The sequence below is a fragment of the Pelodiscus sinensis genome, chromosome 1, assembly GCF_052426305.1.
Source record: "Pelodiscus sinensis isolate ZL-2025 chromosome 1, ASM5242630v1, whole genome shotgun sequence".
Classification (NCBI taxonomy): domain Eukaryota; kingdom Metazoa; phylum Chordata; order Testudines; family Trionychidae; genus Pelodiscus; species Pelodiscus sinensis.
Window position 1 is genome coordinate 241,145,693 of NC_143052.1, and position 126,008 is coordinate 241,271,700.

Sequence of the window (126,008 nt, forward strand, 5' to 3'; positions counted from 1 at the left end):
GGCAGCGCAACCGGGTGGAAGGGAGCCCGCCTAAAAGCCTCCCCTACCCTGCCAGGAGCACGTGGCGCTTTTAAGCACTGCAAACTGCTCGCAAGGCAGGGGCAGAGCGAAGGAGGCTTGGCGTGGGGGTGGGGGAGCACGCCAAGTCTACTCCGCTCTGCTCCTGCCCTGCAAGCAGCACATGGTGCTTAAAAGTGTAACATGCTTCTGGCAGGGCGGGGGAGTGGCAGGCCTCCATGGGCCGGATCTACCCGTTTGGCGGGCCGAATGCAGCCCGCGGAGGCCCTTTTGCCACCCCTGCTCTAGATGCTAGTAGTGATTTTAAGTCTCTGATAAGTGTGGAGGGTAGAGAACAGATAAAGTGACTGCCTCATTGAAGACAGCATTCCAAGCTCACCACCTTATTTCTACTTTCAGAAGACACCTATTCTTTAACTCCATGAGCAATGACAGAACAACACTGGAAAAGTGGGTGCCCAGCACTGTAAAGGAAGGATTTGTTAGCTAGTTCACTTGCCTTCTTTTTCACCAAACCCTTTGATGTTGGCTCTTCATAGACCCATCTCATTAGGCCATGTTGCTTCAAGGAATATGGTCTTTTATACAATTGGGAGCAATAGAAGAAGTTCTTGGTCATCATGAGTGAAACGGGAAGGTTACTCACCAGGTGCAGGAACTGAAGTTCTTCGAGATGGTTGTCCCCATGTGTGCTCCACATTCAGGTGCATCAGCGCCGCTGTGCTCTTGAGTGGAGATTTGAGATAGCCTTGCCCTTGGCCAGCTGTGCACACGGAGCATCAATGCATGCAATCTGTAGCGACTACTGTGCATGCGCAGCTGGCCACCTCCTCAGTTCCTTTTCTGAGCTGGACATTCTGGAATCTGAAGCGGTGGGGAGAAGGATGGGTGGTGGAGCATCCACGGGAACAACCATCTCAAAAAACTCCAGTTACTACACCTAGGGTGTGTCTAGACTACATGCCTCCTTCGACGGAGGCATGTAGATTAGCCAGATCGGAAGAGGGAAATGAAGCCGCGATTAAAATAATCGCGGCTTCATTTAAATTTAAATGGCTGCCCGGATCTGCCGATCAGCTGTTTGTCAGCAGATCGGGGCAGTCTGGACGCGACGCGCTGACAAAGAAGCCTTTCTTCATCGGCACAGGTAAGCCTCGTGAAACCAGGTTTACCTGTGCCGATGAAGAAAGGCTTCTTTGTCGGCGCATCGCATCCAGACTGCCCCGATCTGCCGACAAACAGCTGATCGGCAGATCGGGGCAGCCATTTAAATTTAAATGAAGCCGCGATTATTTTAATCGCGGCTTCATTTCCCTCTTCCGATCTGGCTAATCTACATGCCTCCGTCGAAGGAGGCATGTAGTCTAGACACACCCCTAGTGAGTAACCTTCCCTTTTTCTTTGAGGAATGTCCCCATGGGTGCTCCACCTTCAGGTGATTATGAAGCAGTAGTCGTAGATGGGAAAGGGAGTTTTGGCAGGTGAGAGTCTGTGACTGAGAATATTGTGTGGCCAAATCTCGTCTCTGCATCTGCAAATGTTTGGATTGCATAATGCTGTGTGAAGGTGTGCGTGGACGCTCATGTGATGGCCTTGCAGATGTGTTCCGTGGGTATACCATGAAGAAATTCAGTAGTAGTTGCCATAGCTCTTGTGGAGCGGGCCTTGACACAGGGTGGTGGCTGTCTCCCGTCTAAGGTGTATGCTAGATGGATGCAACTGGATACCCATTTTGACATTCTTTGTTTTGATGTGGGTAACCTTTGTGACCTCTCTGTGGATGAAACAAACAGTTGTGGTGTTTTGCAAAAGGGCTTTGTTCGTGTCCGGTAAAAAGCAAGTGCCCTCCATACATCCAAGGTATGAGTGTTGCCTCTTTATTGTCCTTGTGCGGCTTTGGGAAGAAGACGGGTAAGTATATGGATTCACTGCAGTGGAATGAGGCAAGTACTTTGGGGAGGAATTCGGGATAGGTCCGCAGTACCACACTGTCCTTGTGGAATATTGTGTATGGGGGAGGGGGGTCTGCTATTATGGCTGCCATTTCCCTGACACTTCTAACAGAGGTAATTGCTACAAGGAAGGCTACCTTCATGAACAGATGTAGTAATGAACATGTTGCTATGGGCTCGAATGGTTTACCCATGAGAACTTTTAGCATGAGGTTCAAGTCCCATGCTGGAATTGGGTCCTTATGTGGGAGGAACATGTTGTGTAGCCTCCTAATAAAGCATGAAGGGCCGATATGGATGCAAGATGAACTTTGATGGAACTTAAGGAGAGACCCACATTATGTAGGTCCAGTAGGTATTGTAAAATTTGTGAGATTCCTGTGTGGGAGGGTTCATAGGAGTGCGTCTTGCACTTCTATTTCTGCATACATGCCGTCTTCATTGTAGGTCTCCTGAAGCTTGCGAGGATGAGCTGTGTTGAGTCAGAGAAGGCTCTCTCCGTATTGTTTAGCCAACAAGCATCCATGCCTGAAGATGTAACATGTGGACTGTCGAATGGGGTATCTGGCCCCTGCGCTGTGTAAGTAAGGAGTGTACTGGCAGAAATTGATGTGGTGGGAGGATGCTCATCTGTAGAAGGTATGGGTACCATGTTTGTCTGGACCAGTTGGACACTACAAGTATTATTCTGGCCCTGTCCTGTCTGATCTCGAGAATCACCCTTTGTACTGGAGGGAAGGAGGGGAATGCGTATGCTAGGGTAGATGTCCATTGGATGCTGAAGGTTTCCCTCAGGGAGTGGGGCCCTATGCCCGCCCTGAAACAGTATTGTGGGCAGCGAGCATTCTCATATGTGGTGAATAGGTCTATTGTTGGGAATCCCCACTTCTTGAAGAGGTAGGTCAGCATTGATCGGGTTAGTTCCCATTCATGGTTCTGTGGAAATTACCTGCTCAGAGTGTTGACAAGTATGTTGTCCTTGCTCAGGAGGTAAGCGGCAATCAGGTCTATGTTGTGCGTAATGCACCATTTCCACAGCAAGACCGCTTTTTGATATAGCTGGGAGGAGCATGATCCTCCCTGTCTGTTGGTGTAGTGCATTGTGGTAACATTGTCCATGAGGATTTGGACTGACTGTTGTATATTAGGGGGAGAAAGTGAAAGCATAGCTTTTGTACCGCCCGTAGTTCTAACTGGTTGATGCGTTGCCTGGACTCATCCTGAGTCCATTGGGCCTGGACTCCTGAGGCCAAGGTGTGCTCCCCAGCCTAGCAGTGATGCATTTGTACTAATTGTGACTGACGGGGGGAGGGGGGCTGCGTTGGAAAGGGATGCCTACACATACATTGCCCTGCTGGGTCCACTATGTGAGAGAACATTTTATTCTGGTAGGTAAGGAGAGTTGTTTGTTCAGAGAGTGGATTCACAGGTGGTACGTCGAGTGCAGTGTAGGTAAGCGTGGGGTACTAAGAAAGTGGCCGCCACTACGTGACTCAGGATTTGAAGGCAGAGACGTGTTGTTAAGAGTCTGAATGGTAACACTCAGTACTGCAAGTATCTGTCTTGTAATATGAAGCATAGGCATGTCCTGTGTGACGGGTGTATTGATATATGAAAATAAGCATCCTGGAGGTCGAGGGTAGTCAGCCAAGCTCCTTTTTCCAAGGCAGGGATAATTGTGGCAAGGGTCATTATCTTGAAGCACTGATATCTGACAAAGCGGTTTAACCTGTGATGGTCCAGAATAGGCCTCCAACTGCCTGACTTCTTGGTGGTGAGACAGTAATGGGAATAGAAACCACTGCCCATGATGTTGTGGTACCTCTTCTATGGCTCCCAGCTTTAGAAGGTGTTCTGCCTCTTGTGCGAGCACATGCTTGTGAGAGGGGTGAAGAGTGACGGGCACGCAAGGGTGGGATGGAGGGATATCTAAAAAGGGGATGCTTTAGCTGGTTTTTATAATTTCCAACACCCACTTGTCGATGGTCATGAGGGACCACGCTGGATAGAATGTGGCTAGTCTGCTGCCAAATATTGTGGATGGTTCTGATTGCTGCCTTGGAAATACTGGGATGATCAAACCCTCAACCAGGACTTCAAAACTGTTGTCTAGATGTTGAGAGTTGTTGAGTTGATGACTATTGGATTTTCTGCATCTGTTTTGATGTGGCCGATGTCTATTGTCATAATGCCGTTGCTGCTGGTTGAACGGTTGTGTTCTGTATCTCTGAGTGAATGGCCTGCCTTGCTTTCTTTTCATGACAAGCATGTGGATGCCTAAAGTTTTTAGAGTCATTCTGGAATCCTTCAAGGTGTATAAGTATTTGCGAAGTCTGTGAAAAGCTTGGTGGCCTTGAAAGGTAAATCCTCCACTGTGGATTTTACCTCTCTCAGGAAGCCAGAGAGTTGGAGCCAATAGGCCCATCTCATCACTATGGTGGAAACCAGAGATCTAGCTGCTGTATTTGCTGAATCATGCACTGCCTGGAGGGTTGTATGTGATATGAGTGTGCCCTCCTTGATGTTGGCCTTAAACTGTTCCTTTTGATTGTCTGGTAATGATTCAATAAAAGCTGTTAACTAGTCAAAGATGTGATGTGTGTATTTTGTCAGTAATGCCACATAGTTAGCTATTCTGAGTTGAAGACTCACTGAGGAATATGCTTTTCTCCCCATTGTGTCCAACCTCTTCCAATACCTGACATGAGAGATGGTACTAGTGGCCTGTTGCTTCACTCTCTGATTTACTGCTTCAACCACTGAGTTTGGTGTGGGGTGGGAGAAGAGAAATTCTGCTCCTTTAGAGGCAACATAGCATTTCTTAGAGGTTCTTTTGGAGGTTGGTGTGATTGTGGAGGACGTCTGCCACATCTTTTTGGCAGGGTTCATAAGCGACTCATTCATGGAGATTGCCAGTTTCATGTGGGAATATGCATTCAATATATTTGTCAGTTTATGCTGTGTCTGAGGCATGTCAGACAATGAAATCTCTAAAATCTCGGCGACTTTTTAAAAAAGGTCTTGAAATGACTTAAAATCACTCCCGGCGATTGTTGGAGGCATGATTATGTCATCGGGGGTGAAGACGAGGTATGTGTTGGTAGAAGAGCGCAAGATGCGTGCTCATCCCTGATAACGCCTACCTCCTGGTCTTCTGCTTTTGAATTGTAGTGTTTTGGAGATTGGGGTGTTGGTGCCTGAGACCGTGGTGCAGGGGATAGCAACTGAGGTTGGTGCCCGTTGTGATCTAAATGCAGTCCATAGGTCACAATATGGCCAGTTGCGAGGGAAAGTGGGAGGAAACTACCATGCAAGTTGCTACTATCATAATTGTTGCTGGTGTTTGGATATGGAGTGTCTTGGTAAATGTGATGTGTTGTTTATTGTTGCTAAACACTGGGGCTGTTGAATTGCCAGGTGTGGAGGAAAGACTATCTTGAAATTTGGCATGCCATTAGCACCAAAAAGAGGAGTACTTGGCACTGAACTAACATCTAGCTCTGTCGCCACTGTAAAATGTGGTACCAGTGGAGGGGGAGGTAGTATTAGGGGCTGAGCTATGTGTGGCATGCTCAGCGGGATTGTTTGCAGTGCCAGTTGCCCCTTGTGTGGCCGGTGCTGAGCGCTCTGATGGTGCTGTTACTGCCACCTGAGGCAAAACACTTGTACTTGTGGCTTGGCTGTGCTGTTGGTCGCGATCTGCAGCTGGTACCACAGCTGTTTTTGCCAGTGCCGGCAGGGAGGGTTTGCAATTTGCCTCAGAGGGCTCCTTAGTGGAGGCATATTCTTGTTCTTTTTAATTGGGGTCACAGCTCTTAGTGCTGCTGGCCCTGCTTACAGGCTGCTTCTTCAACCCCTTTTGTGCTGGGGTGGATGTGCAGCATTCTTGTAGAGAAGACATTTCCTCATGGGAGAGTCAGTCTCATAGGAGGTGTAGGACCTCTTCTTGGGATGAGGATTGCCCTGGTCTTTCGGACTTGTTTCAGAAGGAGCCACTCTCTCTGACCCCATCCCAGGTGATTTCTGACTGGGAGGGGTATTCTGCTTGGGGTCAGACCCAGATTGAGCTTTTTTCTAGAGTTGACTCATTTTTACTTGTAGCTTCTTGGCCTTTCTGGTATGCATTGTTAATTTTTGACAATGAGGACAGTGCTCTATGGGGTGCTCTTTCCCAAAACAACGGTTGTTCCCATCAGATATAGAGAAAGATAGTCTGTACACTTTTTAAAACCAGGCAAGCCAGGCATATCATGGAGAGCAGAAGAGGTTTTAAGTGGAACTGTGGTGTCCACAAAGAGACCCTAAATCAAATAATTTTTTAAGAAAAAGGAAACTTGGGGCATATCTAATTAGTAACTAAATCACTATGAGAACACACTAAAACTACCCATAGTATAGGGGAACTGCTGAGCTGTGACTGAAGCCGACGGCGGTTGAGAAGGAACTGAGAAGGTGGCCAGCTGTGTGAGTGCAGTAGTCATTCCAGATTGCATATGACGCAGTAGCCTCCCCAGGAATGAAATTAGGGGGGGTGTTAGAATTTACAAGGGGAGGGGGTATCAGGGCTGATGAGGGATGAGACCATGAGGGTGAAGGTGGGCTGTATGGCACCATAGTTCACAAAAGTGGGGGGGTGTTGGGGAAATTCAGGGAGGTATATACACCTCCATAGGGGGGGTGTAGGGAAATCCCTGATGCGCCAGCACTCTGCATGCGCAGCCAGCCACAGGGCACTGCTATCATAAATCCCCGATCAAGAGCACAGAGGTGCTGATGCACCTGAAGGTGGAGTACCCACGGAGACACTCCTCAAAGAAGAACCTGATAGTTTGCTGTGTGGAATTGCAGATGTGCCAATTAAAAGGCCTTTCTACCTAGCAGGGCCATCCTTAGGATTTATGGTGCCCTACGCAGAATTATTAAACTGGTACCCCTATGCCAAGGTTTGTCAAACAAAAACAAAAAAAAGAAAAAAGGAACCCACTTCCAATACCAATACATTAAAATCACATTCCTTCCCCAAGACTCCACCCTTTTGAGGTCCCATCCTCTCTGTTCCCCTCCTCTCCATCACTTGCTATCCTCAGCCATTATACGCTCTCACTTGGTTGAGAGAGGAGGTGCAGGCTCTGGGGTGGGAATGAGGGATTTGGATGTGGGAAGGGGTGAGAAGTGCAAGCTCTGGGAGGAAATCAGGATGCAGGAGAAGGGGATGCTGGCTCTGGGAGAGGGTTCCAGGCTGGGGAGTGTACATGAACAACATATCTTGAAGAAGAATTACAGGCATTCTGGGTCTTCTGGTGACTCCCACATCCAAAGTGGTTGCTCTTTAGTCTGGACTCTAGTCATCACCTCCTATAATTTAAATGGGCTGGAAATATTTGGTCTCATTTGGGCCTTGATCCTATGGAGTTTTGTGGTTTACCTACACACAAAGATGCACCTAAATAACTAATTTGGTTCGAATTAGCATCTTTCCTTATTTTGGTGTAAATTTGTGTGTGGACAGTTGTGACGAAATCCCTTTATCTCCCTTGACTTCCAGGAACCTTCCTGCCTCAGTTTCCCTACCCTAGTCAACTCACTGTCTCTCTGATACTGTCCAGCAATCTAGAGCTATTGGATCACTAAGGTGATAAGCCCTCTGGATAGGTCATTACAGTACATTCTTTTCAGGTTAACAGAGTACAGCAAAACTGTGGAGAGCCATCTAACATTTTCTGCCACTGAGCTGGCTCTATTTTATCCAGTATTCTTGCTCCTTACTAGTCCCTCCCTTCATGCTATATAGGCTTCCATTTATAGGAAGCTTCACCCTTGAGATATTGTCATGCAAGTCTGATTACCTGACCCAACCACCAGCCCAGCCCCAGCACAAGTGGAATAGAACCCAACTCAGCCCATCCTGTGATGTCTTATTTAAGATTAAAAATGTCCTACTGCTAAGTAGTTTGTCAGTAAAAATGCTTAATTCTCTTGCTTATAAAACATCTTATATGTAACTTAAAATTAAAACACTTCAATTATATTTTAATCTGCCATTTAATACTACTAATTAGCATATTAGGTTTCTTAGTATCTTTACTAAGCAAAAGAGTTGTGGAAGATTATTTCTCAGTTCACAGTCAAAGTATTTTTACTTTTTATTATGTTTAATGTTTGGGAAAATACAATTTTTTTTAGTTTAGAACAATCAGATGTTACGCTTCATAATAAAATCTTCAAACTGGGATGTCAAAAATTAAACAAACATCCTAATATTTAACTTTATTGATCAAGCAGATCTTGGTTTCAAACAACTGAAAAGTGCATCAGTTGAAAAGACAACTAATAATGAGACATATTTTGTTCTTGGATGGACATATATCTGTCTCTGACGGCACTGGAAGCGATAAGCATGCATCAGAGGCCGGAATTTGGCTTAGGTCTGCAAAATGAAAAGTTGGAACTGCTGTGTGTGTGGGGGGGGGGGTTCCCCCCAAACAAATTATATTTTATAACATATATATCATACATATTCCAAATCCTGCAAATGCAATTTATGTGAAACATTTAACATATAAAAAGTAATCACCGTAGAATTGTTTTTTAAAAAGTCAATACTGGAAACAAAACTAAAAAAATGCAATTTTAGTAAAACCACATATTGTGTTTAAGTGCAGAGATTTGTGTTATTTTTTCGGTTTTAAACACAGGAATATATTAGACATAAAGGCAAAAGTGGTTAAGAGAATGACCAATGTTATAACATATTGTAGCATTTACTCACACTTATCTGACACTATAGTTAATTGAAAAACAATGTAAACATAATGAGGTATGGATACCAACAAACAATGGCAAACTATGGGCCTGATCCTATAAATATTACTGGTGACAGTGCTTATGCTGGGTTTTGTCCCTTTGACTTCAACAGTACTAGTCTCTGTAGTAAGCATTATGCCTAGTGGTGTTTGCAGGATTGGGTCCTAGGTAGTCAATGCCATTAACAGAACCCATTTAAAGTGCCTCAGATTTTACACTGATGCAATTCTACATTTCTTTATTTGTCTCAATTTAATAGGCAAGAGTAAGTGAAATATTTTCTGGCAAGTTTTGTATAAATATTGGTTTAAAACTAATAGAGGTTTTCTAGCTAAACGTAAATTTCCTAAAATACTGGATCAATACTAAACTAGTTAAACAGTGCTTGCATCTATTTTTTGTAGAAAAGCAACTGAATTTCTTTTACATTGTTTTTATGCCTCTGATCATCATTTTATTCATTTTAAAGAACAAGAATAGATGTATTCAAATTTTGTTGGTCCAACCTGTGGAATTCTGAAGTGGTCTTATGTATTTTGTGCGAAAATTAAATCTTAAATTCATTTTTTCACAAGTTTTCTACCCATTATTTCATTCTGCTTCTTCACTCTTCTCAGAACCCCCTCCAGTTGAATTATCTACCTCATACTTTCTATCACAGGCATCTTCAGAGGACTTTCCAGGGCAGTCAGAGATTTTACTTGTAGATCCCGTATGTGTTCGAATGCGAGCTCCTGGCTGGTATAACTGCATGGCTGGACGATCCTAGAAAGAAGTGCATAAGGTTAATTTTTTTGAGAAAACTATTGTTTATTAACATATGTGAGCGTGAAAGTGACTAACTTGAGTTTATGTAGATACTGGATTTTTGTGTTAAAATTATTTTGCATTTAATGAGAACTAGGAAAAAGCTTGAACATAATGAAAACAGATTTTGCATTTATTATCCACCTCTTTTATAACACTATTTTTGGGATCCAAGAATTTTGAGTAAAATAAAACAGTGGTAATCAAAGGATGACTCTGACAGAATGATATAACAAAGGCCAAAAGAATTCTGTAGTAAATTTTGATACTATTTACAGTTCAAGTTGGGGAGGACAGTAACTGGTGCCACGCACACTTACGGCTTTATACACGAATGTTAGATAATAAATACAAATATAATAAAATAATACTCATTGGAAGAAACCAGAACAATGAGGGTATAGTGAATTTCAAATGAAATTCAGTATATAAGCTCCTGTTGTTTCTCTCTCATTGACGTGTGTGCAGAGCCATATTGACCTATGAACCATTAATACATTTAAACATGGGATGCAAAATGTTAGTCATCCATCCAATGGTCATACCTAGCATACCCCACTCTCATATTCATGTTCTTTATGAATAGATGGATACCAACCAACATGAATCAGGAAACAAAATGAGCACAAAGAAAAATGACTATTTTTACAGGCATAGTCACTGAAACCACGGGCAGTGGGTGACCCCATAGCTTGGGGAGGCAAGCCCCCAGCCCTGCCCTTTCCGGCCAAAGCCCTGCCTTTTCAATGTCCACTAGAGCCCAGCTCTCCCCCCACTCTGTCTGCTGCTGGCACCTGTACAACCCCCCGCCAATGTGTTCACTGGCCTATGATCTCTGCCCCATAGTAGCACCCCCAGTCTACTTCAGAGAGCTGGTGGACACTGTACCTGTAACCTGCCCACCCCCTCCAGAGCTCTGCAGCCCTGGTGTGTGGCACGGCTGCAGTCTCTCCCAGAGCTCTAGAGAGCTGGGAGGTGATGCAGTTCCAGCCTGCCCCAGAGCTCCAGAGAGCCAGCAGGCAGCACACGTCCCCAACCTGCTTTAGAGAGACTGCACCTGCCTTAGCCCTAGACCTTGGGAGAGCTGGTAGCTGCAGCCTGTTCCAGCCCCAGAGCTCCAATGGGCAGCATGGTCCCAGCTTTTCCTGGTCCCCAAACACTGGAGAGGAGAGCAGATGATGCGGCACAGCCTGATGCCAGCCCCAGCCTCTGCCTCTGATACCACAACAGCAGGCTGGGGAAGAGAGTCTGGGGGACTCTGGTGGAGCATGGGCAGGGCCAGGTCAAGCAGTTTGAGAATGCAATGCCTTCCACTGCCTATGATACCCACTACCCATGACTGAAACCATCAGAAATTTGTGGATCTGAATACCAAAGTGCAGCTAGTTCCTAGGAAAAATGCAACTGAAACTTATTGTGAATGGTTACTGTTTAAAAGCCTCTGCCTACTGAGGCTATTTATTTTAACTATCACAAATAGGGGTGAAACCTCTCTAGTCTGGCACCCTTGGGACCCGACCTGATTGGTGCTGAACGAGAGAATTTGCTGAACCACAGGAGGTCAATCCTGTCTAGCAACATTACCAACACTTCAACTGCTTACTGATCTCTTAGAAGACATTTAGGGGTAAATTAGAACTAAATAACATCACAGAATACTGAGAACCAGGACTGGAGACTATAAGCAAACTTTATGGGACCGAAGGAAACTTAGCCACTCCTGCGAACAGTGGACATCTGACTAACTAAGATCATGCCGGACCACGGATGCTGCCTGACCAGAGAGCAACAGACTAGAGAGGTGCAGCCTGTATTAGACTGATGCTATGGAGAGATCCTATTTAACATCTGTATTAAAGTATAGGGTTCACCTAGAAAAATACATGGAATAGGCCATTTTAAGAAAACTGCAGAGCACTGAATTCTGTTCCATCTTAATTTCCTTTCACCTCTCCCTCACAATTTTCAATTCCTTTGATCTTGTTTTTTTCCTTCATTCTTTCCCCCCTTCACTGATACATCCTCCATTATCAGCTCTTCTCTTCCCCCTTGAATTTCAGTCTTGTTTCACCTTACTTTCCCATTTCTTTAGATTAGATATCTGACTTTTTATTTAGGATGTTTAGAAACACATTGTTTTAAGTGTTTTGAGTTAACCACCAGTTTCAATGTTCATCAGACTAAAACTTGCATGAACAGAGTTAGGTCAATTGGACCTTTCATTTTTTATTAAATGGTTTAAATCAATTTAATATTTTTAATATATTCAGACAGAAATTCAGACAGTTGCTAAAGGGGCAGAGAAAAAAGAACAGGGCTGCTGCTTGCCTGTCCTACTTCTAGAAACAGCACCACTGCATCAAGAGGCACACTGTCATGGAGACCTTACCTGCACCTGCTGTGAAAACTCTCTTCAGAAAAGGTGCACGTTACAGAGATGAATTCCATGCAAAGCAGTGGCAACCATCTTGTATGGAAAACTACATGATTAAAATGGATGAGGCCTCTAACAGCAGCCATCTCTTAGAAATGCTTTGACATGTCCTCTGAAATCTCAAAGCCTAAAACCTTCAGAAAGTGAACTCCACAGGTGAAGACTGGAAAATGGTTTTCTGTGTGTGGCTCCCATTCAAGAAACTGCCCAACTGTGGCTATTTTTTAAGAAGGCTCTTTCCCTAGATTTGACACTTTACAATGGGGTGACTTACCCTCCACTAGAAAGAGCCTTTACCTATGGGCAGAGTGAATGAAAACTACAAGATCTACTTTCCTATCTTCTGTATTGAAAAATTCTAAATATGATAACTTCTGGATAAAATATTTATTTATTCACTTTTACTTTAAAATCTGAATAATTGTAAGACAGCTAATAATCTGTCTGTAAAAATTTTACTTAGAATAAATTCACTTTTAAAAGACTACTGGGCCAAAGTTTTCAAACTCTCTTATAAATCACCTGTGATATAAAACTTTTAAAATGCTCAAAAAATGTTGGGCTTCCAAGAATAATGTTCTAAGAAAACAAATCCTATTGTCTTAAAAAAAAAAAAGTCTGGGTTTTACTGAAAATCAAATAGAGAATTGATTTTCTTGAAAAAAAAGCATCTTTATGCCGAGACTGCAAAAGGAAAACCTGTGGCCTTGAGGTATATTTTACTAATGAAAGATTATCCTAAATGAATAAAAGAACCTTATTTCTTATGCGCTCCTTTTTGGATGCCATGTCATCACACTTGTCCTCTTTACCCAGTTTGTCTACGGCCTCCACAGTGAAGCTGTAGTTGTGGTTCCCTTTCTTCCCTCTCTCTTGGCTGTATCCTTTCCCCCATTTCAGCTCTTCTTCATTCCGTCTCATAAACTTGTCAAACTCATAGTGAGCTCTATGCTTTCTGCCATCATCCAACCGGTATCTTTGTCTTTCAAGTTCTTTTTCTCGAAATCTTCTCTCCAAATCCATTTGCTCTTTATCACTATCATTTTGTGACCTGTGTGTGTTTAAACAAGAAAAACCTGAATAATTAATTTAGACAAAAATCACAGGTCTTGATTCAAAGGTCCCTGAAGTAAAATAGAAAGACTCCAACTGGCTTCAACAGGTTTTATATTAGGCCCACAATTATGCCATATTTTCTTCTTAATTAAAAAAAATGAGATGCAATTTTGTACATCATAAATTCAACTCCCTATTGTGCATTCAGTTGAAATAGAAGCAGGAAAATATTTTGCAAACTGAGGTCTCCACTGGCTTGAAAAGAGAATCAGATTTACTTTAGAACTGCTTTGAAAATCATCCTGCAACTATTTTTCATATTTGAAATTACCGTTTAAATAGCGGTCTTGATCTTACAGATAAGAAAGGGTTACAGGATTAGGTCCAAAGACTTAGCATGTGAGTAATATCACAGACTTCCGTGGAAGCATTAATGACATAAAATAACTTTGCAAGTTCAAGACCTTGACTTTATGGCTCCATTTAACAGAAATTATTCACATCTTTTGCAACAGATGGGAGGCATTAAAGAAGACAGAATTAATGCTGCTGCTCCACTCTTCACTTACAATTATGTGTCTAGATGATGTAGCCTGCTAGTACATTTTTATTTAGGTGACTAAGTTTTGGAAAACCATTATCTTGTCACTCATGGTAATTAATTTATATTATATACTAAATAATTTATATTATAAAATAAACTATTTGCAACATTTTGCTGTTAAGATGATATAATTCTCTGTACTTTTATTCATTTCATTGCTCTTGTTCAGTAACCAGATGGCTCCTTTGTAAAATGAAACAGTAAATTATGGAAAAGAATGCAGAATAATTTCATCTAGTGCTAAAAAAAGGGAGTAAATAGATAGTAGTTATTTCAAATTTTTATTAGATGAAAAGTGAATCATTCAAATTGAAATGGGAATCTACAGTTTTGCCAGCTTTTGACATTTTAGCTTGTGACAAAGGAAATGCTAATCAGCAGACAAAATGGACGAAAGAGTCTGGAGGTTTGTCACTTAAATTGTTTATTAACACCTGTTTGTTCATTAACTTGCTTGAATATGAACAATTTTTCTATGTTTTCCACACAATTTTTCCTTGTAAATCATGGAATAGTGAAAGTGTACAGCCTCTGTCATGTAGTTATCTGCTGATTGGCACTTCCTTTATTTAAAAAAATGGGGCGAAGGGTTTCCCATATCTGCAAATAGCTGAGCGCCGATAACAATAGAAAGTCAATGTGAATTGAAATTGCTTAGCGGTTCACAAGACTGGACCCTGTGTCAGTATGTATTGCACTTCTTGAGTAGAAGGAAAATGGCAGCTCTCATTGAGTCATACCAGAACCTTTCACAACTACAGAGATACTAAAACATGGTATATGCTTCTAAATATGTATATTACTTGTAAATATTACTTTAGCTCTTCAGGATATGACTAACTATGACCATTTTGTTTTCCTCTACCTTTTCAGCTTTTAAGTATAAATGTGTAACTGCAGAGCCTGAACTCTCACCAATGTTTTGAAGAATGTGCATGACTTTACCATAACAGGACCCATATGCAAGAATTTTGTAAATATAGACTGCAAGGGTACAAACGCACACCTCCATAATCACCTGAGTAAGCGTGCTCTGGAGAGGAGACTGGGGGGATATGATAGAGGTCTATATAATCATGACAGGTTGGAAAAGTGAAAAAGGAAAAGTTAATTTACTTGTTCCCATAACATAAGATCTAGGGGTCACCAAATGAAATTAATAGGTAGCAGGTTTAAAATCAACTAAAGGAAGTTTTTCTTCATGAGTGCACAGTCAGTCTGTGGAACTCCTTGCCAAAGGATGTTGTGAAGACAGAATTTGAAAACGAACTAGATAAATTCATGGAGGTTAGATCCATCAATACTTATTAGAAAGGATGGGCAGGAATGGTGTCCCTGAGCTTCTGTTTGTCAGAAGCTGGGAATGGGTGACAGGGGAAGGATCACTTGATGATTTCCTGTTCTGTTCTCTCCCTCTGGGGCATCTGGAATTGGCCACTGTTGGAAGACAGGACACTGAGCTAGATGGACCTTTGGTCTGACCCAATATGGCTATTCTTATGTTCTAAAGAAAATGGAGAGTAGGATAAAATTCAATGGTATAAAGTGCAAAGTCATGCACTTATATTCTACTAAGAATTTCTGTTACAAACTAAGGCTTCGTTAGTTGAACGTAATAGCAGAGAAGAGAAAGCTGGAAGTGGGTTGATCACATGATGGCTATGAGCCACCAATGTGATGGTGCTCTGAAAAAGACAAATGGGATCCTAGGATGTGTCAGGTGAGGCATTTCTAACAGCCATACAGAATTATTATAGTATATGCTATACTATACAGAATTACTATACTATATACTATAGTATTCGATACTATATAAAATTACTACAAAAGGCATTGCTAAGACCACACATGAAATACTGTGTACCACTGTAAAAATAGGGGCAGAGAAGAGTTAAGTAGGATGATCTGGGAATTGAGGATCTATCTTATGAGAGGATACTAGAAAAGTCTGGCTTGTTTAGTCTATCCAAAAAGAAGGCTGAGAGGGGATATTGCTACTCTCAATAAATAAGATACCAAGATAAATACCATGGAGGGTGAAAACTATGTATGCTAAAGAATAATGTGTGCACAAGAACAAATGGATATGCACTGGCCATGAACAAATTTTGGCTGGAAATTAGAAAGTTTCTCACCATCAAAGGGGTGAGATTCATGCAATAAGAGTTGTGAGGACAAAAAAAATAATTTCAAGAGAGATGGACAAATTTCTGAGTGCAGTTGTATGAGTGGGTTGCTTGTGATGGTAGCAGCCAAGGCTTACCAATCCTGGATCTCACTTTGTTTATGGCATAGCTCCCTAAAAGTTCATGCTTCAGGTTTCCAGATGGCTACTTGCAGGGGTCAGGAAGGGAATATTCTGTGGGGTGCTGTTTTTGTTTTAAAAATCCTCATCCAAGCATCAGGAATAGCCATGGCTGAAATGAGATATAGGAGGGTTAGGACTCTGAGTCTTTGCTCACATGATCACCACGTTAGTCAAGGTGAAATTTTCCCCCAATCATATTGGCAGTGACCTTAGAGGCCTTCCTCTTCAGTGAGTGGGTGCAGGTCACTCACTGGGCTCTTCTGGGTATCTCTCAATCATTTCCCTGCCATAGTGAAGGTCTCAGGCACTACTGATAGTCCTCAAATGAAGAGGTTACTTACCTCGTAACTGTAGTTCTTCGAGATGTGTTGCTCATGTCCTTTCTGATTAGGTGTACGCGCGCCGCGTGCACGGATTCCGGAGCTTTTTTCCCTTAGCAGTATCCATAGGGCCGGCAGGGAGCCCCCTGGAGTGGCGCCGGTATACAGGTGCATATATATCCCAGTATCAGAGGGGTAGCCGTGTTAGTCTGAATCTGCAAAAGCGACGAGGAGTCCTGTGGCACCTACACTTCAGTAGCTTATGCTCCTACACTTCAGTTAGTCTATAGGTGCCACAGGACTCCTCGTCGCTTTTATATATCCCAGCTGGCCCCTCCACCCCTTCAGTTCCTTCTTGCCGGCTCCTTCCGACACGGGGAGGTGGGTGGGATGCAGAATGGACATGAGCAACACATCTCGAAGAACTACAGTTACGAGGTAAGTAACCTCTTCTTCTTCTTTGAGTGCTTGCTCGTGTCCATTCTGATTAAGTGAGTCCCTAGCCGTGTCCCCCCTCCGGAGGCGGGGTCGGAAGGTGACTAACTACTCTCTTATTATTCTGCAGAGCCCAGAACTGCCCTCCCGACGGCAGCATCCTCCCTGGCCAGTTGCGTGATTGCATAATGGTCTGCAAAAGTGTGCACCAATGACCAGGTTGCTGCTCTGCAGCTTTCCAAGATTGGCACGCAGGCCAGGAACGCCGCCGACGTTGCCTGGGCTCTAGTGGAATGTGCTGTTATGCACAGCAGTGGTCTACCCGCGCCCTTGTAGCACAGTCGAATGCAGGAAGTAATCCACGAGGATATACGCTGCGCCGAGACTGGCTGCCCACACATCCTGTCCGCCACTGAAATAAACAATTGAGTTGACATATGGAACTCTCGTGTCCTATCTATATAAAAAGCCAATGCCCTCCTAACATCCAGGCAGTGCAGAGCCTGTTCCCTGGGCGACGCGTGTGGCTTGGGGTAAAACACTGGCAGGTAAATATCCTGGGACATATGGAAGTGCGAGACAACCTTGGGAAGAAACCCCGGGTGTGGACACAACCTCACCTTATCTTTAAAAAACACCGTGTAGGGTGGTTCTGAGGTGAGAGCCCTAAGCTCTGACACCCTCCTGGCCGAGGTAATGGCCACAAGGAAAGCTACCTTATAGGACAGGTGCATCAAAGAGCATGAAGCCAGAGGCTCGAACGGGGGCTTCATAAGGGCAGTCAGGACCAGGTTAAGGTCCCAAGCCGGGACCGGAGGTCTCTCATATGGCATCATTCTGTCAATTCCCTTTAGAAATCTTTTAACCAAGGGATTGGCAAAGATAGACCTTTGGCCCCCCCCGGCATGGAAAGCCACTATGGCCGCCAGGTGTACCCTTAGGGAGGCTGTGGCCAGGCCCTGTTTCCGCAGGTGGAGAAGGAATTCCAAGACAGTCTGAACCGCCCCTTCATCTGGAGAGAGCGTCCTGCCCTCCAACCACAAAGTAAACCTCTTCCACTTAGCCTTGTCGAGGACTCTAGTGTACTGCTTTCTAGGAGGACCTCCTGGACTGCTCTGGAGCAGGCTCACTCCGTCACTGAGAGCCACTGAGGAGCCACGCTGCTAGGTGCAGAGATGGTAGGCTCGGGTGGAGTGCTACCCCGGCCTCGCAGCTCTGAGTGATTAGATCTGGCACTAGGGGTAGCCTGAGCGGGCCCTCCACAGTCAGATCCAGCAGGGTGGTGAACCAGTACTGCCGAGGCCATACTGGCGCTATCAGGATGATCTGGGCCCTGAACCTTTGCACTCTGAGGAGTGTATCGTGGATCAGAGGGAACGGGGGGAAGGCATAGAGTAGGCCCCGGGCCAGCTGACCTGCAGTGCATCTCCCAGAGAGCCCAGACCGTGCCCCATGTACGAACAGAACTCCCTGCACTTGGCGTTGCTCAGAGTTGCAAACAGGTCCAGGTGGGGAAACCTCCACCTTTGGAAGACCCCGTGAAGTACATCCCACCTTAGCACCCACTCGTGTGCCTGGATCGAACGGCTGAGCCTGTCCGCTAGCCCGTTCCTGGTTCCCGGAAGGTGAGATGCCTCCAGGTAAATACCGTGGGCTATACACAGTTCCCATAGATCTAGGGCTTCCCGGCACAGGGGAGAGGAACGCGCCCCACCCTGCTTGTTGATATAGAACATGGCCATAGTGTTGTCTGTCAGCACCGCCACCACTCTGTTCTGCAAGTGGGGAAGGAACGCCCTGCAGGCCAACCTGACCGCCCGCAAATCCTTGATATTTATATGGAGGTGAACCTCCTCTGTTGACCACGTACCTTGCATCCTGAGGTTGCCTAGGTGAGCGCCCCATCCCACGTCCGAAGCGTCCGTGACCAGCTGCACTGACGGGGACGGTTTGGTGAATCGGACCCCCGCACACACCGTGCCCACGTCCTTCCACCAGTCCAGCGAACGAAGAATGTCCTGAGGGATAGTCACTACCGCATCTAGCGGCGACCTCAAGGGGTTGTGTGCTACCTTGAGCCACCCCTGCAATGGGCGCATGCGCAGCCTGGCGTGTTGGACCACGTAAGTGCACGCTGCCATGTGGCCTAGGAGCCTCATACAGGTCCTCGCCGTCGTAGTCGGGAACTCCTGCAGCCCCACTACCAGCGAGTGAATAGCCATGAATCTGTCTCTCGGTAGGGACGCCTTGCCCAAAGGCGAGTCCAGATGGGCCCCCACAAAGTCTATGACTTGCGTGGGATCTAGCAATGACTTGGCCTCGTTTATGAGGAGGCCAAGACTCTCGAACAAAACCCTGGTCCTTGAGACATGATCCAACACCTGTTCTCGAGACTTGCCCCTTATGAGCCAATCGTCCAGATATGGAAACACTTGGACCCTGTGCCACCACAGAAACGCAGCTACCACCGTCATACATTTGGTAAAGACTCTCTGGGCTGTACACAGTCCAAACGGGAGGACCGTAAGCTGGAAGTGGTCCTGTCCCACTGTGAACCGTAGGAATTTTCTGTGACTCGGAAAAATTGAAATGTGGAAGTACGCATCCTTCAAATCGAGAGCAGCATACCAGTCCCCCTTTCTGAGTGATGGGATGATGCAGGCTAGCGTCACCATCCTGAACTTTGCCTTCCTTATAAAGGTGTTCAGGTTTCGGAGGTCTAGTATGGGACGCATGCCCCCTTTCGCCTTGGGTACTAGGAAGTAGCGGGAGTAGAAACCCTGGTAAAAGAGGTAAAAGAGGGAAAGACGGTCCCCAAAGGGTGGACAGGTAGGTGCTACTGGTACTCTGTTCTCTGGAGTACCTTCAAAATGAGGGCTTAGTTTGGTGACCGGGTGACGGGCCTGAGCCTCTCTCGGAGTCTGACCGAGGGCCCCTACGCCTGCCTCTGAAGAGGTCAGGGCGGCTATTGTTACGGCCCCTCCTGCGACCCCTATCATTGTTTTGCCCCCTTCTAGGGTAGGGTCTAGTCTGGAAGGAGCGCCTCTGAGGCGCCGGGGTATGTATCCCTAGCGACTTCAGGGTTGCTCTTGAGTCCTTCAAGCTATGAAGCTTGGAATCAGTCTGCTCTGAGAACAAGGCTGGCCCCTCAAAGGGCAGGTCCTGAATGGTGGTCTGCACCTCGGGTGGGATGCCAGACACCTGCAGCCACACACTACGCCTCATAACAACCCCTGTGGCCATAGTGCAGGCTGCCAAATCGGCCGCATCCAAGGCCTCCTGGAGAGAGGTACGCGCCACTGCTTGTCCCTCTTCCGTCAGGGCCCGAATTCCTGGCGGGATTCAGGAGGAAGCTGGTTGGCAAATTTCTGCATAGATGCCCATGTGTTAAAGGCATAACGCCCCAGCATTAGTTGCTGGTTAGCTATACGTAGCTGGAGGCCCCCCGTGGCGTAGGCCTTCCGGCCAAGCAGGTGCAATCTCCTGGGCTCCTTCGCCTCGGAGTAGGACCTGGAGGCCCTTGGCGCTCCTTCTGCCCTGCGGCCTGAACCACTATGGAACCCGGAGCCAGGTGGTTAAAAAGATGCTCGTGCCCCGCTTGGGGCACATAGTACCTTCTCTCGACCCCCTTCTGGGTCAGTGCAATAGAAGCCGGCGTCTGCCACAGAGTTTTGGACAATTTGTCCACCGTTTTATTCAGCGGGAGCGCCACTCGACCAGGGCCCGCTGCTGCTATGATGTCCACCATAGGATCTAGGTCCTCGTGAACCTCCTCGTGTTGGACTGCAAGATTGACCGCCAGTCTTAGGAACAGCTCCTGGTACACCCTGGAGTCCATTGACGGGGGCTGGGGCGCAGGGTCGGCCAGGGCCTCGTCTGGTGAAGATGATGAGAACTCCCTTGAGGAGACTGCCTCCTCCTCGCCGAGCTGTGCCCCTGGTTCCCCCTGGGCAGAGATGTCCATATAGGTTGAGCCCGGCTGGGACATAGCCCCCTGCCCCTGACCAATAACCGGGCGTCTTGGCATCGCCACTATAGACGAGCTGTCTCCAGGCGGGGGGGCTGTCAAAGGGTTGGCAGATGGGGTGCTGCTCCTTCGGGACGACCCCGCTGCCGGCCCCATAGGGGGAGGCCCCTGGGCCTGGTGGCATGCCCAGAGCGTCCAGAATGCCCATTGAGGTTGCCCCTGCCACTGCTGCTGGTCCACCAGCTCCCGGTGAGATGATCTGACCGATGAGCGAGACCTATGACGGGGCCGTGACCTGTATGATGACCTGGCCGATGCCACCAATTCGGCCTCAGACTCCGAAGAGTATTCTGATGCTGACCAGGGAGGGGCCGAGGAAGCCTGCACCTTACGCTGCGCTGCCATGGCCGATGGCTTGCCCCTGTGCACCGCACACGGTGCCGGTGGGGGCATAAGTGGAGGTCCTTGCTGTAGCGGTACCGTGCCCAGCTGCATCTGATAGGCCGGTAAATAACCCTCCGGTGCCGTCATGTGCAGCGGCGCCACACCCTGCTGCTGGGTTGTCGCTCCCAAGGTGTGAGCAGGGATCGGTGCCGGGAGAGGCATCAGCATCGGTGCCGTGCAGGGCGCCTGCTGTGGCACCGCAGATGGCGCATAGAACGGTGCGGGGCCGTCTGCGGCACCGGGCCCTGCACCGGTGCCGTCGGCGCCGCAAGTGCACTCGCTCCCGGTGCCGCTGCCGGTGCCGTCGGGAAGGTGCCCGGGGTCGGTGCCAGCGTTCGTCCCGGCTCCGGTGCCGGTGTTCTTCCCGGCACCAGGAAAAACTGCTGCTGGGCCGAGGCCTGCCCTTCGCCCAGAGGGTCCCATGACCCGGCCATAGCCTGCTGGGGGGCACTTAAGGCCGGTGCCGGCACGGTCCGCTCCTGCGGCACCGGGCCCTCTCCTTCATCCACAGCCATGTGAATGAGGTCCTAGGCTGCCTCAAAAGTTTCTAGGGTGGAGGGCCGACGGACCTCTCCTAGCCCCACGGGCTGCCCCGGGCTCTTGCCCTTGTCCGGGCTGCGCCTTTTTGGAGGCCTTAGACGAAAGGTGCCCCTCCTTAGGGCGCACCTTCTGGGCACTCCTCTCTGCCAAGCGTCCCCTCGAGCTCTTGGGGGCCCTCGGCACCGGGGACTGCGATCTGTGCCTCGGTGCCTTGTCGGTCTCAAGGCGGTGTTTGTCCGACGGGGGTGCCGCCGATGGTGCGCTGCGGACAGAGTGAGGCTGCTCCTCGCTCTGAGGCTGCAGTGCCGACTCCATTAGTAGGAGTTTCAGCCGGGAGTCTCTCTCCTTTTTGGTCCGGGGTTTAAAGCTCTTACAGAGAGCAGCTTTCAGCCTGAAGCATTCTCCAGCTACCGTCATGGGCGGTAAGAAGGAACTGAGGGGGTGGAGGGGCCAGCAGGGATATATATGCACTGGTATACTGGCGCCACTCCAGGGGCTTCCCTGCTGGCCCTATGGATACTGCTAAGGGAAAAAAGCTCCGGAATCCGTGAACGCGGCGTGCGTACACCTAATCAGAATGGACATGAGCAAGCACTCAAAGAAGAATCTTCTATTGTTTGCCTGCTACATAATAGTTTAGCCTCCTGTAAACTTAGTCCTGTAAACATCGCTTTAGGTTGATGGTGTTCTGTGATACTACTTAGATAAGATTAGTGGTTTTAAAACATATTTGATCAAGCCCCTCCCCTCTCTCCCGTAGTCATTTATGCCCCTCATATACTGCCACCTAGCTCTGAAGGCAGCCCAGGAGCAGCAACAATACAGAAATAAGGTCGGCACTGTGAACAGTGATATTTGTCAATGTCACTTTTCAGTTCGCAGCAGATGTAATGCTCCATTGCCTGCGCGCTATTGCTGCTTCCCCAGGTAGCTGGCAGCCTGAGCCTGTCAGCCCCCTGAGGTAGCAACAAGATGGGGGACTGGCAGAAGAATGGGAAGGAAGGACAGCCTGAATCCAAATGGCAGGGCTCTGACTTTCCCCTTTATTTCCACCTCCCAGGCTTCTGCAGGGGCACCAGCTACCGGGAGCTAACAGCCAGAGCTCTTTAAAAGAAAAAAAATATCGTTTGATAGGCCTGCTCCTGACTTTAAGAACTCCTGAACTAGATAATCTGGTGGTCCCTTCTAACATGAAACTCTGACTCTGAGCAGTGGTCCCATATTTCCAGGTTCAATTCTGCCAAAGCTTAAGCATGGGATTAGGTATTTGAGAATGGAGCCCCAAGTCAGGCTGCAAAGCAATGAAAGTGCGGCCGGAGGAAGACGGAAAGGGAGGCGTTTGCAATCCGCTCTCAGCATTTATCCAAACTTTCACAAATATGTCCCATCCTCTCTGTTTTCACTCGGCATGCAAAGGAGGTGTGCGCCGAGCAGTGGGGGCCACACTGTCAACATCCTCCAGCTCACAGGCGGGCAATAATTTTTAATGGGGGGCCACTCCACAATTTTGGCAAATGGTCAAGGGCCACCCTTGTATGATGGGGTATGCAGTCAGGGATGGAGGTTGGGTGCAGAAGGGGACTTGAGAGAAAGGACTAGAGTACAGGAGGGGTTGAAGGGCCTGAGGGGAGTACAGGAGAGGGTGAGGGGTCTAAGAGAAAGTGTACGTGAAGGAGGGGGCTGTGATCGGGGCAGGGGTTTGGGGTGCACGGTCCAGTAAGTGGTATGGGTGTAGGAGAGGATTTTGGCCTGGGGAAGGGGTTGTAAGAGAGGATATGTCTACACTAGCCCCCTAGTTCGAACTAGGGAGGCTAATGTAGGCATTCGAAGTTGCAAATGAAGCCCGGGATTTAAATATCCCGGGCTTCATTTGCATCTTCCCGGGCGCCGCCATTTTTAAATGTCCCTTAGTCCGAACTCCGTGCCCACGGCTACATGCGGCATGGAGTAGGTAGTTCAAATTAGGATCTCTAATTCGAACTACCGGTACTCCTCATGGAAGGAAGGAGGCTCAGGCAGCGTGCCACTCCAGCCTTCCCCTGGGTGGCCAGAATTAGCCCCTTGGGAGACATGGGGGTGCAGTGACACCCTTCACACCCCCCTCTTCCCACATATGTGCCTGCATAAACTGAAAGAACACTTTCAGGTTAGATCCTGCAGTACCTGCTTGTCTCTCTGCTTCCTACTCTGTCTGCTACCAAGCACAGAAAAAGCATCAATTAGAAGTGTTGCAGGAATGAAGTTGGCAGAGTGGAGTTCCCTAAGAGAGGGGACTGTCCCTACCGGCTAGGAGAGACTCTCTGCTCCGTCCACAGCAGGGAGCTACTGCTGTCACTGAGGGAGAAATGCCCCTTCCCCAGCCTGGCAGCTCCATGCACAGAGCCTTGAGCCCCTGGCTGGGTGGGGCTGATTAAGCAGCTGTGGTGTCGTGCTCTCACACAGCTTAGAGGGAACCCTGATCAAGTCCCTGCCTCCCTCAAACGTTTTTGGGGGTGGAAGGGAGACTAAGGTCCTCCATCTGTCACTCTCTAGCACAAAAATCCAATGGCAACATACTCAACAGATCCCTCTGCAGGCCCAAAGTCAATGGTGCTGGCTTCACCAATACTAGCACCAGGTGTCCCTGTGTAGCACCATGGTTGCACTGTCAGACCCAGCTGTTTTAGTTGTGGACAAGCGCCCCCCTCAATTCTGTCCACCTTCTTGTACTGCTTATGGGACACCAGAGAGCACAAGCCGTGACGTGTTACCTCTGCAGGCTTCAGCGCTGGGGAGTGTCAGTGTCAAGGGTATCTATGCTCAGAATCCTAGAGCCCGGTGCATTACACAGGTGCTCTATGACAAATCTTGCCAGGCCAGAGCTGCTGGGGACAGAGGGCTGGCTCCATAAGTAGAGGTTTCCACCTGTAGTCTCTTTCCTTTTTGTCCTCAATTGGAACCCTATGCAGATCTTGCTGAGATCTGTTTGGTGCACCTCCCCCAAACACTTCAGGCAGGAGTCATGGGGGTAGTCCATTGGCTGCGCTTGTGTCAGGTCCCGCATGGCTTAAACCTTTGGGATCAAGGAATTTCCCAAACTCTCAGAAGGGAAAAATAGGGTGGAGAAAAAAACTAATTAACTATTTACAGAACACTCAAAGTTCAATCACTTGGGGAAGTGCTTGTAGAGGCAAGCGAGACACACAGCTCCATCCACCCTCACTGGCAATAAGAAGGAACTGAAGAGGTGGTGGGTTGGCAGTTACCTATATTCACCACCATGAAGATATGACAGCCAGGAGCTCCAAAGATGCTCTGAAGGGTGCTACTAGGCTAGGGGGAAAGCTACCAACTTTACACACAATGTATGCAAACCTATTTGGAATCAATATGAGCAATCACTTGAAGAAATTTAGAAAGGCCCCCATATGGGAAAGAGTAATACATCTGTTATTTGACTAGAGCAGGGAAGTGGGAGTCACGACTCCTAGAATTTAATTTTCATTCTTCAACTGACGCACAGTGACACCTTAAGCACTCTGTGCTCCAGTGTGTCCATCCATAAAATAGACTTAACAGCTTACTTACATAAAGATGTTCTGAGACTCGTTTTTTCATGCTTGCAAAACACTCAGATCCTTGACTGAAAAGCACTGCAGAAGTGGGAGTTGTAGGGGGTGGTGCTGTACACAAAGCCACTTGCCTCCCCCTCCACCCCCCCGACCTGTACCACCAAAGGTAAGCTCCCCCCCTCAACCCTCTACAACAGCCCTAAATCCCCTCCCACATCCTAACTCCCACCCAGACACTGTACACCAATCTCCTGCCCTGAGCCCTTCCAAATAACTGGGCCCAGCATGGAACCCCTTCCTACATCCCAAATGCCTCATCCTCAGCTATACCCCAGAGCCCACTCCCCCAATCGGAGCCCTCATCCTCCCTCACACACAGCCTCCTGCCTCAGCCCACAGTCTCCTCTTCTACTCTGAATCTCTCATTTTTGGACCAAACACAGAGTCTAGAGGGCCCCTAAAACTCTAATAGACCCAGGCACCCAGAAGAGTTAATCTAACCCTGTGGGATTATAATATTGCTTCAGACTCTCCACCTGCTTTCTCATCTTTCTCTAATGAAACCTGCCTTTCCTCAAGCACCAACCAGCATTCAATATTAAATAAAAAGACTATTTCTTAGGGTATGTCTACACTGCAATACTATTTTGGGATACTGGAGGTATCCTGAAATAGTTACCCCATGTGTACACAAGCCACCCATGAAATATTTCAAAATAACGGGCACGCTATTTCACCCTCCGGGTAAACCTCGGTGCATGAAGGATAAGGGTTGGCTCGAATTAGCATGTTATTTCAAAATTTGGCATTGTGTAGATGCGCCAAATTTCAAAATAAGCTATTTCGAAATAGATTCGAGATAAGATACGCAATGTGTAGCACAAATTGCATATCTTATTTTGAGTTTAGAGTGCTGTGTAGTCGTTACAATTTTTCTGTTTTGTTTAATTACTACAATTGCAACAGTATGATTTTCTACTATTTTTCATTGCAAATATACGGTACCTCAGCTACTTTATGGGTTAAATAGGCTCTTGTGGGCTAGCTTGGGAACCTAACCACCATTTATAACATTCTTTCTATGGGAAAATGTGTCCGAGTTCCAAACAACCAACTTACAAATATACATTGAAAGCATTTTAAATTCCTATATATTAAAAGCACTTTATCTAAATTAATTAATTTAGCCTTGCCTTAAGCCTGTCAGGGACGAAAGTTGTTACTACACCCATTTTACAAATAGGAAAACTAAGAGAAAAAGAAGTAGATGGCCACATTCACAGAGCAAAATCTATTCCTGTACTGAGACCCAGCACAAGAATAACGCACCACTTAAGATGTCAAAATAGGGCTACTTGGGATCCAAGTTGCAACCTTACAAGATAAACAGTACTTACTTTTCCTTAGGTTCCTTTGGTGAACCTTCCAATGGCTTGGGTTTTATACTCCCTGATCCAGGTGATTTTTCCCATTTGCTTTCTTCAATATCAGCTTCTTCTCCTTTTTCCTTATTCATTTCACCGATCAGATCATCACCTTTTTCAGGCTTTTTAAGAAGCTATGAAATAAAGTTTATGTTAATGTATAAGTGTTAATGTACCCTAAGACATTTCAGCAACTTATTATTCTAATGTATACGAGCTAATGCTAATTAGCAAAACCTATTTCATTCAGATTTTATTTTAGTGATTTAATTTTTTTCAAAGATCATTAAAACAGACATTTAAAATGCAGTTTACCTATATTAATAGATGACTAAAGTACAATACAAATCATGCAGCTGCAACCTTAAAAATATGATTTAATAAAAAAATACTTGAAAATATATGCTTACCTACTTTATTCTCCTGGGTATTAGCTATAAATAATTACTGTGTATCTCAGAGACAGGCAAAAGATTGTATGTGTTGAAATTAGGGATGTTAAATTTCAATTAATCAGCTAATTGAGTAGTCAATAGACTAAGAGGAAAAACAACTGAACAGAGCTGGCAGCTTTTTAAAGGGACATTATTAAGGGCACAAAACCAAACAATTTCTCTGTGTAGGAAAGACAGAAAGTGTGGCAAGAGACCACTTTAAATCAACCAGAAGATCTTATATGATCTAAAAATCAAAAAGGAGTCATATAAAAAGTGGAAACTAGATCAAATTACAAAGGATGAACTATGAGAAAACAACACGGGTATGCAGGAGCAAGATTAGAAAGGCAAAGGCCAAAAAGGAGCTAAATCTAGCTAGACATACAAAGGGTAACAATAAGATGTTCTACAAATATATTAGAAGCAAGAGGAAGACCAAGGACAGGGTAGGCCCATTGCTCCGTGAAGAGGGAAAAACAATAACAGGAAACTTGGAAATAGCAAAGGTGCTTAATGACTTCTTTGTTTAAGTTTGATGATGATGGGATGCCTACCATAGTGAATGCTAGTGGAAATTGGGTAATTAAAATAAAAAAAGAACAAGTTAAAATTACTTAGAAAAGTTAGAAGTCTTCAAGTCACCAGGGCCTAATGAAACGCATCCTATAATAAGGAGCTGAGAGAGGAGATCTCTGAGCCTTTAACTTTGAAAAATCATCTTCAAAAAATCATGGAAGTCAGGAGAGATTCTAGAAGACCAGAAATGGGCAAATATAGTGCCCATCTATAAAAAGGTAAATAAGAACAACCCAGAAAACTACAGACCAGCCAGTTTAACTTCTTTGCCAGGGAAGATAATGGCACAAGTAATTGAGGAATCCATCTGCAAACATCTGGAAGATAATAAGTTGATAGGTAACAGCCAGCATGGATTTGTAAAGAACAAATCATGTCAAACCAGTCCGATAGCTTTTATAGGAAAACAAGTTTTGTGGATAAAGGAGATGTGGTGGACGTGGTATACCTAGACTTTAGTAAGGAATCTGACATGGTCTCGCATGACCCTCTTATCAATAAACTAGGGAAATGCAACCTAAATGGGGCTACTATAAGGTGGGTGCATAACTGGCTGGATAACCCTTTTCAGAGAGTAGTTATTAACAGTTTACAAACATACTGGAAGGGCATAACAAATGGGGTTCCACAGGGGTTTGTTTTCGGACCAGTTCTGTTTAATATCTTAATCAATGATTTAGATGATGGCATAGAGAGTATGCTTATTAAGTTTTCAGATGATACCAAACTGGGAGGAGTTGCAAGTGCTTTGGAAGATAGAATCATAATTCAAAATGATCTGGACGAACTAGAAAAATGGTCTGAAATAAACAGGATGAAGTTTAACAAGGACAAATCCAAAGTACTCCACTTAGGAAGGAACAATCAGTTTCACACATACAGAACGGGAAGGAGTACTGCTGAAAGGGATTGAGGTATCACAGTGGACCACAAGTTAAACATGCGTCAACAGTGTGACACTGTTGCAAAAAAAGCAAATACATCCCAGAATCACATTAACAGGAGTGTTGTGAGCAAGACACAAGAAGTCATTCTTCCGTTCTACTCTGTGCTGATTAGGCTTCAATTGGAGTATTGTGTCAAGTTCTGGGCACTACATTTCATGAAAGATGTGGAGATATTGGAAGGTCCAGGGAAGAGCAACAAAAATGATTAAAGATCTAGAAAACATGACCTATAGAATTGGGCTTGTTTAGTTTAGAAAAGAGAAGACTGAGAGGGGACATGATAGTGGTTTTCAAGTATCTAAAAGGGTGTTACAAGGAGGAGGGAGAAAAATTATTCTCTTTTGCCTCTGATGATAGGACAAGAAGCAATGGGTTTAAATTGCAGCAAGGGAGGTTTAGGACTGGACATTAGGAAAAACTTCCTAACGGTCAAGGTGGTTAAACACTGGAACAAATTGCTTACGGAGGTTGTGGAATCTCCATCACTGGAGGTATTTAAGAGCAGGTTGAATAGACATCTATTAGGGATGATCTAGATAATATTTGGTCCTGCCACAAGGGCAGGGGAATGGACTCAATGACCTTGAGGTCCCTTCCAGTTGTAGAATTCTATGATTCTATTCTATGATTCTAGATAACAAGGAGGCAGAGACACAGCAGTTGGACTGGTATGAGCAGGGACTGCTTCACTCCCCTCTCACAATGTTTCCCCACTGTGCCACCCACCCCTGCGAAGATGGTGCTGGGGGAAACCGGCTTTTCAGCTAGCTCCCCCGAGTACCGGCTCCTGCTCTCCTGCCCCTTGCTGCCTCTGATACAGAGGCAGAAAGAGGGGGAGAAGTGACTAGTTGAGTAGTGACTCATCTACCCAATAAGCCTATGTCTGTGGGCCCAATCTTATTATCATTTAAATGAATAGCAAAACTACCATAATACTTCAAAGAATGCAGAATCACTCCTCACTTCTCTACGTAATTTATAAAAACTGGTAACACATGAGCAGATTAAGATATACTTTCCGTACAGCACATTTTGAAGTGCATAGTTATTTTTCTTTTCTTGCCATGTGAAGATGTAGAATGTTTCTTGTCTTGTTGCCTGCACATGCACAATTAGCAATACTGGTACACAGCATATCATTACTGTACACCAATTTACATCTTCAAAGCACTCTATAAACTTTGAGGCTCAATCCTGCAAACCTTAATCAAGTGAATAGTTCTTTCCCTTACACAAAGCCTCATTTCTAAAAATTAAAGGTAACTGAACTGATTAATTGCATAAAATATAAATTTAACCACTATCTATTAATGTTAAACATATAGTAGAAAGAACAGTGCAATCTGGTAACCACAAATTTGATTTTACAATTTTAGGCTCATATTGTTGTAATGTATTTTTCTTAACATTTTTGTAAAAAAATCATTTTAAAATATAGGTACAGTCTTAACAGGTTACTTGTATATTTATATTACCATATTTTCCGGTGTATAAGGCTACTGGGCGTATAAGACGACCCCCTAATTTTTTAGTTAAAAGATAGGTTTTCATCTTATACCCCAGCGCCCCTCTGCCTCCCCGGCTTTGCTCCCGGTGTCCCTGGTCTGCTGAAGACCAGAGCAAAGCCTCAGAGCAAAGCCTCAGAAGCGCGGCACCCCGCCGCCGCTTCGGCTTTGCTCCCGGTGCCTCTGGTCTGCTGGGGACCGTCTCCAGCAGACCAGAGACACCGGGAGCAAAGCCTCGGAGGACGCCCCAGCAGCGGGACAGCCCCGGCGCGCCTGGGCTGCCCCGCCGCCGGAGCCCCTCCGCGGCTTTGCAAAGCCTCGGGGGAAGCCGGCGGCGGGGCATCCCAGGAGCACCTGGGATGCCCCGCCACCGGCTTCTCCCGAGGCTTTGCAAAGCCGCAGAGGGGCTCCGGCGGCGGGGCAGCCCAGGCGCGCCTGGGGTGCCCTGCCGCCTGTATACCCGGCATATAAGACGACCCCCGATTTTTGGGGGATGTTTTTTAGCATCAAAAGTCGTCTTATACGCCGGAAAATACGGTAAATCAGAATATTGTACTAGTACAAAGAGTTGTAAGTCAGCATATGTAAGTTCATAGAATTAAATTTAAATATATATTTTCTGTACATGTAAAGTATATGTCCCTAATTTCTCTGCTTATAATTGGAATCAAATCTCTACTGTGTAGGTTATAATTAATGCCATATTTCATGCATTCCATTTGATGAATACCATGTAGTTAATGAGACAATGATGTCACATTGAGAGATATGTAAAAAACTTTCTTCGTATTAAAATACATTTTTAAAAATAGAGCCAATACAATATAATAAAACTAGAATATGGATCTTGTATAGGAAATAAGGAACTTCTCCAGAAGTCTAAAGAGTGGTCAAGAGGGCAAACATAATGGATCATATTGCTATCATAGGGGAGACTCAAATTTTAAACTAATGAGAATGCTGGCCAAGCTCAGCCAATGTGTAACTCCACTAAGGCCAATGGAGAGATCCCAAGTCAATAAAAGGTGGTAAAGAACTTATAGCTTATGAATGACAGAAAAAAAGGTGTGGTATATTACAAGTACAAGCACTATGTAGTGGAAAATGTAGAAGATATACAGTAATCCAGAAATCTTTCAGCCTTCATGTTGGGGTTTCACAAAATGGCTACCTCATGAGCAAAAAGAAAAGTTAGAGTAACAAAAACAGAAAAATAGTTAAAAGGGATATTAAAAAATCCTAGAATCCCTACTCTTCCTGACTCCTTGACAAACTTCTAATCATGGGGACCTGAGTTAGATTTTCCTTCATTCTGCCCAATTGATATGAGTACTTAGGAAGTTAATGGGAGACAGAGAAACAAATTCTGAATAGTTTCAAATGAAAAATAATTTAAATTTTTTCTTAAAAGTACCTTGATCCTTATTTCTTTTTCAGCAATTTTCTTTTGCTTCTCTGCTTCTTTTCTTTTACGTCTTTCTTCCTCTCTGCGCTTTCTTTTCTCTTCCTCTCGCAGACGTTTCTTTTCCAATTCTCTCCTCCTTCGTTCTTCCCTTTTTTCTTCTCGTATCCTCTGAAGAATTGGAAAATTGTTTATATAATTTTTTTTCAAATGTAAAACATACTTGAAACATAAAAGTTGAGCTTCAGTTAAAAGACTGGACCTACCTGCTTTTCTAATTTTCTATTTTTAATATATTCCAAAAGAGGTGTTGTTCTTCTAGCTAAAATACAAAAAATGTGTAATGTAGTGTTCAACTCCTAAAATATGTACTTGTTTCTTTTTAAAAAAGTATTTACCCTTTCTTTTAAGCTTTAACTGTAAGGGAGGTAGGTGACATATAACACTTTATTTCAAGCGATGTATATATGTTGGAAAATGTCCCCATCTCTCCATTCAGAAAGGATCCCTGGCTCTTCATCATTAAGGAGCCTAGAAGTAAGAGAGCCAGAGATATTTTCTGTGATTATTTAATGTTTGACTCATAATCAGATACTTCAATTTTCAGGAAAGAATTTTCCTGTTGTTCATGAAAATATTATTTACAAAAAGGAAACCAATATATTCAAAATGTATTCCTAAATTTTAACACTGGTATACCAGTACCTGGCTGTGCAGCTATTCTTTAACTACCATTACCGTGGTCATATACAGCACTTTTCATCCACAGATCTCAAAGCACTTACAAAGGTGGTATCATCCTCATTTTACTGATAGACACACAGATGTGAAATGATTAGTCTAAGATAACACAGCAGGCTATAGAAGAACCAGGAAAATAACAGCTCTTCTGAGTCCCAATATTTACTACATTAAACTTTCTTTCTTACAATATGGGTCTGACACTGCTTCCAACTAGAATTAAATCCAAGCTAAATCCGCAGATTGAAACATCAGACTTTATAGAAATTTGGAGTTAAATCCAAGCTTTGCGGCTTGCATGCCACTTCTAATTACAACTTTGAATTTTCTGGGCTGAAACTTTAATTGTGGGCTGAAACTTCCAATACTATAGATACAGATGTAAGTAGGTATAAACATGTTTTAGCTCCTCTGTCAGTTTTAGATGTACAAGAACAGAACTGTAACAAAGCACAATATTTAGGACTAAAGACTGCTTTGGATGCATGTAAAGGGCTCTCACTAAATCCAAAAGAAGACGAGCAAACACAAAAGGGAAAGGAGGGAGAGTGGAATTGCCATTAGGGTGTATGATATAATTTTGAAGCCACCACAACAAAACAAAGTTGTAAAAGGTCATTTTCTTGAAGCTGTGATTTCCTTGATCTGACCTTTAACATTTAAAACATGACTTAAACCTGGCCTAAATTCATGTTCTAAAAATATCCTAATTTAAGACGTTACTAGTTATTGTGATACAATTATTCTTAAATTATTTAGTTACAAAATCTTAAATGCAAACTTAAAAGCCTTTTTAAAAAACATGAATGAACCCTTAAAAAGAAATCAGATGAAAATTTAAGAAGAAATGGGGATCTCTATGCAAGCAACAGCTTTGAATTTGTGTCTTTCTTTTCTAAAAACATGGCCAAAAGGACCACTGAGCCTATGTTAATGTTGTTAAAGAAATTCTGCTTTTTAATTCTGTATTACATTACTCTGTCACACTGAAATTGATAAGCTAGACTAGAGCACCTGAAAGGAACTATCAAATATGCTCATTTGAGCTAACATGACCTGGAGGCACATTTGGAATCCTTTGAGAATTTGAGGCTCAGTTCTGCTCTCCGATACATGGCCATATCTTTCACTAACTTCAATGAGAGTTACACTCGTTTCTGAAGCACAGCTGGGCCCTTGTACGATTCACCTACAGCTAGGGATGTTGAAATATGTTTGTTTAATTAAACTTGTGACTGCTGAAAAATTCAGTGGTTACATGTTTACATGCCCCACTCTGCACTGTTGCCTTTTTATCAGAGGTAGAAGCGTCAGGGAGTGAGGTGCTGGTGGGGTGCCAGCTTTTAGGGTCATCGGTTACCCATTTACGCATTTACAATATCACATCCCTAGGTAGAGCTATGGTACTAAGTTCTTCTTGGTTTTGACATTGATAAAACATGGTTGCAACTTAAAAAAAACATTTGAAAAAAAATCACTCAAAATAAATATAGGATAATTTAATTTGATCTGCTGTGAATAGACTTCATAGAAACAAAACATTAAAAATCCATTCTGCAGAACCTCCCTCACCTGAGATACTGTCCACACTGAATTTGCAACTTTAAGGCTATCCCTTTTACTTTAATAGCTCAAAAAATGGAGTTACAAAAATTTTTATTAAGATACTGAGAAACTTAGTCATTTTCACACTGCTGTGAAATATCTAGGGAAACCTTCTGGCCAAGTACAGATACGCATTTGGGGAACTTCCACATCTATAACAATCCCACATTTTCAAGCTTTGTTAATGATAGAGTTATTTACTATTCTTAGTAATATTCTTCCCACCTCACCACTGATTTATCCTTACTCTTTGCTATGCTCCAAATAACTCTTCACTAATTGTTAACTCACACACCTACTAAATAAGCAAGTACCAAGGTCCATGCTGCAGTGTGAGTGTGCCAAGGCTGGACCACCACTTCCCACAGCTCCCACTGACTGGGAATGGCAAACAGTGGCCAATGGGAGCTATGAGAGGCAGTACCTGGTAAATAAAGCATCTGGCAGCCTGGCAGGAGCTGACCCTGGCAAACCCTTTCCATTTATTGCCCAACCCTCTGCTAAGGATTTGGAATACCTTGCATTACTTAACAACTATCCCCTCCTAGGACCAGAAACTAAGGGTGAGAATTGAAAGTGGAAGGCAGCTTGGGTGAAAATGATCATGAAATCATAGAGTTCATGATTCTAAGGAATGTTAGAAGGGAGAACAGCAAAATAGAGACAGTGGATTTCAGGAAGGTAGTTTTTAGTAAACTCAGCTGGTAGGTAACGTCCCATGAGAAGCAAAACTAAGAGGAAAAACTACCGATTGGAGTTGACAGTTTTTTAAAAGGACATTATTAAGGTCCCAATAGCAAAATATTCCACTGCGTAGGAAAGAAAGAAAGTATGGCAAGAGACCACCTTGAATCAATCAGGAGCTCTTATATGATCTAAAAATCAAAAAGGAATCATATAAAAATTGGAAACTAGGTAAATTACAAAGGATGAATATGAGCAAACGCCGCAGGTATGTAGGGTCAAGATTAGAAAGGCAAAGGCACAAAACGAGCTAAATCCAGCTAGAGACACAAAGGGTAACAAGAAGATGTTCTACAAATATATTAAAAGCAAGAAGATGACCAAGGAGAAGGTAGGCCCCTTGCTCAGTGAAGAGGGAGAAACAACAACAGAAACTTGGAGCATGACTTTGTAAATCTCCGATCCGCGGCGCCGGGATGAGCCCGACACCACGAGTGGAACACCCACTGGGACCACTCGAAGAAGAACTTGGAAACAGCAAAGGTGCTTAATGACTGTTTCAGTTTGATGGTAACGGGATGCCTAACATAGTGAATGTTCATGGAAATGAGGTAATGTTTAGAAGTTAAAGTAAAAAAAGAACATGTTAAAAATTATTTAGAAAAGTTAGAAGTCTTCAAGTCACCAGGGCCTGATGAAATGCATCCTAGAATACTCAAGGAGCTAATAGAGGAGGTATCTGAGAATTAGCTATCATCTTTGAAAAATCACAGAAGTCAGGAGAGTTTCTAAAAGACCGGAAACGGGCAAATATAGTGCCCATCTATAAAAAGGTAAATAAGAACAACTCAGGAAGCTACAGACCAGTTAGTTTAATTTCTGTGCCAGGGAAGATAATGGAGCAAATAAAAAGGGAATCCATTTGCAAAAATCTGGAGATAAGAAGTTGATAGGTAACAACCAGAATGGATTTGTGAAGAACAAATCACGTCAAACCAGTCCAATAGCTTTCTTTGATAGGATAACAAGTCTTGTGGATAAGAGAGAAGTGGTGGACGTAGTATACCTAAACTATTATAAAGTAGGAATATAACTGGCTGGATAACAGTTCTCAGAGAATAGTTATTAATGGTTCACAGTCACAGTGGAAGGACATAAACTAATGAAAAGCTGGGTATCCAAAGGGGGTCGGGTTTTGGGACTGGTTCTGTTCAATATCTTCATCAACAATTTAGATATTGGCATAGAGAGTACCCTTATTAAGTCTGCAGATGATAACAAGCCGGGGGGGATTGCAAAAGCTTTGGAGGATAGGGTCATAATTCAAAATGATCTGGACAAACTGGAGAAATGGTCTGAAATAAGCAGGATGAAGTTTACTAAGGACAAATGAAAAGTACTCCACTTAGGAAGGAACAATCAGTTTCACACATACAGAATGGGAAGTGATTGTTTAGGAAGCAGTACTGCTGAAAGGGATCTAGGGGTCAAAGTGGACCACAAGTTAATATGAGTCAACAGCGTGATGCTGTTAAAAAAAAAGCAAACATGATTCTGGGATGTATTAACAGGAGTATTGTGAGCAAGACACAAGGAGTAATACTTCTGCTCTACTCTACAGTGATTAGGCCTCAGATGGAGTATTGTGTTCTGTTCTGGGCACTACATTTCAAGCAAGATGTGGAGAAATTGGAGACGGTCCAGAGACGAGCAACACAAATGATTAAAGGTCTAGAAGACTGAAAGAATTGGGCTTGTATAGTTTAGAAAAGAGAAGACTGAGAGGGGACATGATAGAGGTTTTCAAGTATCTAAAAGGGTGTTACAAGGAGGAGGGAGAAAAATTGTTCTCCTTAGCCTCTGAGGATAGGACAAGAAGCAATGGGCTTAAACTGCAGCCAGGGAGGTTTAGGTTGGACATTAGGGAAATTTTCTTGTCAAGGTGCTTAAACACTGGAATAAATTGCCTTGGGAGGTTATAGAAACTTCATCACTGGAGATATTTAAGAGCAGGTTGGATAGACATCTATCAGGGATGATCTAGAATTCTCAATGGTGATTAGTCCTGCCATGAGGGCCGGGGACTGGACTCAATGACCTCTCAAAATCCCTTCCAGTTCTAGTATTCTATGATACTATGAAATCTTGGTTTTCAGCATAGCAGTGAAAAGTACTAATCAAAAGGTTAATTTCTAGGGTAAGTACAACAGGTTTTTTTTTTCAAAAGCTGAGTTGGGAAAAAAATAGACTGCATAACAGAGCAGGAAAGACCATGCATACAATTTTTTTGCTTTGTAGTACCCTCATGAGCTTTAAATATATGTATTATTTATAATGTTCACACTGTTGAATCCTGAACAATGAAACCCAATATATTTTAATCCTGAAGAGCTCAATCTTGATCTGATGTGTACTGATCCTGCTCTAGAATATGAGAGACATGCTGCCTATATAAACACAGTTTAATTCAATATTTGATTATTTTTTCAGCCTTCCCTGAGATGATCTTGATAGGGTATTTCACCTTTCACTGTGCAGACACCCAGGATTATGAACGAGCTTGAATGCAGTATTGAGGCTCTTGACCATTCTTTCATTTTACGTTTTCATTTTAGCCTTTCTAACCATCTTTCAACAGTAAACATATATTATTCCTTTATAAATACTAAGGACCAATTTTTGAAGACATTGAATATACGGAACATATGAGTTCAATGCATTCAGAAGCAGAAGTGTACCATATGACGTGGCTGTAAGCATTACCCCAATGGAGAATAAGAAAATATACTCTCAATTACTGCCAGACTGAATGGGGGAGATCCTGCTGGTAGTATCCCAAAAATATGAAAAGAATAATCTTAAAAATATCAGTAATGAGGAAAAAAGACAAATAAAACAGACCAATGAGTTCCCTTGTTTTTGCTTCAATCTCTCCCAACAGAATCTCAGGGTTAGCACAGATTTTCTCTTCATCAGCACAGTAACTTTCTAAAAATTTCCTATATTCTGGATCTGTGAAAATATTGTAAAAAATATTAATAAGCTATTTATACTTCACAACACTAAACAGAAATTAGTATCTTATATTATTAACAATAAACAAAGCATCTTTTTCATCATGAGATCAAGAAAATGTGTTTACCATCTTCAATGCTTCCAGCTTTTGCATCTTTTTTCTTTAGCTTCTTTTTTGAAATCTTTTGGAACGGAGCAAATTCCACCACAGCAGGATATTCCAAGCCTTAAGAGAGAGACCAAATGCTCAATTTCTTGATAGGAAAATATTAGTAATTTAACAGTGAGATTTTCAACAGCATAGAGTACTTGCCTAACTCGGTTTCCACTGAAGTCAGCGAGGAGTGCTTTTGAAAAAAAACATGCTAAATTGCTAATGAAATGACTCTAGTATTAGGGATAAATAACATGTAGTACCATGAAATATCTACAGATTAACATAAATAAATGTGTATTGGAATTACACACTTTGATTTCAGATACTGTCGCCACAAGTATCAGAACAAAAATTGGTGCCTAATTATTTTGATATCCCTATCAGAATTGTGAGAAATAAATAGATCAGCAATTGCATATCAACCCATTCTTTTACCATTCATAGCTTGACTATAACTCTATGAAGATTTACACTGAATTAACAAACTGGCATATGAGAGTTCAGCCCAACAAACATAGCACACTAATCAGTTTGTTATTCTGGAAATAAATATAAAACAATTGAAAGACAAGGTGGGTGAGATAATCTCTTAGTCGGGACAAAATTCTATTGGTGAAGAATTTGACAAGACCTTAAAAAGAGCTCTGTGTAACTGCAAAGATAATCTCTTTCAATAACAGAAATTGGTCCAATAAAAGATATTACCTCATCCACCTTGACTGCTTAATATCCTGGGATCAAGAAGGCTTGAACACTGGATAAAACAACTGAGATATTTTATAAAGTTTTGTTGATGAAAAAAGGGGATGACATCTCCATTTTAATATAGCAACATGAAAAGCTATGTGAAATGCAGCCATTTTAATATATATGGGTTTGTGCAAGCCCTCTTATTTTTACTTGCATGGGTTCTCAGTCTATACATTTTGCTCTACTTCTGGGGTTAGAACAAACTCAAAAACCTCACAGAAAAATTGATGAAACGGATGGAATATATTTGGAGTCCAAACCATATAAAACTTATGATTGTTGCCTGTTTTTCACTTAAAAAAATAAATCAGTCCAAGTTCACCTAAATTTGCCCAACTTCACTCAAAAGTTGCCTAAATTCACTAGAAACTAGGTTGAGGTAACGTAGTTGGAAAACCTGGCTTGAGGGAAAAATATAATTTTTGTCATTTAAAAAAATATTCTTACAACTTTTTTTTGTTGAGAAGCTGTAACACCTCCCAACTGTGGAGCAGGGATTTGAAATTTGGAAAGGTGTTTAACCTCATGTCAGAAATGTGCTTTTTCCCATCCCTGTAAAAAATCCCCAAAATTTGGCAAAATTATGTCTCTCAAATACCTCAGTTGGTATGTGCTCACTAGAGAATTGTCAGAGTTTGGCAGCTAATTTCTTTGAAGATTCTATCTCCACTGATTATGACCTATCCCTGAGGGCTCCTAAAGGCTAACCTACCATTCCACAAAAAAAGTGAGCATGCTCTATCCTAAGACTGCAGGGGTGGAAAAGGTCTTTCCCTACAGGGCAGATGTATAACCAAGCATCAGAATTGAGAGCAGGGAGATGGTCTCTCTGGTGTTCTGAGTGTTCCACCTGACATCAGCAAGGATGAGGAGGAAAAAACTTCATGTAATGCAGCAGGGTAGGTAGGGAAAAGGAATCAAGATGGGGCAAGGACAGGAGCTGGGGAGGAGCAGATAGATGCAGATTGTGTCTGGGGGGAAACGGGAGCAAGGGAGAGAGTGGCAATAGCCAGAGAGGTGGGACAGGACTATCAGGTGGGACAGGAACTGGAGAATAGAAAGATTAACACTTGAGGAGAGGGGAGTACTGGTGAAGATACACACTACCAACTGTCATGTATATATACACTAAATTACAAGATCATTAAGATTGCAATCAAGCACTCAAAAGTTAGGAAATGCTAGAATCGAAGTTATCTGTACAACATTAATTTGACCTCATTATAATCTTCAATAATGGGATGACATACTATTCTATAAGCAGGCCACCAGCCTCATTGTTTGCAGGATGAAATTATTGAATGGATAAGAGATGTGCAGTGACTGAGGTTGTTGTCTGTATGATTCATCTTATTTGTTACTGAATTTGGAAGGAGTGTACTGAAAGAGATAGGGGACTGAAGGAAGAGAAAGGAAGGTCTTATAGTTCAGGAAGTTGTAGAAATAAATTCTATTCCTGCCTCTGCCACAAAGCTCCTATGTAATACTGGGCAAATTATTTAAACCAGTGTTCTACAGCTTTTTATACCCAAAATCACATTTTAAATGTCAAGGCAAGCCAAGTTCTACCCCATCCCTTCCCCAAGACCCCAGCCCTTCCTTGAGTCCCCGTCCTCTCCATTCCTCTACTCTCCATTACTTGCTATCCCTAGCCCTTACTCACTCTCACTTGATTGAGACAGGAGGGGTGGGATCTGTGGTGGGAATGAGGGATTTGGGTGTGGGAAGGGATGAAAAGTGCAAGCTCTGGGAGGCAATTTGGGTGCAGGAGGAGGAAGCGAAGGGGATGCTGGCTTGGGGAGGGAGCTCCAGGCTGGAGAGTGTTGGGGTCAGGTGGAGGGTTGGGATGCTGAGCAAGCCACAGGCTTGTGGATATGGGGGTTCAGGAGATTGGGTTGGGCTATATGAGGGGCTCAGTGCTGGGGGGTTGGGTGCATAATGGGCTTAGGGCACAGTTTTGCGGTGTGCGAGTGGTGTAGGAGTGTTGTGGAACAAGACTGGGATGTGAGGGTGCAGGACTTTAGGGATGTGAGGAGCTCAGGACTAAGGATGTAAAAGACTAGTCGACTAGTCAACTATCTAATAAGCATTTGCTTATCGGATAGTATTTTGACTAGTCGACTAGTCAATTCCCCCCTCCCTTTGCTGCCTCTATCTGATGGAGGCAGAAAAGGGGGGGGGAGAAGGGGTATTTTAAAGTGGCCCAAGGTAGCGTTTCAAAGGGGCAGCCATGGAGCCAGGGGTCAGCTGGGGACTCCCCAGCTGATCCTGGGCTCCCCGCAGCATTTCCCCGGAACCCAGATCAGTCCTCAGCTGATCCCAGGTTCCAGGGAAATGCTGTAGGAATCCCAGGGTCAGCTGCCTCTGTGCCTTTCAAAGGCACAGTGGAGCCCGGGGTCAGCTGGGGACTCCCCAGCTGATCCAGGGTTCCACACGGCACTTTCCCAGAACCCGGGATCAGCTGGGGACACTTGTGCATTTCAAAGCAGGCACGCCATGTGCAGCCTGGAGTCAGCGGGACTTCCCACTGGCCATGGGCTGTACGCAGAGTTCCACATTCCTTCTTTGAAATGTACAAGAGCTCCTTTGTACATTTCAAAGGAGGAATACAGAAGTGTCTATTGACTAGCTGACGGAAATTCCATTGACTAGTCAACTACCGACATTTTAACATCCTTACAGATGTGGCCCCAACTGAGACACTTCACTCCCCTGGCACCCCAGGCCTGATGGTGGGGGGGGGGGGGAGGAAGAGTAGGTAGGACTGAGGTTCAAGGCCTCAGGCCAGATTACCTCTTCTGGGATTCCAGGGTTAGTGGATTTTGTGCGGTCCCCTAGAATCTGAGGTGGGGCCAAAAATGAGGAGTTCTTTGTGTGGGACAGAACTGCCAATGAGTGGAATAGGGATGAGGGGGCAGACTCTGGGTGGGAAGCAGGGTACGGGAACAAGCTGGGGGTAGGTCTCTGGCCAGGAGGAAGGGGGCAGGAGAAGGGTACTGGTGGGTGTGTCTGATCAGGGAGCAGGAGCAGGGTGCTGGTGGGTGTCTGGCAAGGGGGCAGAGTGCTGGTCGGGGTCTGGCTAGGAGAGAGGGGGTAGGGTCAGCTTGGCCAGTAGCTGGGGGTTTCTAGGGACAACTATGTCTCGGGAAGGTTCTGCAGGCAGCGCTGGAAGAAGTGCACATGCAGCTCCTTTAAGAAATCCAGCCACTCCGGATCCTCTGCCGCCAGGGGTGGCCCGTGACTATAGAACGCCTCGGCCGTCGCCTAGGGCGCCGCCTTCAATGGCGCCCAATGATGATGTCACAGGGCGCCCGATGATGATGTCGGCCCATTGACAGCTGTGCAGGAAGGGGTGCCGATTACACTTTCTGCCTGGTGCGCCAGCTGCCACAGCCCACCTCAGCCCACTCCTGTCTGCTGCTATCTTAACTCCCCCTCCCACCCTGCCTCCCTGGTGCACAGGGGAGGGAAGGCAAGACAAGAAAGTGCACGTGCTGCTGTGGGGAGGGGAGGAGCAGCACGCAAGCTTCCTGAGAAGCCAGCTCTGGTGTGGAGCCTCAAAACTTTCCCCCTCATACAACAGGAAGCTGGATCTAGCTCCAGTTTTGCAAGGGGCAGGAGGTTGTAGCACCATCATGGGCTTCTTGTTTCGGGTGGGGGGAACAAAGAGGAAGCTAGAAACACTGCCTCGCGATTGACTGGCAGTGCCCCCATGATTGACTAGTCAATCGCAATCAACTGGTTGGTGACCACGGACATAAACTGAGCTTTTCACAGGTATCCACTGTGTGCCCCTCACTTTCTTGATACTCACCTTGAGACACATAGGATCTGACTTGCAAAAGTGCTAATCAGTCACAACTGCAACTTAAGCCAATAGCAATTGTGTTCTGGATGTATAAAGCACAATAAAATCTAAGTACTCTGAAAAGTAATGCCATAAGCACCTCCAATTTGGCATCCAAAAACAGTGGAGACTTGAGAATTTTGGCCTTCATTTTCCATGCATAAAATGGGAAAACAATACCACTTTCTCTCTCAGCCATGTTATAAAGATCAATTCATGAGTGTCTGTGAAGCACTCACATAGTATGGTGGTGAGCTCCACAGACAAGCCCAACAGGAAATTAATGGGTTTGGATGGTGTGTTAAATAAGGCATGTGACTATATGCTGAATGATAAGGATACAAAAAACTACTCGGTGATCACCACCATCTTAAGTATCAAATGGGGCAGAAGACATGTGGAAAAAACAGTTTGCGTACGTCTACACAGCAACGTTATTTCGAACTTAGTCCGCGTGTACACAGCAGGCAGTTATTTTGAAATAATGTTGAACTACTGTCAAGCTGGAGGACTTCTTACTTTGACTCATGTAACCCTCATTGTACGAGGAGTAAGGGGAAGAAGTCAGAGGAAGAGTGCTCTATTTTGAAATAAGTGCTGTGTAGACACTCCCAATTTTGAAATAAGCTATTTTGAAATAAACTATGCAATTAATGTAATTCAATTTGTGTAGCTTATCTTGAGTTAAGCCCTGCAGTGCAGACACATCCTATGTGACCCTGTAAATAAAGTCAATATCAAATGCACAAAGAAGCAAAATGAAGACTGCCCAGGCATATTTAAATTTGATATATCTTAACTTTTGAGTGCTTGACTTTACAGTCTTGATGCTCTTTTAACTATTTTAATAAGGTACTATTAGTTTAACTATTTTAATAAATTAATACTATATATTAAATAAAGACTTCCAAAAATACTTACTCTTCTGAAGTCCTACAAAAGATAAAGGTTTATAAAAGTTAATTCCAGAAAAATCAAACATGTAATAAATAGGTTGCACTAAGATTTTTTAAAGATGTAAGTGGTCCAACCTTTATTATCAATGAAGACATAGCCATCAAAGCGATCTCTAAAAAGAAGGATGTCATCAGGATTTCTAAAATTAATGTATGCTCTTGAGTAGAGATGAGGATAAAGACTGCAACAAGAAACAATTTTGTTTTCTGTTATTTATTGTCATGTTCAGGAATGAAGAAAGAAGCAAAATTAGAATTATCCTATCATCATTCTCATCCCTCTTGTGAAATGATTGCTCTAACCTTGAATATCACAGAATGCAATTTCTCTCTCTCTCTCTCTCTCTCTCTCTCTCTCCATCCCAGCAAAATGCAACTTATTGCCAGGGTATCTCATATCCTGACAATTATGGAGTTTAATTCTGAATTAGGAGACAACTAACTCTTTTTCAAATCTTGGAATGCATGTTTACATTCTGTGCCCCTTAGGGTATATCTACACTCAAAAGTTTTGGTGATGAAATTAATGTTGACAAAGATCGCCCCCCAAAAGTCGCCAAAGCATACTGGCTCCCTTATTTGACACATCATGGCCATATTTTTAGCTCTCGCATCGACAGACTGGTGCGTCTCTCAGTGCCTGGTGAAACCTTCTTTCACTAGATACTGTGGGAATGCAGAACGGAGCACAGCATATTGGTTAGTGATAAATAATGAGATAACTCTGCTTCTGTAAATACTTACGTGAGTGAATAAATGTGTAGAAGCAAGCAGAAGGTTATTCACTCATGTTTGCAAATACGGGAACTTAAACTGAGAAATTTCTCAATTTATATATAAATTAAAAAATGAAAATGCTATAGATATAACTTCACAAAAACATCAGTTTAAAGTTAACTGTGTTAATGACATAATACATTTAACAGATATAAATATATGTATCTATAAAAATAAACATTAATTGAATATATTCATGAAAGTGTCAATATTTCTATGCAAGTGGATGGCACTGAGTATACTATATGGAGGTAGCAATTACTATGTGAAAAGAGAGAAGAAAATTTAAATGATTTATTTCCTCAGAAACATTTCTAAAAATCTAATATTTCAATAACAGATCTTTTACCCCTGGGTTGGCACCACAATCTATTTTTCCCCAACACATAAACAGCAATATTTTTCTGCCTTTTTACATTTATATTTTGTAAGAGTGAATACACTTCACACTGAAGTAAAACACTTAAAGCAGTGAATTTTATTTACATTAAGCATGTATTGTTGTTATTAGCAGCAGTTAAATGTAAGACAACTAGTATATTCTGGAAAATACAGTCTTCAAAAATTATCTTGTATATTTTGAAGGGATCCCGGTGTAGCCACAAGATGTACATTAATAAATTTTTTTAAATATGATGGACCAAAATCACCACTTACAGCACACAAACATGCAAAAACATGTGAGTGCAAAGTTGCACTACTGAAGTGGAATTCTCGCCTAGCTGTACTAGATTTATCACAATAAATAGGTATGGCTATGAAGTACTTAGCAATTGTGGGTTCATCCTTCAGATGAAGCCAGTTCCATAGACAAATCCAAGATACATAATTTCTAGGAGGTGAATCAGAGAGATATGGCCAGCCAGTTTTGGATGACTGTTGTACTTTGGGAAATATGAGAGGTGTGAAAGATAGCAAGATTTTTATTTTATATTCACTTTTTTAAGTACCTAATGGTTACTACTGTGGAAATTCTGTGCCACAGTTCACATGCAGAATTTATGTGCTATGCAGAATTTTTTTCCCTGCAGAAAATATTTCTGCTGGAAAGATGCTGCACTTATGCCTTTCACCCATCACGGCCACTGTGGCAAGAGAACAGAGAGCAGCTGCTCCAGGGCCAATCCCAGCTGCAGATAGGGAAAAGAAGAGGCTGTGTTCCTCATCGCACAGTGCATGAGGGGCCAGCTCAGAAGGCATTAGAAACGGATGGATGGACACTATGGAGTATATGAGGCTGCTGTGAGGATCGCAGATTGGTGTTTACAAGAGTAGCGGGAGAAAGGAAACATTTGGTTTGTATATTTTACCACCAACCCCCAAACAAAAACACACACACAACCTACAGTGAAATAATACAATACCAGTGAGAAGTGAAAAGACTCACAGCTAAGATTTCTGCAAGAATTTTACCACAGACATTAGTCAGAAAATGAAGGGTTCCTCCTTGTTCCTTGATTTGATAGAAACATTTAACTATCATTGTTCTTGCATTTCTGCTTTTGTGAACCCCATTTTTCTCACTCCTCCCATACACATTTTAGAGCATGAAATAAATTCCCTCATCTAGTCACATACTAAATATAGCTGAGGAACAAAACTTGACAATTGTGCACAAACACTCTGAGGTCAAGCAAAAATATACTGAACTGGATTCTCTGCTGCCTTGTACTTTGTGTGGTTATTCATAATCTGTAAAGTGATTAAGTGAAAAGGAGATAAAAATGTTGGTAATTCAAAATTGATAGCAATATACAGCTTATACAGGTTGGACCTCCCTGGTTCTGTACCCTCAGGACCTGAGTGGTCTCAAACCATGGAGTAGGCCAGATGAGGAGAGGTCAAGGCTCCCTCCCAGCTGTAGGCTCTTCTCCAAGCTGGAGCTGTGCTCCCTGCCGCCTGCCCTGTTGCTTCTAACCCCCCCACTGCGCCAAGCCTGGCCAGGGCTGCATCTCCTACTTTGTCAGCCCCGGACAGGAACCAGCCCCGCTGCCTCCAGCCCCAATCAGGGCTGCACTCCCACCACAGAGCAGGCCCAGGATGAGCACCCACCTGACTCCAGCCCTGGTTGGACTGTGCTCCCACCACCAGCCCCAGCTAGGACTGTGTTTCCACTGTGCCAGCCCCAGCAAGGACTGCAATCCTGGCCCCACTGACTCCAGTCCTGGTCAGGGCTGTGCTGTCCGTGTTGGCCCTATTGGGGGTGGGCACCTTACCACCAGCCCAGCTCGGGGTTCTCTGGTCCAACGATATTCATGGTCCTGCGGACCATGGATATTGCAAGACCAGAGAGTCCTGGATTTTAAAGGTTCAACCTGTACAACCTTCATTTTACATACATAAAAATGACCACACAAGGTGAAAGACAGTGAAGAATCAGGTATATTATCAACTTCCATATGAGCCACTGTCCTTTGGAAGCTCTACAAAATGTGCTCTACTCTAAGGCTATGTCTACACTGCCACCGTTTTGCTCAAAAAATATGCAAATGAGGCAAAGCGTGGAATATTGCTGCACCTAATTTGCATAATTAATTAGCTCTGTTTTTGCGCAAGAGGCTTTTGTGCAAAACTCCCCTCTTGCGCAGAAGCTGTTCTTCCTGAAAAAATGCAGAAGCAAGAGGGGGGTTTTGTGCAAAAGCCTCTTATGTAAAAATGGAGCCTCATTAATTATGCAAATGAGGCGCAATATTCCACATTTTGCCTCATTTGCATATTTTTTACGCAAAATGGGGGCAGTGAAGACATAGCCTAAGGGTCTCAAGTGCTTTTCAAGAGAATCAAAATCCCACAGGATTGAGCCTTTAGGCCCCGTGTATAGGGGAAGTTTTTTCAATATAGTTTTCTCCATGATTATACAGTTATAACTAAACTAAAGGAGTGCATCAACATTGTTTTGTGTGAAGTGATTTAAACTACTTCTTTCATGAAATATAGCATCCACACAGTATGACATTTTGAAATAAGTGAACAGCATTCTGGGCAAGTATCCCAAGATTCACTGTTCTATACTTAGTGCACTATGGGACAGTTATTGGGCTTCTGGGACTTGGTATCAAATTCCCATGATTACTTCCACAGTATCCCAAAATTGGTCTGGTTTTCACTAGCTGGTCATTTTCGACTGTTTCAGTTGCAAACAAATTTTCAAACTGCTATTAGGGAGAATGGAACGCCATGATCCAAACACTGATTAATAAAAAAACAAAGTACTTAGATGTACTGGTAATCATACAGGCAAGTAGCATTTTAGGAGAAGGAAGAAACCTATCTCTATAACCTCTAAGATTTCACCTGGCTACTGCAGAGGAGGAGGAGGAGGAGAATGAAACCAAGCAGATACTTCAGTATTACATTTTACTGGATTGGTTCACTCAATAGAGCACCGTTTCTGGACTTGGCCAGCCAGCACTAGCTGCAGTCTTGATATAACCAGAAGTGGAAGGTCAGTTCCCTGCAACCTACACAGACTTCACCTAAGATCACCAGTGCCAAATAAATAATATGACAATTCCTCTAAGTGTAGAGAAGTATGTAGCCACTGCTGTCTGGAAATCCAGTTGCTACTGGTCGATAACTAATTAGCTCAATGTTGGTAAAATCAACTCTTGGGGCTGCTGTCATGGAAGTGTGCCCCCCACCCCCACCTCCAATCCTTTGGGTTTTTTGCTTTCTGCTGGAACCTATTAATGAGGTCAGCAAACATCTCCTCCCTCTTCCTCTTTCTCTCTCCTCTGAGGTTGGCCAGGCACTCAGCTACAGACAATGTTCCTCTTTATGTGGGCCATTCCAGTTGCTAGGAGAACAGAGAAACAATAAAGCAGTTACTGTACCAATATTAGCTATCATGCTGTCAGGGCTGTTCCCCAAATGATTAGTCAATAAGGGGGGCACTTGTTATCCCACTGCGCCTCTCCCTGTGAAATGTACAAGAGCCACCCACAGCTCTTGTATATTTTAAAGGGAGAGAGGAGGCAGGGACCTGCCCCAAGAGCAAAACAATCCAAGCTGGTGCGGGTTCCCCTCTGTGCCTTTTCCTTTGAAATGTACAAGAGCCACCGGCATCTCTTGTACATTTTAAAGGGAGAGGAACAGCAGTCAGACCGGTGCGAGCAATCCAAGTGAGGTTAATAGAAAGGAACATACACACTGCCAAATTAAGTGTAAAAATGTAATCAGAAAAGCCAAAAAAGATGTAGAGGAACAGCTAGCCAAAAACTCAAAAAATAATAGCAAAATGTTTTTTAAGTACATTAGAAGCAGGAAGCCTGCTAAAAAACCAGTGGGGCTCCTGGATGATCGAGATATGAAAGGAGCAATCAAGGATGATGAAGCCATTGTGGAGAGACTAAATAATTTCTTTGCTTCAGTCTTCACGGCTGAGGATGTTAGGGAGATTCCCAAACCTGCACCATCCTTTGTGGGTGATGAATCTGAGGAACTGTCTCGGATTGAAGTGTCATTAGAGGAGGTTTTGGAACAAACTGAAAAACTTAACAGTAACAAATCACCAGGACCGGATGGCATTCACCCAAGGGTTCTGAAAGAACTCAAATGGGAAATTGCGGAACTATTAACTGTGGTTTGTAACCTATCCTTTAAATCAGCTTCTGTACCCAAGGACTGGAAAACAGCAGTGGTTCCCAACGCGGTGCCCAGAGGCGCCATAGCGCCTGCCAGGCCATTTCTGTGCGCCCGCCGAGTGGTGCATGGGCGGTGCCGGCCCCTGGGCATGCAGCGTCTGGGTGGCCCCGCCCCTGGGTGCACGGCGCAAGAGCTGTGCTGGCCCCAGGCGTGCGGCGTATGGGTGGCCCCACCCCCAGGTGCATGGCGCAAGGACTGTGCTGGCCCTGGGCATGCGGTGTATGGGCGTCCCCGCTGCTGGGAACGTGGTGCATGGGCGGTGCTGGCCCCTGGGTGCACAGCGTATGGGTGGCCACGCCCCTGGGTGCACAGTGCAAGGGCTGTGCCGGCACCAGGCATGCGGCGTATGGGTGGCCCCGCCCCTGGGTGCATGGAGCAAGGGCTGTGCCGGCCCTGGGCGCACGGTGTATGGGCGTCCCCAGCCCTGGGCACGTGGCACAGGAGTGGTGCCGGCCCCAGGTGCGCAGCGCATGGGTGGCCCCACCCCCGGGCGCAGGCGCGGCCCCGCCCCCAGCAGCCCCAAAATGTTGGGGACCACTGATTAATATAACGCCAATATTTAAAAAGGGCTCTAGTGGTGACCCTGGCAATTACAGACCAGTAAGTCTAATGTCAGTACCAGGCAAATGAGTTGAAACAACAGTAAAGAATAAAATTGTCAGACACATAGAAGAACATAATTTGTTGGGCAAAAGTCAACATGGTTTCTGTAAAGGGAAATCATGTCTTACTAATCTATTCAAGTTCTTTGGAGGGGTTAACAAACACGTGGACAAAGGGGATCCAGTAGATATAGTGTACTTAGATTTCCAGAAAGTCTTTGACAAGGTCCCTCACCAAAGGCTCTTGCGTAAATTAGGTTGTCATGGGATAAGAGGGAAGATCCTTTCATGGATTGAAAACTGGTTAAAAGACAGGAAACAAAGGGTATGAATAAATGGTAAATTTTCAGAATGGAGACGGGTCACTAGAGGTGTTCCCCAAGGGTCAGTCCTAGGACCAATCCTATTCAACTTATTTATAAACGATCTAGAAAAAGGGGTAAGCAGTGAGGTGGCTAAGTTTGTGGACGATACTAAACAGTTCAAGATAGTCAAGACCAAAGCAGACTGTGAAGAACTTCAGAAAGCTCTCACCAAACTGAGTGATTGGGCAACAAAATAGCAAATGAAATTGAATGTGGAAAAGTATAAAGTAATGCACATTGGAAAAAATAACCCCAACTATACATACAATATGATGGGGGCTAATTTAGATACAACTAATCAGGAAAGAGATCTTGGCGTTATCGTGGATAGTTCTCTGAAAACGTCCACACAGTGTGCAGCGGCAGTCTGGATGCTCTCTTTTGAAAAAGCCCTGTTTGCATTCAAGAACGCCTTTTTTCGAAAGAGTACTTTCGAAAAAAGATGTTCTTCCTGGTAAAATGAGGTTTACTGTGGTCGAAAAACCTGCTGCGTTCTTTTGATTTAATTTCGAAAGAACACGGCAGCAGCCTAGAGGTAGGGGAAGTTTTTTCGAAAAAAGGCCACTTTTTTTGAAAAAATCTTGTAGTTTAGACACAGCCCAAATGAAATTAATGGGTAGCAGGTTACAACTAATAAAAGAAAGTTCTTCTTCACACAGCACACAGAGGAGGCTGTGAAGGCTAGGACTATAACAGAGTTTAAAAAAGAGCTAGATAAATTCATGGAAGTTAGGTCCATAAATGGCTATTAGTCAGAGCATAAGGAATGATGCCCCTGGCCTCTGTTTGCCAAAGGCTGGAGAAGGATGGCAGGAAACAATTTTCTTGATCATTGTCTTCGGCCTTCCCCCTCTGGGGCACCTGGTACTAGCCACTGTCAGCAGACAGAATACTGAGCTAGACGGACCTTTGGTCTGACCCAGTATGGACGTTCTTATGAGATGGTGTTTGGGGCGGGGGGGCAGCAAGTGAGTGGAGGAGAAGTGACTAGTTGAGTTCCTAGTCAACTACCTGATAAGCATTTGCTTATCAGATAGTTGACTAGTTGCTTACATCCCTAATATAAATTTGTTATGCGACTATGCCCAGTGTATCTTAGTGAGGTAGGTTGCTTACAAACGCATAGAAAATACCTCTTTCCTTCTTAGTGCAGATAAACAGCACCTCCTCACCTGGGATCAGCCGTACAAAATTCAAAATAATCATGTGCAGGTAGTGGATGTAGCTGCTCTTCTAGTTGCTCCTTGGTTAGACAAGGAGGAAGCCGGCGAATGACTACCTGTAAAACAACGTAGTTAAAAATTAAGATTAATTTAGTACTAATTCAATATTTAAATGTTGTCAAAATAGTAAACCAATTATATTGCATCTTTCTGAAAAACTCCCTAGAACTAAGGGATACAATTTTACCAAACACAGCCTGGACCTCCCTGGTCCTGCAACCTGGAGACCTGACTGGTCCCAGATGAGGGATTTTGCCAGACCAGGGGAGATCATTTCTGGCTCCCCTGCTGCCAGCTCCACCTCCTGCCCTGTCTCCCCTCCCAACTCCCTTCCGCCCCCCGCCTGCCTCCCTCCCTCCCGCAAACTTCTCACTCCCTATCTCTCCCACTGATCAGCTGAGTCATGTGCAAGTTCCCGGACGTCCACAGCTACCTGAGCTGTGCACTTCTCCCCCCACCACATTGCGCAGGGCTCCTGGTCCCCACCCCCACCTCATACTGGGACTCCGGACCACGGATGTTGCCAGACCAGAGAGTTTCGGTTTATAGAGGTGCAACCTGTAGTCGGGGACTGGGACACAGTTTCTGTCATACAGATGAAGGAATGATAGCTAACACGTGAAATATAATTACAGGATAACAAATCTTTTAACAGAGAGTTTAGAAGCAACTATAGTTAAACTGCATATAAAAATGTTAAAATTATGTAAGATTAAATTAAATGACTAAATACACAAAATACATTCTCTCTCTCTCACTTTTGTTGAAAGAATAAAATAAATACATTCATATGTGGCCTACTGTCTGGCACCATTTAATTCCATAAAATAGTTAGGAACACAATTTGCATGAAAACATGTGGCTGGAGAGCTGTCAAATGGTAGAGCAGAGAAACGCGAGGTCAGCATTTCTGTGTTGCTCCCAGCTCTCACTTTAAGCAAGTCACACTGCCTGCCTGGGCCTCAGTTTCCCAATAGGGAAGGACTTTTGTGAGAATTGCTTGTAAAATGCTTAGATGAAAGATGTTTGATATAAATATAAAAAAGCAAAGTTCATGTTGTGGCATAGGCACATCTGCATAGGCAAATTCCCCAGTCCTCTGCCACAGCATTTGTCATCCTTGATTTTTAACTGGCCAGCGGAGTTGCAGTAATAATCTCTTACAATTCACATCATTTTACGAAGATGGATAAATATCCTTCTTCTTGTTCTGGAGATGGGCAACTTGAGGCAGGGAGCTCCAGGCGCAAACCACGCTGCCTAGTAAACAGCTGCTAAGTCCCTGGGTAGAAACCCGAGTCCCCGGGCTATAGTGCGCCCCCGCTGCACGGCCCCAAATCCCTCCCCCTCCCCCAGGTAAAACCCCCTTCACCCCCCCCCCCCCCGGCTCCACTCCTCGTTCCCAGGGCCGAATCCCCGCCCTCCGCTCCGTCCCCTCAGACAAACCTCCCGCCCCCCCCCCCGGCGCGCGCTGTCCCTGGTGCTGACGCGCCGGCCGCTCACCTTGCTCAGCGCCGCTCGCTTCTCCTCCCGCTGCCGGGCCAGGCCCGGGTGCGGCGGCCCCGGGGCCGGCGGGGGCGTCTCGGGCTCCCGGCGCGGCGACTCCCGCCGGAGCGGGGTCTCCATGGGCCGCTTCTCCCGCCCGCCCCCGCGCGCCAGCCCCGGCCCGGCCTCCCGCTCCGACCTCATGCAACCGACGCCGCCCGGCGCAACGACACCTCGCGAGACCCGCGCCCGCCCAGCCGCCGCACCGGCGCCGAGCCGCGTCTCGCGAGATTTGCCCCCTGGCTGGAGAAGCGCTGCGGGCCGCCGGAGCCGGGTCCTCCCACGTTCTGTGCGCCCTCGAGCCGCCTTCGCCGCGTGCGCGGCCACAGACCGGTCCCGCTCGGCCCTTGCTCCACGTGTCTGCCACGCTGCCTCTCCGGGGCGGCACCGCACCGCGCCCCCCAGGCTGAAGGAGTCCTCCCCGGGCTGGTTTCTCTCAGCTGGGGCAATGGCTGGCGCAGCCAGAGCCCAGTGGCAGAGGAAGCAAAGCAATGCTGCCACGGCATGGACCTGTTTGTCTCGCTTGCATGGGATTATGTAAACGGCAGCACCCTCAGGGATGAGGATTCACAAGCTACCAAGTGTTCTCAGTTTTAAATAGCTCATTACATAGATCATCAGCCGCACTTGCGGATTCAGAAAGCAAACTGTAAAAACATAAAATGTCCAGCAATGTTTTCATAATCATATCATCAGTAGGGTTGCCAGGTGTCCGGTTTTCACTCAGAGACAGTTCAGTAATTGCACCTTCCCTCTGGTAAAAAAAAACAGACAAACAAAAAATACCAGACATGTAAAATGTTCACTATTTTCTGTTTTCCTCAGATGTAAGGCCAGCGGGACATTTTTCCCCTGCTGTGTCTGGCAAACGGGGGAGGGAGGGGGGAAGCAAGGATCACGGGAATTTTAAGGTGCAGCAACCTTTTGTTTTATTTTGTTTTGCTCAACAAAAAATTTTCCCAGCATGCAGTTTGTTTTTTTGGGGGGGGGGGAGGGCATGTTCGGTATTTTTCATTCAGCCATCTGGCAACCTTATCAAGGGGACTGCTGAGAGCTGTGGATTTCTCCACAAGTAATTATCTGTGGATGATATTCATGTTGGGGGATCTAATTTATTCTCACACCTACCCTTATGCATAAAGGTTACAACCCAGTGGCATAGCAAGAAGAAACCACTCTGGTGAGCCCCAACTTCAGGTGGATAAGCAAAAGGGGCAGGAGTTAAGCCCCAACACCTCTACTCAGTTCCCAGCCAGAGCCCTGCGTGCACCAAAAGGAGTGGGGTCATATACCATGCCCCAACCCTCCTCCTCCCCGGAAGCCCTGCCACTTACTTGGCCTACTAGAAGGATTTGAGTAGTGATACTAGCCCTAAGATAAACTGACCCCCCATACTTAAATTATTTCTTTTCTTCAGGAATATCAAGAAAGATGTGCAGAAATTGGAGAAGGTCGAGAGAAGAGCAACAAAAATGATTAAAGGTCTAGAAAACAAACTATGAGGCAAGGCTGAAGGAATTGGGCTTGTTCAGTTTGGAAAAGAGAAGACTGAGGGGGGACATGATAGCAGTTTTCAGGTATCTAAAAGGGTATCACAGGGAGGAAAATTGTTCTCCTTGGCCTCTGATGATAGGACAAGAAGCAATGGGCTTAAACTGCAGCCAGAGAGGTTTAGGTTGGACATTAGGAAAAACTTTGTAACTGTCAGGGTGGTTAAACACTGGAATAAATTGCCTAGGGAGGTTGTGGAATCTCCATCACTGGAGCTATTTAAGAGCAGGTTAGATAGGCATCTATCAGGGATGATATAGACAATGCTTGTCCTGCCATGAGGGCAGGGGACTGGACCTGATGATCTCTCAAGGTTCCTTCTAGTTCTTGGATTCTGTGATTAATAAATTCCGTACATTTACCATAACTTCCGTGATAATATTTAGCAAGTGATGCTGCATAATTTGACACCCTAAATTGGAGTGTGGATAACTAGTTAAGCATCACCGTTAACTTAACCTTTTATCTCTCTAACACATCTCAAAGAATGTCAATTACTGCACCCAGTATTTTCCCCAGGAATTGAAATGGGGGGGGGTTCGAATTTACAGGGAGGGAGATCAGGGCTGATGAGAGGTGAGACCGTGAGGGTAAAGGTGGGCTTTATGGCACCATAGTAAAAACTGAAAAATGTTTCAAGACCATTTTATTATATTTAACTCATGTTTTAAAAATCACACAAATTAAAGTTGGCTACTCAAGCCTTCTATGAAGCACTACGTCTACATCCTTCTTGGTTTCTTGTTATAATTTTGTACAACTCTGTTAATAAACTTCTCGAATGCAATGCGTTCATCTTCGGTGGCTTCTCGTGTGTCCAGTACTTCCATTCCTTCAATTGATATGCTCATTAGTTCATTTACATGATCAGACAGAAGGCGATTTCTTTCAGAACACAGAATTCTATTCAATGATAAAAAAGAACGCTCAACTGTAGCTGTTGTGACTGGGAGTAGCAAGAGATGAATTCTTACTTCTTTCATTCCAGGAAACATAGCACAAAGATCCAGTTGAGCCACTAGTGATGATAAAAAAGAAGTTGAAGTCAAATCTTCATTCATTTGTGGTATGATATTCCACTCTGTGTTCAAATTCTCTATTCTGTCCTGAGCACATGGCAGCCCCATTGCTGGTAGTGCCTCACTCCACTCGACTGTCAGTGTTTTATAGGACAGGCATCTGTAAAGGCTACATAGAGGTTGAGTAGAATCTAGAAGTCGTTGTAGATTTTCAAGAATCAAGTCTGTGTACTTTTTCAGCTGTCTTAACAAACACTTCCTGTCCTCTTCACTTAAGGATTCAATATAAATGCCTTCATTAGTCAACTTCTGGACTGAAATCTTTGCTTCTTCCAGTACTTTTTCAATGGATAGCTCTCTGTAGCTTCTATTGCTGGACAAAGGTCTACTACTGTTGTAGCAGATGCCTGAATGGTATTGTTTAATGACCTAAGTGGTTTCAACAGTATTTACAAGAGAGAGAATGGCAATAGTCTTCTCTGAACGTAGTAGCAAAAGTAATCCACCACCCTCACTACTTAGATCCATCCCATCGTGGTAGATACTTTCCAAAGCCAGTAATAATGGCTGGAGTAATTTTAAGAGAACAGCCAAGGATCACTCATGAGAAAGCCAGCGGGTTTTCCCAAATTGGACTAATTTGAATTTCAGTCCCAGTGTATCTTCTATATTTTCCAAGATATTCAGTGTTTTTGGACTCTTGCTGAAAAAAGAATATAATTAAGACATTAAATTTATAGCTTTTTTTTTATGTCTTTTGAAGATTTTGCAGCTCGTACTAGTGCTAGTTGGAGTAGATGGCCTCTGCAGTGTGTATAGAAGAGATTAGGATTACACTTTTCTCTGAGCAAAGCTTGTACTCCACCATGTCTTCCAGAGAAGTTTGCAGCTCCAAATGCACAAGCAACCAACTGTTTGGGGTCCAATTGACAAGCATTTAACTCTTCTAAGATGTGGGTTGTCAGAGATGCAGCCAATGTGTTTTCTATAACTTGAACATCTAGAAATGCATCTACTGGCCTACCACTGACATCAAGATAACGTACACAATGACTTAATACTTGATGCCCATGGGCAACGGGATGGATTACTTGATTACCTGTTCTATTCATTTCCTTTGAAGCACCTGGCCTTGACCACTGTCGGTAGACAGGATACTAGGCTATATGGACCACTGGTCTGATCATTCTTATGTAAAAATTAATTATAATAATAAAAGTGTTAAGTACAGAAACTCCCCAACATAATGACCTCTCAAGATAGCAACAATGTGAAATAACAACCTTGGCAAATAATTCATTTTAAAAATCTTGGCCTACTAGGAAACATTTATATGTTTCCATTCCCAGTCACAAATCTAATATTCTGGAGCGAAGTCACTAAAATATAGTCCAACAAACAAATGTTTATTTAATTTTCCCCTCCAGCTCACCCCACTCACCGGTGTTGTCCTTGGTCAGTGGAGACTCAGAGTTCAGAGGTGCTTTCACATGAGTACACCTCCCAGGTGGGAGGCAAGAAGGCACCTTGCTTGTTCCTCCAGATGCTCATTGTTCGCTCTGGCCACTGTTGTTCATTGTGCCACTGTTCATCGCTCTCTTGCCAATGGCCCTGTGCTGTCACCTTCTGCTGCCACCTGCCACTGTGACCTCTGCAAGTTGATCTCTTGAGGTTCCACCCAGCTCTCAGTGATTTCAGCTGAGCTCTCAGTGGGGGAACCTCGCTGCTAGTACAGTCTGGGCTGTCTCTTACACAAAAACACTGTACCCACAGGAACACTGTCCCCACAGCAGGACTAAGCACTTAGACATGATTATCAGTGATTTCAGCTGTAGTGGTCTCTTAACAAAACAAAAGACTATATATGGAGCCTAATCAGCTCTGTCTTTAAACAGTGGAGAGGGGCAGGTCAAATAGTACTTTTGTGACTCAGACAGACTATCAAGCAAAACACTTGTCTCCACCCTCTCTCTTGATAGCCTCAATCAGTACAGGTTAAGTACAGTTCTACTGCCCTTTATTTATACAATAAAAACAACAACATTTCATATTCTCCCTCTCTGCCCCCCACATTCAAGTGATTTGTAACCCAATCCCAAACAAAATCTATCACTTGGGCAACACAGCTCTGTTTGCTGGATACCTAGGTAGATTAGGTGTGAATGAATACAATCTGGTCCTGAAGCCTTTCCCCCCAGCCCATCACTAGCTGTCAGGGAGAGCTCATTTTGTCTTTGCTTACAAATCATAATTTGAAATTATTAGGTTGGCCAACATCACCAAAATGAATGCACTGACATTGTCATAAAAAACAACAGCTGTATAAGGAAGCTAGTCTATGTTCATACTTTTCAAATCTATTATACTTTTTCAGATACACATATCTTATCATACATTGTATATGCTTTTAAAGTGTGTATTAATGTTTCAACTTCAATTCAAATTTCCAAACAGTCACTAAATCGGCATGTAACTAGTTCACAAAACTGGAGTGGAGCGGGTGTTAGAGAATTCAGGGGGGTATACCCCCCATGGCGGGGTGTAGAGGAATCCCTGACTGCACCAAATATCACTCTCTTCTTCGAGTGCTGTCCTTGTAGGTGCTCCACTCTGTGGTTGGGAAGACTTTGGAATTGTGTAATTGGTAGCAGTGAATAGTATGATGCAGCCTACTAGAGTGTCAGTTGTGGCCTCTGGGAAAGGTTCATAGTATTTGGCAAACGTATGATGTGATGCCCACGTGGCTGTTTTAAATATATTGTTTATAGGTACTGTGACAAAGCTCCTTCTCTGCCTTAGTGGGTCCCACACTTTCAGGTGCTGCTCGCTTTAGAGGCTCATGGCACCCCTCGGTTTAGACCCCTTCCCTGCAGCATAAACTTGCCATTTATTTAACCACCCTCATCTTTGGTCAGGATGTGAAAAAGAGAGGAGAACATTGTCTCTACTGCCCATCTGTGTGGTACAGGGACAGGCCACATAATTTTCCAAATTAGTCCTTCTATGGTACATCCCACTGTAGATCAACTCTCCCATGGTGAACAGGCAGTCCGGGAAACCCAGGTCCTCCCTCTATACTGGGTTCCAGCCCAGAGACCCTGTGATAGCAGCTGTCCATAATGTCCCCAGTTTCTGTTATGTGATAACTATGATTCCTTGAGCTACTTCCCCATGGTCCTCCCAGCATCTCTCTTACTGCAAGCTTGTCCTTCTGGTACCTGAAAGTGTTTGTACTGCCCAGACCCTCCACAGCAACTTCTTACGGCAGCTCCTTGCTAACAGAAAGGAAGTCTTTTTAACAAGCAATAACTGTTCCCTAATTGACTATAGGTACCCTGATCAGCCTGTCTTAATTGGTTTTAGAAAGTTCCTGATTGACTTCAGGTGTCTCAATTGCCTTAACTGATTGCCTCAAGTGGCCGATCTCCCTTAATTGATTTTCACAAGTTCCTGATTGTTCTGGATTAGCCCTTTTTACTTTACCCTATTAAATCTTTGGATTAGTCAGCAATGGACAAGAAAAGTCTGGGACTTCACTTTGTGCAGCTGCCATTGGCTGGAAATGGTCATCTGAGACCAGTGGGCACTGCAAGCACCTGTACTTGCAGAGATACAGGTAAATATAGCAGTTGCAGCTTGCCAGGTGCTAACCCTGGTGGACCACCTCCAATCTGTGGGCCCATTATTGCCCACTGCTGGGCTAGATCAACATGTGCAGCAGGTAGGGATAACACATCTATTTGGGCCATGCTGGAGCAATTAGTATGATAAGGACTTTATCATCTCTATTTTGCTGGCAACTCTCTGAAGAAGTGGAGTTGGTGCATAAGCATACATGAGCAAGGGATGTTAAGTATCGGTTAATTGAATAGTCAATTAACCTCATGAATCTTTATCAGTTACTCGACTATTCTATAGTCCCCAGGAGTGGGGCAAGTGGCCACTGTGCTCTAGACCCACTCCTGAAGAACCCCCTGCCACTTCGTGCTGCTGCCTCTGTATCAGCCAACACAGGCTGCCCTGGGATGGAGCTGGCTCCAGCATTTGGAAAGCAGGATAAGACATCTGCTGAAGGCAGGGGGGTGAGGTGGAATCTCCAGTGAATTTGGGGATAGGGCATTAGTCCCTGTATCAGAGGCAGCAGCATGGAGTATCAGGCAGGAGCTGGTCCGTGAAGGGAGCCAGTTTAAAAACCATCTTCCCTCATGGACCAGCTGCCTGTCGCCCTGCACTGCTGTCTCTGATACAGAGGCAGCAGCATGGTATGGTAGCAGCCCTGTCTGGGGGTGGGGTGGGAAGCTGAGCTCCTGGACCCAGCGTGAGTCAGAACTGAGCAGGGTGGCCTGCCCACCTGACTCCTAATACACTTTAAATGCAGAGCTGCAGTGGATTTAGGTCCAGATCCAGCACGAGTCAAGACTGAGCAGGGCTGCTGACCAGCCTGCTAAAAAAATTACTGGAGTAGTGTGGGGGAAAATGCGTGTAGTCTATAGCATTAACTTATAAACTTTTGCTTATCAGTTAATCAACTACACTATTACATCCCTAACATGAGCATCTCTTGCAATGGGATAAGGAATGTGTCCCCTAAGTTTGCAGCCCTCCAGCAGTATGGCAAACAGGTCTATGATTAATGGAGTGACCAGGTGTTGTGCCACTGGGAGGTTGAGTTCCCATTCATGGTTGTGTGAAAAATGTCTGCTGAGAATGTTAGCAGTAATGTTCTGATAGCCGGGGAGGCAGGCGGCTAAAATGTCTATGCAATGTTGAACACAGCAGTTACATAGTTTGATGACCCCTATCCATAGGCAGTGTGAGGGTGTTCCCCTTGTCTGTTGATGTAAAAAGTGCATGCTGTACTGTCTGTCAAGGTGCAAATCATCTTGTGCCTTACGAGAAGGAAGAAGTGAAGGCACATGTACCCGACTGCCATGAGCCCTCTGCGGTGGAGCAGTTTAGATAGATGTGCTTCCCAATCAATGAGTGAAGTGTCTGTGATGAACAACATGGCGGGGGGGGGGGGGGGGAGGGCAGAGGGAAGGGTGTTGGTAAAAGGGGACACCCACCCGTTTCCCTTTTTCATCCACCAGTGTGTGGAGTTTAAAACATTTGAGGGCAGTTACCATCATGCAAAGATTGTGCTTGGCTAGATTATATACTGAGCTGAACCACCCCCAGTAGACATTGCATGGGGAGCCTGGCATATATACCATGTAGTAGGTGGTAGCAGCTATGTGGCCAAGAAGTTGGAGGCACATTCTGTCTCCTATCATGAGACACATGATGGTGAGGAATCTGGCAGTTAGGACAGAGGTGCTGGCAATAGTTGAGTCCAAGAGAGCTCTAACGATCTTGCATGATGTATTGCCAAGCATACAGGAGTTGCTTGAGGTGATGACCAAATGGGTAGTTGGGTGCTGGTAAGGAGTGGTGTCCCAAATCCTCAACCAAGCCTTCAAAATTGAGGTTTGGTGACCAGCGATTGGGGTGGAGTTTGATCTTGGTTGGTCTATGCCTAGTCTATCTGTTGTGATTCCTCATCGTATCATAGGTCTAGATTGCTGGTGGCCATAAGGTTACGGGTGAGAGCACTGGTATGAGTGATATCTCTTCATCTTGGAGTGGGGCAGGTATTTCCCTGGCATGGATAAGGCGACTCTGGAGTCCTTCATAGTGTGGAGGACTTCATCAGTCTTGGAGGAGAAAAGTTTTTCCCTCATTGAAAGGCAAGTCCTTTACTTTGATTTGTAAATCTTTTGGGATGCATGAATAGGGATGCCATGATACCCTGCACATAACTATTGTGGAGGCCATTGTTCAGGCTGCCATGTCCAGTGACAACTACAGGGCCATTCTGGAGCCTAACGGTCCCTCTATGAGGAGAAATTTGAAATCAGGTCGCTGGTCTTTATGGAGAGAAGAGGCAAAATCAAAGGCTACGTCTACACTGGCCCCTCTTCCGGAAGGGGCATGTAAATTTCTCTAGTCGTTGTAGGGAAATCCGCGGGGGATTTAAATATCCCCCGCGGCATTTAAATAAAAATGTCCGCCGCTTTTTTCCGGCTTTTAAAAAAGCCGGAAAAGAGCATCTAGACTGGCCCCGATCCTCCGGAAAAAGTGCCCTTTTCCGGAGGCTCTTATTCTTACTTCAAAGTAGGAATAAGACCCTCCGGAAAAGGGCACTTTTTCCGGAGGATCGGGGCCAGTCTAGACGCTCTTTTCCGGCTTTTTTAAAAGCCGGAAAAAAGCAGCGGACATTTTTATTTAAATGCCGCGGGGGATATTTAAATCCCCCGCGGATTTCCCTACGACGACTCGTGAAATTTACATGCCCCTTCCAGAAGAGGGGCCAGTGTAGACGTAGCCAAAATGTTTGGCATAGATGTCAAGGAGAGCATAGGGTGACCCTGGAGTCAGCAATGTGGATTTGCATAGTGGAGATATATAAACCTGTGGCCGAGGAGGTCAAACCATTTGGAGTCTTTCTCCTGTGGTGGTGATCTGTGTTGAGATTGTTTGGTTCTGTGATTAGCAGCATTGACCACCAGAGAGTTGTGATAAAACTGAGATAATAGGCAGTCCATACCCTTGGCTGGGACATAGCATTTTCTGTCCATTCTCTTGCACGTTGGGGGCATGGAGGTAGACATCTGCCAATTACTGTTGTCAGTATCTAGAATGGCCTGATTTATTGGCAGAGCAATTATGGATGATGTTGAAGGTTGGAGAATCTCGAGCAATTTATGTTGAGTCTCCTGTAGTTCATTTTTTTTTGGGGGGGGGGGGGGGAGGGAGGATATCTAGTATGATCAGCAACAAAGCTGGTCTGTTACGAGATCCTAGTTGGGCTTAGCTTGTATGTCCCAATCCCTGACTACCCTTCTCAAATTTCTGTCTGTAAGTAGGAGAACAGGACCTGGATGAAGCGCTGGCTTCTCAATAGTGAAACACAAGGACCCACCTCAGATTCTGATGACATCAAATAGTCTGAAAACCAAGGCTGTGCAGTACTGAGGGTAGGCATGGGGGGCTCTTGAAGATCAAATTACCACAATCTATGCTGGGAATGCAAAAGATGGAGCTGACATCTGAGCAGAGAGCAATGAAGAAAGCAGTATGGGCCAACAGCAGAATAGAGTCTGTACACCTTTTCATCTGAATCAGACAAACTGTTTGAGAATAAGCTATTAATTGGCAAGTTTACACACATACACCCAGAAAATCCTAACCAAAATAAAAATGTTCTCTTCCAGGACTACCCAAGAACCATCCCAAAAGGTCACACTTATATTTGAATGTTGCTTTTGAATTTTTTGCAAACAGAAAAATATTATACCTGTTCATTTACCACTTGTATCAACTGTAGCCCCCTTCCTCCAAAATATTGCTTATGTATGCTGGTTTGGAGACAATGGCTGAGTGTATGTCTGAATAAGTGAGAGGAGGAACATGTACCTAATTATGAGAGGTGAGCAGAGTGAATCTGTGCTGGAGAGAGAGAGAGAGAGAGAGAGAGAAGATGGGTAGGTTAATGGGCTATGAATGGTTTATGGTGTGATGGATGGTGATGAGGTTAAAGAAAAACAAAAAACTTAATAGTAGCCAGTTTTGAATCTTTATAGCAGCTGTATTTCAAGTTTTAAAAAAAAAATCCTTACAAATGATTTTTTTTCCATTTTAAGTATTTTTGGAACTTGGCTTTACTTTGCATAAATTTATACTTCAGCAACAATTTCCAGTTTAGTTAAACACACACACACCCTAGTTATACAGCATCCAAAGTGCAATATATGTGGAAAGTCACCTAAGGTAACATTCTAAAATGATGAGTTTATTGCACAAAAATAAGACGTATAGGGAAAATGGTTTACCAAGTATTCCCAATCTGTGTTTCTACATAGGCAAATAGGCAGTTGATGACAGAAGCAACAGCTTCTCTGCTATAGCCAGGTCCCTCAGGCTCTCCTTGAAAAGGCAGCCTCTGCTACCCGGACGTAAAATGCGCTTGCTATTATGAAAAAAAACTTAGCTGAGAAGAAACATCAGCCTGCAGCTGTAGGAGAGAGAAGTAACTCAGTTGACAATTAGTTAAGATAAAATAGGAGAGGAAGTGATCATTCTACAAAAGCCTCCTTTACAACATACTTTTAAAAGTATACATGTGAACAAAAGGCTACAAACTCTCCCTTTGTGACTAAAGAACTGCCACTAAGAAATAGCTCAAAAATACAGACAGATTTAGGGCTGCCAAGCAATTAAAAAATTAATGTTAAACAATAGCATTATTTAAATATTTGGATTTTTTTGCCTTTTCAAATATTTTTATTTCAGTTACAACACAATACAAATTATACAATGCTCACTTTATATTTTTGATTATAAATATTTGCTCAGTTAAAAAAAATTACAAGTAGGACCTCCCTAAACTGGGACTCTCTTGTCTGGCAACATCCATGGATGTTGGACGATGGATGTTGCTGAATGAGAGAGCCTGCAGCTGAAAGCCCCACAAAAGAAAAGGCTGAAGGTAGCGGGGCCAGGTGCTCAGTAGACTGGCGGCAGTAGCAGGGCTGTGGAAGTGGGACGGGGCAGTCCGTGTGTGCTGGCCCAGCAGTGAGGTTGTGCCACGGCAGCCCAAGTGGAGCTACTTGCTGGCTCAGCAGTGGGGACAGTCATGGCAGCCTGGCTGGCAGTAAGGCTGGGCCACAGTAGCCCAGCAGGGGAAGCCCATCTGGGGCTGCAGCGGGTCAGCAGCCCTATCGGGGCCATGTACTGCCCAACAGTGGGGCTAGCTCCGCAGCAGTGGGGCCAGAGCAACCACATCATCTGGCCAGCAGCATGGCCAAAGGAGCCGGCGGCAAGGAGGGGTGGCAGGCTGAGGGGGCCAGAGGCAGGAGACCTTCCCTGGTCCGGCAAATTCCCTCATCTGGGACTGCTCAGGTCCCGAGCATGCTGGATCAGTGAGGTCCAACCCATAGCATTTTTCAATTCCTCCATTAAAAGTACTGTAATCTCATTAAAAGTTGAGCTTACAAATGTAGAATGATGTACAAAAAGTCTGTTTTATTTTTTAATGCAATGTAAAACTGTATAGCCTGCAAGTATAACCTACTTCTCGTCCTCTCAAACAAATAAGTGTTTACATTTGCAGGAGGAAATAATGCTGCTCATTTCTTGTTTGTCATCTGAAAGTGAAATCAGATGTTTGCATGGCATTGTTGTACCCAGCATCGCAAAGATTTTTATGTCCTTTTACCTCTCAATCGCAATTCCATGACATTAATCCATGATGCTAATGGAGTTTGCTCAGTGAGTCAAAGCAGTATGGACTAACAGCTGTTTGTTTCAATCATCTGAGTCAGATCCAATCAGAAGGTTGATTTTCTTTTTTGGTGGTTCAAGGTTCTGTAGTTTCCACATAAGAGTGTTGCTCTTTTAAGTCTTCTGAAAGCATGTTACAAACCTTGTACCTGATTTTTGAAGGTGCTTCAGATTCTTAAACCTTGGGTTGAGTTCTTTAGCTATCTCCCATTGAAATCTTATTTATTTTTGTCAAATCTGCAGTGAAAGTGTTCCTAAAATGAACAACATGTGCTGGGTCATCATCCAAGATTGCTATAAACGTGAAATATATGGCAGAAAACAGGTAAAATACAGAACAGGAGACATACAATTATTCCCCAAGGAGTTCGTCACAAATTTAATGCATAATTTTTTTAACAAGCGTTATCAGCATGGAAGCATGTCTTCTGGTATGGTGGCTGAAGCACAAAGGGTATACAAGTATTTTACATATCTGGTATGTAAAAGTGCCATGGGAACACTTGTTCTCATTTTCAGGTGACATTGTAAATAAGAAGTGAGCAGCATTATCTCCTGCAAATATAAACAAACTTATTTTTCATAGCAATTGGCTAAACAAGTAGTAAAATTGAGTGGACTTGTAAGCACTCAAGTTTTTTGTTTTTGGTTTTTTTGTTTTGCTTTTGAGTGCAGTTAGTGCAAATTACAAATGTAAACTGTTACATTTCACTATAAAGAGATTGCACTATAGTACATATATGAAGTAAATTAAATACTCGTTTATCTTTTTACGTTCAAATATTTGTAATAATAATAATAAAGGGAGCACTTTGTATTCTGTATTGTAATTAAAACATAGAAAAACATGTAGAAATATTTATAAATTTCATTTAGAGTTCTATTGTATGGAAGTACATTTATAACAGATTAACTTTTTAAATTATGATTCATGTGACTTAATTGCACAAGTTATCTGTGATGGGCAGCCCTATTTTTTTTAATGTGCCATCTACTGCTCATGTCACATGGAAAAATGAAAGTTTTTAAATGTACATATCACCCATTCAGCAGAACAAAACTAACTATACACAAAATCCCCACTTTTCTTCCCTCACCTCTTTCAGCTGCTTCTTTCCAAAGAGAGTCTAGTAAACTAGATAGGCCTTGTAGCACATCTTAAAGATAACAAGATTCTGACTCTTCAAGCCGATGTATTTTGGGGAAAAGCAAGATTCAGACCTCAGGGACTCTTCCTGAGAATGCTCACCTAGCAGAAGATTCCTGTCTATCTGAACTGATAAGGTTTCACAGTTTCTAGGTACCAAGGAAATAGGAGCTAGCAACTCTTCCTCCAACAGGCTCTCCTGGTGTAAAAACTTTTTCTATACGGTGCCCCAGCTGTGCTGTTTCCATGTTCAACCCACTGGGCAGTGGCTCTAATAAGTTTTCAACTCCTTTTCAGGCCAATTTCCTACTCAATTTGACAAACTTTTGGAATTCTTCTTCTCCCCCATAAAATCCACGATGCACAGAACCTGAGTAGGTAGTCAATCAAAACAAGATCAACAACAGAAAAGGTGAGAAAAACCTAAAGCTCCATACAGATAAACCCAATCTACTGCTCAGGGATGTAACAATATCTAGTATATGTAATTAGTGTTTTTCATCTGTAGAGCCTCAAAGTTCCCTACCAAGAGGTAAGTATCAATATCCTCAACTTTATAAAGAGCTATGGAAAGATCGAGCAATATTCTATCCAATATATAGAATTTAACTAATAGTACTAATAATAGTCTTCCAGGGTTTGTTCCTTTTTGAAGTTTTCTTCACATCTTCCTTTGATAACTATGAAACATATGATATGTGGAGTGGTTTTACTGTTTTCTTTAAAGACACTGTCAGAAATTATTGACTTTATTTCAGCATAATGTTTATGCTAGCTTGGAAACCAGATTTATAATTGGTATCACATTAAATTTAGGATTATTACTTGATTCTGATGACTAAAAAGAGGATTACTTACCTTTCTTTCTGAGGAAAAACAACATGTAGTGTATATTTGCTGATTCCTGAGCTTGAAGCATTAAAACATAGTTTTAAAAATCTATCCTGAATTAACCTACTTAAATTTAATTCCATCTCCTACGCAAATTTCACAATTTTTAAGGGTGCTAAGGATGAAGAAGAGGAGAGGGGAGAAGTTTATACAAAACATGGTTCCTATTCATTTTAAGCAGGAGCACAGAAAAGCCCTACTTAGTTTATTGGATGGAGAAATCATTTGTGTTCATAAAGCACAAATTTGTTAAATTGGAAATAGTGACACACAGAAGGAGATTAAAAGATAAAATACCACAGTACTTAGAATTTTTTTCAGTATTGTACATATCAGTTATTTCTTTACGTTGACAAAATAACCAAATGAAATGTGAGAGAGAATTTCTACAGCCTTATAATCAGCACATTCTTGCTTGATTATAATCAAGCTAACTTTGGGAAACAATAGCTCAAGGATGTCACTCATTTCAGAAAACTGTATCAGATGTATCTATTAAAATATTTATGATACTCCAAATACTTGTGCCATTCACATTTGTTGCCTGATCATTTTCTCAAAGCAGTTCTGCTTACATTTATGTTCCAGTAGTACAGTACAGATCACAAAAGATGAAATGATTATCAAAAAATGGTCAAAACAGAAACCATAATATCCACTACCCATGCTGAAAAAGATTTGACATCAATTTAATATATAAGCAAATTAGGTTCAACTGATAAAAATTGCTCTCCACAAATGCACATAGAGGCTGAAAAAAATAATGGACATTGTAAATTATTCCTGTCTTAAAAGAATAAAATATATTAACAACAAAATCCTAGAGTTATTTTTGGCCTATGGTAAAATGTTCCTCACAGATACGATGAAAATTCAGAAGCCAGAATACTTCTACAGTAGCCCTTTGCTACTCAATTTGATTAATATTATATACTATTTCATTTTCAGGACATATGTTTAAAGTTTCACAGTCAAGAGCAGTCACAGGGTTCTAAAAACATAAAACATGAGTTTTACCTTTTATTCCATTATGTAAGATTATTCTGTAGAACAGTAAAACTGGAAATAGTCTGTTGGTAATGAATATTTTATAAGTCTTAAGGCAGCAGACATTACTTCTCTGGTGAATTGTAGCTGGGATTTGTATAAAAATAGCAAATTCCTGAATGCATGACAAGACAATAAAAAAGCTAAATCAAAATGTAAAACATTTTGACAAAATGAGATCTGTACCAGTGCTAGTCATGAACTATGGTCTGACATTGATGTTTCTAACATCATATCACTTTCATTCATTTCAATCTCAAAGGTTTCTTCTAATGGACGAGTAGTATCTGTAGTTTTCCTTTGATCTGTTGTTTCCAGTGTCACAATACCAGTTTCATCCAGCGTTTGTCTTTCTATATCAAATTCCCTGAAATCCCAGGGAGGTGAAATAATGTTCTTCAATGTCTTCATAGTGTGTACATCAAAGTCATAACATCTTAATTTGTCCTTAATTTCTGTTCCTAAAAATAAACAGTTATTAATTACTGTCCAAATGAACATTCCCAAGAATTTCCATCTCAGAAAATGTTTATCAGCAAATAATCATATTTCTTATACACACACAGACCACAGACAACTAAATCCATAAGCTTCATGCTTTGTGTACTAGAAGTGGTGCAAGAAGCTAGCTATAGTAGTCAATCTCCGGTCTTAAAACCCCCTGAGATATCCCAATATATTCAGCTTCACTTTTACTAGAAGACCTCTTTCTGTTAAATGCAGAAGCCCCAACCCCAAGGAGCACACTGTGCAAAAATGCACATACAGGACTCAGCAACCAGCCCTGTTGAGTGATGCGGGGGTGTGAAAGGCAGGGAGCCTGCCCGAGGGTTCCACTGGGCTGACTGCGAGCCATCTATGGTAAGTGCCTCCCAACCAGAGCCTGCACATGGCATCCCACCTCCTCTAGCACTCCAACTCCCTGCCCCAGGTCACAAACCAAACCCTCTGCATCCTCCTCCTGCACCCCTGCCCTTGGTCATAATTCCTACCCTAACCCGGCACTCCCTCCATTAATATAAAAAAGTGGAGCTTTAACCACTTACCAAATTCTTGGAGCAGATCCCTCCCCCCACCATCAAAAATTGCCTACCCCAGTATAGTACTTTAGAATGTATCACCTGACTATATGTGCAATAAGACCTAACATTTAAAGAAAATCCATTTCCAACTGATTTTCACACGGCCAAACCTAATTGGCTTCAGCCTCATTAACATGCGTCATATGTTGTAGTAACGCTACTAGTAACCATGGAAAAATGAACAAATCCAGTGAAATATAAGAAGTTACTGACCCTGTGCAGTAACGATGGTTCTTCGAGATGTGTGTCCCTGTGGGTATTCCACTTAGGTGTTGGTGCATCCTCGCACCAGCGATCAGAGATTTTTACTTAGCCTTCTCATGCGTTCCTCCCCCCCTTCTCATGCTATTGTCTGTTAGCTGCACGCGTGGCATGGGTCCCCCTCCATTTCTTTTCTACTGGAAATCCATTAACAGACTCCAAAGTAGAGGGGAAGATGGAGGGGGTAATTGGCCACACACACCTTGAAGATTCATCATTACTGCACAGGCTGAGTAACTTCTTCTTCGAGTAACATCCCTGTGGGTGCTCCACTCAGGTGACTAAAGAACAGTATCTGCATTAGGCAGAGGCAGGCTTTGGAGTCATGTCTGACAGGTGGCAAGGACAACCATGCCCACAGAGGTAGATGGAACTGGTCCCTCCTGCAATGTGTAGTATTGTTCAAAGGTACGATGGGAGGACCAAGTAGTCGCTCTGCAGATGTCAGCAAGAGGGACATCGTGAAGAAAGGTGGCAGACATCACCATTGCTCATGTGAAATGGGCAGTGACCCCCTGAGGCGAGAACTTGTTGCGAAGCTCGTAACAGGCGTGTATACAAGTTGATATCCATTTTGATATTCACTGAGCGGAGACGGCTGTTCCCTAAGAGGGACCAGAGGTAGAAATAAAAAGTCTATTTGATAATCTGAATTGTCTTGTCCTGTTCAGACAGAAGGCTACAGAAGGGTGGTTACTCTGAGGACGTTGTCTTTGTCTATTTCGCCCGTGCTGTTGGTATGGCAGGTCGTCTTGCTTCTGGTAATAAGTGGGTTGTGAGTACCTTGATCTCTGGTATCTGTATTGTCTTGGTCTCGTTACAGGTTTTTGGATACCCAGTGAGTGTAGTATAGCCCTGGAATCCTTCATTGACTGAAGTACTTCATTGGTCTTCGCTGAGGAGAACTTCCACTGATGGTTGGACTTGGTGGGGAAAAGGAGAAGAGTTGAACCATGAGACCGGTCTCCTAGTCACGGCTGTAGCCGTTGTCCTTGTGGCTATATCTGCTGCGTTAAGTATGGATTGCAACTCTATGTGCGACTCTGTCTGTCCTTCAGACATGATAGCTTTGTGTCTTTTTATTATCAGGGATGTCTTCAATAAAAGTGTTAAGCTTTGCGTAGTTGTTAAAATCGTATTTACTGAGTAAAGCAGCATAGTACGCTACTCTCATTTGAAGTGTAGCCAAAGCATAAACCTTCCTGCCGAATGAATCATGTATTGTCCTTCTCAGATGGAGTGGATCGGTTCTGTTTTTTATTTCTCTGCTGTGCATCATCCACTATAAGGAGTTGGGTGGAGGGTATGTAAAGAAATTCAGAGCCCTTGGGGGGGAGGTAAGAGGAGGGGAACATAGTATTTTCAATCTTCTTTTTTGCATGTAGGTAGGATGGAGGCAGGTATTTGCCAGAGTTTTAGTAGATTAAAATATGGCTGGATTGATAGGCAGCGCTATCTTTGTGGATGAAGTTAACTGGAGGGTGTTGGTAAGTTCATGGTGAGAGTCCTGAACTTCTTCCATAGGGATATTCAAATCATTTCTGACTCTTTTAAAGAGATCTCGAAAAGAGGAAACCTCATCTCTGTTATTAGAGGATGGTGGTAGGACTGCCTCCTCCATCCCTGAAATTGAATTTGTGTGGGCGAAAGTTGCCGAAGTCGAGATTGGGGAATATTGGTTTTCACTCTCATTCCCCCCCATGGACATATAGGGTGATTGGGTTAAGAGGCAAGCGAGGTTTCACCATATGTTGCCCTCTTCCTATGTTGCTGAGGGCATGGACTGAACATTTGCCATTGTGATGGGTAAGGCATAGGTGGTGGCATCCAGAGGTAAGGCGCTCAGGGAGCCATTTGTGCTCTGACAAAATCTGCCTGCACCTGATAATTAGATATTATTGAGCCTTCTGCATATGGCTGAAGTGAAAAGGCAGCTAAATCCTCTTCCTTGTCCCTTGAGAGGGAGGAGGGGGACTCAGAGTAATTGGAGAATGGAGAGTGAAGATATTTGTTCTCACTCAGAAAAGGAGAATGCAGTGTAGAAGAGATTGCCAGATCCTTGTGTTCCCTTTAGTTAATGAGAGGAGTTCTCTGCTGGCTGAAAGAGTACTGCCTGCGATGCAGCAGTGGAGGGGTTGCCCCAGGCAACGGAGGGGTGCCGAGTGGGTGCCCTGTGAGGAACTCCGGTGACGTGCTCGGTACTGCAATGTGAGAGGCAGGCATGACATGGTCTGTTGCCTCTGTGAGGGCAGTCTTTTTTGTGCTTTTAAGATTATTGCACTGCTCACCCGAGGTACCTGGCTGGTGAAACGTGCTGAGATGTTTTTTATCAGAGTAATCTGATTTATTTCCCTCAGAACGCCTTTTTGGCGAATGGTGAGGCAGCAAGCTTGCCCTTCTTTTTAAGGGCTATGGGGACCTGTCCTTTTTTGATATAGTACTCTGTCCCGAGCCCGGGTCAGAAGCATGTTGTTTGCCCTTGTCAGTCAGCAGCATTTTAAGCTGGAGCTCTCTATCCTTGTGCATCCACATTTTCAGCTTTGTGCAATGTGGGCAATCTTTCTGAGTGTGTGAATGCCCCAGGCACTTGACACATTTATCATCTCTATCAGTGGCTGATATTGCGTTGTTGCACAGCACACAGCGTTTGAAGCCAGGTGAGCCCATGCTCAAAGAGAGCATTTCAAGGTCAGAGTCTTTTTTTCTTCTTCTTCTTTTTTTTAAACTATAACACTAATGAATAGTAACAACAATGACTAATAAACCTAATCCTAACCAACTATGAGCAAATAAAGTGTGAAGAGAAATTCTTTGCGAGAGCACTGAAGATTTCTGTCCGAAGCAGGGGATGGTAGAAAGGAACTGAAGAGAGGGGGGACCTGTGCGTGTGCGATGGCACCGGGGGAGGCCCACGTGTACCGCATGCGCAGCCCCCAGTGCACTGCTAGAGAAAAATCCATTGAGAGGAGTTGGGACACTCAGCAATTAATGTGGAGCACCCCCAGGAACACCTTTTGAAGAAGAATTACTGCTTATTACTTGCTTACAAAACTCATGCTAAAACATCCCAGAATATTTGGGGTTTTTTGTAATAGCATTACGCTGTCTCCTCATTATTTAATTTGTGAGCCACTATAACCACTAGTTTCCTGCAGTATTCTTCCCAGGCAGTTAGTTCCCATTTTGTATTTGTGCAAATGATTATTCCTTCCCTAACATTTGTATCTATTGAATTACATCCTATTTATTTCAGGCCATTCCTCCAGTTTGTCAAGATCATTTTCAATTCTAATCATGTCCTCCAAAGTGCTTGCATCCACTCCTAGTTTGATATCACCTCCAAAATTTGTATTATCTTTGCTTTTATTCAAATTGTTTATAAAGATAGCGAACAGAAATTAACATGACAGATCCTCGTGGCATTTCACTTGATATGCCCTTCCAACTTGATTGTAAGCCTCTGATAACTTAAGTTTTTCAGCCAGGTATGTCCCTCCCTTATATATTCATCTAGACTATATTTCTTTAGTTTCTTTCATGAGGTCACAAAAGGCTGTACAAAAAGCTTTATTAAAGTTGAGACACATCGCATCTACTGCTTCCTCCATTCACAAGACTTTTGCAAGAGGATACTGAGTTAATTTGACAGGATTCATGTGTGATAAATCCATGTTGACTGCATGATGCATTATTTTTCTGTGTACCAAAGTTAAGCTGACTGGTCTATAAATTTTCTGGCTTGTTCTTATTCCCCTTTTTATAGACAGGTATAATATCTGCCCTTCTCCATTTCTTGGGTGTATCTTCTGTCCACCACAAGTTTTCAGTGATCTCTTCAGCCAGTTTCCTAAGTATTCCAGGATGTATTTAAGTCAGGCCCTGCCAATTTAAAGGCATTTAACCTAAGTAATTCTTAACTTATTATTTTCCTATTTTCACTTCAGATCCTACCCCATTTACACAGATGTTCACTATGTTAATTACCCAACCACTTAAAACTGAAAACAAACAAGGCATTTAACATTATGGCCATTGTTGCGTTTTCTGTTGTTCTTCTGATTAACCAATGGGCCTACCCTGTCCTTGATTTTCCTCTTGATTCTAAAGTATTAAACTGTTTTCTTGTTAACCAGGATGTCCCTATCGAATTTAATCTCATTTTGTGCCTTGGCCTTTCTAATATCATCCCTACATGCTTGTGGGATTTTTGTTTTTAAATTTGTCCATTGAAATTTAACCTGGTTTCCATTTTTTGTATGGCACTGACTTTCAAGTCTCTGAACATCTTCTGGTTCAGCCAGAGTGCTCCCTTATCAAACTTCCTACGTTTCCTATGCTTTTGTGCTATTAATAATGTTATTTTTTTAAAAAAACTGTCAACTGTCCTGAATTCCTTTTTTACATTAGACTTCCTTCCTTCCCTACTTTGTCCATACTTGTCCCTTTACCTGAATCATTTTGTGTCCTGTCTTTAACCATTTTGTATAATAACATGTATATTGTGAGTGCTCTGAATGATTATTAAAAATAGACCCTAACATAAACAACCCTAAAAGCCATTATTTGTAGCATCAGTAACTAGTTTTTCAGATGGTGCCAACATTCAACCAGTGTTTACTGGAGAAAAATCTCCTCCATAGTGGAACAGTGAAGTGTTTAATGCCCGCTATGTGTGTGTGTAGGAGGGGGAGGGGGGAAATCTTGGCCCTATTTTTTCTTTTCTGATCCTAACATAAGACTCACGGGTTTGTATCGTACATGTAACACTAGAGGATCTTTTTTGTGATTAGTAAAAAAAAGTTAATGCTTTTCATAATTTTACTATACATAATGACAAATGATATACTTACCAATGTAAGCTTCAGAATCACCAATATACATTTCTATACAATGTCCAAGCATGGTGACTGAAAATGTGTCATCCCTCCTAAGACCAAGGGCCTGTAAAAAGCAGAGAGAGAGTACAGAATATTCAACAGGAGAAACAGATATTTGTAACATAGCATTATAACAACTTCAGTTTTTTTCTTGTCATTTACTTTAGTTGCTGCTGCAGATTGTTATTATAGAACAACACACAATCTTCACTATAAAATGAGCCCCCCACTTCCAACAAAGGAACAACAACAAAAAAATATCCTGCTGCTTCTTTAACTGACAAAGATTAACAGAAGTCAAAATTAATTAGATTATACCAGGGCTGGGCAAAATACCTGGCCCACAGTTGCAGCAGGGAGCCTCAGGAAGGCTCCCTGCCTGCCCCCACCCTTGCTTCCTCCTCCAGCATGCTGCTCAGAAAAGTGGCTGCTGGGCACTTTGTCTTCGAACAGCTATGAGCCCAGGAGCTGGGGGGAAAGGGGGAGGAGGAGGAGAGGGGAGAGTGTCATGCACTACCCCCAAGCCCAGCACAATTCGATTGGCCAGTTTTCTGACACACATTTTTTAAGGGATCCTTTTAATATTATTTATATTTAAGTAATAGGTTTTACCTGTGAATGCTCAGAAAATGTATTCTATATAAAAAAGAATAAGGGCTGGAATGTGGGGAAGGCTACATTGCACTTTTCATACACAAGACAATTAATTTGTTTTAAGTACACAAATAAAATTTAACCTTACTTATGGAGCTGTGATCAGCACTTCCCTCATTTAAACCATATACATACCGTATGAAAATAGTCAATTGCACTTTCAAAATTGCCCATTAGACTGTGTATGTATCCAATGGCAGAGTAAGTGGAAGCATTCTGAGGAATCAATACTAAGGCCTGACGATGGTATTCTAATGCTTCTTCATACTTCCTGTTAAATTTAAATATAGAGCATATTAATAAGTTCTCCAGTGCAAGTACTATCACTGTATTAGGCTTGTATTGTGACTAGCACAAGACCCATCCTCAAAGCGTTTTGGTGGCTATACAATATAAATAAGTTATTGCTTCATACTTGCAAGATGACAGAATGGACCAAATCTTCACAATAACAATCTTAATTATACAAGCGACGAGGAGTCCTGTGGCACCTTATAGACTAACAGAAGTGTTGGAGCATAATCTTTCGTGGGTAAAGACCCACTTTGTCAGATGCATGGTGCCACAGGGCTCCCCTCCGCTTTTGCAGATTCAGACTAACACGTCTTTCCCTCTGATACTTAATTACACAGTAATTCAGAAACCATATTTTCAATTCAACAGCATACGAATCACATTTAAGATTGGGAAAAAAATCAAAGTATATGAAAAATCTTCATGAAAAGGTACTTTATGTTTCATTTTATAACCAATGTGTGGAAAGAACATCTTGCTACTTATTAAAGTATGTTGCCACATATACATATTTGTAGCTAGTCATAAAGACATTGGAAGGAGATAAAATGCAACAGCTCCCTGCAGCCACCTCCAAATGAAAAAAGATCCTATTATATGTGGCAAACTATTGTAGAAGTTTAATTCTATTTGAGGCAGCATTATCTCACTAAAAGTGAATGGCAGCATAACTCTGAACCAATCATGATGCTACTGATACTTGGGGTGGGAGAGGAACTGGAAAATTTAAGAAAAGCATTCTCTGTAAATTGTCTGACACTTGGTATTCTGGCAGGAATTTTACAAGTATCTTTGGGTGCTGCATAGAAAATAGTATTTTGCTACCTTTACTTTGCTGCTAATTATATCTGCCAGAGACAGGCAGAAGAGAGCATTTATTAAATTAGATATAGTCCCCGGGAGTAGGGGAGCAGCAAGTGCGCTCCGGCCCCACTCCTGAGGAGCCCCCTGCCACTCCACGCTGCTGCCTATGTATCAGAGGCAGCAGCACAAGGAGTCAGGTGGGTGCTGGTCCAGAAGGGGAGCCAGTTTAAAAACCAGCTCCCCTTGCAGACCGGCTACCTGTCGCCCCGTGCTGCTACCTCTGATACAGAGGCAGCAGTACAGGGTGACAGCAGCCCCTGTCTGCGAGGAGGCTGAGCTCCCAGACCCAGTATAAGCTGGAACTGAGCTGGGCTACCTGCCCACCTAGCTCCTAATACACTTTAAATGCAGAGCTGCAGTGGGAGTAGGTCCTGGACCTGGCGCGAGCTAGAACTGAGCTGGGTTACTGGTCAGCTTGCTAAAAATGTACTGGCGGGGGAGGGAGGAGGGAAATGTGTGTAGTTTCTAGCATTAACTTATAAGCTTTTGCTTATAGGTAATTGACTACACTATTACATCCTTAGTTGTGCCTCCCTAAACCAGGACTCTCTGGTCCATCAAAATCCATAGTCCTGCTGGCAGGACCACAGATGGGCGCTCTGGTTGAGGAACAAGCCACGGTCGGGAACCCATGGCAGCCGGGTCAGGCTAGCAGTAGGGGGATCAGGGCCTGGTGGCTCAGCCAGGCGACCTCCTCTGGTCCAGCAAATTCCCTCATTCAGGACTGATCAGGACTCGAGGGTGCTGGATCAAGAAGGTCCAACCTTTATGGGCCATAAGAGGATTTTTGAGATATTTTAATTCTTGATATGAAACAAGATATAAGCAATTCTTGACTTTGCTTCTGAACATTTTACATATATCCCATAATTCTCTTCAAATACCAGACAATCCTTTACTGAAATTAAAATTACCCATATCAAATTATGTATTGCAATCATTCATTTAGAACCCAACACAGCTGGCAAGCCTTCATCATTTGATGTCATGACTACAAGAGTTTCAAGTTACTATAATTAAAACATATCACAAATCCCAGAAGGTTGTTAAATGGCATTTTCTCTATTCAGAAAAGTCTTACATTTGTTTTCATGGCTAACTGATTTCTATTACAGTACAGGCAGTCCCCGAGTTACGCGGATCCGACTTACATCGGATCCGCAGTTACGAATGGGGATTTTCTTGCCCCGGAGGACTGGAGCGGCGGGACGCCTGGTCCCACCGCCCGCCTCCTCCAGGGGGAGAAAAGCTGCTCCCCGTCTCCCTGGTCTGCTGGGGAAGCCAGCAGACCAGGGAGACGCTGAGCAAAGCGGCGGAAGACCCGGGCCGGACCCGCGGCGCTCCCAGCTGATCTGGAAGCGCCGCGGTCCGTCCCGGGTCCTCCGCCGCTTTGCTCCACGTCTCCCTGGTCTGCTGGGGGGGGGACGCAGCTAGTGCCCCCCCCTGCAGACCAGGGAGACGTGGAGCAAAGCCCGGGGCCTGTGGCAGAGCAGGTGGGGCGCTGCCGGTTGGTCCCGCAGCACTGCTCCTTGGCGCTACTGGACCAACTTGGCAGCACCCCAGCTGCTCTGCCCCAGGAGTCCTGATTCAGCTGCTGCTGATCAGTTTCAGCAGCGGCTGAATCAGGACGCCTGGGGCAGAGCAGCTGGGGTGCTGCTGGGTTGGTCCAGTAGCGCCGAGGAGTGGCCGCACTACTGGACCAACCCAGCAGCACCCGAGTTGCTCTGCCCCAGGCGTCCCCAAGTCAGCCGCTGCTGAAACTGACCAGCGGCTGACTACAGGAAGCCCGAGGCAGAGTTGCTCTGCCCCAGGCTTCCAGGAATCAGCTGCTGATCAGTTTCAGCAGCAGCTGACTTGGGGATGCCTGGGGTTCTTAAGTTGAATCTGTATGTAAGTTGGAACTGGTGTCCAGATTCAGCCGCTGTTGAAACTGATCAGTTTCAGCAGCGGCTGAATCTGGATGCTAGTTCCGACTTACATACAGATTCAACTTAAGAACAAACCTACAGTCCCTATCTTGTACGTAACCCGGGGACTGCCTGTATATAAAGCTATATTAAAATGTAAAGTTGTCAAATGCTAGAGAATTACCAATCATATATAAAATTTATTCTCTGGGCAACCAAACGTTCACATCTAATCTAGCATGTAGCATTTCACTGTAGTCTGTCAAAAAATTTAAATTAAAATGAAAAAATGTTTTATGGTGTTTAGAAAAAGATCTTAAACACATGCATGTTTGAACAAAGAATATAGTACTGGCTGCTCGAAATGTGATGTAAATAGGTTTTAGTTTTTTATTGTAGGAAATTTAACAAAAGTTTTATTAACAAACAAGGATTTTGAAAAGAAAATCCATAATTTTACTAATGAATAGTTTCCTGTCAGCATTACCTTTTCTTTGATTTTGGCAAAGTGGGCAGCTATTACACAAGTTATTTCCTAATTAAAGTAAGACCAATTGATATCTCTTGTAAAAACTGTAGTTACCCCTGAAGCCAAAAGCAGTAAAACAGCTTCAGAATGTTTCTCCACTCTAACCACTTTCACATTAATGATGCTGAAACACAAAAGCTATAAACCACATGGTCAATTAAGGAATTATAGCACAATTTATTTGTAGCAAAATAAAACTGTATTTAACTATTAAAGCAGATTTTAAAATTATAAATATGAATATATTTCTGGACTACAAACATTTTTATTAAAAGTATATTTATTAAAAAGATTCATCTGATTATTTTGTCATGGTCACATGGAATAGCCCTACCATCAAAGAACACTTTAAAAATATCTTTAAAAGATGGTCTGTTGCTGATGTATAGTTGATTAAAGTATGCTCAGATTTTGTTTTACAACTGTCCTCAGATTTTATGTCTATTTTAATCATCTTGTAACAGTCATAAAGGGAAGGTTACTCACCTTGTGCAGTAACTGGAGTTCTTCAAGATGTGTCCCCATGAGTGCTCCACTTAGGGTGTGTCAGCATCACTATGCACACGGCCTGGAGATCTTTGCTATTAGTTCCCCGGCTGCCCACACATGCTGTGCTATTGCGCAATCGCCCCGACTGACATTTAGAGACACGCCAGTGGCTGCTCCCTCCGTTTCTTTTCTACGCTGGACTGTGTTAGCCCGGAGCAGAGGGGAGGAGGGTATGGAGCACCCCCGGGGCAAATATCGAACTCCCATGACTGAACTAGGTGAGTAACCCTCCCTACTTCTTTGAGGGTCCCGTGCTCCACTTAGATGACTACGCAGCAGTGTTCCTGCTTCGAGGTGGGTGCTCCGTGATGCAGGACTGGATATTGGACAGGACCGTACGTCCACATCTAGTGCCAGAGTCCTGAAAGGTCTGAATAGCGTAATGTTGAGCAAAAGTATTGGCCGAACCCCATGTTGCTTTCCAGATAATGTCTATGGGTAGGCTCTTAAGGAAAGTGGTTGTGGTAGATACTGCTCTCGTGGAGTGCACCCGTATAACTGTCGGTGGCTGACTGTTTCTCTGGGAGTATGCCAACTGTATTCATGTAGAAATCCATTTGGATATTTGCTGTTTGGAGACAGGTTGACCTATGGACCCGTCTGCGCAAGACAGGAATAGTCTGGGTGTTCTTCAGAAGTCTTTTCTGCGTTCCAGGTAAAAGGCTAATGCCCTGCATACATCCAGAGTATGCAGCACTTCCTGGTTGCTGTCCTCATGTGGTTTCAGGAAGAACACAGGTAGGTATATCGGTTTGTTACAATGGAATGAGGTAGGTATCTTGGGGAGGAATTTCAGATGGGTTCTAAGGACAACCTTGTCCTTGTGGAATACGATGTACAGTGGATCCGCCATGAGTGCTGCTAACTCTCCCACTCTCCTGGCTGATGTTATCACAATGAGAAAGGCTACTTTCATCGATAGGTGTAGTTGCAAGCGGATCGTGATTGAATCCAGCACGAGGTTCAGGTCTGGCTCTGGCACTGGCTCTCTATATGCAGTGGATACAGGTTTTGTATCCCTTTGCGGAATCTCTTAATGCACAGATGGGGGAAAAATGGAATACCCTTGTATGGATGGATGAATCGCTAATATAGCTAAGTGTATGTTGATGGAACTAATTGATAGTCCTGTGTCTTACAGGTGAAGGATATATTCTAGTACGTCAAAATCCCCACTGAGTGAATCCTGTGCTCGAGCCGAATTCCAGGCTGCAAAACTAGCCCACTTCTGCAGGTAAGTTTGTCTAGTAGTGGGTTTCCTGGAATTAATTAGGATGTGTCTGACCCTTTGAGACAGCATTAGCTCTTTGTGTGAGAGCCAAAAAGTATTCAGGTTCACAGGTTTAGTATATATAGCCCAGAGTGTGGTATACGTCCCCTGTCTTGAGTCAGGTACCGGGGGAAACTTGTACGGCTGATGTGTGCTGAGTTGGAGTATGGTAGGGTACCAAATTTGTCTTGGCCAATTGGGGGCTATGAGTATGACCTTTGTTGCCTCCTATTTGACCTTTATTACCGTTTAATGTATTAGAAGCATAGGTGGAAATGCATAAGCCAGTGGGAATTCCCAGTTATTGCAAACGCATCTCCGAGAGATTGTGGTCCAATGCCTGTCCTGGAACAACACTAGGGCATTTGGAATTGATGTGCATTGCAAACAAGTCTACTACAGGGTAACCCCATCTCCTGAAAAGGTTGTTTATGATAGATTTGTTGACTTCCCATTTGTGGTTCTGTGGGAATTGTCTGCTGCGGGCATCCGCTAGTACATTGTCCTTGCCTGGCAAATACATAGCGGTAGGTGTGACGTTGTATATAATACACCATTGCCATAGTTTCATTGTTTCTGCACATAGGCTGTGAGACCTTGCACCTCCCTGCCTGTCTTTGTAATATATCGTTGCCGTACCGTTTTGTTGCGTACATTTTGAAGTCGTTGGGAGCATGCCCTCCTCACTGCTCTGAGCTCCAATACATTGATGTGAAGTCGGGACTCTTTGCATGTCCATTGTCCCTGTAATATCACACTCCCCATATGGGCTCCCCATTCCAGCAGTCGTGATAGTGACGGATGGTATTGGCATCTAAAATGGAAGTCCTATACAAATGTTGTTTGAGTCTGACCACCAATCTAGGGTGGCTTAGACCGGCCGGGCACATGGAGTATCTTGAGGAACGTGTTGCGCCTGGGGTGGTACGTGGAGTGTAGCCATGCCTGCAACTGCCTCATATGTAGGTGGGCGTTTCGGACCACAAACGTAGACGCCGCCAAGTGTCCAAGTATTTGCAGGCATGTACATGCTGTGGTGCGTGTGCCACTCTGTACGGACACGATCAAGTCACGCATTCTCAACCATTTGTGAGTCAGCAGCAAGGCTATGCCCTGAGTGCAGTCCAACTGTGCCACTATAAACTCTAGCACAGTGGTCCCCAACCTTTCGAGGTTGTCGGGCACCAGGGGGCGTGGCCGTTCGCCCGCCGGGCGCCAGGGGGCGTGGCCGTTCGCCCGCCGGGCGCCAGGGGGTGGGGACACTTGCGCCCCAGGGGCGGCCCCCCCATAGCCGCATGCCCAGGGCCGGCGCTCCCCCCGCCCAGCGCCGCGCGCCCGGGGCCGGCGCTCTCCCCGCCCAGCGCCGCGCGCCCGGGGCCGGCGCTCCCCCCGCCCAGCGCCGTGCGCCCGGGGCCGGCGCTGGGGCCGGCGCGCCGCGCGCCCGGCGCTCCCCCCGCCCAGCGCCGCGCGCCCGGGGCCGGCGCTCCCCCCGCCCAGCGCCGCGCGCCCGGGGCCGGCGCTCCCCCCGCCCAGCGCCGCGCGCCCGGGGCCGGCACTCCCCCCGCCCAGCGCCGCGCGCCCGGGGCCGGCACTCCCCCCGCCCAGCGCCGCGCGCCCGGGGCCGGCACTCCCCCCGCCCAGCGCCAGGCCAACCCCGAGCACCTGGCGGGCGCATGGCACCCGCGGGCACCGTGTTGGGGACCACGGCTCTAGCATCTGGGTTGGAGTGAGGGTGCACTTTTCCAAATTCAGTAGGAGTCCAAGTGTGTTGAATAACGCTCTTGTGGACTCCAGTGACTGCTCTGTGTTGCCATAGATAGATGACATCATCAGACAACCCTCGAGATATGGAATTACATTTATTTGTTTTCTTCGCAGGTGTGCGGCTACCATGGACAGAACGTTGGGGAAAACTCTGGGGACCATGAACAGCCCAAAGGGGAGCACCCTGTACTGATAGTGTAAGTCCTTGATGGTGAACCTAAGGAATTGTTTGTAGGCCTGATGAATAGATGCAAGAAAATATGCGTCCATGAGGTCAAGGGTAGCTAGCCATGCTCCTTTCTCCAAGGCAGGTATTATCTTTGACATCGTGACCATTGATACCTTGAACCGTTGATACTTGACAAACCGGCTGAATACACGTAGGTCCACCACCACCAGGGCTTCCACCACCCTAATTTCTTGACAGTTAGAAAGTATCGAGAATAGAATCCCCTTCTTCTATAGTGGCTCGGAACCTCCTCCATAGCGCCTAATTCTAGGAAGCGCTGCACTTCGTCCAGGAGGACCAACTCGTGAGAGGGGTCCCTGAAGAGGGACGGGCAAGGAAGGTGGGTTGGTGGAACTGCTGTGGTATGCAGTATCCGGTTCATATTATTTCTAGGACCCATTGGTCCGAGGTGATGGATTTCCATGCTAGGTAGTATGCAGCGAGTCTGTTTCCAAATATTTGTTTGCTTGGTTGTACCTGACCTGGAGAATCGGGGGCTTTTGTATCTTTGACCAAATCCTCAAATTTGCTGATGCGAGGTAGACACCTGGGTCAATGATTGCTCATTTGACTGTCTTTGTCAACTTTGTCTCATACGCTTTTTGTTCTCTCATGCTCTGTGCTGTTATGTATATCCTGATGTTCTGAACCTCTGGTTATATTGTTTGTATTGTTTCTTCTTGGCTCCAGGCAGCTGTATCCCTAATGTGCGGAGCATCGCCCGAATAGTGGTGAGTATGGTATAGATCCTAGTGTGAGGTCCGCCTCTGTCATGAACCTCAGTACCGGAGTATGCAGAGGCATTGCTGTGTAGCTCCATACAGCTGCCTGCGTTGGTACTATTGGCGCTTTTAAGTGCATCAGTAACAGCGGTACCAAGCATTTGTTCAAGCACGGCATTCCACTGCTCTGCAGCTTGCCGACTTGCTTTCTCTTCCGCGGTACTGTGTTTCCCACCGGTACCACATTACTGTGTGGAGAGCTTGAAGTGTGGCCAGCAGCTCCGTGCTTCATATTAGGGTCATGGCTTTTCTTTAAGCTGGATCCCTTATCCTGCTTTTGGAAGCCCTGCCTGGTGGCATTCTTATCAGACTCCTTTGATTTTTTGTTTGCTAGAGGCTGAAGCTCAGTGGGGGATGGGGAGCATTTCGCTTCGCTCCAGGTCCTGCTCTCTAGCACACCCCTACAAGGGAGTGCTCCTACCCAAGTGGATTATCTCAGGAGAGGAGGGGATGAATGAGGCTGTGACTCAGCCATGTTGTGGTCCAAAAATAATAGTAGTTCTCTCACTGCCTTAGAGCGTGGGGTGAGCTTTTGATAGCGTGGGCAGTGACTGATAGGATGGTCTTGCCCTACACAAGGCAGGCACTGTGTCTGTCTGCTGCTGCGATTGCCATCCTGGATCCTGTGCACCTTTTAAAGCCCAGTGATTCAGGCATAACAGGTTTTTGGGGGTTTTCCTTCGGGTGAGTGGGATGTGGCAGAAGTGTGCCACTTTGCCCGCTTTTCTTTCTGTTGGTATCCTTTTCTTTCTTTTTTTCTTGTTTTTTCCTCAGAGAGACTGACCAAGTGCAACCAATGCCGGCGGCAGTTGAGAAGGAACTGAGGGAACAGCTGCTGCTGCGTGTCTAATTGTCAACCGGGGAGACTGCACAATAGCACACCATGTACGGGCAGCCAGGGGACTGCTAGCAAAGATCTCCAGGCTGTGTGCACAATGGCACTGACACACCCTAAGTGGAGCACTCACGGGGACCTGCGAAGAAGAAAGTGTTCTTTTTTTTCCCCATGGTTAATCTGCAGTAAAGCTCTAGCGATAGGGTGAAAGATGGCTGTGAACCTTAAATTTGCTATTCTCAACAGTCATTCTGAAGTCCTTATGGCAAAACTGCCACTGGAGCCAGTGGAGAGTTTTGCTTCAGTAATAAGTCACATTCCGACCCAAGAAAGCAGTCTACACAGGAAGACCCTTACACTGATGTAAAGTCAGTTAAAATGTAGCTCTGAGAAAATATGATTTAAATTTTATCAATAAAATAATTTTAGGACTTAAGATTTTATATAAATTACTGCATATACATGAGGCATCCTCTGTCTGTTCACCATGTCCACATGCAGTGACATTGCAAGTGAATGTGCACAAACTGATTTAGGTGGCCTCATTCTGAGTTACAAGGCAGCCCCCTTTATACTGCTCCTATAGCATAAAGTCTTAGTCTAAATAAGCAATTGGTCTGAGAAGAACAAGGTTTTTGTAACATAGTAGGTAAATGTACCTTTAAAACATTTCAAATTTTCTACTTACTTGAGCTTTCTGCACACATGTCCCAAGTTGTTCAATAATGGCTCCCATTTATCAACTGTTACCTGCAAAATAATACAAACTTAATGTATTATGAATAACGCTGTACGAGCCCACAAAACTTGCGGAGTTTAAGTTCCCATCTTTTTTTTTTTTTTTTTTTTTGACCATGCCAACAGGCTGTTTTGTCCAATGTTCGTTTTTTGCTGCAGCACCACGCAGGCTTTTTTTGTGTGTCACCTTCGGGGTGTTTTGTAGCAAATGCTGCATGTTTTGTCATGATTTTTTTTAAAATAAAGAACAGTCTCTCACTACAAATGAGACATTGTGGAGATCCAGACCTATACACAAATGCATACAAGTCTGTCCACTCCTTTTCAAAATTTCAGTACTTATCTCTCTTTCTCTTCGCTATTTTTACTGTTAGGGAGTTACAGAGTTCACCATCATGTATGATGATGGAAGGATTTCTTAACCAATCAAATAAAGAGAATATGCATGACCCCCCCAATGATTGGAGAGGATGGGTGGTTGTTAAAATGAACAGTTAAAGGTGAAATAGACAAAAAAAAATCTTGACATGAGTAATTACACATTTTAAAAATGTTGAATTAATGTTTCATTTTAAATTTAAAAAGTTAGGTGTATTTTGGGAATGACAAAAGAGCCATATTTAGTTTCGTACTGAGCCATATTTGGCTCTAGAGCCATAGGTTACAGATCCCTGCTATAGGATGTTGATGTTGGATACCTCTGAAGAAAGGATAACATTGCCATAAACATAGCAGACTAATATCCTAAGGGAAATTTCTTTCTGATCATGGTGTTTAAGCATCAGAAATGCTGTAACTGAAATAGCATAACTATAAACTGTATTCTTATTCCTATGCACATCTAAGCATTTAAAAACCCCCCGTAAGATATCTGCATCAACCCCTTAATACAGAGTTCCATATATGATTGGAGAATTCATATGGGAAGGATCATAGTCTAACAGTTAAGAGACACAAGTGGGAGTCAAAACTAGATTCTTCTCCTAGCTATGCCACAAGCACGTAGGACTACATTTTAAATCTGTTGCTTTTTAATTTCATGTGAAGGTTTCTTGTTCTAGGTATTATGGGAAAGGGTAAAAAGGAATGTCTGATAAGGATGATTCACAGTCTGCTCATTGGAGAGGACAATGCGTCAGAATATATTGAATTTATTCTAAGATTCCAAATACACATGGCAATATAATCTGCGGACCTGCAGTTTTAATATAGAGCTAACTGACATGACATTAAGTATGAATTAATTAAAAATCACCTCATTTCCAATAGCTTTAATTTTCTCTAGTGCATCAAGGAACCATTTTTCTGCAGTTTTCCAGCTAAAACAAGAAAAAAAAACCTCACTTTACTATAATTACCGACAAAGTTTTTATCACAGTTTTGTCATTCAAGAGTCCATTCCTAAAAATATAGCTCTGTGGTTCTCACTGTGGGTTGTGACAACCTTTGAATGGGGGGGTCTCCAAGGCTGGCTTAGACTTACTGGACCTAGAACTGAAATGCAAGCCTCACTGTCCAAGGATGAAAACAAAGGCCAATAGTTTCAGCCCTGGGCAGCAGAGCTCAGGTTGCAGGCCCCTTGCCTGGGAATGAAGCCCTTGAGCTTCAGCTTTGGTCCCTCTGCCCAAAGCTGTGAGGCTTGGACTTTGGCCCAATATTCAAGGCAGCGGAGCTCGTGAGGGCATAAGCTTTAGTCCACGCTCCTGGGGTCATGAAGTAATTTTTGTTGGCAGAAGGGGGTTGCAGTGCAGTAAATTCAAGAATCCCTGACACAGCTGAATAAACTGTATCAGAAAGAGAAAAAAATTATCATCTTTCACACTATTTATGCACAGCTAATTTCTTTCACATTAATTAAATGGTGAAATACAAGCAGTTGAAGGACAAACATCTTGCACATAAAGGTGCATGATCTTAAAGCCAAATTACAGAGCAAAAATTAAAATGGAGTGCAGCCCAGAAATGCATGTTAAATGCTCCCAATAACCAGTCTATGGATAGCAAACAAACAAAAAATTATTACAACTTTTAAAAAATTAGTTTCCATCTCTGGAATCATTTTGGTATTTCCTGGTTTGTCAAAAACAAAGAATGCTCCATGATATATTACAAATAGCATTTGAACACATGGAACCTCTTGTACATGTGAATGCTCATGCGATGCCTGGTTACTCTATATTTGTCTAATTATCAATTTTTTCCTAACTCAATCCCTTAAAACAGTGTTTCTCAAACTGTGCTCCGTGGAGCCCCAGGGCTCCGCGAGACATCTCCAGGGGCTCTGCGAGGTTGACAAACTGGAAACATCGATAGGTACAACACATACAGTGGACTGCTGGGGCTCCGCATACATTTTTATGCATGTAAAGGGCTCCAGGGCCCAAAAAGTTTGAGAACCGCAGCCTTAAAACATTAAACCAGATAAAATGCTCCGTTAGCACAGAAATTAAATTTGACAAGTAAGAGTTTAGGATGAACACTAACTATAATCATAAGCAGTTTCTTCTTTTCTAACTCAAAATAAGTCCTTTAATAAAAAGAAAATATATGCTACTACATTACATTTAGGAAGAGAATACACTCGAGTAGTATTGTCTTTATCGCCTTTTGCACACTTACTCTCCATTTTGAAATGCAACCACTCCAACTTCATGCATAACAAAGGGATCCTCAGGTGCAATGCTTAAGGCTTGGCTGAAAAATCTTTCAGCTAATTTTGAATTGTTGGTCAAACCATATTCTAGTCCAATATAGAGCATTGGCAAATGACAGCTGTTAAAAAAAAGGAAGTTTCATTTACATAAGTTTCATATACATTGCATGTAGGTATTTAATAACTTGCAGAAATCTTAAAAAGCATTTCAATTTAATTGTGAGATATTTTGTATGTACATCTTAAATGAAATTAAAAACTTTAAATAAACAGGTTACCTGGTAGTAATTGTGGTTATGTTCCCACTTGGATCCCACTTATAGTGTCCATTAGGGATGTTAAAATGAGGTTATTTTACTAATCAAGTAGTTGAGAGACTTTTTATTGACTACTCGATTAGTTGATAGGCAGCCAGCTCCTGCCAGCCAGCTTGTGCCAGGACCAAACCCCATTGAGGCTTTGCAATTTAAAAGGCAATAGGAGCTGGGCAGCCTACTCCCTCCCGCTCCAGCTTCTTCTGCGTTTTAAGTAATTGCAGAGCTGCAGAGGGGTTTGGTCCCGGCATGAGCTGGGCCTGAGCCAGGCTGCCTGCCCAGCCAGTAGCAGCCCCTGCCCGCTGGAAGTCCCAGTGGGGAGTTGGGACACCCTCCCCCCCCAGACAGGAGCTGCTGCTGTAAAGCAGTCTCTGTCTGTGGAGGGTCCCAACACCCTGCTGGGACCCCCTGTGCACAGGGGCTGCTACATCTCATTGAGGCAGCAGCGCAGGGTGGAGACAATGGCACCGTGGAGTTGGTGCTGGGGGGAATTGGCTTTTACCAGTTCCTGCTTTAACCCCCCTTGCTGCCTCTGATATAGAGGCGGAGGGGGAGGGGAAAGAGGGGAATGCGAGCAGTCAACTCAACTACTCTTTTACATCCCTAATGTCCATGTCCACCAGTACAAGAGTTCAAAATATTTTCACTAGCAGTGTCCTTTAGGTGTAGTGCATATACCCTTTAGGCCTTGCTCATCTCTTCTCCCTCTCTTCCCCACCCCTTCCTGGGCACAGCGACAACCACTACCACTCAGTTCCTTCACTAACCAACATCCTCTTTCATAAAATTCTGAGCTACGGAGATGGGTTGTGGGATGCATATGTGCAGAACTTCTTGAGGAACAACAGTTGCTATCAGGTAAGTTACCTTTCTTCTTTGAGCTACTGCACATGCAAATCCCACTTATGGTGATAAGCTAGCAATCATCTTTAAAGAGGTGGGCGCTGAGACTTATCTGAAAAGAGATTGCGAAAGTTCTTCCAAAACAAGCATGAGATCTTGAAGCAGGTGACTAAAATAACATTTTTTAAACTTATGACCTGAAGACCAGGTAACCATTCTACATATTTCTGATACGGGACCCTGACTCAACTAGATGTAGCATGCATTCTAGGGGAGCAAATCTGGATAGCTGATGGAGGACTCTTTTTACTAATATCATAAGCAGTTCTAATACAGACACCTATTTTCAAAGTATTTATGAGGAAACAATCATCCCTTTTAATTTACTACTATAAGCAACAAGGAGTCTCGAAGTTGTACAAAAAGATCTAGTTCTATCTAGGTAATAGAACATCAGTCTTCTCAATTCTGAGGCATGTAATTTAGATTTAACAATTGTACAAGATTCTGGAAAAACTGGGAAATGAATGGATATGAAAATCGAATAGTACTTTAAGAATAAAATATGGATGCAGTCTGTTACTCTAGTCATGTGAAAAACTGAACATAGAGGATTTACCATTGTAATTTGCTTATGCTATAACCAGCTGATATAATTATTACTAGGAATCCTTCAATGATAGCAGAGCAGCTGCATAATTTGATAGAGGTTCAAAAAGAGGGAGGGGGAAAGGTCAATAAATTCAGGGCTTTTTTTTTTTTTTTCCTTAAGTCCCATATTGGAGTGATCATTCTCATGGGAAGAAAAACATAGACAAACCTAAGAGCCTTTGGTGAGGAACCTTGTCAAAGGCTTTCTGAAAATCTAAGTACATTCTGCCCAGTGGATCATCCGATTCCATATGGTTGTTGACCCCTTCAGAGAATTCTAGTAGATTGGGGAAGCATGTTTTCCCTTTACAAAAAACTTGTTGACTCTTCCCCAATAATCATGTTCGTCTTTGTGTTTGGTAATTCTGTTCTTTACTGCTGTTTCAATCAGTTTGCTTAGTACTGAAGTTTCCATCTGAGTTATTTTCTTAAGTATGTTTTTACCAATGAATGAAATTATGGAGGTTAATAATAACGGAATATTCATAAATGGATAGTTTTTTTAAGCCTTTCAGAATTTTATCCTATGTAAAATAACATACCCTTTCATTAGCTGGGCTGCTGTGAAGTAAGCAGCCATTGCTTGGTCATGCTCACTCTCAACTGCAAATGAATGTCCATATGCTATCCAAGCTGGTCCGTAAGTTCTCTCAAGTGTAGTGGCTTTGCTGAAACACACAAGCAGATCAAGACATTATAGCTACATCTGAAATTGTATTCATCTTATGGAACACATAAGCACTAAGACTGCAGAAGTATAAAACAGCTTGTGTACTCATAATAAATTTGTGCTTATCCAATTAGTGTGTAACAAAGAAATTTGTCTCAAAGTTTATCATGCTGGTGAAAGCTTACCTTTTGACACAAATTATTTGACATTTTAAGAGAATGTATTATTCTCAAACTGATTTTAGGAAATTTCTAAACTATATTATTTAGATAGCGGTGGTAAGTGCATGCAGTGAAATACCAAAGGTAAACTGAAAAACTAAATCCTTGCTGTAAGGAACTAACAATTAGACAGTGGGAATGCATGCAAAAGAGGTATTTGGTTTATTTTATAACTACACAAAATCTTAAAGCAGGGGTCTACTATAATTGTTTTTCTGTTGGCATCTTTGCTTTAAGACAGGGGTCTCAAACTCTCAGCCCAGAGTCCTGGCCAGGATCCCAGGCCAGGACTAGCCCATGGGCCAGGAGTATGAGACCCCGTCTTAAAGCAAAGATACCAACAAAAAGCCAACAGAAAAACAGTAACATTAGAAAATCCATCTCTATTAATGCAGTGTAAACATTAAGCATGTGAAAATGGAAAATGGTAATGTCAAATTATGAAGTTTTGTTGTATTTAGGCAACATCGACACTATTATTTATGTTGGCAAAACTTTTGTCACTCAGGTATGTAAAAGAATCCACCCCTGAGTAATGCAAGTTTTGCTTGCATAAGCACTTGTGTAGTAACTGCCACTCATTAAGACGGTTTTATTATGTTGATGGGAGAGCTTTTGCTCTTCAGCATAACACAGCTGTATTGATACAGCTGTGCTGCTGTAAGCTTGTAAGTCTAGACACAGAAAATATTTCCACACACAGACTATGTGACTGCAAAAGTCTGGGCTTGCTTAATGCAAGTCTATTATTTTCCATTATAGGCAGCTATCCTGCCTAGAAAAGAAAGTGACCACCACCAAAAAGACACCAAAGCTGCAATTTAGGCTCATCAACTTAGATAATCTACCAGTTATTGTTCCATGGCTGTGGATCAATAGCATCCATACACTAGAACCCACAACAGGGGCAAGCATGATCAGAGTGAATGGAACGTCTCAGTTTCTGCACATCAGAGACTCAGGCCCTATTTAAGAACAGAGACTTTATGAAGGGGGGCAACCATCACCAAAAAACAGACATGAAGGAGACAGGCAACTGGATGGATTCTGCCCCAGCTTGAAACACTGAAAAATTTCAGATTCACAGAATAGGTGAGGGTTCATCCAAGGACTTTTTTTTCTTTTTTAATAAACTACACACTCAAGTGCTTTAAGAATAAATTCTGCGGTTGAGAAACAACTTTCCTGTGTTCCTTGCTTTCTTGACACTGTGTACGCAAAGGGGTTAAATTAGAAGTATAGAATGCCCAGAGCTCAGGTGGAACCGTGTGTGTGCGCGTGCGTGCGCATTATCCCACATCCCAAGGAAGGCCATCTGATAAGATGCCCAAAGCTGAGAACATATTCTAGAGAGTTCCAGAAAAATCACTAGGATTAGAACTAGTTGGAATGGGAGTAGGGATGTAAAATTTTGATAAATTGGTTAATCAAATAGTCGATGCAATTTGCATCAACTATTCGATAAGGGTGCCTTCTTGAAGTGTAGCAACATCCCTGGGGGGACTCAATCCCTGCTGGCCCATGCTCCCCGTGGCATTTCAAAGCGGCAGCCTGGGGTCAGTTGGAGACACTAAATCCCCAGTTGACCCCAGGCTCCATACAGCGCTGCCGCTTTTAAATGCTGCAGGACTTCATGGAGCCTGGGGTCAGTGAGGGAGTCCCCAGCTGACCCCAGGCTCCACGTGGTGCCGCTGCTTTGGAACGCCATGTGCGGCCTGAAGCCAACTGAGGACCCCTGGCTGCACGTGGCATTTCAAAGCAGCAGCCCAGGGCTCCATGCGGCAATGCCGTTTTGAAGCACCCTCTCTGCTGTCCCCCTTGCTGCCTCTTTCTAATAGAGGCAACAAGGGAAGGGGAAGCAACTAGTTGAGTAGCGTATTGACTATCTGATAAGCATTTGCTTATCAGATAGTCAACTAGCTGTTCACATCCCTAACTGGGAGTAAATGAGATTCAGTGACTAGATTCAACTGCAACAGGTGACCATATCCCCCATATGAGCCCAGTTTGTAACAAAACAGTTTTGATTGATTACCATATAAAAACATTGCTATATATAAGGCTGTGTCTAAACTTACACTTGAACAACAAAAGTTCTGTCGAGCATAGATGCTTAAAATACTCTGCCCTCCCACACCCGTGAACAAGGTTTTGCCGCGGCAAGTGCATGTGTAAATGCTGCTTTGTCAGCAGGAGAGCTTTCCTGATGACAAAGTGAAACCTGCTTGTGGACAGTGGAAGTATTTTGTGGGCAAAAATGCCAACAAAAAAGCATTCACATGTACATACTTTTAGCAACAAGCCTTGTTGCTAAAAGCTGAGTAATATAGACACACCCCAAGAAAGGCTAGACTCAGAGGAAGTAAAACAGACAGGATTTCTAGGTTTCTGTAATTACATTTATTTACAATGAATTCTTGCTAATACTTTTATAGTTAACCATTCTTTATTTGAAAGTTAAATCCTGAATAATATTTTCCTAACAAGTCATAAGCAATACACTAATAAATCTAATTTTATTATATATGAAGTTAAGTTTTTACCTGAGATATCTTCTGGCATGTTCATTCTTGTGACCAACCATGAGATAATAACATCCTACTGCAAACCATGAGACCTAAACATCAATTTCAAGAGAGCAATACTAAGAGTACAGCAGATGATAAAAATGACTCATCAACAAATAACGATACAGAACAGGGATAAGACAACACTCAAGGTATGTCTAGACTACATGCCTCTGGCGACAGAGGCATGTAGATTAGGCTACCCAGCATAGGAAAATGAAGCGGTGATTTAAATAATCGCCGCTTCATTTACATTTAAATGTCTGCCACGCTGAGCTGATCAGCTGTTTGTCGGCTCAGCGCAGTAGTCTGGACGCTCCGCAGTCGACATCAAAGGCATTTGTCGACCTCCCCGGTATGCACCTATCTCCCAATAAGGAATAATGCAGTTTTAAGTTAATCAAATACATTTTTACACAAAGGGTTTTAAACTACTTAGCAAATTGCTCCAAAAGATGAAGACCCTCATCAACATAAAATATTGAAAAAAAGTTAGTTAGATAATATTTCTGAACATGTCTTCTGACGATAATAATTTTATTCTCCAAAGGACAATCCTATGACTTAACCAACCAAAAAATGGGTACTTAAGAACAATTTTCACCTTCTCTCTCAGCTTCATGTAACATGAACACTCTAATTCACTACATTTTCCCTTCTTCTCCCCTCCCCCCATTTATTTTCGAACTGGACTTTTAATACTCCATTCATCTGAAGAAGTGGGTTGTGCCCATGAAAACTCATGATACCATCTACATGTTTTGTTCTTCAAGGTGCTGCGAGACACTGTTATTTTTTAAGTTTTTCCAATTACAGACTAACTCGACTACCCATCTGAAGCTTTTGAATATTCTTTTAGTTACTCAAGCTAAAATAATGTTAGTCATTTTAAAATTATCTGTTTTAAAATTTAGCTAGAGTATTTGTTTTCATGACCTCTATTAGTGGTAAATTCTACAAGCTGAATATATTTTATAGAAAAATTATTTTTATTCTAAATGAATTATCAATTTAATGAAATTAGGGTATGTCTACACTACCCCGCTATTTCGAACTAGCGGGGTAATGTATGCATACCGAACTTGCTAATGAAGCCCGGGATTTGAATTTCCCGGGCTTCATTAGCATAAAGCCGGCGCCGCCATTTTTAAAAGCCGGCTAGTGCGAACCCCGTGCCGCGCGGCTACACGCGGCACGGGCTAGATAGTTCGAACTACGTAGCCATTCCGAACTATCTAGCCCGTGCCGCGTGTAGCCGCGCGGCACGGGGTTCGCACTAGCCGGCTTTTAAAAATGGCGGCGCGGCTTTATGCTAATGAAGCCCGGGAAATTCAAATCCCGGGCTTCATTAGCAAGTTCGGTATGCATACATTACCCCGCTAGTTCGAACTAGCGGGGTAGTGTAGACATACCCTAAGTGTGTAGGACAAAAAATAAATTAACTATTTCCATCCTGATTCTGAAACTCTGGTTGCTCAAATTGATTATTAAATTACAATTTCTGTTGCTTTTACTTATGCAAAACTGGAGGAATGTGTCGTATAGGGACCTATAACAACAACTTACAGGATTATTTGGGTACAAATCCACCAATTTATGAGAAAGATAGAATAGCTCTGTATGGATAGAAAAAAAAAGAAAGAAAATTAAAGCGTGTCAAAACATTAACACACATTTTAGCCAATATACTTTTAGAAAAGTACCATTAACTCATCTTATAGTACAAATTAGTACACTAACTCAAACATTCCATTCTTTAAAGACAAGATAACTTGACCTTTACATGTTCATCTTTTTCTTTTTAAAATTTGAAACATGATACTATTCATAGTTACTTTGCATTTAAACAGAAAAAAATTAGTTTGTGAAGAGAAGGGTATAAGAGAGAATATGAAGTCAAGTTTATGGTTCCTTAGGTACCCTGGAAAATCTCAGCCTAAATACCTCAAAATCTTTAAAAGAAACTTAGAATTCCATTCAAAGCACTTGGCATTGGCTACTATTCTATGACCGGACACTGGGCTAGCTGGACCATTGGTCTGATCCAGCATGGTGATTCTTATGTTCTTAATATAGCTATGAACAATACAGAATATTTACCAATTGCTATATTTACATTTTCAAATGGCTTACAAAATATATCAAAAACTAAAAAGTTCATTTGCTTATAACTAAAAAAGTTACTAGTGCTGTTTTGTTTCTAATAGGAACCTTAAAAAATTAACTTGAAGCTTCAGAAATGTTGCTTCAAAATTAATATGCTAAAATATACTAGAAAACAAAAGCTAAAGAAGGTTTTAAAAATTGAATCTGGAGTTTATACAGGCTTTTTTAGGTAAAAAGGTGCTATGTAGTAAAGTTTGCAAAAATGTTTTTGTCGTGACCGAATTACTTTAAGTCAAACAGTTTTTGAACAATAAAGCTTATGTGGTATAACAAGAAATCATACTACATTTTGCATACTGTGTGACAGCATAATATTTGTTTTCCAGACAAAGTACATAAACTGTAGTGCTCCTTCATTATAATTCTCTTTGACATAAGAGATAGTGCTTGCAATACACCTTATGTGTTATTTTCCAAGCTGTTGAACACATGGCAGACATTAAGCAATAATAGTTTAGCTCAAAGTAGTAACTCATGGGTTACATATCTCAATGCACAGAGAAGACAGATAAAGGTTACAAGAGTATCATTTCCCCGTACAGCTCCCCAAATCCTTCTTGTGAGGGTTTTCCCCTTTCCCTCCCAGTTCCTGGCCATCTTGTAGAAACGGCATGCAGAGTCAGATATTTTCTGCTGGTTCAAATCCAGGAGCTGTTGAACAACCTTGGTTTTACTTTTCAAGGCTACTCTAAAGACAGTAGGAAAATTATCTTAGTGTCCTTTAAAATAAAAATATATATTTGACTACGGTCTTATTGCAAGTTCAGTCAATTAATATTTCTCACCATTTGCTTTATTCAGCTCCACGAGCGTCCCTATATGTACAGGTAAACAGTTTGCATGGAAGGGATCTTTTTCCATTACTCTAAAAAACATAAAACAGCAAAGATTATTACAAAAAAAAAAAAGCATAATAAAGCCACAATAGAACAAATTTAACAAGAAATTCTGAAAGATGGAATGGACATTAGGAAAACTGAATACAATTTGCACTATATTTCCCCCCAAAGTTAGTTAATGCAACATAGACAAAAAATACATATCAATCTGTCAGACCCACATCCTCCAGATGCAACATGAGAAACCTAATATTTTCTCTTTTACTCTCTACCCTGCTCAAATGGCCTTGCACCATGACAACCATCTCTCAGATGAACAGGAATGAACAGCACCTTTCCACAGATCCCTTCAAATCAAAGGCACTATTTTTTAGATAACACCCATGAAAAGGGAAATTCCAAATCAGGTTTTAAATTGCAACAGTTTAGTTTCCTTCATTCAAATATCTGAGAGCATGGAAAATGCCTCTACAATGTCCAAGAGTCTTTCAATGTAGGAAGCCCAATGTTTTGCAAGGATTCAGACTTCTGAGACTTTCAACCACAAAGACTAAAGAATTTGACTCAACTTTCATTCTTTAAAAAAGGCAGCTGGACAAATTCCTGTGTAGTTGACAATGCATCCTGATGTTGAGAGGGTGATAGGTGGGAAGAAGATAAACATAATGGGTGAAAGCCTGGATCCACTAAACTCAATAGAAACTTTGCTATTTGCATCAATGTGGCCATGGTTTCGCTCTGGGTGCTGTACTTCCAAACAGGGCCTAATATTATGTTCTTACAGTATTCCAAAACTTGCTAATACTGGACTCAAAGTTATATCCCATATTGGCAATGTCTTGGCTTGGTTTAGTCACCCAAAAGATATAATATATTTTAAAATAAAAGATAAAGCTTTCAAATCTTAATTTTATAAAACCAATATTTTAAGAGTACTCACATGGAAGACAATGTAGGTTTTAATATAAGGCAGCAGTATGTAATGCTAAGCAATTTGCTTTGTGCCATACAGTTAAAAAATAATAAGACAATATTAGTTTTTAAATGTATATTTTGCAAGCTGAGTCAATAACATATTTGAGTGAGTTTATTTCTGTATGCCACCTGAAAAGTAGCAAAAATGAAATTATACATAAATATCAAAGTTGCTTCATGTACTTACACAGAAGTAAGCTTGTAGCACATTTTGAAGTCACAGTTATAATAATGCCTTTCAGCTAAGGACACTACTACATCCAGATTGTCTTGAAGACCATCTACAGATTCAGGAATTATTGTTTCACTTGGCTTATTATACTGAAAAACATAAGTGTAACACACATTTTCTTATTTTATATGTTTGAAATTCAGAAAATAATTTAAGGACCAATGCTTTTTCTAAACCCCAAATTATGACTCCATATAAAAGCCTCTATGGAGCATAAAACTAATTTTTAGTAATGCATTTCTTGACACAATTAGCACAAACAACATCCAAAAATGAAAGACGGTATTTAATTGTCAGAATTTGAAGGGCAGTGTCTGAAAATGACACAATGCTGTAAGTGTCATAGCACTAACTGCTTCATGCTGGCCAATGCTACAGCGTTATCTCCAGAAGAAAAGCACTTCAGAAGTAATACATTAGGGTTACGTCTAGACTACAAGCCTCTTTCAAAAGAGAATGTCTAGAATACAAGTAGTTTTTTTGAAAAAGTGAGCCGCTTTTTCGAAAGAGAGTCTAGACGCTCTTTCTAAAAAGCACAGTTTGCATGCATTAGCTCCTTTTTTCGAAAGAGTACTTTCGAAAAAAGGCGTTATTCCTCATACAACGAGGTTTATCGTGACTGAAAAAACTGCCGCGTTCTTTCGATTTACTTTCGAAAGAACGCGGCTGCAGTCTAGTTTCAGGTGAAGTTTTTTCGAAAAAAGGTTACAGGTTTTTTTTAAAAAACCTGTAGTCTAGACACACCCTTATAGTCAGCCAGAATCAGAAGTTTCCATCAAGTAACTATATAAAATACATTAATGGAAATGTGTATGAAACTGTTACACACTTCTTTCTATTAATGACGAATTATTATGGCCATTTGGTTACAACACAATTAAAACCATAAAAGAATTTTAAAATTATGATATTATGGACAAAACCAGATTTATATGATATTTACATATGAAGTCAAAATTTCCATAAGATTAATCAGATTTTTACCTTTTTCAGTTTGTTCTCAAACAGAAAATGGAGCAATTCTTGCTCCTCTTCTGTACACTGTTTACCAAGAGGAAGAGATTCAAGAAGTTCTTTTTCTGTATAAATTTTAAAAAGAGATTGCAGTAACCAAAAAAATTCAACAGGTTATAAAGAACTAATTTTCATTGAACTCAAAGGCTGTGAAAAATTGTGATGTTCACTCTAATTACCCCCCCCCCACACACACACACACAAAATCAGCACAATACACGAAATATTGAGAGATATGGAAGTAAATGACTCAATTCTCTTTGTTTTCAGTCACTTTCTACAATTCTAAAGTTAAACATAGAGCACATACCACAGCCTACTATTTTAAACTTACTCTGTGAGCTAAGGTTGCTCAACGAAATGCAAAATGTTGTCTACAGCAAGAATTTACAACATTTTGGCATTCACAATGCCAAATCTAACTGTGGTTTCTTGCCAAAAGCAACTCTAATTCCAGAATCATTTATTGCTTAAAAAGACTGGGATTGGGATCACCTTAAAAAAAATCAACTCTGGTAGGGAGCACTAGGGCTGCTGGAGTGCTGGTTAGGATCTCAGGATGGGAGGGGAGAGTTTATCTTCCTCCTAGCACATGCAGGATTTTATTGATTGTCAGTTAACTCAGTGGTCATACCCTCATGATCCACCCATTGGTTGTGCCAAACAAGTTGAGAAACACTGGTGATTATTTTTGCTGAAACCTACTGCTCAAATGATTAACTGCTTTTTCACATTTAATATAACCAAAGAGTTGCTGACATTTGGGCATGAAATATTCTCTCAAAATAATTTTAAACCGACTAATTTATTTACTGGACAAAATGTATGGTAAAACTGGAGATGATTTTATTTGTATTTGAGAAACAAACACTGCTGTCCAAACCTTCTTGTGCTGTTAGCATATGATGTGATGTTAAAAGGTCAAATGCTTCAAAGCAGTAAACATCAAGCTTCAAGGCTTCTTTGTAGCTGTATGTTGCTAGGGTTCTATTATCCAGAGCATCATAGATCTTCCCTCTCAAAAGGCAAATAGAACTCTTGATCTAGTGATGGAAAAGCAGGGCTGGAGGTCAGACACTGAGTCAATGTACATAATTTGGTTTTGAGCACAAATGAAATGGACTACCTGAAAAGTAAAAAGCATTTCATATATGATGGAATCTGGTTTTTTTTAAATACTGTCTTGTTAATAACAATATTGTATAACAATCTAAAACCAAAATCAATACTACAGTAAGCTTTTTACAACCAAGAACTGGTTAAATATATGAATTAAGAAATAAATTATCCAAGTAGAGATGACAAAAAGCCAAAATAATTTAAAAAATATTGTAAAAAGTCATTTTGGACAGAGACCAGTAATGAAAAATTGTATTCCAAAATGTGATTGCTTAAGAAATTTACGGAATGAGTGAAAATAGGTGATTTTAATGGAAATAGCTCTGATACAAGCTTTAAATTAATATTGCAAGAAAAACAATGAATAGTCTAGTAGCACCTTAAAGACCAACAAAACATGTAGATGGTATCAAAAGCTTTTGTGGACACAACCCAATTCTTCAGATGACTGGAGTATTAGAAGTCCAGATCCAAGAATAAATAAGGAAAGGGGAGAGGGGAAAGAAAAAAAAAAGACTAGACATCTCTACAGGAAAGAATTAATGGACACAAATCAGATATCCGTAAAGGCAATACACAGAAACCTGTTGGAGAACACTTTAACCTGCCTGGGCACTCATTAATGGATCTCCAAGTCACCGTGTTGTTTCAGGCCAATTCCACAAGCCAAATAACACAGGGAACCTTGTAACTTCATTTACAAATTTAATTCTTATGCAAATGGAATGAACAGAGACATGGGCTGGCTCGCATACTACCTCCCACATCCTAATGACTTAACTGACCAACCAATCAATGGAGGTGCTAATTGTTCTTATCAGCTTCTTGTAACTACTTGAACAATCTACTCTCAGTCTCTTTTTTTCCTTGTTTCCCTTCCCTTTCCTTATTTATTCTTGAATCTGGACTTCTAATACTCCAATCATCTGAAGAAGTGGTTTGTGCCCATGAAAGCTCATGATAACATCTACATGTTTTGTTAGTCTTTAAGGTGCTACTAGAACTAGACTATACATTGTTTTTTTAAGTTTTTCCTGTTACAGACTAACTCGACTGTCCCTCTGAAGCTTTTGATAATATTGCAAGGATCATCCCAATGCTGATCAGGTACTTCTAGACGAGAGTTCTGTTCCCTTCTCTGCCACAGATTATAAGAGCTTTGGCAAGTCACTTAGAATGATCTACACAATGAGCAGTAGCAAGACTCAGAATGCAGGTCTACCAACTCAGCTTCAAAGCATTCAAGCTATATCACTAAAAATAGCTGAATAAAGATGGCACATCTGGCTGAAGCTTAGATTCTGAAGCCCACTATTGTCCCTAGGCTTCAGCCCCTAACCTCCAGTCTGAGGGTATGTCTAGATTGCACCCCTCTGCCGGCAGAGGGATGCAGATTAGGCTGGGCGAAATTGCTAATGAAGTGGTGATTTAAATATCCCACACTTCATTAGCATAAAAATGGCTGCAGCTTTTTTCCGGCATGGAGCTTTGTTGGAGAAAAGCGGCAGTCTAGAGGCTGATCTATCGCTGAAGAAAGCCTTTTCCGATAGATCCTGTATACGAGGATACGTTTTACAAGGCATAAGGGAGCTATCGGAAAAGGCTTTCTTTAGCGATAGATCAGCCTCTAGACTGACGCTTTTCTCTGACAAAGCTCCATGCCAAAAAAAAGCAGCGGCCATTTTTATTATAATGAAGTGTGGGATATTTAAATCCCAGCTTCATTAGCAATTTCGCCCAGCCTAATCTGCATCACTCTGCTAGCAGAGAGGTGCAGCCTAGACATACCCTGAGCGTCTACACAGTTATTTTTTGTACTGTCGTGTCAGGGCTGTGAGGCTCAGACTCACTGTTGTGCCAGTCACTTATTGTTCAGATGCTTCCCTTGTCCCTGTGTTTCAGTTTCCATCTGCATAAATTAACATAACAGTACAGTGATGTTGAGGCTAAAGGCATTAAAGATTGTGAGATGTTAAGACACTGAGATAAGAACTATGTAAGTATCTAAAACAGAATTATGATGACTGCTACCAACCAGCTGCTTCTGTAATAAATAGGGTCCTAATAAATTCCCGGCCATGAAAAATGCATCATGGACCATGAAATCTGGTCTTTATGTGCTGTTACCCTATACTATACAGATTCCACAGCAGGAGACCAGCATTTTCAAATTGGGGATCTTGACCCAATATTGCTACCCTTACTTCTGTGCTACTTTCAGAGCTGGGTGGCCAGGAAATGGCGGTTGTTGGCCAGTGCCCAACTCTGAAGTCACCACCCTGGAAGTAGCAGCACAGATGTAAGGGTTGCAGTACCACACGCCCCTTTCCATAATAAGCTTGTGATCTCCCCCACAACTCCTTTTTGGGTCATGATCACTATAATTATACCACCAAGAAATTTCAGATTTAAATACTGAAATCATTAAATCTATGATTTTTAAAATTCTACAACCATGAAATTGACCAAAATGGGCCATGAATTTGGCAGGGTCCTAGTAATAAATCTAACCAAAGCCGTTATCAGGTGTTGAGAAACCAGAATATCATAACCTTGTGATCACTTTACTAAATTATGAATCCTATGCACTGGAAAAAAAAATCAAATCAGTTAGGTAACGGTGGCTTTCAATTTATTAAACTCTACAGCTTAAGTAAATATGGAATAATTCTTTTTATTTTAGTCTTTGTCTAATTTCAAAATTTGCAGGGTTTAGGCAAAAGTGAAAAGAAAGTCTAATCCCAATCCTCCAGACTCCATTTTTGTGTCTCTCTTCCTTATCGTAACAGATTTCTAAGCAGCAAGTGTTAAAGAAAGAATAATTTTGCTGTTAACCACAGGATTGAGAACCATGCTAAAACTGTCAGAGTTTAAGAACACAAGGGACCTCCTGTATATGATAGGCCACCACTTGCATGCTAAACCCTACAACTAAAATTAGAGTAACATATTATAACACAAATTGTATTAACTTTTCAGTTTCTTGCAAAACTTATTAGTACCAGAAGCAGTGGAGCTACATTTGTCAGTCAAGAGGATGGCATGTTCTATGTTCACATCTGAAAGATTATCACTGAAACTACAATGAAAATTAAATCTTAAATCCTAAAGAAGTTAACAGTTCAGACCATGATGGTACTCCAGCTTCCCAACGGCAATTTCCTACTTGCAACTGTAAGCAAGTAAGTGATTTTTAATGCTGGTATTTAAAAGTCAGCCTACACTTGGTATTTTATGCTTTAAATTCACATGCTACCTTTATCCAAATTAATATTTAAATGGAGTCAAACCGAGATTAAGGTCAGGTATGGTATATACTGAAAAAATTAGGTCAACCTATGTTGTTTAGAGGTATAAAAAAATCAATCTTTGCACGAGGCAGTCAAGTCAATCTAACCCCTGTTACAGGCAGTATTAAGTTGATGGAAAAATTCTCCATTGACCTACCTACACAGATGCGAGGGCAGCTCCAGTTGGGGTTGTGTGTAGAGAAACAATTTCTGAACCTCCTTGCAGTTTTTTGGGGAGACGGGTCCCCCTCAAATTATGCCCATGCCTAGCTACTTCCTCTCAAAGCAAAAGAATTAACTATACTGGTGGGTAAACCCCTCTATTGCTGTAGCTAGTGCCTACACTGAGTCTACAGCAGTGCAGTCATAACTCTGTGGTTAAATTCCTAATGAAGACATAGCCGAGAGTTTCTCAAACTGTGGGTCGCTACCCCCAGGGGGGTCAAAAGCAACTTAGAAGGGGGTCGCAGCTGGATTTGGTTTTTCACTTGCAACCCCTGTCCCCTGGGCCTTGAAGAGCGGAAGGGGGGCAGAAAGCAGCCGCCAGCAAGCCATGCAGCATGGCCGGGGCTGCGGGACTCTAGGAGCGCGGCTCAGCTGCAGGAGGAGGCAAGGTGGCGGGAGAGTGAGGCTGGCACTGGTGCAGGAGCGGACACGCGAGGTGCTGGCCAAGGCATGGTTGCTGGGCAACCGAACACTTTCCCAGCTGGGAGAGGGCGGGGTCCCTCAAGCAGCAGGCTGGGGGATTGGGTCGGGCCAGAGAACCCGGAGGTAAATAAGGGCACGTGGGGACCAGAGGAGAGGAGGAACCAAAAGGACATGGACAGAAAAGAGGCACAGAGGAGAAAGAGACGGGGGGAAGGATCTTGCAGTGGGGAAGGGCGTTGAGGACCACAAACACCTTGAAGGAACCCCAGGAGGGCAAGGAGTCTGATGAGAAGGGGGGAGGAAGCGACCCAGGGCAGTGCGGGGGGGGGGGGGGGGGAGAGAGTCACACAAATTCATTTAGCATTTTAGGTAGTCGTGGTATCACAAAGTTTGAGAACCCCTGACATAGCCAGTGTATGATAGGATGGACCAGGTTCTGAGGACTTCTGGTGGAGGTCTTGACATCACAGCAGAAAAAAGAAGTAGAGGATTCTGCAATGTAGGGATGTTAGCGACTAGTTAACTATCAGATAACCATAGGCTTAAGCTTATAAGTATAAGCATATCAGATAGTCAACTAGTGAAGCAACTAGTCACTTCCTCCTACCTTGCTTCCTCTAACAGAGAGAGCCAGCAAGTTGAGGGAGCAGAAGCCGGTACGGGGGGAGCTGGCTTAAAAGCTAATTCTCCCCAGCACCATCTCCGTGGGGAGCAGGGGAGGTAGAAGCACAACGAGAAATGATGCAAGTGGGGACTGAAACAGTCTCCGCTGGTGCCGCTTCTTCTGCAGTTCTGCTTTTGAGATGTACAAGAGCCTCAATGGGGGCTCCCCCACTGGCCCTCTGCTCACTGCAGGGCTTCTGCTTTTGAAATGTACATATCAAAGGCTCTGGCGCTGCAAGGAGCATAGGGATTCTGCTTTTCAACTGTAGGGCTCTTGCCACAGTTCAAAGGCAGAAACTCCCTTACAGACTAATTGAATAGTTGATGGTTAATAGTTAATTCATCTACATTTAACATCCCTACTCCAAAGGTGCATCTACACTGCACCCGAAGCTCAAAATAAGCTATGCAATTTAAGCCTCGCAAATTGCATAGCTTATTTCGAGTCAATTTCGAAATAGCTTATTTTGAAATTTGGTGCTGTCTACACAGCACTTATTTCAAAATAAATCTCTATTCCAAAACGTCCATTACTCCTTATGGAATAAGTTTTATAGGGCCATCAGAACAGTGAGCCCGTTGTATTTCAAAATAACAGGCACACTCAAAAGACAATCCTGAAATAGTGCTGAAGTGCAGACGCAGCCCAAGTTATTTAGAGCAGATGTGCGGGAAGTAGCCAATTAGAGCACAGAATGCTAGTATAAGAAGAGCTGCAGGGTCAGAGCAAATTCAGTTTCTTGCTGGGCTGCAGAAGCATGAATGGTATCTGGCTGCAGGACCTTAAACAAGCTAGTATTGCCAGAAACTGAGTCCAGTGAGGAGCTCTAAGCAGGTTGCAGGGATTCCATCAGGACAAAGCCCTGAGATAAGGGTGAAGACAGCTCAGAGCCATGGGGAAAATGGCCCAAGGAAGTTGTGCTGATGCTCTAATTAACTGCTGTTGCTGTTTCCCTTCATTTATTTACTGGCCTACGTTCTCCCCCAAACTCCCATTATTCACTGGGGGAAGTGGTCTAAACACTGAGGCACCCTAGAGAGGGAACTGAACTGCAGTGGCCCAGCTGAAGAGCTGGAACCAGGAAGGCCTTGAGAAGGTAAAGACATTGTCTCCAGGGGAGGAGCCATGGGGCACAGACAAACAGACACATTATAGAAGACACTGAGGAAGGCCTCTCTTGGACTTGTATCCTGAAAGGGGGTTGGCTTTGCTTTTATCTCACAGAATGTGCATGACTTTGTCAGAGGACTGAGTCAGAGAACACATATCACAAATAGGTAGACAGAGTGTGCAGGCGCACACACACAGCCAGGAGACACTCATGAGAGTTGAGTATAATCTAATTACACAGCATTAACACCTCAATAAAATACTTGAAGGGAACAGGAAGTTCATTCTCTGATTGTTATTTATCTCCAAAATCTGTGAAGAGATGATAGTTTACATTGTCAAGGCTCAATTCATATCTGGAAGACCTAGAATTTATTTATTTTGAAACTAAGCGATAACATGGAACTCCCTAGAAATTCTCAATTATTAATTGTGTGAACATTTGCAAAACACTAAGAATACTGAATCCACAATTTTAATTTAATGTTGGAATAATCAAGGCAGACAGCAGTACAGATTTCTGACTAAATGGAAAAAAAACATAATACTTCTGGAATAAATATTCTTTATCCTATAAATAAAAGTCAAACATTAAATTTCAAGTTCCGATCTCACTAACATTATAGTACACAGGCATTTATCAGAAAGTAAACATTACTCTTCAGCAATGAAAACATCATGTTTTGAAAATGCTACCTACAGAGGATTGTGACATCTCCCAATCACTGGTAGAATCTTTCAATCCACTTTCATCTTTCAAGTATTTTTCGAATAGTCTTTTATTGATTGGCTCTTCCATGTCAAGAATATCAAGAGCCTGTTGATGCTCTTTTGCAGCATACTATGAAGAAAAACAAGGGTAGATACATTAAGCATTTAAAGTTAAAACACCAATAATTAAACCATTGCAAGTAAAAATTGTCGCATTTGGTATGTCGAGCTAGTTCACGTTTATTTATCTGCATATCAGTTTAACATCATAATTTAACAATTCACAAATGGTAGCATAATAAATATTTCAGTATGGTTCAACCAAACAACATTTGGAACATAAATATAGAGCAGTGTTTCTCAAAGTGGTCTACGGATCTACTCTGAGAAACTTGCTAACGGGCCACCCCAGTTTGTTTATTTACCGGCTCTACAGCTATGGAGCCTCATGGCTCCGGTTCTCTGTTTGTGGCCCAACCCACACACTTCTTGAGGTTTCCCTTGGCTGCAATGTGAGCCACGAGGTCTCTGTGGCTGCTGAGCTGGTAAACAAAGAAACTGGAGCGGCCAGTTAGCAGGTTTCTTAGAGTGGATCCATGGACCACTTTGAGAAATACTGATGCAGAATGAATGTGGAATGATCACACTGCTCAACATTTTGTGATCACAAAAGTATACAAACATTATCTTTAAACCAATTAAGATAGATAATAACAAAAATAGAAAGCCCTATCAAAATAGATGCTGTTCTATTTATTTTGCTCGTTCTCCAGACAAGTTGATTTCTTTGGCTGCATTTTACGTTATGTAGCACTTTTCAACCAAGAGGAACCCAAAGCATAGTGCCAATTATTTATTAATAGCACCAATAAAACAAAGCTATCTGTAGGACAAAAGTTAGCAATCAACCATTATAAACCATATTTTACATTATTAGAAAGGAGAAAAATTCTGGGTCATGGAGAACAGGTCAGATACCTTACTCTAAAGGAAGTGCCCTTTATGTGGCTAGCATAAAGTCTGCCATGTGTGGGTTGACTATTTACATAGCAGTCTTTATTAGTTCTATTTTATCCAATATAAACTAAAATATATACTTACATGACATCTAGCAGCAAGGTATCGACATGCTTCATATAACTAAGAGAAATAAAGAGATTTGAAATATACTTAATTATCAAGGTACAAACAAACAACATTCCATAGTATTAATAGCAAAAAGCTATCATTCCTACATCAATGATTGTTTTCCTTCTGACTAAAGATTTATTCCTTACTACCCTGAATCATTCTCTCAAGTCTCTAACTTGAGGTAGACAGTAAATAGGAAAATCTTAAACCATCCTGTCTCCTTAACTCTAGTTTTCCCCTCCATTTCCCTTACCTTTATATACTCTTTCCTTGTGACCCTTCCCTTTGCCTAAAAGCAGTCTAATATACCACTGTTTCCAACTTTTTTTTTCTTTCAAGTTATAAGGCATGTCAAATTGTTAGACTTCCTCATCTCTCTCTCCTTTATCTCCTCCAGGGTGGTTCATCCTTTCCACCTCGGTAAAATGTCCTTGACCAAATTCGCTAATGACCTTCTAGTCCAGGTTTTTTAAGTTTCTTCTATACTATTTTTGAACCGCTCCAACTCTGCAGGCAATCTCCTCTTTTGATTTCCACATCTTCAGTGAAAATGGGAGGAGAACTGGAACAGCACATAGTCCCTTCCCAGGACAGCCTTTGGGCCTTTTTTCTTCTCTATGTATCATTCTCTCACCTTGACCTTACTTGGTCCCAGCATTCATGGTCTGGCTTTATGAACATGTTTATCTTGCATCACATTTTGCAGTTTATGTAACTACTCTTCCTTTAAATTTGTATGGTTAGCTCTGAGGATAATGAACTATAGTCCATTTAGCACAGTGCATCTGCTATTTAGTACCAGGTACAGCACTATGGTTTTAAATAAACAACAAATGTATTATATCATGTTTGAAATTACTTACCTTATCTAGCTTACGTGAGCGAAGGGCATGTGCTGCCCTATGATACTGAGCTGTCAGGTAGAGACATTGAGCCAGCCAGTAGATGTCCTGAGGTTCCTCTAAAAATATGTACAATATATATATATAACCCAATTAAATACAATCCTAAGGTGCTTGCTTTCATCATACTTTTGTATAGCATAGACATTTTTAGGTAATTAAAAATGTGTCAATTTACTGGTCTTCCTCAGTCTAGTCATCTCAATAACTCAGTCTAAAAATAAAATGCGTATCTTTGGATATCTCAGAAATAAGAAAATACAGAGTGAAATCAAACCTTAATACTTACATTCTATGCGTTAACAGCAGCAAACAAGGACGTAAAAAAACTAACACCAGTCTGCACACCATAAGTAACAGAAGGGAAATAAAACTGATATGAAAAAGAGGAAAACAGTATATGTACATTTCAAAGTTGTGAAAATTAGCACCTTCAAAAACAAATTATTATTTTCAAATTCTAGAAAAATGACAATTAGACCCTGACTCCTGATCCCAAAACATATGCATGTACATAACTTTACATGTGAGTAATCCCATTTAAAGTACCAGATTGTAAGTAATAAGGCCATTGTAAAACAGATAAAAAGAGGTAAGGAAATACTCAAATTTAAACAGACAAACAATTTGGTTGAGGTGACACGCATCTACCAATCCCTATATTTAAATAGTCATGATGCATGGGAGAATCTTCAATATTGAAGGAAAGCGACAATGATTCCAAAGGAATTAAAAGTTACTCTATCAATGACTACCCCCCGAGTCAGCCAATCCATAGGACAGTTTGGGCCCTATGCCCCAGGCCCTGGGGGATTACTGGAGCACTTGGCACCAGTAAACAAGGGTATGGCTCACCCCTGCAATCACCAACATTACTGGGAACCATGGGAAGCAGAGCAACCTGGTCTCAGCCTGCTCCACTGGACCTGGGTCACTCTGCTTCCTGACACCTTGGTGAGTGTAGAGAGGTCCAACCCCTTCTGCTAGTGCCAGTCCTTCCAGTAATCCTGAGGGTTGTGTCACTTGGAAGAGGGGTCTCTGTGGAAGGGGTGCAATGGGAGCAGGAGGAGGCAGAGCAGAGGTAGGATTTGGCAAAACCACTGCAACGGGGCAGAGCAAAGATGGGGCTTGAGGAAGAAGCAGGGCTTGTCCTAGGCCCTACACCCACCAAGGAACAGTCCTGATTATGCCATAAATACAACAAACTAACCACTTGAAAAGGTACTACAGGAAACAATCTTGCATTGGTAGCGGACTGGACTAAATTATCAAGTCATTTTTAATTTCAGGTTTTAATCATCTGTGAAAAGTTTATTGAAAGCAATAAAAATTTCTCCAAGTGGAGGGCGTTAACCTGCCATGTACTTCCAAGCCTTGAAAGACAGAATGTTTTTCATCATAGGTACGAGGCTTAGTTCTTGCACTAATAGAGTATGAATTTCAAGCACAGGAGTTAAATATGCATGAATGCTGAATTGTACTAGTCTGGCCCCTCTCCACATTTTTTTATAAAAGTACCCCTTTAAAAAAAAAATTATAAGTACCCCCAGTACCTACAGTTTTCAGACATACAACATTTTTTCTACCATTGCAACACATTTGTTTAAACAACTTAATCGTAGCTGGCAGGCGATGACATTTTTGGGTGTAAAAAGTACAAAAATAATAAAGCACTGTAAAACTTAAAACAAAAATTCAGTTTTCAACAAATTTCAGTTGTGTTGATGTACCCCCCAGACTTCTCTCGAGTACCCCTGAGGGAACTTGTATCACTGGTTAAGAAACACTGATCAGCTGTGTCTAGACTGGCAAGTTTTTCCGCAAAATCATCTGATTTTGCGGAAAAACTTGCCAGCTGTCTACACTGGCCTCTTGAATTTCCGGAAAAGCACTGACGATCTCATGTAAAATCATCAGTGCTTTTCCGGAAAAACTATGCTGCTCCCATTCGGGCAAAAGTCTTTTTCCGAAAGACTTTTGCGCGACAGGGCCAGTGTAGACAGCACAGTTCTGTTTTCCGCAAAAAAGCCCTGATCGCGAAAATGGCAATAGGGGCTTTTTTGTGAAAAACCGCGTCTAGATTGGCCACGGACGCTTTTCCACAAAAAGTGCTTTTGCGGAGAAGCGTCCTGCCAATCTAGACGCTCTTTTCCGCAAATGCTTTTAACGGAAAACGTTTCCATTAAAAGCATTTTCAGAAAATCATGCCAGTGTAGACGTAGCCCTCTAGTCTAGCAGATCAAAAATCTAATACTCTATGTGAGTTGATGATATTCCAGAGAAACTCACAAGAACATTACACACAAAATGGAACCTTAACAATACACAAGGATCTGAAAAAAAACCCTATAACTGGCAAAAGTTTTCATGAAACTAATATTTTAAATAAAGTGAAATAAAAAGTAAGGATTACTTACCATGAGACAGCGACGCAACTTTGTCTGCCCAAAACAAGGCACTTTGATATTGTTGCTGGAAAAGAATGTTAGAAATGTTAGGGTTTGTTTGTTTCATTATTACAAAAGGTAGAATATAACACTAGATAATTCTCTGACGATTGACCATACTATTTTTTTACAAAAACCTAGAGTTAATTGATTCCCAAATAAGTCAAAGCAGTTAATATATTTGTAAAGACTATTAGGGTACTCCCCCAACATGTGTGATTTACCCTAAATTGAAGCAGAGGCTTTGTTATGAATCCTAGAAATATGAACGATAGAAAAATATCATTTGAATATAATATGAAAGCCAGAGCTACAGATAAGAGCTCCTTTCTATTTAAAGGGAAACTCTTCCAAGTGCCCTAAAAACTGCATACCCTCAAATTTGGTGTGCCTTAGCCTCAGAGAGTAGGGTTAGTGATCCAAATATGGGATCTTTTTACCAAGCAATATGAGATACAGTTTCCCAAATAACAAAGATTTTCTTAGCATTGACAGATTCTACCAGTGCTTCCAGTGCACACCTTAGTCAAACCACAAGTCTCAGATTTACCCAGTTAGTATAAGGCGCTTTTGGGAAGCAATACTGGATACATTAAAGAGTCTGGCTATACAGACAGATGCAAGCCTAATGTTCATGCACCAAATGGATTTGTCTACACATCTGCAGAGTTCCTGAGAGACTGGAAACCAGCCATGACTCTCAGGACCTGTGAGACTCAAAATGACATGCGATGGCCACTGAACATGAGCAACACCTGAACACTATGAATTAACACCCAACTCTTAACTCTGAAAATGAGATGTAGACATGAAGTTATAATATGCCTCTGTCAGAGGATTTTTCTTGGGGACCAGAGAGGAACATAATCCAAGTTTTGCTGAAAACACAACGTATTTTTGAAAAGAAAAGAAATTATACATTCCAGTGCTTCCTACATTAAGCACAGCTAAAAGTTGTGCTTAAGTTAGGGCTGTGAATGTTTACCAGTTAACCAGTGGTGGCTGGAGCAGTTCCCTGCCTGCCATGGGTAGATGGCTACTTCCACTCTATGGGGGGTGGGGGGACCTACTGCAGAGAGGAGCTGGTTAACCAAATGGGATTTTACACTCTTTGCTTGAGTTGTGCAAGAATGCTCTCAAATGGTGTTTTGGCATCATTTGGGAGAGTAGCAACAGCATTCTGGTACCTCTGACTGGTGTCCCCACTAGGAATGTTAAAACGTGTTTATTTAGGTAAACGTGTAACTGCTGAAATTTTCAGCGGTTACACATTTACACATGATGGGGGAGGGGGGAGAAGGACAGGTGTCTGCATCCCACCCTGCACTGCTGCCTCTGTATCAGCCGATACAGAGACAGCAGTGTGGGGAGGGGGGTGTGGGAAGGGGGGGGGGAGGGATTGGAGAATGGCAGGCAGCTCCATGGGAGTTGGTACGTGAGGGACGCTGGCTTAAAAGGCATCTCCCCGCATGCACCAGCTCTCACCTCCCAGCACCCCAGCCTGCTGTATGGGGGGCGGGGGACACATATATTTTAACATTTCCTGGTTTTCAAAAGTTTGAGATCTGCTGAATTTGATGTTTTGGAAGGGTACAAGATACCACTGGGCAGTCTTAACTCTGCATTAATTAATGCTGTTGTAAGGGATAATTCAGGATCTGAACAAAGCAATATTCACAATATATGGGAAATTTTCAGACTGAACATCTTATGCCATTTATTGTTTTCCTCCATCCCAAAAGGGACTGCATGGAACCTCTAAGGCTGAAGTGTATAAATAAAGGTGGCATATAAATATCAGATATAATTATTATAGGAAGGGCTAAAAGCAGAGCCTATTAAGGTTGTCCAACACATCCCACTATAAGGCCCTGATTTCAGTTAATTGTAACTTCACCCAACTACTTAACCAATATGGAAAATGTTGGCCCATCTGTCCCACCTATTTTTAATAGCTGTTTTTACAAACAAGATTATAAACATGTTTTCATTAGCAAATTAAAAGAATACTCTAGTGAGCTTTTTCTCCAGTGCTCAGGATGAGCAGCCATATTCTGTTTTCATCTCCTAGTTCAACACGTAGCTCTAAGCTTATGTACTGTACATTATTCAAACCCTGCTCTGAAGAAAGTGATTTATTTCCTCATTGGATTTCTTCGGATCTATCATAGAATTACAGCAGTCCACATATTAAAAGCAACATACGTGCATAGGCAGGGCTCGACAAATAATACAATCTACTTGCCTGTGGCGAGTAGATTGTAACCCGGAAGAGACGGGTTCGGGCGATCTGCGCATGCGCAGATCGCCGGACAGAGTGGCTGGCGAGCAGGGCTTGCCACGGTTCGGCAAGCCCTGTGCATAGGAACACATTAGAAGGGTCAAGCACAAAATAACGATGTAAAAGACTAGTCAACTATCCGATACGGATACTATTTTGACTAGTCGATATCCCCCCCCATCTCCTTTGCTGCCTCTACGAGGTAGAGACAGCAAAGGGGGAGGGGAAGAAGGAGTACTTCAAAGTGGCAGCGTTGCACATCAGCATTTCAAAGGGGCAGTCGCTGCTCAACTGATCTGCAGATCAGCTGCGCGGTGGCTGCCCCTTTGAAACTACCCTTTTCAAACTGCTGCTTCCCCGCCTTTCAAAGGGGCAATGGAACCCGGGGTCATCTGGGGACTCCCCAGCTGATCCCGGGCTCCCTGAAGCACTTCCCTGGACCTGATCCCCGGAGCTGGGGAGCTGATCCCAGGTTCTGGGGAAGTGCCGGGAAAACTGGGGTCAGCTGGGGAGTCCCCAGTTTACCCCGGGGCTCCTAGTGGCATGCAGTGTAGCATGGAGCCCAGAGTCAGTGGGGGACTAGGAGTCCCCCGCTGATCCCGGGCTCCATGGCTTTGAAATGCACAAGAGCCCCTGCTGTGCATTTCAAAGCAGGCACACCACATGCAGCCAGGAATCAGTGGGACTTCCCACTGGCCCCAGGCTGAAGGCGGAGTTCCACATTCCTCGTCTGAAATGTACAAGAGCTGTATATTTCAAAGGAGGAATGCAGAAGTGCCTATCGACTAATCAATTAACGGCATTTTAACATCCTTAGCACAAAATGAGATTAAACTAGCTAGGGACAGAAAAGGTAACAAGAAAACATTACAAGGAAGAGGAAGACCAAGGTACTCCTTCAATCAGAAGAAGACAATAATAGAAAATACAGAACTGGCTGTAGTTTTAATTTTTTTTTTTTCATTTCAATTTTCACTAGGGATGTTAAAATATGTTTAAGTAAGTAAACATGTAACTGCTAAAATTTTTAAGCTGGCTCCCCATGCACACCAGCTACTGATACAGAGGCAGCAGCACAAGGAAAGGGACGCAAGGTTTCCCAAGAAGCTGGTATGTGCATATTGGGAGCCTGCGTGTAACCATGAAGGTTAACCGTGTATACCAGGAGTCAGCAACCTTTCCACAGTGGCGTGCCAAGATTTAACCCTCCTACTCTGGGCCATGCCATTCTCCCGTGAGGAGAGGGAGGAGTTCTCTCTACAGCGTGCCCCATGGACCACCTGGCTCAATGCAAACCTTTCTGTGGACTACCAATTGCTAATGGAAACTCATTGTTAATTATATAACTATACCTGAGCCATTTTGCTAGTAAGGATGTTACATTTCAAATAACTGACTAACTGAATAGTTGATTCAATTTCCATCGTCTATTCGATTAGTCGATAGTTGCTACATTACAAAGGTTGCTACACTACAAATGTGCTCTAGGGATGTTAAATAACGATTAATTTACTAGTTGAGTAGTCGATGGAATTTCCACCAACTACTCAATTAGTTGATAGGCATTCCTCTCTTGAAATGTACAAGAGCCCCTACTCAGAATCCCCCTCTGACCCTGGGCTCCATGTGGTGCTACCGCTTTGAAATGCCACACGGAGTCGGGGTCAGCTGAGTCGTCCCCAGCTGACCCTGGGCTGCATGTGGTATTTGCCCGGAATGCTGGATCAGCTGGAGACTCCCCAGCTGACCCCAGGATCAACGCAGCACTGCCACTTGGAAATCCTGCAGCGGTGTTTCAAAGGGGCAGCACTGCATGGAGCCCAGGGTACAGGCTCCATGCAGCGCTGCCACTTGGAAGTACTCCCTCTTCCTCCTCCTTTTGCTGCCTCTATCTGATAGGCGCTTCTGCTTTGAAATGTTGCATGGAGTCTTACACTGGGATCCCCATGGCATTTCAAAGCAGGTGTGCCACACAGAGTCCCGTGTCAGCAGGGGAGTCCCCAGCTGATCCCGGGTTCCACACGGTGCTGCCACTTTGAAATGCTGCATGTAATCTGGTGACACCCCAACTGGCCCTAAGCTGTACGCGATGTTTCAATATGTCAGCACCATGTGGAGCCCAGGGCCTAGCTCCAGGCTCCACGCAGTGCTGCCACTTTCAAGTACTCCCTCTTCTGCTCCCCCCCGGCCTGTTTCTGATAGAGGCAGCAAGGGGGAAAGGGGGGAGAGGGAGCGGAAGCGACTAGTCATTCACATCCCTATTTGCCAGTGAGTAGCTAGGGAGAACGCTTTAAATTATTCACAGATTTCTCATGTTAGTTTATCAAACTTCATTTAAGTAAAGTAAAATATTATGTCCAACACAAAAGGTTTCAATGTTTTCTTTATTTATGGCAGAGATGGGAAACCATTTTTGGGTTGGGGGTCACTGACCCACAGAAAAATTAGCTGCGGAACACAAGTGAGAAGCAAAAAAACTCCTCCCAAAACCCCTAATCCTCAGGGAAATGAAGCAGGGATTGAAATGAAGTGGTCTACGGTTTTACTTTCAAAATGGTGCTTTTTTGAAACAGCACCATGACGCGATTATGTAAATAAAGTGCAGAATATTTATATCCCCGCTTCATTTGCACTTTCAGAGTGCCTTTGTTGACAGAGGGATGTAGTCTAGACACAGGTTCACTGATGTGGCCCCCAACTTAGGCACCTCACTCTTCTGGCACTCCAGCTCCCACAGGGTGAGGAGAAGGGACAGGGAAGACTTGGTTTCAGGGCTTCCCATAGGCCAGATTTACTGTTCTTGGGTTCCAGAGTTAGTGGATTTTGTGGACCCCCTTAGGTTCTAGGGTGGGAACAAAAATGAGGGGTTCAATGTGCGGGACAGGGCTGCCAGTGAATGGGATAGGGATGCAGGATTTGGGTGAGAGGTAGGGTGCAGGACGGGGTGAGACAGGGAAGGTCTCCTGTTTGTAACAGGAGAGGGTGGGGAGTGGAGGTACGAAAGGGAGTTTGGGGGTGGGAGGGAGTTGGAGGGAGTAATACAGAAAAGGTGAGAGGATGAGAATGCAGCCAAAGAGCTAGCTGGGGAGGGAGGCAAAGAAGTGGGGAGTAAAGGAAAGTGCAACTTCTGCCAAGTAAAATTATATCCACTCATCATATCTTCCTCTGCTCCAGCCTCACTCCCCCACAGCCTGATCCCCTGCATCACTCCATGCCCCTCTGTGCAACCCCTATCCCCTCCTATCCTGCCCCCACATCCTCCTTCACATCCTCCCTCCTGCCCTCACATTCCTGTGCCCCCAGAGCACTCATTGGCAGGGCAGCAGCACTGTTTGCAGCCCCCTAGGAGCAGCACTGGGGTGAGGAGAGGTTCAGGGGGAGGGGCAGAGTCTCTCTCCTGCTTGGCCCAGCCCTTCGCCTATAGGCTGCAGCAGGCAGAGCACAGGGCTGGCTCCAGCCAGGCTGCGCACAGTGGGGGGCTGGGGAAGGAGCTCCCCACTGGCACACAGCCCGCGGGGAGCAGTGCAACTCAGCTCAGGCCCCAGCGTGCCATGTGTGTCAGCCACCCAGTCCCAGCTCTGAAGAACAGGCCCAGCCCTGCCCCCTCCCAAAGCAGGAGGCAGCCCCAGGGACACATATGGGTGCCTCTCCCATCCCCTTCCCCACAGCAGGAAGCTGGAGCTGGTGCTCAGCCTGCAATTGCATGGCTGAGGCTAGGGCCGCAGCACAGGTTCCCCACAGCACGGGGAGAGGGCTGAGCTCCTGTCCCACTTGCAGGTAAAATAAAAAACTGGCTTGTGTACCACTTGTGGCAAGTGTGCTGGAGATTGCAGACCCTTGGTGTACACGGTAACACTTGCATATCCTTAGTTTTCACCAAAAAAAGTTACCAGTAATTGGATGACTTACATAGTGAGTATCAGTGCAAATACAATAGGATCTGAAACTAAAATAGGAAAAGAGTAGGTTAAGAATTATCTATAAGTTAAATGTCTTAAAATCAGCAGAGTCTGAGGAAATACATCATAGGATAGCCTAAAGATCTCTGTGCCATCAGTGATTATCTTTGAGAACTTGTGAAGGATAAGACAGTGGTTCCCAAACACTGGTCTGTGCACTGGTGCCTGGCTATGAACTGCTGGCTGCAGCACACTGCCTGGCCATGACCTGCTACGCAGCTGCTTGATGATTGGCCACGCAGCTGCTAATTGAGTTAGTGTGCTGCAGCTGGAGCCAGGACTGTAGTGAAGCTGTCCCTACTAGAACTGCCTCACCATGGCCCCGGTTCTAGCTCCAGCAGCTGCTAAGCAGCTTGGCTGGTGGGGCCGTGTGGAGAGCAGCTGCTCTGGCAGTGCCATATGGAGGGAGGCTGCAGCTAAAGAAGCAGCTCCTGAGCGCCTCCAGGCCAGTCTCCCACCCCGCTTCTCATGCGGGAGGAGAGACTGAGGAACCAGCTGCCCTGCAAGCATGCTCTCCTCCCACCCATGTTGGCGCTATTAGGCAGGTTCCTTCTCCCTCAGTGGGAGCCTCCCACTGCTCCCAGCTCAGCAAGCATGCACACACAGGTAGCTGTTGCAGCCAAGCTGTGCTGAGCCCTTGGGGCTGGCTTGGGCACCCCTTGGCGGAGTGGCCAGAGCTGAGCAGGGACTGCCACTATCGAGGCAGCTGAGGTGGAGTGAGGGGACCAAGCTGGAGTAGCCCTCCGAGCTGGAGTCAGTGCCCTGCCACTATCACCTGGACCTCGCACCTCCTCCACAGAAAAGTGCAGCCTTGGATCACTTTTCAAAATCTTGGAGTGGCCCCCCCACCAAAAATTACTGCCCACCCCGAGCTATATAATTAACATAGCTGGATCTGCATATCTTAATTCAATCTTTCCCTGTAGTGTAGACGTGGCCTTAGACAAGCTATCTATTCATTCTGCTGTTCAATTTGAAATAAATCAGACCTGATTTTTTGCAAAAGGCTTTCTGATTATTTGGCACATGATCTCTTCCAAGTACTACTAGGGATGTGGCTTTCTCCCCTTGCTGCCTCTACCAGAGTCCCCAGCTGACCCCAGGCTCTATGTGGCACTGTCCTCTTGGAAATGCACAGGGAGCACGGGTCAGCAGGGGGCTGCTTAAGTCTGCCACTGGCCCCGTGCTCCCTGCAGCAGCTCCACCTTTACAGTGCAGCAACAGCCCCCGCCTGTCCCAACATGTTAAGGGTGGAGGTAACCCCTATCGACTAACTGACCATTCGATTAGCCGCTTAATCGACATTTAACATCCCTAAGCACCACTCCCATTGACTGCAGCTGTGAGTGATGAGCTCGGCTGCAGCTCAAGCCCCCGAGGTTTCCAGCTGCCCGAAAAAGCGCCCCGTGTGAAGGCTGGTGTAAGACTCTTGCTCACCACCTTTGTGGCAGAGGCAGCCGCAGCATCCAGTGCCTGGTCTGGGAGCCCTCCTGGGGAGACCATGGTACCACCCCTGCTGCTTGCGCCGTGCGGCAGGCGCGGTCAGTGCTCAGCCCGGCGGGAGCGGCGCCTCCCTGTGCCCTGCACGAGGCCTCGCTTAACCCCCCGAAACAGCAACAACGGCCGGGAGCCCCGCGCTGCGCGACGCTCTTTCATGCCGCCCGCCGGGACACGCCCCGCTGTGAGGGCCCCTGAGGACCCAGGGGCGGGGACGCCCCCAGAGCCGGCCCGGCGGGCCCCGAGGCAGGCGCTGAGCGGGGGAGGCTGCGCGGCCGCTGCCCCTGTACCTGGTCTATGTACTGCCGGACCCGCTTCCTCAGGCGCTCCAGGTTCATCTCCCTGCAGCGCGCACGCGCGCCGGCCGGGCTCGGGATGCTCCGCTCGCGCAGGTAACGGTCTGGCTGTCACGCGCCAAGCCCGGACGCCCTGCGCTCTCTGCCGGCCTGGTTCTCTAGCCGAAGACGGACCGCGCGCGGTAACGTTCCAACCCCCCCCCCTTCCCGCTTCCGGTGTCATGCACGAAGTGCCTCCCAGAAACACCGCCTCACGCCGATGGTTCCTAGCGCGTGCGGAGCCGGGGTTGTAGAGGAGGGCGGGGCAGCAGTGTGGTGTCGCTGAGGGGGCCCCGCGCTGCCAATGCTTGTTACGTTTTTGCCTGGTTTTCTGAAGGATCCAGCTCCTGGAGTCCTATTAATATGCCCCTTGCCATTCATGGTGGGGAAAGTCCCCAGCCTTAGAGCCACAGGGAAAGCATGGCCCAATGCACCCTGGCTGCGTCTACACTGGCATGATTTTGTGCAAATACTTTTAACGGAAAAGTTTTGCCGTTATAAGTATTTGCGCAAAAGAGCGTCTACACTGGCACAGATGCTTTTGCGCAAAAGCAAATCTTTTGGGCAAAAGCATCCGTGCCAGTGTAGATGCTCTCTTGCGGAAGAAAGCTCCGATGGCCATTTTAGCCGTCGGGCTTTCTTGTGCAAGAAATTAACGTGGCTGTCTACGCTGGCTCTCTTGCGCAAGAGGGCTTATCCCTGAGCGGGAACATCGGAATATTTGCGCAAGAACCACTGATTTTGTACAGGGGTGCAGTGCAAGAGGAGGTGAGGGCTCCCTTTGGAAGTGCAGGCCTAGAAAATAGCAAGACCATGCTGCAAATGTCCTTGTAGTTACTGCAAAGTAAAGTGTTGTGGATGTGCAAATATTAGTAAACTTTAATGAAAGAATTATATTCTTCAGATGGGATATTGGAGCACAATTTTATGTGTTTTGGTAGTAATATATAGTAAAGTATCTAAGGAAAAAGTGCAGAAATATAAAGCAAAACTTGTTTCATATTCAAAATAAAATAGAACATGTGAGTTATACAGTTTTTGAAAAGTATGATTTAACATCTAGTAAATGCAGATGTATTACATCTAAAAATGGACTTAATCATGCAGTGAATTAACTGTTTATTTGATGTATGTGCCAGACACCAAAATGTAAGCATAGTACAGACTGCATACTAGTAAAATTCTCATATGTCTTTTAATGCTTGGGTATCTGGAAGGAGAATGCTATTTTTAAGATTGAACAATTAGTAACTTTGTTCATCAATCTTCCAAACCCTTCCCCAAACATTTGGTCTAACAGATAAAATGTAAAAGATGATAGTAGATCAGTCTAGAGAATAGGTTAATAAGTGGGAGACCAAGACATTGAGTCACATAGACCATAGCATAAACATTATCCAGTAAAATCTGGTTGTTTCCTTTTCCACAGACTCTTGCAAGTACAAATATTCTCAGAGCTAGATACAGGCAGGATGTGTTCCAGCAAGTAAAGTTAGATAAGTCAAGTGATTTTAATGCACCATTTGTGCTTGATAAAGTTTTAAGTGTTAGTTCATATGTGTTGTCTTAGGTATTTAACAGACTTCTGAAGGATTATATAGCCCTTAAGCTATAACTCATACTGTTTTAATTTGAGATAAGTATACAGTAATTTTTTCAGAGAGCAAGAGATACACAAAAATAACTTTTTAAAAGTAAAAAATTAGTCTTTCAGAAGTTATTTGTTGGACAAATAAGCTTTATTTGTTGATCTTGGTAACAATCAAAGCAATAGATGAAATACTCACTTTCCACCAGATGCGTGGACATGATAAACTAGCAACTCACTCAATACAACTCTATTAAGCATAGGCCCTTTTGGGAACTGTTGGAAAATGTTATTGTTAGAAGTTGGAAGATGGGTCAAAATAAGCATTTGAATGGTAAGAAATGCTGATCACGAGTCATTCAACTTTAAAATAATATGGTTTAAGCAAAACAAAATTGAAAAGGGTACTAGAGAGGAGGGGTCAGTCTAAAAATAGTTAAGGTGACAAGCAAAACTACATATGATCAGAAGAAAGATAAAAGATGTTTTGGGCTTGCTCTGCCCTCAGTCTAGTTTTTTTCTCTCTTTTTTTTTTTTTGGCACACTCAGCCACTAATGTTTACTGCGGCCATTGTAATTTCCAGCTTAACTGAACTGTGACAATCTATATATCCGAAATCACAAAAAAGCACTAGAAACCTTTGTATGCCACTCCTTCTGTAAGTTACCATTTCTTATAGTCTCTGATATTGTTTTCTCTGAGGAAAAGGGATACAATTTTTAGGGCATACTTCATCTTAATTTCCAACTGAAACAACTTTGCTCTGCATCTCTTGGAGTTGGGCCCAAAGAAATTGTGTTCCCGTATTTATGAATTATAACAGTACACAGTACATGTATATCACATGTAAGGGGATGTCTGTTAAGATAACCATGCCCTAAATTCACTTCTGCTAGTGGTACACTGTTAGAAGTCTGTCTTAGCAGCTGTCTTAATTGTGGCCCTACCAAATTCACAGCCATAAACAATGTTTATACTGTACAGATTTCACAAGGAAGACCAGTGTTTCCAAACTTGGAGTTTTGACATAAAAGGGAAAGGTGGGGGGGGGGAGGGGTCAGAAGTTTTTGGTTTTTTTAGGGGGGTTATAGTATTGCCATCCTTACTTTTGTAATGTCTTCAGAGCTGGACAGTGGTGGCTGACGTCCAGGCACCTTGCTGTGAAGGCAGAGCCCCATCAACATTAGCACAGAAGTAGGGGTGTCAATATCATACCATATCACCCTTACTTGTGGGCTGTAAGTAGATAAGCTCTTTGAGTAGGGACCATATCCACCAGTGTGTTTATAAAGGTTTCTTTTGCGCAAAACGGCCCCGTCTACACTGCTTGTTTTTGCGCAAAAACCTCTTCTGCAAAAAAATTGGCAGAAAATATGCAAATGAGAGTGCGACAAATGCTAACGAGCGCTTCATTTGCATTGTCTCTGCCGACAAAAGGCTGCAGTGTAGACGTAGACCCAGTGTGGTGTGGACCATACAGTAAGTCAGTCTAAGCTACGAGTTACATTACTAACATAATTCAAATTGCATAGCTTAGATTGATTTGTCCCCATAGTGTAGACCTGCCCTAAGATTATTTACTAGGTATCGCAACCATATAATAGAAAAGAAGATTATAGTTCAAAATTAGGGAATATTAGTAAAAGGAAATTTTATTCTCAAATAAAAGATATGATTAAAGGATGGAGAAATGATCTAGGCCAAAGTTGGGGACTTAAAAAAATCCTGACATTTACCAAGACTGAGCAGGCGTATTTCCTGTTCTGTACAACTCTTGATCTAATTGAAGACCTCTTGTTGAATCAGATTTGAGATTTTAAAAGATGATCTCCTGCCCTCTAGTGTTCAAGAGCTTCTCAGTTGTGGTAGAGTGTTTTGCCTGCTTTTCAGAACACTTTCCAGTCTTGCATCAGTTGATTAAATAACATCACATTTTTCTCATCTCTGGACACCAGTGATTATCAGAAACTTAGCCAAAATATTAATTAGTAGGAGAAAATGACACCAGATAATTAATTTGTGATCTGGTCATTCACTATTGATAAACTGAAGGTAGAAGAGACGAGTCTCTCTTAACTGTTGAATGCACATTTCTAGTTGCCATCTTTTACTTTTTAAATATAAGCCTTGTCATACTCCTCTTTTAGTATGAGAATGTTAAAGAAAACATAAGATGCATATATGCAGAACTTGTGCTGCTTAGAACATTGTTGAGCATAATACCTATTACAACAAATGAGACAGGCTATAGTACAGGAAGTGGGACAGAAACCTATTTACATCCTGTTCTTTTATTCCATCATCTGCATAAAAACATGCACAATAAAATCGGCATCTACACACCGTTTCCCCAAAGCATAATTATTTCATGAAAGATATGATCTGCTGATGAGACAATGCACATCACAAGATAAAATAGTTTGTTACTTAATGCCAAGGTATAGTATCTAGGGTACAAACTGTGGCAGACTGACCACTTCCTACAACAAGAACGTTACTGAATTACATTAAACCTCATGAATTAGGCTTAAAGCTTTGGAGTCTATTGTACTAAGAATGCAATTATATTATTGTGGAATTGAGTGTAACTTAGGCAGCTCGTTCATTTGGTTTTAAATTGGATAGTCCTCTTCTTTGGTGCTCTGTCCTTCACCTGATATTGAGACAAAACAAGATTTTATCCAGTATCTGACAGTGGATGCCATTTTGAAAAGCTCCTCACTTGTACCAATGTGACTTCAGATGCACCATGACTGTGAGTCCATGCCAATGGAAGTGGAGCCGTGTGATCTTCTAAATAGCATTCTTTGTCCAGTGTAGCTTTGTACATACATTGTGTCTGAGGTCACATCATCAGGTGTGAGACACATCAATCCTGGAAGTATCGAAATGTCTGGTATTCTGAGAATATGTGAGTGACTATTGTAATGTAACTCCCCTAAGAGAGGGATGCCAATGTAATTCCTTTGGTTATTGGCACATAGAAGGCCCCAGCACCACCTCCCAGAGAGCTATTCACAAACTAGTTCAAACTGGAATCTCTAGAGACCAACAGACAAAGAAAGAATTTTTGGAAAAATAGACTAGGTTTAAACTGACTCAGGGCAGCCTTCCTGATCCAGGATCCCTGGTCCATGGAGGTTGCAGTGCTCAGGGAAGGGTTGGGCCTACCAAGGCTCCACAAGACTGGGTGTTTGTTCTAAATGAAAGCCGTGAGGAACTTGAATCCACAAGGAAATCCCTTGGATAGTGTTTGGAAGGACTGCTCCTGCCATAGCTTATGTTGGCATGGGATGAGCTTTGATAATCTTATCATGTGAATAAGTTCTTTTATTGTCTTTAATATGTTTTCTCTGTAGTGAGTTTACCTGAAGAATAAAATAGGTGTGCATAAAAAGATTGGTGTGATTTCTGTTAGCAATGTTAACTGTTCCCAAAAGTAACAAAGGTGTCAACTCCATGGGTTCTCTGGGGCTCAAGCACCATGGAAAAAAAAATGGGTGCTCAGCTGTGTGGCAGTGCCACTGATCACCCATTCGGTGGCACCACTGATCAGCTATTTAGTGGGGGTGGGGGAAGATAGATAGGCTCCTGCCCACCTGTTACTCAGGAGCGGGGTTAGCACTGGGGCAGGAAAAAGTGGATCATAGTTGGGGACTTGAGGGAGAGGATAGGAGCAGGACTTTGGGACGTAATGGGGGTGGAGCATTCCCAGGGAAAATAAAAGTCAGCATCTATAAAGAGAAAGGAATCAGTTATACTGGGCAATCTGTCTCTACTGGAAACAGCACAGTGAAGACCTAGAACTGTGCAGCCTGGAAATACCCTGATCTGCAAGGAGTAAGATGTGGATCTTGTGACAGGCTTCAGTCACAGAAGTCCCACAGAGATTGTACCCCAGGATGCTGATCATGCCACTGATGCTCGCCTTCTTGCTCTCTCGGGCACCCCACCACCCTGCCCTGCTGGGCCAGGTCCTCTGGTCTCCCCCAGACAAGGCACAGAGTTTGGATTACTACCCCCTTGCAAAACAACACAGACACTGAACCACTTCAGTTTTGGGAAGAGGCAGTTCTACAGGTTAGCACCCAGGAAACCAACCCCCAAAAGGGATCAAATCCCAAATAAGTTTGTCTTTCTCTGTGTAAAACTTTTACACAGGGAAAGCTTATGACGATGTTAATCCTCTTTATCAACTGAAAGAGAAATATGTACAGTTGTTGCTCCCTGCCCCCCCGTCCCCCCGTAACAATTATTTACACTTGGTCTGATAGTAAACAAGTGTTTTTATTAAGTACAAAAAAGTAGGATCTAAGTAGCTGCAAGTGAAAACAGACAGATCAAAGTAAGTTATCAAATTAAAATGAATAGAAAATTCATAGGTAGTTCTAATTCACTAAGAAACTTGTTACACGAAAATGTTTACCCTAAACAGCTTATGTTCTTATTTCAGGTATAAGCTTCAAGTCGAAGACAAATTCTTTTACTCTGACTTGGGTCTCCAGCCTTTCAGAGTTCAACTATCCTCTTAGGATGTCAGGCAGTTTCAAAGGGCAGCCAAAGACAAAGGACTGATAGCTTCCCAGTGCTTAAATAGACTTTTCCCCAGAGTGGAAATCTTTTGTTTGGCATCCCCCCTTCTCATGGGCAGGGGACCCAAGTTCAAAATGGATTCCAGTACCAGATTGTATGGTCACATGTCTTCCTGGACCTACCACTGTTTGGCCTTAAAGTGCAAACAAAGTTGTTCACAAGTTGTTGAGTTGATGGTCTTAAATAGATTTTTATGCTCTCTTCTTTTTCTGGTTTTATTTTTCCCCCTATAAATGTGTTTCCTCATGCAATTGGTTGTTTTGTTTTCTGATGGCGTTAATATTATTATGATGAGGTATGGATCTATTTAGGATACCTCTCGAACAGGAAAAGTAGGGAGATAATGAGGATCTTGAAGTGTGGCTCCAGCCCAAGCCTGAATGTCTATGCCGGTAGCCCCATGTTTTGAGTCCTTTGAGCCCAAATCAGTTGAATGGTTTCTTAGATTTGCTGCCACAGATCATAGATATGTCTGCACAGCAAAAAACCAACACAGGTCTGTGTTTTGTCAGGGATAACAAGTGTTTTAAACATTTCTCCTTATGCTTAAATTGGAGTATTTTGTTATTTCTGAATGCTAGTATTAGGCCTGTGGGTGGCATTTTAGATGGCATGACACCTGAGAATTCAATGTTTCATTAACTGCCAACCTGATTGTCCTGGGGGTTTTGATAAACCTGTGCATTTGGTAGTGTCTTGAACTGGTGTTATATTTTTGGTTACTAATATATGTTTTGTGACCTTTATGTTTGCAGATCCATTTGAAACTCACATTTTATTTGCCCAGTGTCTGTGATATAGCCAACATGTAGTTACTCCTGATAATGAATGAAATAGCTTTTTCATCTGATATAGGTAGCCTTAATTTCCATTTATTTTTAGGGGGTCTAGGCATATTTATGTAATAGTGTGCACAAATCTTCCTTTTTACATCCTTTGGGAAAACTCATGGAATCAATGCTAATGTGATTGAGACTAGGCCAGAGTCGGTGAAGCTGGAGAGAGACTTCACAGGAGGCCCAAATGATGTGTGCATGTTCTCACACAAACAGGCCCTACAGTGTGAAGAACAGGATTCTACAGTTTAAAGGGTAGCTCCTGGAGACCATTAGTGGGAGACAGCATGCTCTCTTTAGGTTCAAGCAAATTTCCCACAAATTACTATTGGTTATACCAACAAGGACTTTATATCAGTGTGGGCAGTAATTTTTAGTGGGGGGCAATCCAAGATTTTGATAAGTAGTCAAGGTCTGCACTTCTTTGGAGGGGGCACAGAGTCTAAAATGGCAGGTGGGATGCAGAAGGGAGCTTGGGATGGAGGACTGGAGTGCAAGATGGGATGTGGGGTCTGAGAGGGAGTTTGAGTGAAGGAGGCAGTTGTGACTTGGAGCAGGGGCTTGGGGTGCAGGGTCCAAGAGGGCGTTTGGGTACTGGAGAGGATTCTCGCCTGAGAGAATAGTGGAAGGGGTGCAGGATCTGGGAGGAAGTGGGGAAAGGGATTACAGAGGGTTTGGGTGGTGACCTGGGGCAGGAGGGGCTGGTGACTTGGGGCAGGTAATTGGAGGGCAGAGAAGGGGTAGAGTGCCAAAGGCAGGCTCTGGCTGGGAGACGCTTACCTAGGTAGCTCCCAGACAGGAGCTCTGCGGGAACCTGAGACAGGCTCCATGCCTGGTTGCTGGGCGGGCTGCTCCATGTGTCTCTGCTCCAGCACAGGCAGAGGGAGGAAGGAAGAAAGGAGGTTCACTCAGCTCCTGCCGCCAGCAAAATTTCTCAGCTCCTGTTGGCCAGAAACTGGCCAATTGGAGCTGAGGGATTTTGCTGGAGGCGGGGACAGAATGCAAATTCTCCTGTCCTTCCCCAGCTTGCAGAGCAATTAGTAGCCAAGGGTATGTCTACACTACCCCGCTAGTTCGAACTAGCGGGGTAATGTATGCATACCGCACTTGCTAATGAAGCCCGGGATTTGAATTTCCCGGGCTTCATTAGCATAAGCGGGGAGCTGCCATTTTTAAATCCCCGCTGCTTCGAACCCCGTGTAGCGCGGCTACACGGGGCTCGAACTAGGTAGTTCGGACTAGGGTCCTATTCCGAACTACCGTTACTCCTCGTGAAACGAGGTGTACCGGTAGTTCGGAATAGGCACCCTAGTCCGAACTACCTAGTTTGAGCCCCGTGTAGCCGCGCTACACGGGGTTCGAAGCAGCGGGGATTTAAAAATGGCGGCTCCCCGCTTATGCTAATGAAGCCCGGGAAATTCAAATCCCGGGCTTCATTAGCAAGTGCGGTATGCATACATTACCCCGCTAGTTCGAACTAGCGGGGTAGTGTAGACATACCCCAACTGTTTTAAATCAGTGTGAGCAGCTCTGTAGTAAGGGTGCTGGCAAGGTGACCATGGCCTTGATTTAGCGGCTTGGCGGATCGAATCTGGTCCACTAGCTGCCTCTTCCCCACCCCTACTATAACACTGAATGACTGCAAATACACCCTCTGCCCCAAATATTTGCTTGAGTTTATTTTGTGCAACTGTTGAC

General features: G+C 43.4%; 2 protein-coding genes and 1 long non-coding RNA gene across 7 annotated transcripts; 1 reads left to right on the forward strand and 2 right to left on the reverse strand.

The window, feature by feature from the left end:
• The first annotated feature begins 2,417 nt into the window (after nt 1-2,417).
• Nucleotides 2,418-17,448, forward strand: LOC112544351 (uncharacterized). Its single transcript, XR_012900251.2, has 4 exons — nt 2,418-2,550; nt 9,436-9,558; nt 14,549-14,697; nt 16,869-17,448. It is a non-coding gene; the product is annotated as an uncharacterized LOC112544351 (long non-coding RNA).
• Nucleotides 8,223-52,651, reverse strand: UPF3A (UPF3A regulator of nonsense mediated mRNA decay). Of its 2 annotated transcripts, none has more exons than XM_075918168.2 (10): nt 52,401-52,651; nt 50,847-50,953; nt 43,362-43,468; nt 37,704-37,802; nt 37,463-37,573; nt 31,798-31,853; nt 31,544-31,702; nt 26,638-26,798; nt 12,772-13,066; nt 8,223-9,539 (listed from the first exon to the last, which is right to left on the reverse strand). In XM_075918168.2, exons 1-10 carry the CDS (start codon nt 52,584-52,586, stop codon nt 9,366-9,368), a joined length of 1,455 nt encoding a protein of 484 aa, XP_075774283.2. In that variant the 5' UTR covers nt 52,587-52,651; the 3' UTR covers nt 8,223-9,365. The 2 variants fall into 2 exon arrangements, with proteins under 2 accessions (XP_075774283.2, XP_075774293.2); XM_075918178.2 differs by having other exon boundaries at nt 12,828-13,066; nt 52,401-52,649.
• Nucleotides 52,652-66,538: 13,887 nt separating this feature from the next.
• On the reverse strand, nt 66,539-117,470 carry CDC16 (cell division cycle 16). 4 transcript variants are annotated; one of them, XM_089775408.1, is made up of 19 exons: nt 117,248-117,470; nt 115,411-115,447; nt 109,191-109,245; nt 106,735-106,830; nt 105,842-105,880; nt 104,730-104,870; nt 98,082-98,241; nt 97,169-97,263; nt 96,140-96,273; nt 94,924-95,003; nt 93,539-93,588; nt 91,949-92,022; nt 89,057-89,182; nt 86,673-86,825; nt 85,309-85,372; nt 84,004-84,065; nt 74,428-74,563; nt 73,612-73,702; nt 66,539-67,879 (listed from the first exon to the last, which is right to left on the reverse strand). In XM_089775408.1, the coding sequence occupies exons 3-19, from the start codon at nt 109,191-109,193 to the stop codon at nt 67,614-67,616; spliced, it is 1,770 nt and encodes a 589-aa protein (XP_089631534.1). In that variant the 5' UTR covers nt 109,194-109,245; nt 115,411-115,447; nt 117,248-117,470; the 3' UTR covers nt 66,539-67,613. The 4 variants fall into 4 exon arrangements, with proteins under 4 accessions (XP_089631534.1, XP_006114601.1, XP_075774311.1 ...); XM_006114539.5 differs by lacking the exon at nt 115,411-115,447 and having other exon boundaries at nt 106,735-106,832; XM_075918196.2 differs by lacking the exons at nt 115,411-115,447; nt 117,248-117,470 and adding an exon at nt 116,898-116,973 and having other exon boundaries at nt 106,735-106,832.
• Nucleotides 117,471-126,008: the final 8,538 nt, after the last annotated feature.

Bases quoted from the DNA above. Each gene is read 5' to 3' on its own strand.
- UPF3A (XM_075918168.2), bottom strand. From the start codon at position 52,586: ATGAGGTCGGAGCGGGAGGCCGGGCCGGGGCTGGCGCGCGGGGGCGGG. The intron at 31,703-31,797 runs GTAGGTCCAGTC...CCAATTCTTCAG, and splicing joins ATAGAAAATTAGAAAAGCAG to AGGATACGAGAAGAAAAAAG. The intron at 26,799-31,543 runs GTACTTTTAAGA...TTTATTTCATAG, and splicing joins AAAAAGAAATAAGGATCAAG to CTTCTTAAAAAGCCTGAAAA.
- CDC16 (XM_075918196.2), bottom strand. From the start codon at position 116,963: ATGGTCTCCCCAGGAGGGCTCCCAGACCAGGCACTGGATGCTGCGGCT. The intron at 104,871-105,841 runs GTAAGTATATAT...TTTTCTTCATAG, and splicing joins ACCTTGCTGCTAGATGTCAT to TATGCTGCAAAAGAGCATCA. The intron at 89,183-91,948 runs GTAAAAACTTAA...TGTGTGTTTCAG, and splicing joins CATGCCAGAAGATATCTCAG to CAAAGCCACTACACTTGAGA.